This window comes from Cynocephalus volans, chromosome 10 (assembly GCF_027409185.1).
Source record: "Cynocephalus volans isolate mCynVol1 chromosome 10, mCynVol1.pri, whole genome shotgun sequence".
In the NCBI taxonomy this organism is placed as follows: Eukaryota; Metazoa; Chordata; class Mammalia; order Dermoptera; family Cynocephalidae; genus Cynocephalus; species Cynocephalus volans.
This window is the reverse complement of record NC_084469.1, coordinates 111,830,707-111,974,026: the sequence shown is the minus strand read 5'-3', so window position 1 is coordinate 111,974,026 and position 143,320 is coordinate 111,830,707. Positions and strand designations below refer to the sequence as shown.

At 50.3% G+C, this 143,320-nt stretch overlaps 2 protein-coding genes across 2 annotated transcripts; one reads left to right on the top strand and one right to left on the bottom strand.

Annotated features, from left to right (window-relative positions):
- Positions 1-53,426: 53,426 nt before the first annotated feature.
- Positions 53,427-72,661, top strand: COLGALT1 (collagen beta(1-O)galactosyltransferase 1). The gene is made up of 12 exons (XM_063110435.1): positions 53,427-53,686; positions 54,897-55,007; positions 55,724-55,841; positions 60,191-60,325; positions 61,641-61,845; positions 63,409-63,528; positions 67,678-67,754; positions 67,842-67,948; positions 68,193-68,325; positions 69,516-69,643; positions 70,676-70,882; positions 71,070-72,661. Exons 1-12 carry the CDS (start codon positions 53,427-53,429, stop codon positions 71,335-71,337), a joined length of 1,869 nt encoding a protein of 622 aa, XP_062966505.1. The 3' UTR covers positions 71,338-72,661.
- Positions 72,662-83,380: 10,719 nt separating this feature from the next.
- On the bottom strand, positions 83,381-139,709 carry UNC13A (unc-13 homolog A). Its single transcript, XM_063110082.1, has 45 exons — positions 139,670-139,709; positions 136,148-136,177; positions 135,410-135,509; positions 133,424-133,541; positions 131,522-131,645; positions 130,672-130,745; positions 129,724-129,778; positions 127,871-127,906; positions 124,725-124,932; positions 118,473-119,009; positions 117,876-117,975; positions 115,582-115,628; positions 113,845-113,923; positions 113,676-113,681; positions 113,076-113,147; positions 112,583-112,802; positions 111,375-111,602; positions 110,419-110,560; positions 110,125-110,294; positions 109,020-109,135; positions 107,672-107,835; positions 107,212-107,362; positions 106,839-106,907; positions 106,427-106,516; positions 106,069-106,203; positions 104,280-104,413; positions 102,797-102,882; positions 102,503-102,629; positions 101,624-101,720; positions 101,087-101,230; positions 100,086-100,169; positions 99,275-99,352; positions 98,923-99,011; positions 98,306-98,458; positions 96,876-96,999; positions 95,947-95,952; positions 94,239-94,277; positions 93,101-93,130; positions 91,591-91,647; positions 91,168-91,248; positions 90,351-90,498; positions 89,144-89,200; positions 86,300-86,392; positions 85,344-85,503; positions 83,381-83,681 (listed from the first exon to the last, which is right to left on the bottom strand). The coding sequence occupies exons 1-45, from the start codon at positions 139,707-139,709 to the stop codon at positions 83,381-83,383; spliced, it is 5,199 nt and encodes a 1,732-aa protein (XP_062966152.1).
- Positions 139,710-143,320: the final 3,611 nt, after the last annotated feature.

Genomic DNA, 143,320 nt, shown 5'->3' with positions numbered 1-143,320 from the left:
ACTATCCTTAGCTTTGTAAGATGTTTCCAATGTGTCTTTCAAAGTGACTGCAGCACAGTGCAGTCTCAACTGCAATCAAAGAGTGTTTCTGTTGTTCTGCATCCTGGCCAGCAATTGGTATTGTTTTATTTGTTTGCATTTTATGCATTCTAATAACTGTGTAGTGGTCTCTCATTTTTGTTTAAGTTTCAGATCGCTTATCTCTGATGACAAATTATTTTGAATATCTTTTTGAAGGCTTATTTGCTATCTGTGTACCTTTTTTGGTAAGGTTTCTGTTTAGACCCAGTTTTCCTAAATTGACACATAATTGAGTATACATATTTGTGGGGTACAGAGTTGAACATCAATACTTGTGTACAGTGTGATGATCAGATCAGGATAATTAGCTCACTTGTCATTATGAAATATATTCATTCTTTGTGTTCATTAACCAGTTTCTTCTAACCTCCTCTCCTCTGTTTCCCACCTCTAGTGACCAAAGTTCTCTTCTCTCCTTCTGAAAGTTCAACATATTATTGTGATTGTTGTTAGTTTATTTGGTTTTTGTTTCTCATTTTTTTTTAGTTCCTACTTATGATTGGGGGCATGCAATATTTCTATTTCTATGCCTGGCTTATTTCAGTTAACATAAGTTTCTCCGAGTTCATCTATGCTGCTTCAAATGGCAGAATTTCATTCTTGTTTATGGCTGAGTAGTATTCCATCATGTATATGTATACCACATTTTCCTCATCCAGTCATCTGTTGATGGACATTTAGGTTGTTTCCATATCTTGGCTATTGTAAATAGAGCTGTGATAAATATGGGAGTGCAGGTATCCCTTCAACATGATGATTTCCATTCCTTTGGGTATATACCAGTGGTGAGATTGCTGGATTGTATGATAGTTGTATCTGTAGTTGTTTTAGAAGCCTCTATATGTTTTCCATAATGGCTTTACTAATTTATAGTCCCCACCAAGAGTATGGGGAGCTGTTCCCCTTTCTCCTCATACCCATCAGCATTTGTTATTCTCTTTTTGATAATTTTTTATTGAGGTGTTTGTTTTCTAATTATTTAGTTCCACAAGCCCTTTGTATATTTTGATGTAGAGTATGCATAAAGCAAATGTACTTTACAGGGCCTGGTTTTCCAAAGCTTTGCAATTTCAAATATTGACCTTGCAAAGGACAGGAAATTTTCCCCAGGCTATAGTCTCTGTTGTAAGATAAAGAATTGTAACACAGCAAGGTTGCTGGCTCAAAGACAGACAGGTTACTGATTGATATGTAAAGATACTGGGAAATTGCTGTAAGAAGAGAATGTTTGCTAAAATCAAGCTTTTGTTGCAAATTGCATTATAGAATGTCACCTTGCTTGTCTTACTGAATGTTATAAGCTTCTATTGTTAAACTTGTTAAACTATACTTAGCAAAAACTCTACCTATGTTCTCTTCCTGTAACTTCCTGGTCTGGAGAATAAATGCAGGAAGAGAACCCCAATTCAATTTTCCAAATGGAAGGAATGCCTCTATCTTGAGGGTTCTGAAAGATTAACCCCTTTTTGGGGCTTCTCACTGCTCAGAAGAGATGGGCTCTGAGTAATCTTTGGTGGCTCTGTCACCCAGGGGAAAAGGGGTGACAAATCCATGGGAGGCAAAGCAACATTTTGATAGAAGTCCTTTTTCATGTATGTGGCTTAAAAATATACCTCAGAGTATAGACTCTATTGATTTTGACCCTACTGATAATGTGTTACATAGAGTAGAATATTTTAAATTTAAAAAATACACATTATTCTGTCATGGCTGTTTTTCACTGTTGTATGTAAAAGCTCATAGGAAAACCCAAGGTCATGTATATTTTCTTTCATGCTTTCTTCTGGATTTTTCATAGTTTTCTGTTTTACATTTGAGTCAATTAATTATTTTGAGTGACTTTTTGTGTAAAGTGTAAAGTATGTGTATATTTTTTTCACATTTAGTCATCTGTTTTATCAAAATGTGCTTTACACCTTTGACAAGGTTTATTTATTTTTTTCATGTTTCAAGCTTGTGGGGGAGAATTTTTTTAAAAATATTTTATTTTATTTTATTTTGTCGATATACAATGTGGTTGATTATTGTGGCCCATTACCAAAACCCCCCTCCCCACTCCCTCTCTCCCTCCCTCCCAACAATGTCCTTTCTGTTCACTTGTTGTATCAACTTCAAGGAATTGCAATTGTTATGTCTTCTTCCCCCCCCGTTTTTTTTTTGTGTGTTTATTTATTTATTTTTAGCACCCATAAATAAGTGAGAACATGTGATATTTCTCTTTCTGTGCCTGACTTGTTTCACTTAATATAATTCTCTCTAGGTCCATCCATGTTGTTGCAAATGGCAGTATTTCATTCTTTTTTATAGCTGAGTAGTATTCCATTGTGTAGATATACCACATTTTCCGTATCCACTCATCCGATGATGGACATTTGGGCTGGTTCCAACTCTTAGCTATTGTAAAGAGTGCTGTGATGAACATTGGGGAACAGGTATACCTTCGACTTGATGATTTCCATTCCTCTGGGTATATTCCCAGCAGTGGGATAGCTGGGTCATATGGTAGCTCTATCTGCAATTGTTTGAGGAACCTCCATACCATTTTCCATAGAGGCTGCACCATTTTGCAGTCCCACCAACAAATGTATGAGAGTTCCTTTTTCTCCTCAACCTCGCCAGCATTTATCATTCAGAGTCTTTTGGATTTTAGCCATCCTCACTGGGGTGAGATGGTATCTCAGTGTGGCTTTGATTTGCATTTCCCGAATGCTGAGTGATGTTGAGCATTTTTTCATATGTCTGTTGGCCATTAGTATATCTTCCTTAGAGAAATGCCTATTTAGCTCTTTTGCCCATTTTTTAATTGGGTTGCTTGTTTTTTTCTTGTAAAGTTGTTTGAGTTCCTTGTATATTCTGGATATTAATCCTTTGTTAGATGTATACTTTGCAAATATTTTCTCCCTCTCTGTTGGTTGTCTTTTAACTCTGTTGTTTCTTTTGCTGTGCAGAAGCTCTTTAGTTTGATATAATCCCATTTGTTTATTTTTCCTTTGGTTGCCCGTGCTTTTGGAGTCATATTCATGAAGTCTGTGTCCAATCCTACTTCCTGAAGTGTTTCTCCTATATTTTCTTTAAGAAGTTTTATTGTTTCAGGGTGTATATTTAATTCTTTCATCCATTTTGAGTTGACTTTAGTGTATGGTGAAAGATATGGGTCTAGTTTCATTCTCCTGCATATTGATATCCAGTTCTCCCAGCACCATTTGCTGAAGAGGCAGTCTCTTCCCTAGTGTATAGGCTTGGTGCCTTTGTCAAAGATCAGATGGCTGTAGGTGTGTGGGTTGATTTCTTTTTAACAATATCTATTAACTCCTTACCATAGCAACGATGAAATTACTGTATTAAATGTAATTGCTTTTATAAGAGCAATAGATGAGAAATGACCTAAACGCCCACCACCAGAGGACAGACTGCATAAATGACAGTGTAACATAAGCGGCTACACTGCCAGCTGGGAAGAACAGTGAGGATGCTCTCTGTGCTTGGACACAGGACGGACACCGACAGAGAAAGCTCGGCAAAAAAAAACCAAGGTGCACAGCAGTACGCCCCGGACACAACTGTGAAAATGAGAAGAAAAACCTGCATGAGTTTTGCTTGTTAACACAGAGAACTCTCTGGAAGATGACACCTGGGTGCTGGAAAGCGTTTCCTCCTGGGAGTGTTGGGGAGCTGGGGAACAAGGGTGGAAGAAAAAAAGGCTTTTGGGTGTTCACCCAACCGATGCTCTTAAGCATGAGGAACCATGTGAATGTACTTCCTACGATAGGTCCCTATAAAAATAAACAAGGGCTGGCCAGTTAGCTCAGTTGGTTAGAGTGCAGTGCATCCTCATCCTGGCCAGCTGCCCCCTGCAAAAAAACCAAAAAGACAAAACACAATACTCCTGTAACAAAATACCTGGTACTGGGTAATTTGTAAGAAGACAAAATTTATTCCTTCCAGTTTCTGAGGCTGGGAAGTCTGAAGTCCAGGGAACATATCTGGTGAAGGTCTTTTTGGTGGCGGCTTTACAGCAACACAGGGTTCTCACATGGCAGAAAATGGCAGAGCAGGGAGACAGAGAGACTCTCACCTGCTCTCCTTTTAAGCCCTCAGAACCATGCTCACGACCACCATTATTAATCCATTTGCTACAGCACGGTCCTACCATCTAATCACCTCTTCGAGGCCCCACCTTTCAATCACCACACTAGGATTTCCCACCCTCTCAACACTGTCACTAGGAGGACATGTTTCCAATACCTGAAACTTTGGAGGACACAATTTAAGCTTTGGTGAGTTTGGGGGGACATTCAATCCACAGCATTCTGCTCCTCGCCCCCCAAAACTCATGTCCTTTTCACATACAAATACATTCATTTCATCCCCAAAGTCTTAAATTGTTTCAACTCAAAAATCCCGTCTGTGAAATCAAAACCAGTTGTCTACTTTCAAGATACAATGGTGGGACAAACATAGGGTCCATATTCTTGTTCAAAAGGAGAAATAGGCCAAAAGAAAGGGGTAACAGGTCCCAAACAAGTTTGAAACCCAGCAGGGGAGACAGTAAATCTCAAAGCTGGAGGATCATGTACCTTGAGTCCATGTTCCATGTCCTTGGGCAGCTCCACCCCTATGGCTTTCCTGGTCTGAGGCCACGTCTCAGCTCTTGCAGGCTGGCATTGCACACTGGTAGCTCCACAATTCTGTGGTGCCATGGCAGTCCCTCTCCCACGGCTCCATTAGGCATGGTGCTGATGGAGCTTCTCTGCTGCAACTTGACACCACGTTCCCGCTCGTCATTGCTCTAGTGAAGGCTCTATGCGGTGAATCCACCCCTGTGACATACCTCTTCCTGGGCCCCTAGACTTCCATACATCCTTTGAAATCGGAGTGGAGGCTCCCAAGCTTTCACGGCTCTGTCATTCTGCGAGCCTGTAGACCTAACACCATGTAGATGCCACCAAGGCTTCTGGCTTGTGTTTTCCAAAGCTGCAGGTCCAGCCACACCTGGGGCCAATTTAGCCACAGCTGGAGCAGCCAAAGCAGCTGGGGTGCTGGTGTGGGGAGCAGCATCCTGAGGCGGCCCTGGGCAGTGAGCCTGTGGAGGGCACCTTGAGCCTGTTCCCCAAGACCATTCTGTCTCCCTAGACCTCTGGGCCTGTACTGGAAGACGCAGCCTCGAAGATCTCTGACATACCTTCAAAGTCTTTTTCTTTTTTTTTTTCCTTCTCTTGATAACCTCTTTCTTCTGTACTCATCTCCTTAGCAAGTGGTTGCTGGGCTATACTCTTGCTTTTGTGGTCAGGCTGAAAGTTTTCTAATTTTTTGCCCTCTGCTTTCTTTTGAATCATAAATTCTGGCTTTACCTCATGCCTTTTCTGTCATAACTCAGTGTAGGCTGTTGCAAGTAGCCATGCAGCTTCCTAAATGTTTTGCCACTTAGAAATTTCTTCCACCAAATACCCTGGGTCAGCCCTTGAAGTTCCACATTCCACGAAATTTTTGGGTATGAACAGAATGCAGCCAAGTTCCTTGCCAGTTCATAGCAGCGGCGACGTTTGCCCCAGTTTCCAAGACCATTTTGTCTCCCTAGGTCTTTGGGCCTGAAAAGGAAGAGTTACCCCCAGAGGCTTCTGCAATGCCTTCAGGGCCTTTTCCCCCTTCTCCTGATAATCCCTTTCTTTTGCACTAGTCTTCTTAGCTAAGGGTGACTGGGCTGCACCACTGCATGCTCTCTGTTTCTTTACTACATGCAAATTTTCTAGACTTTTACACTCTGCTTCCCTTTTAAATTCTGCCTTTATGGGGGCCGGCCCATGGCTCACTTGGGAGAGTGTGGTGCTGAGCTTGCAAAAGACAGGAAATTTCCCTAGGCTAAAGTCTCTGTTGTAGATAAAAAGTTGTAAGACAGCAAAATTGCTGGCTCCAAGGGCAGATGTCCTTGGTGCAACTAAACCTAATGACTGTTGCCATGACAATTATCTTACTGTTCTTTTTTGTAACCACCTATGTTCCTTTTGTGTAACTTTCTGGCCTGGAGAATAAATAATGAGAGAAGACCACAGTTAGTTGTTCTTTTTTCAAGGAATGCCTCTCTCCTGAGGGTTTGTGGAAATTAACCCCTACAGGGCTTCTCACTGCTCAGAAGAAATGGGCATTGAGCAATCCTTTCTGCATCTCTGTCACCGTGGGGGAGAGGTGACAGAGTCATACACTGTGTGGCCTTTTGTGCCTGGTGTCTTTCACTGAGCGTGATGTGTTCAAGGTCCACGCACGTGGTAGTGTGTCAGAGCCTTGTTCCTTTCCACGGCTGAGTCATATTCCAGTCTGTTCATGAACCGTATTTTATTTACCCATTCATCGTGTGGCGAGCATATGATACGTTTTTGGAAGTTTGGGAACCTGCAGAGTGCCAAGAGAGTATAAAACCACCAGACCCTAAGCCAGGTCAGCAGGATCATGGAAGATGTTTAAGCTGAGAGTTAAATAAGAGTTACCGAGGCTGGGGGCTTCTTGGCCCATCCAGGCATTTTGACTTGCAGGACTGCATGGGTCACATTTGTCACCTGTGTCTTTGAAGGCACCAGACATTTTTCTTCAATGGGAGGGGTCCCTGTACAGGCATTCAGGTGAAAGGCAAGTCCAGTTACATTACAACCAGACAAGCAAGAGCCCCACCTCTATCCCCGAGGGGCCCCCCCTGGGGTGGGCTTTCATTGTGACTCCACCCTTCCCTATGTTCTGGCCACGCCCCCATTCATTTCATTTTTCTCATCTACCAATGGGCTGTGAGCATTGAGGCCACGCCCACTTCACTGTTGCCTGCTCCCAGCTGGTCAGGCTCAGTCTCTCATGAGCACTTTAGCTGAAGGGAGTGATTCTCTAGTGCTTGGACGGTGATGAGGCGGCGGTTCTCCTTTCCTTTTCCCTGTCCCGAGATGTCGGAGGAAATCCAACGGGAGAAATTGGCTAGGGCTGAGAAGAAGGTATAACATGCTGGGTCATGGCCCCGGGCACAGCCCGAGGCCCCTCCTATGGTGGGACAGTGGCCAGAGTCTGTGTCACTTTGGAGGCGCACGGGGCTTGCCCCTCTGTGCCTCTTGATTCCCCCCACCAAAGTCTTCTCAGCTCTCCCTGCCCCCTCAGCAGCCCAGCCTTTGCCCTTGCCAGGTGCTCCTGGGTGACTTTGGGCTGGTAGGGTGACTCCTGGGGCTCCCCACCCTGGGATTGACCCTGGCCTCTAAGTTTTCACCCCCTTTCTGGCTTCTCTGGTGGTGGCACAAATTTCCACTTGCAAGAGTACTGGGGACTAGGGGACCCAGGACCGAGAGGTTTCTGGCTCCCTACTCCCTTCACCTAGACATTGATGATCTGAAAAGCCTGCACTTCACCGGGGAACTCAAAGTGTTGACAATATCTCTGGGTGACAATTGGGAGAAAGGGTTTGGTCTGGTTTTCTCCCGGGTTTCTACTCTCCAGACACACTTTACAATTTATTTCTGAGTCTGTATCTGACTTTCCAATTCCCTAGGATTCCGGGATCAGAGCGCCTTTCAGTCTGTGCTTTGTGGAGGGAGATGTGCTTATCTCCTGTGGAACAGGTCCTGGGCAACTGAGCTTCACAGCTTGACTCTTGCCCACATCATCTCAATCTGGGGGGCCACAGGACTCAGAGGGGGCACCTTTCTGAAGAATCAGATTTTCTTGATTCTTTTGAGAGAGAAAAAACCTATTAATGTGCTTAGGGGTGACATTCACCTAATCTTAGGGGTGAGATTTGTAAGAACTTAATGGACTTCTCTCTGAACTGATGCTTGGGTTCTCCTCTTTCTGTTGGGTCCCCAGATCCCTAGGGGTGTGTCCTCACTGACTCCTGCCATTAGGAATCATTGACATAAACGTTGGAGAAGTACTGGTGTGCAGCTGCCCCAGCTCTTTAAGAGAGGACCCTGATGTCTGATTTGTATTTTGCCCCCTGGCAGCTGTTGATTTATGACAAGAACCCAGAAGACTGAAGTTAAATTTCATTATTGCCTTTTTTTAGTCATATTATCAGTCCATTTCTTCAGCTACTTGGTGATCATTGCAACACCTTGTAGGGATGCTGGCAGCATTAAATAAGATGGGAGAAATAAGAATATTTTGTAAACACTGTAAAGTAGGGTGAGCATATAGGGGCTTGTAGAGCTCTGAATATTACCGCTTTTCCTTTTCACAATTAAGGGAGTACCAAGAACAGAACAGCCCTGCTGGTCCCAGAACAAATAACAAACTAAAATCTGGCAGCTCTGAGTCAACCACACATGGTGGTTTCCAGTCACCTCAGGAGGTGAGTCTTGGCTGGCCAGGCTCCTGGGAACAGGGGATCAAGAGGTGGCTGAATGGTTTTGTGTCTGAGGTACCCCAGAAATTGGGGCCCAGAAGGGGACAGAGTGGGAAGGGAAGTAGGATAGAAGGAAACTGAGGCTGGGATTTATAGGAGAGAGAGAAGATCTTGGACCAGCCTTCTCACTGGGTCGTGCTGGGCTCGTCCCCTCTTCTCTGAGCTTCTCCCTTGATGCTGTACACATGAAGGATGGACCACAAGCTTGGCGTCCCCATTGGGTCCTGCTGCAGAAAGCACTGGACGATGCTGATAACGCCAAGGCCCAGGGCTCAATCCCTCTACTGGCCACCACCAAAAAGACCCCAGCAAAACAAACAAAAAAACCTACAGCATAAGAGCTGCCCAGGAGGGGAGGGATGATGGGGGAGAGAGGCCTTGAGAAGTGGGCACAGAGGGGCTACAGGAGGAGGACCTGGTCCAGGTGAGGCAGGAAAGAGACTTTTGCCAGTTGACGGGGAAGAAAGAACATCAGAGGGCTTAGTCATTGAGGGGGACAGAGCGTCTCCATGTGCGCTCTCATCTCTCCCAGCCCACATCATACACTGATGGGGAGGACCTCACATCAGCAGCTTATGTGAGGGAGCTAGAGGTAAGTGCCCCTGCAGGCCAGTCCCCCGACCACCTCCCATGCTGGGGGCTGGGTGCCCCGCTGCCAGCTGAGCACCCACCCCCGCCCCTAATGATTGCTCGATCTCTCCCCAAAACCCTCCTCCAACTCCTCCTCTCCTCATGCGCCTCAGGACCGGTGCCTAGACCTGGCAGAAGCCAGGTACTCCGTCTTCGTCCACAATAAACACCTGAGGAGTGTGATGCAGGAATTGGTAAGAGTCCCGTGGGGTCCCCTGATTCCCTTCTGTCAATCCTGGGCTCCAATTTCCCCTTGGGGCTCTGAAGAAAGTGGCTGGGGGCCCCTGGAGCCAAGGGAGAATGGGGTGCTGGGGGGCCTGGGTCTCAGCGGGAGGGACCCCAGACCACGCAGCATGGCTCTTTCTGTTGCTATCCTGTCTGCCCGCTCTCTCTTCTCCAGACACTCCTGCTTGAGTTCTCGCCACACGTGCCCTGGGCTGTCCCCCTGCTGGAAACACTAGGCTGACTGTTGTCAGGAGCCGTGTGTTCCCACCCCGACTTAGTTCCCGCTTCTCTCTATCTTTGTTTTGGACAAGCCCTCTCTCCTGCCTGGGCTTGAGTGTCGTGAGATAGAATTAGAGGGTGTCAAAAGTCCCTTTTAGCTCTGAGAATGAAAGATTTCTAGGCGCACACGAGATGTCAGGGAGACAGGGATCTTGCCTGTCCCTTTCATTCCTGGATCCCTGCTATGAAGAACAGTCCCTGTCCTGTAGTGTGTGGTTCGTGGTGAATGCACGCACCCTTCTGAATTGCACGCTGGAAGAAGGGTAGTCTTTCTTTTCTCAGCCTCCATTTCTAGAGTTTTCTGTGGTGTCTTTTAAAGAGAATCCAGATTCGGATGTTCAGCTGTGTAGCTGTGAGTGAAAAGCAACAAACACCCAAATTCTCTTTCCTTGGGGGTTCAAGGAGAGTTTGTCAATTTGTGTCCCCATAGGGTCTGAGAGCTCTTCCTTGAGAATCCATTCCTGGCACCTGCCCACCGCTTCCCAGTCTGGGGAATGGAGCTGAGAGGGACAACCTCAGTCACCTTCCTGTGCCTATCCACAGGGAGGACATGGCACCAGGAAACTCTGGATCAAGTGGAAAGAGGAACATGGTTTCTTTGTTCACTCATTCCATGGCTGATGGGTTTGGGGAAAGACTCAGGTGGAGAGGCCCCAGGCTCGTCTTGCCCACTCCCAACCTGGAGAAGGCTCCCCCCTGCACCCCACCCTCAGCCCCACAAAGTCCCTGAGAATCTGTGCTCACTGCTGGGCTTCTCCTGGGCCATTGGTGGCATTCTGGGGGCCTGTCCCTTGCTGTTGCATCTCTGCCTCCCCAGTAAGAGGTGTTTCTTTTCTCTTCCCATAGCAGGAGAGTAGGTGTCAGCAGATGGAATTCCTGCACGAACAACTGCAGGTGAGTGGACTATATGGCATCCCTCACGTCCCCTAGAGAACCTTCCTTTCCCTCTCTCAGCACCTGTTTGGCTTTTCTCCCCAAAGCTCAGATCTGGATGACTGATGCATTGATATTTGAAAAGGCGAAGTTACATGGCCTGCTGGTGAACGCTAACTGTGCGGTCTTGCAAAAAGCAGGTGTGAATCTGGACACCCTTCCTCCCTCAACCTGGTGCCTTGGTGGGCCTTTGGGGGAGTCCTTTGGCTCCATCTCAACCTCTGTCATTCCAGGGGAGTGTGAGCATCTGGCAAGCTGCCTGCGCTCCCGTGAACAGCTGCTAAAAGAGCTGCAGCAGAGCCTGTCTGACCTCTCCGCACGGCAGACGGAGGCCGAGAGGGTGAGCCCAGCACCTGCCCTCATGCTTGTGCCTCCAGCCCCAGGGGAAAATGGCCTTAGAGAATCAGAGAGACCTGGACGTTCACATCCCAGCTGTAAGTGATGTCAGCACTTAACCTCTAATACCTTTTACTTCATCTACAAAATGGAGATAATAACAGTAACTGCCTCCTATGGTGGTTGTGAGGATTCAATGGACTGTCAGCATGGCACCTGGTGATGTGCTCAATACAGAGTCAAGCGATGGTGATGACAATCATGACAATGGCAACATGACCCGATATCCCTGGGCCTCTGTCAGCCAGCTGTACATCAGATCTCTTTCCCTGCCTCTTCCACCATTACTGAGTTCTTAGTAAAATCAACTGAGAACTTGGCAATGCCTTGAAAAAGATGTCAAGTGTGATTCAGGGGGAGGAAATGTCACTGCTGAATGGTTACTGTCAGTGTTAGTGTGCCCCAACCACGTCTTCTCCCTGCCGAATCCTGACTTCACCTTTCTGTATTTGTAGTTCTGCCATGACCTGAAGAAAGAGAGAGAGGCTGTCCAGCTGCAGCTGGAGTGCAACAAGTAGGAGGGGAAGGTGGACGGCAGGTCTGGGGGCCTCAGCGCAGGCGATGTGGTGGGGGGTGGGAGGGGACAGGTGAGCACGATGAGGTGGATGCACAGGTCTGGATGTGTGCAGAGCCAAGCTCTGGTCCTAGCTGTGCCAATGACTCATGTGTGGCCTCAGGCAATTTATGTCCCCTCTTTGGACTGCCACTTGTGACTGTTGATTCCTGGGGCCCCCTTCCCATGCCATGGTCCTCCGGTTGTGTGTCAAAGTCAGTGCGTCGACCACAAAAGTGGTCCTTTCTGTTCCTCCTTCTTTCCATTCTCTATTACCTCTGGCCATAGGAACAACTATGAGAGCCTCAACCACCACCAGTCCCTACTGAAGGGGAAGCTGCAGGTCCTGGAAATGGAGAAGGCAGCCTTGCAGCTCCACATAAAAAAGATCACCAAATCTAAGTTCCTGCCACAACAAGTGAGTGGCTGAAGCCCAGGGTTTTGGTTTTATGGGGTTGGGTGTAGAGAGGAAGGTGGCAGCCTGTCCCTCCTGCAGCCGCCCCCTCCATGGCTCATGCCTTGTGCTCTTGGCAGGTTCACACTTTGATGGACGAGCATGGCCCGAATCAGGTTCAGGAGGCTGAGACCTGCTTGGCTGACAGGTTAGCTGGGGCTGGGGTGGCCTGGGAGCAGGCAGGGGGAAGAGAAAGAGGTTTGCACCAGCAGATGGCAGGTCTTGTCACCTGAGTCTCAGTGTCCCCATCTGCAGAGAGGGGTGGAGTGCCCGTTGTCAGCCACCCACAGTTGTCTTGAGCACAAGAATGTAAAGAACTCTATTTGAAAGTGGTTTGAACAATTGACCATCATCTGGGTGTGAGGAATGATTATCCAGGAAGCCATGGTCTGAGGCAAGGAGCCTGAATTAGGAGCTGTGTGCCAAGAAGAGGGTTTTTTGCAACTCCAGAAGCCAGAGGCCCTTACAATTCACTTCATTTCTCAGCTGAGCCTCCACACCCAGATCCCCCAGCAGGATCCTCCCAGAAAGAACGGCAGCTGCATGTGGAGGCTGAGCAACTGCAGAAGCAGCTGGAGAGCCCGGTGGGTCAGCTCCAGGCTCAGGTAAAGGACAATGAGGGTCTGAGGCACCTGAACCGGGAGCAGGAGGAGTGGCCACTGGAGCTGGGGCAGGCTGCTGAGCTTTGGGGCAAGTAGTGCAGGCAGGTGCTGGAGGGCATGCAGCACCACCATGCCACCGCCAGCCACACGTGGTCCCAGGCCCATGATCTCCAGGAGCTGCTGGCTGAGCTGCAGGCCGGCTTTGTCAGGCTGGTACTCCACCTGCCCTGCTGGCTTGCCCTCTGCTCCCTCCCCCTGGGCCTTTGTTTCCCCACTTGTAAAATGGGGTGGTAGAGACCTCACACAAAATGGTATCTGGGAGGGCAGCTGTGAGCCAGTGCCCTGTGCCCCCTTCCCTGTGCTGTGGGTCTCCAGCTGCATCAGGTGGCCACCAATCGCTTCTCTCCATCCAGACCAGTTAGAACATGGAGGTCAGCAGTGAGCTGCAGTCAGGGCAGCATGTAAAGGCATAGCTTGCCGAGAAGTTGGGCCAGCTGCAGGAGTAGCTGGGAGACCTGAAGGAGATGGGAATCTCTGCCCCATCTGGGAAGGACTAGGAGACGGGCCCCAGCCTCTGGGCAGTGGGGGTGCCAGAGTCAGGACAGAGGGAGCTCTGGCCTGGGGGACAGGTGACCCCAGAGTCGTGCACTGCAGTCCTGTGAATATTCATTGCTCTCTTCCCTCTGACCATGCAGCTGCCACAGGATGTACAGAAATGCCAGGAGGGTGAAGGCTTCAGCAGCAACCCCTGCTTCCCATTGTTTTATCAAGCAGAAAAGTATGGAGATATAAAGACCCTGCACATCTGAGATGTGGGGCCCAGGGCTCTGCCCCCTCCCGGTCCCAGAAATGTAGGTTCTTCAGAATCTACATTTATGCTTTTTTCCACTCCCAAATTTGGGTATTTATATTTGAATCAAATTTATTTAATTAAAATAAACACCAAAAGTGATTACATGGTTTTTGTTGGGTTTTTGTTATTCACATAAACAGCTTGCAGATTTATTGTTCTGTAATTCTGTCATTTCTCCCTCGCCTGACAATTTGATTTCATTTTTTTTGTGTGTGTGTGTATCCATTCTCCTGTGGATCTTAGGTTTGTTATTATTTTCTTACCTCCTTATGATGAATAAGTAGTTTTAGAATATTTCGATATTTACTGCTTAATAATGACATATAAGGGTGTGACTTTGCTTTAGGAAATAAATTTGACTTTATCTGCTTTGTTTTAGCAATTTGACTGTGATGGACTTTAGTATGATTTTCTCCTCTTTTCTTTTTTATTCCCAGTTGGGGTTTGCCAATCTAATTGGGGTTCTTTGATCTGTGGATTGATGTAGTATATCCATTTTGGAAAAATCCTTGGCCATTATACCTTCAGTGATGGCTTCTGCCCCCTCCTCTCCCTTCTCTGTCCCCCTCTGAGTCCAATTACACATATACAGTTGTAAAGAGGCTCATCCATCTCTGCTTCTCTTTCTCAGGGAAGGCCCATCTGGGATTTGGATGGAAATTCTAGTGGGTCACTGGTCAAACATGAAAGACTGTGGCAAATGCACTTGTGACCTTTGGAGGTTTCAGCTTGCTGCTTTGGTGCCCACACCGTGCAGCTTTCAAATATGGCCAAAATCTTGATGGACCAATCAGCAGGCCCTGTCCCTCTGGGGCAACATAATCTCCCCAGCACTTTGAGATTCAGGCAGATTTTACTCTGACTTTTAGGAACCCTTGGCCTGGCTCCTCAATCCTCCATGTTCATCACCAGAAAACAGAGAATGTCCTGTGGAAAACACTGACCGTGTCGCTGCTTCTTGAGCTGTGTGATTTCTCATGCCAGCACCAGCCTTGAGGGACCAACCAACACTTCCCTGGTTTCTCTGTCCCCAATGTGGGCCGTGTGATTGTCAGTCCCTGCTGAGAATTAGCAAAAACCCTGCCCTAGAAGTCCCTCTCTGAAATTCCAACTCATCTCTTTATCACTTCCACAACTTTGGTATGCCCTCAAAAATAGGATTTTTGCAGTTGCTCTGGTTTTTCCTAATCATAATTTTGAGAGCATCATGCTGTTGCAACATCTATATGCAAAAGAATAAGAATAATAAAGAAAAGGAAAAAGGAAGCAAAATTAAAAAAAAGAAAAAAGAAGTCCTGGCTAATGGGGAGAGACAGGTGCGGTCCCTTACCATACTGGTTAGGTCTTTTAGGCAAGACCTAAAGACCTAGGCTAGGTTTTAGGCAAAACAGTAGGGTATCTATCCTTAACAGCAGGCTAAGCCAAGAGCATTGGGCAGGTGCATCCCTATTGACAGTTCGGGCCAGGCCAGGTGAGCGGGGCCCTCGTGACAGATCAGGCCAGGTTAGGCCAGGGGGGCTGTTAGTGCTAAGCCAGGCCAAGCCAAGGGGGCCTTAGCCAGGCCAGGCAAGGCCAGGTGGGCCATTAGCAGCAGGGTACCCACAGCAGCAGGGCGCCTTTACCAGCAGAGCAGGCCATGGGGCCCCTAGAAGTGGGTCAGGTCAGGGGGACCTGACCACATTGGGAAAACCCAAAGCTGTGGCAGTCCTGGTTTGGTATTTATAATTCATTTACTGTCATTCCGTGTTCTGATGCATTTTCAAACCACGTGCCATTTTATCATATACAGTGTTGCCTAGAAAAATTAGAAGACATTTTCATGTTCTTCTATTGCCAGGACAACAGAACTAAAAAGTGTAACACAGTCAACTTCTCATAGAGAAGAGGAAAAGGTTTTGTTAATCTACAACCCATGGCAAGAATGGAGGAATGTCCTGGCACCATGAACGACATTTGCAAATGCTCATTCAAGTTTATGTCTGAGTTATTTTCCCCTCTGTGTGCATATTTTCTTCATAAATGAACTATGAGCTCTTTGAGGCCATTGTTTCATTTCCCTATGTACCACCTAGCACATAGTAGGTGCATAACCATACATTGATGGCTCATTAAACAGGTGTCTATTGAATACCTGTGGCATGCCAGGTAGTACATGCTTAGGACTGGTGATGTTTACAGGGATGTGATGAAAATAATAGCTGACATTACAGAGGATTTACTATGTGCTCAACTCTGCATGAATGTGTTTGCTGAGTCTGTTGCAATAACTGTGCTGGAGGAATGTGGCAGACAGACTCTCGGGTGGTCCCAAGATCTCTGCCTCCTGGTGTTCACAACCTCATACCCTCTCCTTTCCCTGAGTGTGGGCAGCACCCTGTGGCTTGCTTTTAACCAATAGACTATGGCAAGGGTGAAGGGGTGTCCTTTTCATGATTAATCACATAGGATTGTGACCTCCAGTCTCGCTGGCTTTGGTGAAGCAAGCAACCATGTGACAAGGAACTGAGTGGCTTCTCAGAGTTGAGGGTGATCTCTGGTCAATAGGCAACAATAAACTGAGACCTTTAGTCCTACAACTGCAAGGAACTGAATTCTGCCACCAACTGTGTGAGCTTGCAAGTGGATCCTTCCTCCGTTGAGCCCCAGATGAGACTGCAATCCTAGCTGACACTCGTATTGCAGCTTTGTGAGATCCTAGGCAGGGGACCCATCTAACCTTTACTGAGACTCTTGACCCACAGAAACTGACATACTAAATGTGTGTTTTTAAGCAACTAAGTTTGTGGTAAGACTGTTATGCAGCAATAGATAACCAGTATGGCGATCTTCCCAATTTGCAGATGAGTAAACCGAGGGTCAGAGGGGTTAAAGTCATTTGAGCAAAATCACACAACTCTTTTCTGTGAAAGCTTGGGTTCAAACCCAGGCAACCTGACCCCTGACTCCAGGCAGCCTGCTCTCAACCCCTCCAGTATTCTATCTCCCTAATAATAATGGCTAATGTTGTTGGCCTGCCATATGCCAGCTACTCTTAATTATTTTACAGGCTTTGTCTCATACAACTGTCACAGCAATCCTATGAGGTAGGTGCCTCATGCTAAAGATGTGGAAACTGAGTCCTAGAAATGTTAAGTGGCTTGCCCATGGTTGCTCAGGTGTTGTGTCATTTCCAGACCCACGTCTATCTGACCCTGACTCTTTGTGCTTAATCACTAAGCTGTACTGCTGGCTGATTCCCTTGAACTCGCTCTCTTCTCCTGCTCCCAATCTTCAGCCCACCAGCAAGCTGAATAGATCTATGTTCAAAATATATCCTCCTTCCCTCTAGACTGCCACCACCCTTGTCTGAGCGCCCTCTACCTCTCCTCTGGATTATTGCTGTGCTGTTTCCATTTTTTAAAAGGTGACTCTGGGGGCCAGCTGGTTAGCTCAGTTGGTTAGAGTGCAGCCTTGTAACACCAAAGGAGAGGGTTTGGATTCCTGTACCGGCCAGCCACTGAAAAAAAAAAAAAAAAGAAAAAAAGAAAAAGACTCTGGTTCTTGCATGGAAGAATGCTGTGAATTCTTCCCCCTAGCAATCAGAGTAGACTTCCAATAATGTAATCAGGGCTGGCTGGTTAGCTAAATTGGTCAAAGCACTGTGTTAACACCAAGGATTCAGATCCCCATACTGGCCAGCCACAAATCATGTGATTAATTATGCAATCACATCCTATCATGTCTCAGCTTTAAAACAAATAATCGATGTGGATACTCCACCCTTCAGGAGATGGAGAATAACTCTCCACCCCTTAAAGGTGGGCTGTGACTTCCTTCAACAGTATAGAAGGAAGGGGAGGGAGGATCAGTTTACCATAGAGAAAGGGCAAGCACACCTCAGCCAGGTGACCAAGGTCAACCTCAGCAGTGATAAGTCATGTTGATGGTGGGGACATTGGAACCCTGCTATAATGTGATGAGAAAGGTGCTTCACCTGGGTGATCTTCCTCCCCCAAACCCATCACCACAAAGAAAACATCAGACGAAACCAGATTGAAGAACATTCCATAAAATACATAGCCAGTACCCCTCAAAACTATCGAGGGAGTGAGGGTTCAATGCGGACAGAGTTTCAGTTTGGGAAGATGAGAATGTTCTGGAGATGATGACGGCGATGGCTGCACAGCAGTGTGAATGTGCTTAATGTCACTGAGCCGTGCACTTAAACATGGTTAAGATGACGCATTTTATGTTATGGGTATTTTACCACAATTAAGAAGTATGTGAAAAAGTTGTTTTCATGAATTTCCCTAATTCAATTTAAAACAAAGAGCATGAAATCCCTTCCATGGCTCTGCCTTGTCCCAGCGCAGCCTGGGGCTTCCCTCGGTTCTCCAGGCCCAGGACCTTTGTACATGCCTAGCTCGGCCCCACTCCATTCCAGGTAAATGTCCTCGGCATCACCTCCATGTAGAGAGGCTGGATTCCCAGCCTCCCATGAGCCTAGCACCAGGTGAGGAAGGGTTGATGAACATCTAGGTCTCCCTCCAGTCTGGGGGATCCCCACAGGCAGAGATGGGTCTCCAGGACGAACATCTGCTGGGCACACTGTGGGCACCAGAAACTGATGAATGAATGAATGAATGAGCAATGAATGAGTGCTTGGGGTGGGGCCATGAGAGAGGGGGCACTGTCACCTGTGCTGGGCTGGGACTCACTCAGGACACCTGGCTTTCCCCCCCACTCTGGGGTCTGTACCTACACTGGGCCTTGGTGGGCCCATCTGTGAAATGGGCAACTCCTCCCCAGTGTCTCTGGAGAGCTGGGGAAATGCTCCAGAAGTGGAAAGGCAGGTGGGAAGCCTCATGGGAGCCCAGGGAGCTCTGGCAGGGGTCCTAACCAGTGAGGCCCCTGGGAACCTGTCTTCACCTCGCCCAAAGCTCTCCTCTCCCTGAGACCCCAAGCCTGTGATTGAATGTCAGGGTGTGGGGGGGGGGGGCGTGAGGCAGCACTTACCAGAAGCTGCCAAGCTCTCAGGAGGGGGAGGTCCATTCAGTAGCCAACCCCCCCATAGACCATCTGCCCATTGCTCAGGTAGGCTTTGGGGGCCAAGGAGAGGTGGCAGCCAGCTGGACACCCAGCCAGACCACCACCAAGCTGAAATTCCCAGACACCATTAGGTGTAAGTCCCCATTCTACAGCTGGGGAAACTGAGGCTCAGGGAAAGGCAGTCCCAAGGGTGGGGCAGGCATGAGGGATCCACCAGCTGGGTGTGGCCAGGCCACTGTGGCCGAGTCCTGAGGGGTGGTCTGGAGCTTGTGATCCAGGCCAGTGGTCATTTTGTCCCAGCCCCACTGTCCTTCCTTAATCACCCTTTGCCAGGGCAGGTTCCTTTCTACCTCAGGCCCTTTGCACGTGCAGTTCCCACTGCCTCAGACGCTCATCCCCTGAGTGTCCCATAAGTGCAGCCTCACTCATGTAGCTCTGCTGTGGGTTAAGGGTGACCCCCAAACGTTCATGTATTGGAAACCTGACCCCCACTGTAACAGCATCGAGAGGGTGGGATTGTGAGGACTGAGCCCTCGTGAATGGATCGGCCCATCCATGGAGTCATGGTCGTGGTTCTGATGGCTTTATGACGAGGGCCAGTGAGCAAGTGAGCTCTCTCCTGCTCAGCAGTTCTCACTGTGTGACACCCTGCGTTGCCGTAGAGTCACCACCGAGAAAAAGGCCCTCACTAGATGAGTTTCCTGGATCTTGGACTGCCCGGCCTCCAAGCTGTAAGAAATAACTTTTATTTCTTAATAAGTTACCCCGTTGCAGGTATTCCATTATAAGCAACACAAACAGACTAATACAAGGTCACAGCTTAATTTTCACTGCAGAATGTCAGAATGACCTTCCCTGACCTTCCCAGCTAAGTCTACCATCAACCTGATCCAAGAGATTCTGTTGACTTACCCTATTTGATTTTTTTTTTTCCTGGTTGACTGGCCAGTAGAGGGATTGACCCTGGACCTTGTTGTTAACAATACCACACTCTAACCACTGGGTTAACCAGCCAGCCCAATCGGCCCTGCGTGATCTTGTACCCGAGATGATCTCGTACTAGGGCTGCACTAATTTATAATCCCATCAACACCGTAGAAGGATTTTCCTTTCTCTGCATTCTTGCCAGAATTTGTAATTCTCTATCTTTTTGATTATAGCCAATCTAACAGAAGTGAAATTATATCTCAGTGTGCTTTTGATTTGCATTTCCCTGATGATGAGAGATGTCGAGCATTTTTTAATGTACCTGTTGGCCATTTGTATGTATTCCTTTGAAAAATGTCTGTTCAGCTACTTTGCCCAGTTTTTAATTGGATTATTTTTTTACTTATTCTTTATGCCTCTTATCCAGCCTCTCCCCTTCCCCCTCCCCCACTCATTCTCTCTTCATGCCCGGCTCAAGGTCTATCCAGGACCGGGAGCCCGGGGAGCTCAGCTGAGTGAGGGCAGAAATGAGCAAGGGGACGATGCTCCTGCTGCTCCCACAGCCAGCTTTGCCTTCCCCTCCCACTCACAGGACAGCAGGTCTCCCCTCTTCCTTGGTTCTGACAGGTGGCCTGTGTGTGTGTTGGAGGGTGGGTGGCTGGGACCCCTGCCCCTGGGGGAGGTTTATGCTGGAGGAGGGTTAGGGAAACAGGAGGTGAAGGATGGGGGCTCATTGGAGGGTGGCCTCCTGACAGCCGGAGCTCTCCTGTGGTAGGTCACGCTTCCTGCAGAGGGGATGAGCTCCCCGTCACTGGAGGTGTGTAAGCAGGACCACGGTGCTGCAGAGTCTTTGTTTCATTCATTCGTCAATTTGTCTATGCATTTGTTCATTTCTTCAAGACCTCTATGTTGGGCGAGCAACACCTGGGCGGACAATTTCATCAGACAGGTGATTCCCAAATTGTGGGATGTGTGGAATGAGAGCCCCACTTATCCCTCCTTGGCCAGAAGTGTCCCCAACCTCCCACTGACCCCGTGTCACAGAGCTCTCCCCTCCCCCTCTCTCTCACAAATCACAGAAAAGAGGAAATAGCTGTTTTCAGAACAACAAAGCCCTAACCACACAGAAAGCCAAATCTCACTAAAACCTCAGTGTTTGGATGGATAGATGTCACTTTGAGGTGCCAAAGAGCTGGAGAGCTGAGCCTCTCCTGGAAGCAGCCAAATTTTGATTTTAGGTTTTTTTAAAAACCACTTTTTGTTGAATTATAACAAATACAGTAGAGAGCACAAAAATTGTTAAGCATACAGATGGAAAAATTTTCACCAGGTAAATGCACCTGCATAGCCAGCACCCGGATCAAGAAACAAAACATCACCAGTTCCCAGCAAACCCCACATGCCCCTGCCAGTTACCACTCCCCCCACTCCCAAAGGTAACCCCTTTCCTATAAACGCAGTCGTGCATTACACCCCCTTCTATGTCCGGCTGCTTCTACTTGACACGCAGCTCCGTGTAGCTGTACTTCATTTATTCCCAGTGCCCTGTAGTGTTCAATCCCATTGAGTGGATATACCTCAATGTGTTTCTGTTCTACTTGCAATGGACATTTGGATATTTCCCAGTTTGGGGCTCCGTGAATAGCCCCACCATAGGCACTCTAACACATGGCACAGGCACTCATGTTGAATGTGTACCTAGAAGGGAAATTGCTGGGCCATGGGGAAGCCTTATGTTCTCCTTTACAGATACTGCTAAACACCTTCGCAAAGTGGCTATAATAACCTGTCCCCCGAGCAGCAGACAAGGACAGTCCACTGCTCCACAACCTCAATCACGCTTAGGGTCATCTCCTCAACCCCCGTCCTGGTATGTAGCTTTAATTTACATTTCCTTAGTGATTAACCAAACTGAGCACCTTTTCATGTTTCTGAGCCATTTGGATATTTTCTTTTGTCAAGTGTCTGCTCAAGTCGCTTGACCGTTTTTCTATGGGTCTGTCTTTTTCATATTTATTTGTTGAAAAATGATTTAAAATACTCTGAATATGAGTCCTTTGTCAAATATCTTCTTCCTCCCTGCAGGCTGCGTTCTCACCTTCTTACTGGTGTCACTGGGTGAACGACAGTTCTTAATTTTAATATAGCTTCATTTAGAACGGTTTTCTTTGATGGTTTGCACTTTTTGTGACCTGTGAGGAAAATTCTGCATGCTTCCACGTCACAAAGATGTGTTTTCCTGTTAAAGTTTTACTGCCTTTCCTTGCAATCCATCTGGAATTACTTTCTGTGAATAGTATGAGGAAGGGTTAAGATTCATTTTTTTCCATACGGATTTTCAGTGGTTTTAATGCCAATCATTGGGAAGTCAAGTCACAGTGTGGGTGGGGGATGGGTTCGCAGAGACATTGTGGGGGGCAGGGTGAGGTGGGGGCATCTCCTTTTCCCTAAGTAGCAGAGCAGTCATCTCGGTCTGTCTGCCCCGTGACTTCTACCTCCTAGACACTGTGACATAGGGTTTGTCCTCAGACTGCTCCTCGGCAGGGCCCCATGCAAGAGAACCCACTGCTGCCCCTCCCACGTTGGAGAAGTCGACTCCCCAAGGCTCAGCAGCTCTGGGTGAATGAATCCCTGCTCACTGTGAATGTGCCTTTCTGGACAAGACATGGCTCTTACTCATTCACCCATTTCTTCATTCATTCATTCATTCATTCACCCATTTTCCCTTCCTCCTCTCCTTCCTTCCTTTCCTCTTTCCCCAACCCTTTCTCCCTTCCTTCCATGGACATCCTATGTAAAATCCCAATCCCCTGAACCCTGGTTTCCTTCTTTATTTTCTCCTTAGTATTTAGAGCCATGAGACACTCTATTATCTAAACATATAGATTTTACTTCTTTACTAAGGTTTACTTTAGGTACTGTAAGATGCACAGATCTTACAGGTTCAGTTTGATGAGTTTTGGCAAATGTGTACACCCATGTTACCACCTCCCCACTCATGACAACCCTTCCATCACTCCAGAAAGCCCCCTTGCGCCCCTCCCAGCCAATCCTCCCTCTGAAGGCAACCGCAGCTCTGATGTCTTTCACCATATATTAGTTTTTCCTGTTCTTGAACTTAGTATAAATGGAATCCTCCTGCAACACCGTGTATTTGACTTGCTTATCTTATTGTCTGTCTCCCTGACTAGAATGTAAGCACTATACGTACAGATTTTGGTTTGTCTTGTTTATTGCTGAGTTCCCAGCTTCTAGAACAGTACCTGACACATACTTGGCAAAATACATTTTGAATAAACAAATAAAGTCATAGAGCTGTCCTTTCACTCGTTCATTTGCTCACTTTTCTTTCTAATGGGAGGCAGGAGATAAGGTTAAGCAAGAGGGCCCCAGAGTCAGGCTGCTCCTGGCTCCACCATGCACCTGCTCTCTAAAACAGGCTAAGTTGCCTTAGTTTCCCCCCCTGTAACATGGGGATATGAATGGTTCCTACCTCATAAGGTTGTGAGGATCAAAGGAGATAACACTTATAAAAACAATTTGGTAAGCATTCAACAAATGCTAATTATTATAGTTAATTGATTAATCAACCGTTGTTAACTTATCCTGGGAGGCCATCTAGGTCATTCATTCATTTATTTGTTCAACAAATATTTATCAAGGATTTACTTGGTGACACACACTGGTGTGAATAAGACTAAGTCCCTGCTTTCATGGGGGCTGTCATTTTGGTGGTGGGGTTGGAGTATAGTGTAAACTACTAGAACAAATAAACCCAACAATACAGTGGCTTCAACACATTAGAAGTTTTTTGTTTATTTGTTTGTTTCCAACTTGAGTAACATTTCAGAGGTAAGCAGTCAAGACCTGCTGGGGGCAACTGTGCCATCCTCTCAACATGTAGCTTCTACCCCTGGGCCCAATGTGGCTGCTGCAACTCCTGCCATCTCATCTGCAACCCAGGAAGCAGGAAGTGGGAAAGGGCAAGAGAAGTGCCTGTCTTTTCCTTTTAAGGCATGCCCCAGAGGGTCTGATATCACTTTATTTACATCCCAATGCTCATAACTTAGTCATGAGACCACATCTAGCCACAAGGAGGTCTGGAGAATAGAATCTCTAGCTGAAGTTTCCAATAACTTAGGAACTAGTGCTCTGGGGCACTGACCCCATATGCCCTGGGTGAGCCAGGCCCATTGTGAGGTAGCTTGAGCTATCTCAAAGCTCAGATTGCCAGATTACAGAAATCAAGACAGGACACCAGTTAATCTGGATTTCAAATCAACAATATTTGGGACATATTTACACTGAAAAGTTACTCGTTGTCTATTTGAAATACTATATTTTATCTGTTATTCCTTCCCAAAGCTCTTTCTTGGGTAAGGCTCAAGCCAGCCTTCTCTGTGTCTCCCGGTCCATCCCAGCTCTGCCTCTGAAGCCAAATGGGACAGATGTAAACTCCATAAGGCTTAACTGTGCACTTACTGAGTGCCATATATTGCAGGAGGATGCAGAAGTCTCAGGTGATGGGCACCTGCCTGCTGAGGCACAGCAGTCTGCACAGGCAGTTGCATCTTTCCCACAAGGTGCATGAAGCAGAAGGCCACAGTTTGTCACATGGGACAGCTAGAGGTGTCCATCCCGAGGATCTGATCACAGTGGGCTGAGGCGTGCCTGTGAAGGCTTCTTGGAGGAGCTGAGCCTTGAGCTTGGTGTTTGCATGTGGTGCCAGGGCAAGGCCCAAGTCTTGAAATCACTCCAGTCCTTGCAAACCCCAGCTCTTCTCCTTCCTCACTGTGTGACCTTGGGCAGGTCCCTTCACCTCTGCAAGCCTGGGTTTTCTCCTTTGTAAAATGGGGATCAAAACAGAACCCACCTCATAGTGTGGCATTGATTAATTGAGACAAAGTTAATACAATGCATTAGCAAAATAAGATCTGTACTGGTTCTTGTGTTGTTAATATTTTCACTGAGCCTTTGAAGGAAACAAAGGATTGAGATTCTTATGCAGGAGGCAGAAGGACTTCCAAGCAGAATGAGGGTGGGAGAGAGAGCAAAAACCAAGATGTAAACAGGGTTGAGGGACATCAGCCTGGACAGGCTTGGAGGTGGATGACCAGGTTGGGGATGGATTTGGGCCATCAGGACCCCTGAAGTCCAGCAGCACTGTCCCTCCTTTTGTCCCTGCACCCTACCCCCGGCACCTCTGTCGTTCAGTACTCAGTCTGGTGCCTCCCAGTCCCCGTGTCCCACTGTGTCCCTGCCCACCTTCCACACTGTGGAATTTCCAATTTTCAGCTAATGTGCAGGTTGTGACAGAGGCTCAGAGGCCCTGGTCAGACATCATGGTCAAAGAATTGTAAATGTCACCCCAGTGAAAGGCAATGAGGAAGGGCAGGGAGGGGACATTTTCCATTGGCCGTGGCACCAAGCCTGGGAGCACATTTTCTCTTGGAGTGTGTCACATTAGATTTCCAGAGGTGCTCGGGCTCCAGGTACATGTTATTAGCAACAGTTCAGGTGGTAAGAAATCCTTTTATTTCTTTTCCTCGCAGCTCAAAAACACATAATGAGCCCTGCTCAGGCGCATCTGACCTGGGCCCGCTCCTCCCGCCACCTAATCTTGTCCCTGCTCCAATATTCAGGTGGCCCAGCTGGGGCCTGCCTTAAAGGAGCTGCTGCCCTTGCCTGCCTGGGGATGCAGGGCCAGCTGAGGGCTGGGCACCACTGAGACCCAGGGCATGAAGCTGGTGGCAAAGTCAGAGAAGGAAGGGCTCCTCAGACCCTGCCTCACAGTGTATTCAGCAGGTGCTCAGCAATGCTGTTTAGTGAACAGTGACTGCCCCCCCAGGGAGGGGCTGCGTGATCATTTTACATAGACTATACCAGCTGGGGCTTGGGATCCCATTTCACAGCTGAAGAAACTGAGGCTTAGAAGGGTGGGGGGGCTCTGTCCTGCATTTAGCAAGGCAGGCCAAGGCCACCAGTTAAGGAGGTTCCCAGTAAGGGGCATTTGATCAAGTCATTCTCAGCTCTCCCAAATGTTCCCCTCCCAATAATTCCATTTCTATATTCATCATGAATCTGTTCATTTCTGTCCATTACTTTACTGAGTAAATACATAGTGGAAGACCAAAAGAGTTAGTTTTTTAAAAATCTTTTTTTTCTCAAAAATTTTCTCCTCCCTCTGCACCCCTGTGACTCACTTTATTTCTCATCTTTACTTGTCCACACTTCACATACTACGTTAATAAGCCTCACACTGCGTTAGGCTGGTTTATTGTCCATCACCTGCCACACTAGGAGGGGAGCTCCCTTTGAGCAGACACTTGGTTTTCAGCTGGATCTTCAGCACTGAGGACAGTCCCCAGCACACAATTGGTGCTCAGCAGACACTTGCAGAATGACTAGCCAGGTGTCACCACAGTCATGGGCATTCCAAGGCTAGGCTGCTGCACTCTGCTGGCTCCAGGAGCCAAGACCAGTTGCAGGCAGGGTTCATGTCTCAGGCCTCTGAATCAGTGTGCAGCCTCATGTCCACGGCTCCTTTCAGGCCTTGGTGGCCTCCTAGACTGGGGTGAAGGAGACAGAGCAGGCAGCTTGGCTTCCTGATGGATGGAGGGTGGATGAAAAGTTTAGGCTAAGACAGTAACGCCCGTGCTGATGGTCTGTGTCTCTGCACTCTCTGACTGTTCTGCCTCAGTCCCAGTAGTTGAAAGCCAGTCTGATGCTGGGACCTCTCCTGGGTCCACACTATTGACTGCTTGCTGTTTGCCAGGCAGCGTGACAAGCACATTACAAACATTAAAAAGCATTTAAAAATGTAACCCCCAGAACACCTCTGAGAAGCAGTTGTCATCATGGATCCCATTTCCCCAGGTAAGGAAACGAAGGCACAGAGAAATTAGGCAACTTGCCCAGAGACACACAGCAGTAAATGGCAGATGGAGGATTTGAACCCAAACTGTCTGGCTTCGGTGTGCACGTTCTTGAGTACCAGAGCATCCTGCTTTTCTGATGGGCTTCACAAAAAGGCGGACAGCATTAGGAGTACCCTCTCGGCAATGCCAGCCAACCATCTTTCTGGAAATCCACTGAATACTGTGAAAGTCTCCACAATTCCACTCTTAAAATCTGAGCAGGGTTGGTGTGAACTCGTGAATAAGCCGGGGGCGTGGGAGGCAGCTTTAGGAGATTAGGTGTGTGGGCCCTAGGGCCAGACAGACCCATGTTGAAGTCTTGGATCTGCTACAATGGGATCTTGGGTGAGCCACCTGGCCTCTGTGCCTCAGTATCCTCATCTGTAAAATGGGGATGGCACAGCACCGCCTCACAGGGGACATGTAAAGTTTTAGGACAGTGCACACGAAGCCCAGGAAATGGTAGGTTTCTTACAAAAAGCATGAAGGGGACGGAAGAAGGATGTGGGTCAGGGCTCCACTGTGACCTCACTGCGGTCCTGGCTTGTCATCAGCTCTTACTGCATCATCTCCACTGCCCTTACCCCCACCGTCCTCTTTGTCTCCACCCCTGCCACCACCATTGCCATTTCGATCCTCACCCGAGGCCCCAAGAAGCACTGGCCTGAGACCCAGATCCAGGTGCCTGGAATACCTGCAACCCACCAGGCCAAGCGTCGATGGTGAACACCAGATGGCACACACCTGCCTTGGGATGTGCTGCCCTCAGGAATGCAGAGCTCCCCACAGAACTTAGATCCCACTGGGATTGCCCATGGCCACATGGTCAGCAAAGGACTTTTTATTGAATACCTACTACATGCCAGTCCTGGGACTAAGCACTTTACATTTATTACCTCCTGTAATGCTCACAAAATTCCTGAGAGGAAGGTATTATAATTTCTATTTTATAGACATGGAAACTGAGGCTCAGAGAGGTTAAGTAATTTGCCCAAGGTCACACGGCAGGTATAAGGAAGAGCCTGGATTTAACCCAGCTCTGTCTGACTCTAAAGCCCATGATCTTAACCATAATATAGCACTGCCTTTCCTCTTCCCACTTCCTGTCTCTGAAGTTCCACCCCAGTCAAGAAGTTTTCCTAGATTAAGGACAAAAGAGAAATTAAATGTCCCCTATGCTCTTGCCATCATCTTTACCCACTTGTCCCATGGACTGAGCCTTGTCTTAGACTTTGTGTACAAGGCTTGTCCCACGGCCAGTGCCTTTCAGGGGTGTGCCTTAGAGCCGAGCCTCTGCAGGGCAGGCTCAGCTCAGCAAGGCTTGGGAAGGAGGGGAGCTGGGTGTTGGTGCCTCGGTGTCCATTCCTGGATCATCAGGTACCAGTGCTCTTGGTCCAAACTGGACCACCCCTAGCTTTGGCCATCTGCGCCATACACTTGTGGGAAGGCATCATGGCTGGGGAAACTACATGCTCGGGGGAGTAAAAAGGCCTCGATCCCAGCCCCAGCTTGGCTACTTGTCAGCTCCGTGACCTTCTGGCAAACAGCCCCCTCTGCATCTCAGTCTCCTTGATTATTAAATGGGGATAATAATGCTACGTCCCGTGCAGATATTGCATGTGCTCGGAGCAAGGCTCCGCACTTGGAAAGTCTCGGTAAACGTGAAGCTACAATCATAATAAGCATTGTTATTTTATTTTCTTCTCTTCACTAAGTATCTGTCCTGTAGCCCACTCATTCAGGGCCCTGCCGATGCAGTCCTGGCTCACCTGCCTTGCTGAGATCACTCTCTCCTCCCTTTAGCCCATCTTGTGAGAATCGCTCAGATGGTTCTTCTGATAACAAATCTCTACTCATGTCAATGCCACCCTTAGGAATTTTCAGTAGCTCCTTATTGCCTCCAAAATGAAGTCTGAACCACTTACCCTGGCATTCAGAACCTTTCACAAATGTCCCCAACCTCCCTGTCTGGTCTGAATTCTTACACTGCCCGACGCGAAAGCACCCTCTGCTCCCCCCGCAGGTGCCCACCAAGAACGTGGGCCCACCTGCCTCCGCCGTGTGGCCCTTGCTCTGCCCCCTGCCTGGAATGCTGTCCCCACCCCCCTCTGTCCTGCTCCTCCTCCAGGAAGCCGTCCCCTCGCTCGCTTCTTTGGGCCTTGTTTTCTCATCTGTCAAGTGGACACTCACCGCACCCACTTCGGGGAGCTTCCATGAGAACTGGATGTTCTCAGAGCACAGTCTGAAGACAGTGACCACGTGAAGTTTCTTCTGATCCCTCCAGTGCCGCAGCAGAGCGGCAGTGAAGCCCCTCAATGCCCCATGGTGAGGACCCCCACCCATGCCCTGCACAGCCCCTCCCAGCCTCCCCGCTGCCTTAGGTACGCAGCTCTCACCTGGGCCGCTGTGACCGGCCTGGAATTTCAAGCTGAATTTGATTTGGCCTGTTCTGCAGGGCTGGCCCCTAAACCAAATCATATTCCCGCTGAACCCCCAGTGCCCAGTGTCGTCCTGGGGGTGGGGACAGAGCCTGGCTGGACCACAGCCCGGGGCCACCTTCGCCAGCCCCTGCCCAGTGCTGCCTCCTGAACTAATTCCATAATCCTGCCTCCTGCCTGGTCCCAGCAGCTCAGGAAGGGTTCTCTGGTCTGCTCTGATCCCACCTTCCTGCCCAGTCCAGATCTGCAGCCCCTCGGTCCTCCCCTGCCCATGCTGGGGCCCTGCTGAGGTTCTGAAACTCATTCAGGTTCCTTGCCCTGCTGGCTTAGCACCTCTGCTCCCACACCCCCAGCTAGGCCCTGTAACAGGATCCAGATGTTCCCTCCCCTGTCCCTGGGTCCCTGGGATAATCCATGACAATCGGGGGGCCAAAAGGGGCAAACACAGCTGCAGGGACTGCTGGGAAAGAGGACCGAAATGGGGTAGGAGGCCCAGCGTCCAGAGTCAGTGGAGGGATAAATAGACACACCCAAAGCCGGGCACCCTTTGTCCAGCCAACTCTGCCCGCCTCCAGAAAGCGTCTTCTTCTCCCCAGGTGAGGGAGGAAGTTCCCACGTGTGCTGGCTGTGTGACCTCGGGTAAGTCATGGACATCTCTGAGCCTCATCTTCTTCACCTGCTGAACCAGCACAATGCATGGCGTTGCTCTGAGACCATGGAGGTGAGGGGCTGATTTGGCACAGGAGCCAGCACATAGTAGGTATTGGCCAAACAGGCTTGGACAAGTCATCTCGTTGCCTGGAAATTCAGCTTCCTCATCTGTAAAATGGGGATAATAGTGCCTTCCTTTCAGGATTCTGGGGAGAACTGGCGTAGAGCAGAAGCTCGACAAATGGCAGGTGCTGTTTCCCTCAGGCCTCCTAGCGTTGCTGGTCAGCACCCATGTGGTAGAAGGAGGGACAGTCCGTCTCCTGCAGGCTGCAGGGAAGGCCTGCACTGGGTTGGGATCTGCTCATCCTATGGGACTTTCAGGACAGAGAGGCCCAGGGTCTAATCCCAGGTCTGCCTCTAGGCAAATCCGTCCCTCTGTCTAGGCCTCAGTTTCCCCATCTGAAACATATGGTCTTTTGGGTTCCTTCCAAGCTCGTGGAACACAGTAGATGCTCAATAAATATCTGTTGAATGATATCTAGAAGGCTCTCCCTCCTTTCCTCTCTTCCTCCTTTCCACACCCTCTGGCCTTCCTCCAAGTAGCTGGGCATCCCTTGGCCTGACCACCTTCCCCCATCAGTGCTTATTTGCTCACCAGTCCATGACCCACACTCAGCAGAGGAGGGATTGAGGACCAGGTGGTGGGCGGGGAGGACAGGCGGGAGGTGGGACACCACCTGGCTTCCCAGGCCCCCTGTGATGCAGTTGGGATCTGGAGCAGAGCAAGGGAAGGTTCCACACCAACTGTTCTACAGGAGAAGGACAAGCCTTGCATTTGTTTTTCATACACAGCTAACACTTCAATTCATTCTCTCAGTAATAATTACGAAGAGACAAGGTGACAGAGCCCTTCACCTCCCATTGAGATGTCTCCCTGCCCAAGTCCAACCCAGCATCACTCTGCTGGGTGCTCTTCCAAACGCCTTTCCATGCTTTCAAAACACAAATGCACGTGCAAATGTTGCTTTGTGTTGCTTCGCCCCCCACGGATTTGTCACCTCTCTTCTCCTGGGTGACAGAGATGCAAAGGATTACTCAGAGCCCATCTCTTCTGAGCAGTGAGCGACCCCGAAGTGGTTAATCTCCTGCCAGAAACCTCAAGTGAGAGGCATCCCTTCCTTGGGAAATTAACCTCAAATTGGGGTTCTCTTTCTGCATTTATTTTCCAGACCAGGAAGGTACAGGGAGAGACATAGGTGGGGGTTATAGTTTAACAATATAGGCTGGTAACTTTCAGTGAAACAAGCCAGATGACATTCCAGTAAGGCAATTAACAAAAGCTTGATCTTAGCAAACATTCCTTGTTACAGCAATTTCTCAGTATCTTTACACAACAATCAGTAACTAGTCTGTCCTTGAGCCAGCAACCTTGCTGTGCCACAAATCTTTATCTTACACCAGGGACTTTATAGCCTGAGGAAAATTTCCAGTCCTCTGCAAGGTCAATATTTGAAACTGCAAGGCTTTGGAAAACCAGGCCCTGTGAAGTACATATGCTTCATAGTATATTCCACATGCAGAAATACAGTCTGGGGAGGGTCAATACAGGGGATCATACTGTATGTATTGTTCTGCCATTTTGAAATGTAGTTCACTGAATCTTCAAGATCTGTATTTGTCAGTCCCTGCAACTCCAATTTATTTTTTTAAATTCACTCCTAATTTTTACCCTGCAAACGTTTACTAAACACTCACAAGAGCCAGAACTGAGGATTTGGAGACCCAGACTCTCTGCTTTCAAGAAACTTACATCCAGGCGGGAAGCCAGACATCAAACTAGGCATTTAGGCTCCTGGAGATGGAAGGCTGGGGGGGAGGGTCAGAGTATGGGGGGAGGGGTAGCTAAGCTAACCCGGCTGTGAATGGAGAGGGGGCAGGGGGCAGGCGGGAGGGGAAGGGTGGGCAAGCAGGAGTTTTCCAGGTGAGGAGGAAAAGTCGTTCCAGAGGTCAGAGCATGCGCAAAAGTACGGAGGAATGAAAAAGAATGGCGGTTCAGGACACACAGTGGCACATTCTGGCTGGTGCCTGGGAGCACCGAGGGCAGAAGGGGCACGTAAGGCTGGGGCATGGGTGGAAAGGTCCCAGAGAGCCAAGATTTGTAAAATCCACGTGCATGCTGCTTGGCAGGAGTTGTTCTAAGCTTCCCCTATATTAACACCTTTAATTCTTGCAACCATCCTAGAAAGGGGTATTACTATAACTGTTTTAAAGATGAGAAACGGAGACACAGAGAGGTTAAGAAACCTATCTGAGGACACACAGCTGGTAAATGGAGGAGCTGGGATTAAAACCCAGGCTATCTGTGCTTTAAATCACTCATTTCTTTCACTAGGGGCAGGGCAGTGTCCTGTTGATGGCTGCAAGGCATTCATCAACTTATAAAGGAGGTGGGTTGGCACCTGACCCCTCACAAAATTGTAGAGGCCCCACTGGGTGCATGTGGAGCCTGTGATGTGCTGGGCGATGGGCAGGGCATCTGTCTGCAGGGACCTGGAAGTTGCGTGATAAGAGCTGCAATTGCAGACCGTGGGAGGGCATAGCTGTTAATGTTAGAGACGTTGGGAAGTGGGGGACAGGAGGGGTCCCTGTGGCTTGAAGGGGAGACAGATTTGTTAAGGGATGGTCTCAGAGGAAGCAGAGGAAATGGCAGACAAGAAGGGTTTGGGGTGAGGAGGAGGATGGTGACAATGATGGAGATCTGGGGTTCTCACGCTTGAGTTTGCAACAAGCATCACCAGGAGGGCTTGTTAAAACTCAGACTGTTGGGCGCCAGCTCCAGAGCTGCAGATTCAGGAGATCTAGGGTGGAGCTGAACGATCTGCATATCTAATAAATTCCCGGCTGCTGCTGCTAAGAACCACTGTGAAAATCATTGATGCAGCTAAAGGAGGAAGAGAACAGACTCATAAATGGCTGAGCACAGCCCCTGACCCCTAGTAAGCCTCAGATCTTGGGAGCTACTGTTATTCTATTGCTGGGGAGGAATCAAATGCTCAGGGAGGTTGAGTGACTTGCTGAGACCCCCACCGCAGTCAGAGTGTCCTCACCCCGAAGCTCACGATCTCCCACTCTGGGAGATCCAGCACAGGGCCTTTGCACTTGCTGTTTCTTTTGCCAGAAATGCCTTTCCCAAGCTGCTAGGTGTCTGCCTCCTCCGCATCTTTCTGGTTGCTGCATAATTATAACCTCCTGAGGGACACTTAATGCAGCCCCACTGTCCCCTCTCAGAGCCCTCTGCTCCTTCACCATGCTTAGCACAAGCTGCAGTTACTATTTTCAGTATGTGTTTGTTCAGCTCCTGTCATCTGTCATCTGCCAGTCCTTGAGCTCTCTGAGGTCTGGAACCGTGACTGTGTTGTTCCTGCTGCACCCCAGTGCCCAGCACGGTGCTGGGATACAGACGGGCTCAGGTCGTGTTTGCTCAGTGAATAAAATCCTCTTTAATGGTCTTCTTTTTTCAGTCAAGTGTTCTTGAACTTTTTTGTCTCTATTATTATTATTATTATTATTATTATTATTATTATTATTATTATTATTATTATTATTATTTGTGCTTCCTTATTCAAATCTCAACCATCACATATTTCCCTGCCTGGGAACCCTGCTGCTCTCACTAACTCAGGCTCCCTTAAAGGACTGTCCGATGGTGCAAATAAACTTTTCAGGCTTTACAGAGAAGCAATCCGTATGCCAGGTCTGATGCTGTGACTGTCATGAGCTACTCATTCAGAGCCAGTTCTAATCACTGCTTGGCTGGTGACCACCACCTATTTGACTGTGCTTTTCAGAGCAAGGTGTTCTTTGTTTTCTTTAAGTTTTTAAAGTTTGTAAATTTTATATATTTAATATCATACATTCACATGATTCAAAATTCAAAAGAACAAAGGCATCTCTCCCTGTCCCCCTCCCTAGAGGTAACCAGTATAACCAGCTTCCCACCTAGCTTCCAGAGACTGTTCCACAGGCACAGGCAAGCCCACAGAGTTATTATTTTTTCTCTTCCACACACAAATAGTGGTATAGCATGCATACCGTTCTGGACTCATTTATGTTTACCTAACCGGATATCTTGGACTTCTTTCCATGATTAATAACTAAAGAGCTTCGGGCCGAGCCTGTGGCGTACTCGGGAGAGTGCGGCGGGTTCGGATCCTATATAGGAATGGGCGGTGCACTCACTGGCTGAGTGCCGGTCACGAAAAAGACAAAAAACAAACAAACAAACAAACAAACAAAAAACAAACAAACAAACAAAAAAACTAAAGAGCTTCCACATTCCTATTTATGACAGCAGAGAAAGGAGCAGTGTTTTCTTATGTGGTTGGTTGTTTGATCTTTACTGGGCTCCTGTCTAGTGAGCTGTGCCTGGTGGCAGTGAAGGTCCGAGAGACCAGGGTTTGAGTCCCAGCTCTGCCGCTGGCCATGGTGAGCCACTAACCTCAGTGTGTGCATCTCCAAAGAGGGACAATCCCAGCACCTGCCTCGTGAGCCAGGATGAATAAGGCAATGCTCATCAAGGTCTTAGCTCTGTGCCCAGTGCACAGCAGGCACTCAATACATGGTGGCTGCTATGACAAGTATTATTAATTATTAAAATAAATACTATTGCCCTGTCCTGTGCCAGTGCATGAGGATTGCTGGAGGTTGTGACATGTGCCCCTGTTGAAACTGGAATCCCCTCTTTAGAAACAGCCGTGCCCTCGCTCGTGAATGGTGGCCTTCGCACCTCCAGACAGGGGGGGTCCTGGAGACTCCATCTTGTCATGTGAGAAAGGGAGAGGCTCAGTGTTCACCAAATAACCAGGGAGTCCTCCCAGATGGGGCAAAAGTTGATTCTTAGTCACTGGGCACATTTAGTCTTGAAGTGTTTTAAATTTGGTGAAGTCCCTTCCTCCATTTTTCTTTCTCTAGTGGGGGCAACTTCTGCTTTCCTTGGGAAGTTGTCATTAATGTGGGGTGCAAACTAAGAACAGGGCATTTTTCCTCTAGTCTTCCTTCTCATATTTATTCCTTGTCCGCCTTTTCCTGTTTAATGGATTTCTAGTTATCTTAGTAATAGAGCAACCATTTGGAGAGTAAAAAGAAAAGCCCCATTAACTGCATTCTCTATGGCGACTTCTACCAGCACTTTCATACCGTCCCTCCCAGGCTACTGTCCCATGTACTTTAACATCTTTGCGATCATGTCATAGAATCAGTTTTTTATCCTATGTTATTTGGCTCATCATTGTAGTATCAACCTTTCCATGTGTTGTTAAAAATGTCATAAATGTCCATTTTAATGGCTGCAGAGTAGCCCATTGAGTGGAAATACCATATTTTCTTAAACTATCCTTCTCTTGTTGAACCCTTGGGTTGTTCACGTTTCATTCCACTATCCCGGGCATCCTAGAAAGAGAGCTTTGCCCCCGTCATAGGTTATTTTCCTAAGGCTTAAATTCCCAGAAGTGGAATCCGTTGGCCAATGACTGTGAAGATGTTTAAGGATCTGGATTCCCACCCCCCACCCTACTCCCATTACCTCTAATCACCTTTATTTTAATATGTGGCTTAACAAATCCTGCATTTCCAATGCACAGGGCTCTGACCCAAGAGACGCAAATTTCACATTTGTTTTCCCTAAAGCATCTCTGAGGTTCCTAAATCCAAGACCATCAGAACCCAGTGCAAACAACATTCTAAGGCATTCAGGACGGCTCTGCCAAGGCTGGGCACAACTCTGCTGTTGAAGCACCATAGTAGGGGACAGAGAACTCTGCCATGTGCAGCAGACCTGGGTTCCAGCCATTGCCACCCTCATGCCTGACACTATGTAGCTGTCTGACCTTGCAAAACATCTTAGCCACTCAGAGTATCAGTTATCCTTAAAATAGGGTTAACCCTTCACCCATCTGGATGTTGGTTTGGGATTTCCTAAGACTGGTCCATTCTTAAGAGGACTGTTCATTCACTCAGTCATTTACTCAACAAATCTTTAATTCAGGCTACATCAGGCTCTGGAGTCGATTCCTCATTTCCCACAGTGCTGTCTATACTTGCTGGTTCAATAGAGGATTGAGCTGGGCTCAGATGGTCATGGGTTAAAATCCTGTCTCTCTCTCTCTCTCACTCATTAGCTGTGGGAACCTCTCTGAGTCTCAGTTTTCTGGTCTCTAAATTGGAAACAGTAACTGTAAGGTGGTTCTGAGGATGGAATGATATATGCATGTAGGTAGAGTACTTCATAAGCACCCCGCATGTTAGCTATAATAATAATTATTAAACTGTTATTGCATTGCATAAGAGGACCTCAAGCAACTTCTGAGATAATCATTTTGCTTCATTTTCAGGATGACCAAATGCCTTAACAACCTTCAAGTTGTGTCGCTGTGGAGGTAGGAGAGAGGGTGGTTTTGCCCAGATGCCTGTGGAAAGCCTCCCCACGGGTTCATGGGGCTCATTTGCCCTCTCAGGGAAAGAGGGCACCAAGTATCTGAGCATCTTCCTGACTATGACTTAGACTCAGACACTGGAAACAGGTGAGTTGAGGATTAGAGGGATTCAATGTAAACTAGACAGATTGTGCCTGAGCATTAGAATAATGTCATAATTAAGGGTGACAATGTTGTGATGTTAGGGTGTTAAAATGACTCAATGTTGCAATGTGCGTGGATGTTGTAATAATGGATAGAACATTATGCTAGAAAAACTTTGGCTTTGGAGGGGCTATTAAAGAGAATCTGGCCTTTTGCCAAATCTGTAGACATAAAAAAAACCACAGAAAAAATGTGGTGTAACTTTTCTGTGATCTTTGATAGAATTTTGAGAAAAAAAATCCAGAATATAAAATGTGCATGCATCTTTAAGATTTAAAAATTTTGACCATTTAGCTCTCTGCTCTCTCTGCTTCCACCATCTTGCAGGTGTGAGATCCCTGAGGCACTGTCACCACCACCAGATGGACTTTGGACTTCCCAGCATCAGAAACTTGTACAATTAGACTTCTGGTCAAGATGGCGGAATAGAAGGTCCCTAGCGTCACTCTCTCCCACAAATCAACCGATTTAAACTACAAAAACATAACATCAAGTGCATATGGAACGGGGAGACATCCAGCGGGGGAGGCAGAAGCTCCGCAGAGACCACATGCTGTGGGCCACTGTCGCATCATCTGACAGATAGGCTTCACCACCGCCACCCGGCTCCATTCCCAGCCCAGCCCAGTGTGCACAGAGAGGGGAAACATCTGGCAGGGGAGGTGGAGGCTCCACAGAAACCACACACCCTGTGGAGCCGCCACTGCATGATCCAGCAGGTAGGCTTCACCGCAGGCACCCGGCTCCATTCCCAGCCTGGCCTAGTGCACTTGAAGCAGGGAGACGTCCAGTAGGGGAGGCCGGAACGCCACAGGGACCACACTGCTGCCGCGCGATCCAGCAGCCCGGCCCAATGCCTACGGAGCACAGAGTTGTCCAGCAAGGGAGATAGAAGCTCCGTAGAGTCCACACACCCTGTGGGGGGGCCGCCGCCACATGATCCAGCAGCAGGTAGGCTTCACCACAGCCACCCGGCTCCGTGCCAAGCCCGGCCTAGTGCACAAAGAGCAGGGAGACATCCTGCAGGGGAAGGGGAAGCTCTGCAGAGACCACACACTCTGCGGTGTGCCTCAGTGCATCCCAACAGCCCAGGCCAGAGCGCACGGAACAGGGAGAAGTCCAGCACGGGAGGTGGAAGCTCAGCAGAGACCACACATCCTGCGGTACGGACTGTGATCCAGCAGCCCGCCAGAGTCCAAGCTGACCAGAGAGGGGGCTCCCCGGAGAGGCCCAAGACCCGAGGCAACCACACACACAAGGCACTAGTGGCCAACTGAGTAGTCACTGAGGTAGCCATACCAAATTGGCAACCACAGCAACATCTTAGTCAGTCAATAGTGTCAAACCTGTGGACTGTGAAACCTCCTGCCACAATGAATAAACATCAAAGAAAAGATACCAGAAATACAAAAAAATCAAGAAAGTACACCACCAAAGGATAATAACTCTCAAGCTCTAGATCCTATAGAACAAGAAGCCCTTGAAATGACTGACTAGGAATTTCGAGTGATAATTCTAAGGAAACTGAATGAGATACAAGAAAACTCAGCTAGACATCATGATGAAATGAGGAAAAGTATACAGGACCTGAAAGAGGAAATGTACAAGGAAATCAATGCCCTGAAAAAAAATGTTGCAGAACTTGCCAAACTGAAGAAGTTATTCAGAGAAATAAAAAACACAACGGAGAGTTTAACCAGCAGGCTTGCGGAAGTTGAAGAGAGACCCTCTGAACTTGAAGATGGGCTGTTTGAAATAACACAAGCAGACAAAAAAAAAAAAAGAAAGAAAGAAAGAAAAAAGAATTAAAGGCATTGAAGAAAATCTGAGAGAGATATCAGACAACCTTAAGCACTCAAATATCTGAGTCATGGGTATTCCAGAAGGGGAGGAAAATGGAGATTCCATTGAAAACATATTCAACAAAATAGTGGCAGAAAACTTCCCAGGTATAGGAAAAATCACAGATCTTCAGATCCAGGAAGCTCAACGATCTCCAAACATATTCAACCCAAAAAGGTCTTCTCCAAGACATGTTATAGTCAAACTGGCAAAACTCAAAGACAAAGAGAGAATCTTAAAAGCTGCAAGAGAGAATCATCAAATCACCTATAAGGGAGCCCCAATCAGGCTAACATCAGACTTTTCATCACAAACCCTAAAAGCCAGAAAGGAATGGGATGATATATTCAAAATACTAAAAGACAGAGATTGTCAGCCAAGAATACGCTACCCCGCAAGGCTATCCTTCCGAAATGAAGGGCAAATAGTATATTTCACAGACAAACAAAAACTGCAGGAGTTCACCACCACATGACCACCCTTACAAGAAATTCTCAAGGGTGTACTGGGTTTCGTTCCTGAAAAATAACTACCACTGCCGTAAAAACCCAAGAAAACCAAAACCCACTAGTATAATAAAAATGGCATTCATGAAGAGAAAACAAGCAAACAAAAAGGCTATCTACAACCTAAGGAACCAACAAACACAGAAACCAAACAGTAAATCAGAGAGCAAGGAACAAAAGACACCTAAGACAACCAAACAACCAATAAAATGCTAGGAATAAATCAACACCTTTCAATAACAACTCTTAATGTAAAAGGCTTAAATTCCCCAATCAAAAGACACAGACTGGCTGACTGGATCAAAAAGGAGGACCCAACTATATGCTGCCTTCAAGAGACCCACCTCACCCATAAAGATTCACATAGACGAAGAGTGAAAGGATGGAAAAAGATTTACCATGCAAACAGAAATGAAAAACGAGCTGGAGTAGCTATTCTTATATCTGACAAAATAGACTTTAAACTAAAAACCATAAAAAGAGACAATGAGGGACACTACTTAATGATAAAAGGACTGATCCATCAAGAAGACATAACAATCATAAATATGTACGCACCCAGTGTTGGAGCAGCCAGATTTATAAAACAAACTCTATTAGACCGAAAGAAGGAAACAGACACTAATACCATAATAGAAGGGGACCTGAACACCCCACTGTCAATATTAGAAAGATCATCTAGGCAAAGAATCAGCAGAGAAACACAAGATCTAAACAATACTCTAGACCAATTGGACTTGGCAGATATCTACAGAACATTCCATCCAACAACCTCAGAATATTCATTCTTCTCATCAGCACATGGATCATTCTCCAGGATAGATCACATATTAGGTCACAAATCAAGCCTCAACAAATTCAAAAAAATTGGAATAATCCCATGTATTTTCTCAGACCACAATGGATTAAAATTAGAAATCAATAACAAATGAAATTCTGGAAACTATACAAACACATGGAAATTAAACAGCATTCTACTTAATGACATATGGGTCCAAGAAGAAATCAAGCAGGAAGTCAAAAAATTTATTGAAACTAATGAAAATAATGATCCATCATACCAAAACCTGTGGGATTCTGCAAAAGCAGTATTAAGGGGGAAATTTATTGCATTAAATGCTCACCTCAGGAGAATGGAAAGATGGTAAGTGAACAACCTAACACTTCACCTTAAAGAACGAGAAAAACAAGAACAATCCAAACCTAAAGTTAGCAGACAGAAAGAAATCATTAAGATCAGAGCAGAACTGAATGAAATTGAAACCCAAAAAACAATAAAAAAGATCAGTGAATCAAAAAGTTGGTTTTTAGAAAAGATAAATAAAATTGACAAACCATTAGCATGGCTAACAAAAATAAAAAAGAAGAGAGAAGATTTAAATAACAAAAATTAGAAATGAAAAAGGTGATATTACAACTGATTCATCTGAAATACAAGGAATCATTCGAGACTACTATAAACAAGTATACGCCCACAAATTTGAAAATCTGGAGGAAATGGGTAAATTTCTGGACACACACAAGCTCCCAAAACTGAGCCATGAAGACGTAGAAAATCTGAACAGACCAATAACAATAATGGAGATTGAAGCTGTTATCAGAAGGCTCCCAACAAAGAAAAGCCCAGGACCAGATGGATTCACAGCAGAATTTTACCAAACATTCAAAGAGGAATTGACACCGATTCTTTACAAACTATTCCAAAAGATTGAAACATACGCAAATCTCCCAAACTCATTCTATGAAGCAAATATCATCCTGATACCAAAACCAGGTAAAGATATAACCAAAAAAGAAAACTACAGGCCAATATCCTTGATGAATATAGATGCAAAAATCCTCACTAAAATACTAGCAAACAGAATACAGCAACACATACATAAAATTATTCACCACGATCAAGTGGGCTTCATCCCAGGGATGCAAGGTTGGTTCAACATACGCAAATCAATAAATGTGATACACCATATTAATAAACTCAAACACAAGGACCATATGATCATCTCTATAGATGCTGAAAAAGCATTTGATAAAATTCAGCGCTCATTCATGACAAAGACCCTCTATAAGTTAGGTATAGATGGAAAGTATCTCAACATAATTAAAGCCATATATGACAAACCCACTGCCAATATCATCCTAAATGGGGAAAAGCTGAAAGCTTTTCCTTTAAGAACAGGAACTAGACAAGGATGCCCACTCTCACCACTCCTATTCAACATAGTGTTGGAAGTACTAGCCAGAGCAATCAGAGAAGAGAAGGAAATAAAGGGCATCCAGATTGGAAAAGATGAAGTCAAACTGTCCCTTTTTGCAGATGACATGATCCTATATATCAAACAGCCTAAAGCCTCTACAAAAAAACTCTTGGAGTTGATAAATGATTTCAGCACAGTAGCAGGATACAAAATCAACACACAAAAATCAGTAGCATTTCTTTTCTCCAATAGTGAACATGCAGAACGAGAAATCAAGAAAGCCTGCCCATTTACAATAGCCACCAAAAAAATAAAATACTTAGGAATTGAGTTAACCAAGGAGGTGAAAAATCTCTATAATGAGAACTACAAACCACTGCTGAGAGAAATTAGAGAGGATACAAGAAGATGGAAAGATATCCCATGCTCTTGGATTGGAAGAATCAACATAGTGAAAATGTCCATACTACCCAAAGTGATATACAAATTCAATGCAATCCCCATCAAAATTCCAATGATATTTCTCTCAGAAATGGAAAGAACTATCCAGACATGTATATGGAATAACAAAAGACCATGCATAGCCAAAGCAATGCTGAGCAAAAAAAATAAAGCTGGAGGCATAACACTACCTGACTTTAAACTATACTACAAAGCTATAATAACCAAAACAGTATGGTACTGGCATTAAAAACAGACACACTGATCAATGGAATAGAATAGAGAATCCAGAAATCAACCCACACACCTACAGCCATCTGATCTTTGACAAAGGCACCAAGCCTATACACTGGGGAAGAGACTGCCTCTTTAGCAAATGGTGCTGGGAGAACTGGTTATCCATATGCAGGAGAATGAAACTAGACCCATACCTTTCACCATACACTAAAGTCAACTCAAAATGGATTAAAGAATTAAATATACACCCTGAAACACTAAAACTTCTTAAAGAAAACATAGGAGAAACACTTCAGGAAATAGGACTGGACACAGACTTCATGAATACGACCCCCAAAGCATGGGCAACCAAAGGAAAAATAAACAAATGGGATTATATCAAACTAAAGAGCTTCTGCACAGCAAAAAAAACAATTAACAGAGTTAAAAGACAACTGACAGAGTGGGAGAAAATATTTGCAAAATATACATCTGACAAAGGATTAATATCCAGAATATATAAGGAACTCAAACAACTTTACAAGAAAAAAAACAAGCAACCCAATTAAAAAATGGGCAAAAGAGCTAAGTAGGCATTTCTCTAAGGAAGATATACAAATGGCCAACAGACATATGAAAAAATGCTCAACATCACTCAGCATCCAGGAAATGCAAATCAAAACTACACTGAGATACCATCTCACTCCAGTTAGTATGGCTAAAATCCAAAAGATTCTGAACGATAAATGCTGGCGAGGTTGCAGAGAAAAAGGAACTCTCATACATTGTTGGTGGGACTGTAAAATGGTGTAGCCTCTATGGAAAAGGTATGGAGGTTCCTCAAACAATTGCAGATAGATCTACCATACGACCCAGCTATCCCACTGCTGGGAATATACCCAGCGGAATGGAAATCATCAAGTCGAAGGTATACCTGTTCCCCAATGTTCATCGCAGCACTCTTTACAATAGCCAAGAGTTGGAACCAGCCCAAATGTCCATCATCGGATGAGTCGATACGGAAAATGTGGTACATCTACACAATGGAATACTACTCAGCTATAAAAACGAATGAAATACTGCCATTTGCAACAACATGGATGGACCTTGAGAGAATTATATTAAGTGAAACAAGTCAGGCACAGAAAGAGAAATGCCACATGTTCTCACTTATTGGTGGGAGCTAAAAATAAATAAATAAATTCACACACACACACAAAAAAAACGGGGGGCGGACATAACAACTACAATTCCTTGAAGTAGATACGACAAGCAAACAGAAAGGACATTGTTGGGTGGGACGGAGGCGAGGGGGGAGGGAGGGAGGTTCGGTAATGGGTCACAATAATCAACCACATTGTATATCGACAAAATAAAATTAAAAAAAATAATAATAAAAATTAAAAAAATAAATGTTCCATAGGTTTTCCAAAAGAAAAATAAATAAATAAAATAAAGTGTACAATTAAATGGGTTTTGTATAGTCCCAGAGTTGTGCAACCATCACCACAATAAATTTAAGAACATTTTCTTCAAAAAAGGAAAAAAATTATTTTGACCATTTAAATAAATGTTGATTGGAGGTTGGCTGTTCAGGGTTATTTGCCCACCCTGAGTGCCCTGGCATGGGCACTCACAGTTTCTTTCCCCTTGGGAGGCTTGTGGAAATATAGCAGACCATTGATTTCAGATTAGTCCCTTTATTCTATAGGTGAAGATGCGGAGTCCCAAAGACACTAAATGATCTGGCCAAGGCACCTGGAGGCTTTGCAGAACCAGGAATGGAATGTGACCTCTTGACGACGCATCTACTGCCCTCTCCTCCACCTCCACTGCCTGAGCTGCTCCCTGGGTCATGGTCTGACCAGAGTGCCATGGGGGTGCTGGCAACCCTGCTTCCTATACTTAGCATCAGTGAATTCTGCCTTGGAGTAAAGCAAATTGTTGTATACATGTTATACTCAACCTGCCAGCTGTTGACATACTTTTGGATCCTAAGGCACATCTTAGTTATATCTATTGGCCAAGAAAATAATTAGTTGGGAAAAGATGGTCATCTGGTCTACCTAGAACACTTGAGTAGAGCAGGTTTTAGACTCAGGTACCCTGGGTTCAAATCCCAGCTCTCCCCTTCCGAGCTGTGTGATCTTGAGAAAATGATACAATCACTCTGCAGCTCTCTTCTTCCATTTGTTAAATGGGGTTGATATTAACTTCACAATACTGTCATGAGGATTAACGGGATAAAGACCCTTAGCACAGTGGTTACGACGTGAATGTTTAATAAACATTATAATAATCCTCTCTCTCTTGTGTCCTCCACCCCCACCATCCCTCCCTGGATGCTCGCACAGTTATCTTTTAATACCCTGGTGTCGGTTTCAGGCATAGAAACTTGTCTCACTCCCAAATACCAACAAGTTTCTAAGTGATAGATGTTTGGGGGCTTGGGCATTTCTTGATGAACTGGAAGGATTTTTATTTTTTTAATATCACAAAATCCCTGGGCAAGCTGGGAGCCAGAGCATGAGAAGGGGAGTTCACTCCTGCTTTTTGTGCTCTCCTAACGTTAACCCTCACAGCCTCCATGCAGGAGAAGTGTCATTACCTCCATCTTACAGATGAGAAAACTGAGGCACAAAGACTGATTAATTTGGTCGAGGTCAGAAAATAAGAGATGGAGATCAGATTCTGAAACTCTGAACGTTTGATCCTAAAACCCATTCTCTTTCCACTGGGACATCTCATTTTGCTTTCTGAGCTGGAGTTTAACCCAGTCTTCACCTGGCTCTGGGGTCAGGAGGGGGAAGGGGAGGGTGGAGCATAGGATAGGGTGGGGTCAGAGGAGTGTGTCCAAGTTCACAAAGCCCCAAGAAGTACCTTCCAAATAAGCAGCTGGAAGACATGGCAATGAGTCTGGAATGCTCTGATAATTTCCTACCTTGGTCTAGAAGACCTGGTTATTTCCTCTATAAAGTGTTGAATGTGTTCCTCATCAGTGAGGTCCTCCAAACAGGGCAGTTGCAAGATGGGACTGTAAGACCCGTGCACTTTGCACAAATCCCACACGCCACGGGTGGCTCACTTCACAAAGACCACAAGACAAGAGACGTTGCAATCAGGCAAGAGGCACTTTATTTTCCAGCTAGCTGGGGCCCTTTGCCTTTCGGAAAAGAGGCCCCCCCCCCTTTACATTGGAGTTTTTATACACTTTCTTTGGACAAAGATTTTATTCATGGTCAGGCTTAACAGGCTAGCACCCCGATAAGGGACTGTTCGATTTTTTTTTTTTTTAACTCACTTGGGCTCTGCCAGGTGTCCTGAAGATAAGAGGGCTGGTTAGTCCTTGAGACCGGCTGGCCCCTGGAATGTGTGTCTAGTTCTGCTTTGACCTCTAAAAAGCTGCTTCACTTAAAATACCTTTAGATATGTTTTCCTCATTTTTAGTAAGTGCTTACAGGAACAATTTGTGCAGGTTAAGTTAAAGTTATACTGTGCAGGCTAAAGTTATACAGGCAACAGTGCAGGTTAAAGTTACATTTCAGGCAACAGTGCAGGTTAAAGTTACATTTTTCTTTATAACAGGACCAAGTTGGAGCAGGTGAAAATGCTGGAGAACATAAGCAGATGTGCTAAGCAAAGGTGGGGAACTCTACGGTCTGGTCTGCATCGGTCTGCATTGTATTGTCAAAGTATCTCCTCAAGCTTTTTTTACATTTCAAAGAGAAGGTGGGAGGACAACCACGCTGAAGTGGAGGAAAAACTCAGGCCAGGCTAGGCTAGCCCAGATGGGCCTGAGGAAGAGCCAGAATAACCCTTACGGAGGAAAAGGCAGGACATGGCAGGCCGGGAGAGTGCGGTGAGAGGCCACTCAACAGATCGGAGCCAGGTCCGGAGGGAGCAGCTGGGGAACTGGGAGTGGCGAAGCCGCCTGGCAGATGACGGATCAGGGCAGGAGGCTCAGAACCAAGACCCAGGGCCAAGGGAGAGATCGAAGTTCTGCTTTTAGGTGCTTTGCATGCAGATCTAATAGCCCCAGATATCCACCCAAAGCTCAGATCAAAGGGGTGGATTTTTCTAGATGGTGGGCTTACAGACACAGGGAAGAGACGGGTTAGGATAGGAATGACCTTCACTAATGTCACTCAGCTTGGGCAATGTCACAGCACTCTACCCAGGGAACTAAGACCCACTAGCCACCTCTCCTGTCCACTTGCTTGACAGCCACAGACATCTCCAGCCACAAAGAGACCACAGAATGGAAAAATAATTTAAAAATAAGAGTGGAGGTTGAGCGGGGAGTGTGTTAGTCAGGGAGATCAGGGGCTGGGAGAGCGATGTCCAGAGGGGAGCAGGGAGGAGGTTTGGAGTGGTCGGCATTGAGGTAACAACAGATGAGATTCTGCAGATAAGCACAGCAGCTTAGATAAACCTCAGGCTCTGGAGCTGGTCGCCTGCGACCCCTTTCCGCCATCTGCCTTTGTTCGATTTCATCTTTGAGCCAAGGCAGGGGGAGGGCAGGGAACTGTGAGGGGTGAAGAGATGGGAGGAGGGGAGGGCCGGGAGGGGGGACAACTTCATCTTCGGGGACTTTGGCTTTTCTTTTTAATGTGCTTTTCCCAGAAGGTGGGAAATGCCAACACACACTCAGAGACCTAGAAGGAGGCCTATGTGTTTTAAAAAGTGGCGGACAAAACTCAAAATATTTGAAAATGTATTTCATGGTAACTATGTCATATTTCATGGGCTGGTGCGACTACCGAAGGAGAGGCTGAATGCCTTAATTGGTATAGAAATTGTAATCATTTGTTCATTTCAAGGTGAAAATTGCATTTTTTAATTTAAATTGTATCCTCCATGATAAGTCTATCATCTAGTAAAACTGTCTCCATGTCTGAATGCCTTATATGCAGCTGCAATGCTTGTTACAAATCAGGTGCTGTGTGTGCACACGTGTGGACGCGTGTGGATGCGGTGGCTCCTCTTGCCCGTCTCTCAGTCCTGACTTCCCGGACCCCACCCCCTCCTCTGACTCTCATGTCAGCATTTCCAGATCTGCTTAACAAACGATAATTAGCTGGAATAATTAGGAAACTGCACAATGTGGAAAAACAAGCTCTCTACCTCACTGTGTGCAACCTTGAGCAGGTTGTAGCCCTGATCTCCTCTCTGGATCTCAGTTTCCCCCATCTGACTTCCACCAAGTGATGGTTCTATACCCACAAGGCAGCAGAATGGTTAAGAGCCTGGCACTGGAGCCCGACTCTGGCTCTGACCCCTGGTTTTGCCACATGCAAGCTGTGTGATCTGATACAAATTCCTTAATCTCTCTGGGACTCAATTTCCTCATCTTTAAAATGGGGTAACAACAAAATCTACTTCATATGGCTCTTGTCAGCAACCTAACAGCTCTTGGGCCAAATCCTTCAGCCACTTCTCATATAGACTGGGAGCTAAGAGTAGTATTCCCATGTTTTAATGGTTGAAAAAGAAATCGAAAGAACAATATTGTGTGGCATGAAATTATATAACATTCAAATTCGTGTCCATAAATAAAGTGTTACTGGACTGTCACCTCTCCCAGGGTGATAGAGATGCAAAGGATTACTCAAAGCCCATTTGTCCGGAGCAGTGAGAGGCCTAAAAGGGTTAATCCCAGGAGCAATTCCTTCAAGAGAGAAGGATTCCTAGGAGTAACCCGGAATCAGGTTTTCTCTCAGTTTTTACAGTCCAGGCAAGAAAGTTACAGAAAAGACAACACAGGTGGTTAATCAGTCACAGTAGGAGTCAAAAAACCAGGCCATGTTTAGTACAAAAAGAAACAATGAGATAATCGTCATGGCAACACTTAGTTCCCCAAGAAACTTAAACAACTGAAGACAAGAGTGGAACATCCCCCAACCATTAACCTTGAAGCTTTTAGCTCACATACTTTCCCATTATTAGGTTTAGGTGCACCAAGAACTACTGCTCTTAGAGCAGGCACTTTTGCTGTGTTACAATTTTTTTTATCTGCAACAGAGACTTAAGTCCTGGGAATGTTTTCTGTTTTCCCAAGCTCAGCATTTCTATGTGTAATTCTGAAAAGTTAGGCTATTCCTTAAACTACAGGGCTTTGGGCCTGCTAAAACTTAGGGCTGTGGCCCCACTAAGCTACAACCTATGCTAAGGGCTTTGGCCCTACCAAGCTAAATGTTAAGGCCCTGTAAAGTACATGTGCTTTATTATGAGACTGACGCGCTACCTACTGCGCTAACGAGGCACCTTACATGTGCTTTATTAATGTTAGTATCCTACTCACTGAACCACAGACACACGCATGTGTTCACATATGGCTGCTTTCTCACTATAAACTTCAGAATCAAGTAGTTGTGGCAGAGACTGTATGGCCTGTAAAACCTAAAATATTTACTATGTGAACATTTATAGAAAAGTTTGCCAGCCCCTGAAATAACATCAGGAAAGTGCTTAGCCCAGTGTCTGGCATGAGACATAAGGGAGTTTGGGGTATCAGGAAGAAAATCAACCAACCAGTGCTTATGCAATAGTTACCACAAGCCCAGCTTATACCTGGTACAAACTGGTCAAAGATGCAGAATTTCTCTCTAGGGCAAGAACCAGAATTGGGGCTTTGTTTTCCCAGAAGAAATTTACCCAGAATTTTCTTGAAAATTCCATGACATTTTTAAACTCTGGGATGTCAGAAGCAGCTCCAGATCAGGAGTTAGATGCCCTTGTCCATCCACTGACTCTGGGCCTCAGTTTCCCACCTGTAAAATGGGCCCCTTCCAGCAAAAGGTACGACTGCAAGTGCCCCATGCCATGGGTAAATGGCCAGCATGCTCCTGGCACACAGCGGCTGCCTGGAATGATTAATTTATTAGAAACATCTGCTACCCATCTTTTAGCTGATTCATTCATTCATTCATTCACCAATTACCAAGCACCTCCTACGTCCCAGGCACTGCCTTGGGGAAGGCTTCATTGTGGACCTTCTTAATTCCAGGCTCTCTTTGGCAAATGAGATAGAATACCTGTACCCAAACCCAAGTTGCGTGTCCTTTGGTGAGTGAGTTCATCTCTGAGCCTCAGTTTCCCCAACCAGACAATGGAACTAATAATTTCCCTCTCCTTTACAGGAGTACAGAGAAGGATTCAAGGGGATGGTGTATGTCAAAATGCCTTACCAACTACAAAGAGTCTCGCAATTTTTATTTAGGAATTTATCTCTCCTGGCAATCAGCTTGGGGACAACTTGCCCAGGCCCACATGGCTAAAAAGTAACCCACATGGGTTTAACACCAATGCCCGGGTTCTTAACCACTCACCGCACTTCCTCTCTGGATGTATTTTATGAAGGGAAGAGAACGCCAGCCTTCTGTTTGCAGCCTGAAGGAATTCAGGATAGGAGAGGGTTAGGGTTTAATTATAGGGCCACAGTTTCTCCATTGGTTGTCAATATTGGATGTGTGTCAGAATCAACTGGTGGCCTAAAATAATAATAATAATAACAACAACAACAATAATAACACCCATACCTGAACTCCATTCCCAGAGGTTCTCACTTAATAGGGCAGGTGCGGGCCTGGACATTGATGTGTTTTAACCCCTCTCCCTGTGCCCTCCTTCTCCACCCCCTCCCACTCTAACCTGCAGCAGCCAGGTTGAGAACCAGTGGATGCCACGTGCTGGAAGCAGGGCTCCTGTGTCACAGAACACAATGTGAACAGGGCCTCGGGTGGCCAGTCTTCAATGCCCCTTCAGATCCCTCCTGCCGTGGGAAATGCTGCCACACCACGTCATGGAAAGCCCATGGGCTCTGGGCTCAGCAGAAGCAAATCCTAATCCTAACTCTGCCCGCACCACCTAGCAACACCCCAATGTCACAGATGAGGAAGTGTAGCTCCAAGAACTTCCACAACGGCTCAGGGCCCCATGCCTGGGGTGGGCAGGGCTGAGAGGGGAGACTGAGGCTGGAGCCCTGAGCTGCTGCCGCTGCAGTGCCCTCCTCCAGGGGACTTGCATTTCGGGAGGGGCCAGCTCCAGTGGCAAGTGGCTAATGGGGGACTGATGTGTGGCTGCAAGGAGTTTGCAGATGGGGACTTCCTTGGCAATCCTCCAAAACGTGTTTAAGAACAAACGACAGCATTTCCCAATTCCTGCAGGCCCACTGTGTTCTAGATGCTTTGCTCTGTCACTCCTGGAGGACCTACTGTGCGCCGGGTTGGTGCCTCACCCACGGGGCACTCCTGCTACTCTGCTACTCTTCCTCTTGTCCCTGCTGCTACCTTGCAGACTCTTTCACTGGGTCCTCCTCTTCCTTTGAACTCTAGAGGCTGGAGCGCCCTGGGCCCGGTCCTTGGCTCTCTTTTTTTCTTCTATGTTCTACGTCACTCACTCCCTAAACAATCTCAACTGAACCAGTACCAGCCAGACTTCCAGAGTCACAGGATGAGCACCGTCCTCTCCTCCATGCTACAGAGCTGTCAGGTGATGCCTTCTCCACTTGGGGGTCTCGCTGTCACATGGCTGAACAGGCCTGCTGAAGCTCTGCCCCCGCTCCCTGCCCCGCACTGGCTCCTCCTCCAGTTTTTCCCATCTCAGTAAACGGCCCCCATTTCTACCCAACTGTTTAGATCAAAAGTCCAGGAGGTCCCTCCATCCCCTTCTTTCCTATCCTGTGCCATATCTCAATTCATGAGCAGGATCTGCTGGCTCCTCCAAAATGTAGGGTGGGGGACAGATGTGAGGTTGGGAGCACTGGTTCTGACATAAGCTGCCCGGAGTCCACTGGGGGCTGGTACAGAGCTCCTCACACGGCAGGGTCTCTGTGTGGAGGAGGAAATGAGGTCAGCTCCTGACTGGCTTCAGTCCCTGGAAAACTCGGGCTGGGTTGGATGGACTCGGGTCAACAGAACCACCTTATTAATTCCTTATGTACAATTTCTCCTGACAACTCCCCTACCCCACCCCCTTTCTCTTCAGAAGATCATCCATGTCATTTCAATGCCCTGAAATGACATGGGCATCCTGGTTTAGGGCAAGGGGAATCGTGTGGAGTGGATACTGCTGGTCCCTGCCCAGGTCCCCTGTACTGGGACAATTCACCTGTCTCTGAAGTGATGTGCATGTTGCTGCTAAGGGCTCATAGTTGCACCTTTCTCTGGAGGACTGCCATCAGCCCACAGAGCTACTTTAATGAGAGATGCTTGGGCCAATACACTCTCTCCCCACCCATCCACATCCCTGGGACAGCCACTGACTGATTAATATCATGGTGCCAATGGAATACTACTCAGCTATAAAAACGAATGAAATACTGCCATTTGCAACAACATGGATGGACCTTGAGAGAATTATATTAAGTGAAACGAGTCAGGCACAGAAAGAGAAATACCACATGTTCTCACTTATTGGTGGGAGCTAAAAATTAATATATAAATTCACACACACACACACACACACACACACACACACACACACACACAAAACCAGGGGCGGGGGGGAGAAGACATAACAACTACAATTACTTGAAGTTGATACGACAAGCAAACAGAGGGGACATTGTTGGGGGGGAGGGAGGAGTGGGAGGAGGGAGGGAGGTTTTGGTAAGGGGCAACAATAATCAGCCACAATGTATATCGACCAAAAAAAAAAAAAAAAAATCATGGTGCAAAAGACCAGCTCCTTGGCCTCAGGGGGGACTAACTCTGGTGCTATAATCCATGTGCCAGAGCTCGCTGTAGCCTCAGGTTGAAGCTGGACTCCAGCCAGCACCACCTCTTACTTCCTTCCTCCCTGCCCTATCTTGCTTCCTTCACACCCTTACAGATTTCTCTTGAGAGCTCCTCACCAATTACTTATCTGCCCCCAAATCCCCATATCAGACTGCTTCTAGGGCACTATATAAGCTTCTGAGCTCTCACCACCTCCCAGATCCTATGTACTGGGAGAGAGCCCTGGAGGGTTCTAAGCTAAGCAACAGGAAAAGTTTCCCCTCATTCTCTGACACTGTGCTGTGAGCTCAGAGAGCTGCTTAAGCAGCAGTATTTATTTATCAGATACTGATCAGGCATCCATCACCTGCCTATCAGCTGCTTGGCACTGGGGACCCAGTGGGGTACAAGAGAAACACAGTTCCTACCCTGACCCTGGAAATCAAGTCAAAAGCCTCTTCTGACACCCCTTCAGTCCCTTTTGGGGCAGCCATGTAATGGCAATCAACTGAATACAACAGAACCTTCAAAATACTTTAAATTTCCTTTAATGCATAACAGTTACGCCTGAGTTACAGAGGAAGCGCTTACAAGTAGCAGGTAGTTAAAGCAAATACCAGTTTCTCTTTCTAGGCTACTACTCCATGTAGCTGAATCAATTATGGTGCGATTATATTTAAACACACACCCTCAGGCCCACTTGCCCACGCGCACACCCACTCACACCCTTGCATGCGCGCTCACTGCCATGTGGAGGAACTTGGCAGCTGTTCACTTGAGGTCGGCAGCTTCTCTACTGACACAAGCTTTCCAGCTGCTTCCGGAGCTGGTTCCAGAGGGATTTCCCCCATTGTTTCTCTGGGTTCCGGTTTCAGAGAGACAAGCATTCTGTCTCGGACTTTTCAGCCTCTCCCAAGAGAGTGAGATATTCCTGACCTTCCCAGACTTTTCCCTCCAACTCCACCTGCAGGGGTAGATTTGTGCTCCACTACCTTCTCCAGCTGGCTTTCTTTTACCCACGATGGGATGTAGATGTTAATTCCAGAGAAACTACAGTCACAAGAATGTGCCATCCTGCCCTCTTTGAGAAAACCACTGCTTGCTTGTGGGTCTAAATACTTCCAGATAGGATGGGACACGTCTTATGTCGTTCCTTTTTCTTACTTAATATGAAAGATCTTTCCTTGACAAATCCATAGAGTGTAGACTTGTTTTCACCTTTTTGTTATGGAAAGTTTCAAACATGCCATAAAGGTAGAGACCCTCCCCACCCCCCGCCACCACGACCACCTTGGATTCAGCGGTGTCCTCATCCCGGGTCCTCCTGTCTCCTTCCCCAACCCCTGACCCAATCATGTAACCAGTCAAGATGGGGCTGCGTTCCAGAAATACTCAGCCAAACACTTGTGCAAAAATAATATATATATATTGTAGAAAAACAACGGAAAACAGAAGCAAAGTGAAAAGAAAAGTGGAAGAGGAGAAGGAGACACTTGTGATATTCACCCCACTAGGCCTGCTGGGAGACGCTGGGCCTGGCCAGGGCTTTTCAGTTCAAGCCCACTTACTTCCTTAAGCTTCTGGCTCCACTGACTGCTGTGCAGATTGGGATGTGCTACCTGTGCCCCGAATTTTATTTAACAATATTGAACCTTCCAAAACAATCAATCAATAAAAAATATTGACCCTTCCTCTCCACCCCCACATGAATAAATATGAGCATCATTCTTAAAACTTAATTTTTAAGAACGATACAAACACGATCAATTAGAAAATACATTACAGTATTGAAAAACAATCCCTTGGTGGCGTTTCCATGGAAACTCTGACCCTGCCTCTGCACCACTTTCCAGCATCATCGTCTGGCTCCGTCTTCACATCACCCCTGCGGAATCTCTTATGACCTCATTTTACAGATGGACCATCTTAGGCTCGCACCTAGCGAGCCCATGGCGGGGACTGGACTTGAAGCCAGGTCTGTGGACGCCAGGGCCTTAATACCCAGCAAACCCCCAAGGACATTTTGGGGAGGTTGAGAACCAGGATGGCAAAACCCATGTTGCAGCAGAGGAAACTGAGGCTCAGATCTTTCGGATCCCCAACCAGGTCCTAACTAGGCAGGTCCACCTGGTGGCTCAGCCCGGTCCTTTACACATGGAAGTTGGAGGGCACATTAGGCGGAGGTCCGAAAGGAAGCAGGCGCCTGGACCCAGCTAAGGTTCCAGAGCCATGCCCGGTGCAAGTCCTCGGGGCGCTCTGTGCCTTTATGGCGGGATCGGGGGCGGGGCTTTCGGGGCAGGCCTGTAGGATGACATCATGCCGGGCGAGCGAGCGGGCACTGTTGGAGGGTAAGCGGCTCTTCGGATCTTTAAGGCCGTCCCGAGGTGGGGCCTGGGAGGCGGGCCCTGACGGCTGTTTCACACCAGGCGCTCTCCTCCCCTTTAAGGCGCGCGGCAGGGGCGGGGCCCCTGTGACTCCCTTAAGGCGCGGCTCGAGTCCGCCGGCAGAAAAGCGGCTTAAAGGCGACGCGTGGCGCGATGGCGGCCGCCCCACGCGCGTGCCGGCAGCGCGGATGGCGGCTCCCGGTGCTGCTGCTGCTGCTGCTGGCGCCGCCGCCTCCGGGGGGCCCACCGGGCTCCGCTGCGTATTTCCCCGAGGAGCGCTGGAACCCTGAGTCGCCGCTACAGGCGCCGCGCGTGCTCATCGCGCTGGTGGCGCGAAACTCGGCCCACGCGCTGCCCGCCACGCTGGGCGCACTCGAGAGGCTGCGGCACCCGCGGGATCGCACGGCGCTGTGGTGAGCCGGCCGCCGCGCCCATCGGGCGGGCCACGCGCGCCCCCGCCTGCTGCCCTCCATCCGGGCGGGTCCACCCCGCTTGCTGCAGCTCCTTTACGTGGGCCAGACTCATATGGAGGGAGCCCCCCTTCCCCCTATATCCCCCCAGTGGGACAGGCCGACCTGCGTTCTGCCTCTGGCTCCCCTGGGGCGACTTAGGCCACTGCCTGCTGGTCCCGCATTAGGGTAGATCCAGGGCCACGCGTGCCTGGGACTAACCTCCTAACTCCCTTCTGGAACTTATAAAGCTCCACACAACGGAAGCCCGGATCCCAGATCGAACTGAAAGTCCTCCTGCTCCTGCTGTTGCCTTGGCCCTTGAACTTGACCAGTTCTGAGGGCCCGGTCAGACCCCTGCCTTCTGACTGGCGTGGGTGGGGTATAGGACCAGATGGCCGAGGGGGAAGTGGTTCCTTCTTGGAAGGGGAATGGGGCAGAGCTGTGAAGAAGCCTCACACTGGTGACTTAAAGACTCTTGCTCGGTTTCCTCAAATGAAAATGAGTATATTAATATAATTCTCCTTCTGAGATTGTCTCTGAAGATTAACCAGTTAATGGGTGTGAAGCCCTTGTGCCTGGCACAGGGTTATTGCTTAGTGACCAGAGCCACGGTTTTTATTTTTTTTATTATTGTCATTATTACTGTCATCACTGCTGCCAATATTGTTAATTTATTGGGAAGAATTAGCTCTTAGCTCCATGGTCAAACTAGACTCCAAAATGTCCCTCTTCCCTCCACCCCAGATTCCCCAATATGGATAATCCAAGCACACAGTTTGTACTTAAACGTTTGTTCAGTGAATGGTGACCACAGTCCATAGGAGAGAATGAAGGGGGGGTGGGTTTAAGATATAGTGATTTTTTTAAGTTACACATACTTGTTACTGAACATGATTATAAGGTCCTAGATGCTCAATAACAAAACCAACAGTCGCTAATGTGTTTTTCCAAAATGAGCTTGTATGATCCCCTCCACAGCCCTATGAATGGGTCCTGCCTGTATCCCCATGTTGCAGATGAGGAAACTAAGGCATGGCGAAAGGAAGCACCTTGCCCAGGGCTACATAGCTGGTTGAAAGCCGAGCTGGAATATAGAGGCGGGGTTGCCTTGCTGCTGCCTGCTTGTGCCTTGGTCTCCCCTACTGCACTGACTGTCTACATCTGCCTGCAGGGTGGCTACGGACCACAATGTGGACAACACATCAGCTGTGCTGCGGGAGTGGCTGGTGGCCGTGAAGAGTTTTTACCATTCTGTGGAATGGCGGCCGGCGGAGGAGCCCAGGTGAGCACTAGGCCCTGCCCGGAGCCCCCCAGTCTGACTGTACTGTACCCCCTGCTCACACACCCTCCATGGCTCCCCATTGCCCCAGGTCAGACCACAGGCCCTCAGCCCCTGACTGCAGCCTTCCACTCTGGCTACTCTGACCTGCCCTCAGCTTCACAAATGGTCCCTGATCCTCCCGCCAGCGCTCCATCTTGAACCCCCTCCTTCCCTTGTCCTTCTCTTGGATGGCCACTGCTTTGTTCCCAGTTTCAGTCTCTCCCCAGCCCTGGCTCTGCTGTTTGGCTTCTGCAAAAAGCCCCTAGGCAGCACAGACCCCCGGTTCCTCGGGATTTATTTCTTCACCTACCTGCTGTCCAGGCTAGACTCTGAGCCTGGGAGGACAGGCTCCAGGTCTTTTCCGCTCTGTGTTCTTCTCTGCCAGCGTGTCCCCTTCGCTGTCAGGCACATTCCTGCCTGGTATTGTAGGCCCTGTCCCCCTGGCCAGCTGCTCTGGGCTTTCTTCCTTCCCTCTGGTTTGCTTGGGCTTTCTTCCCTCGGCCTTTGCACGTGCTGTGCCACCTGCCCGGGACATGCTCCCTCCTCCCCAGCCTTCAAATCAGCTCACGTGTTCCCTCTTCCAGGAAGCTCTCCCTGACCACCCCCAAGGCGGCTCAGTCCCTCTCTGGGCTGTGACAGTGCCCTGTGCTCCCCACATCACAGCTGCCTCCTTGCAGGTCCTACCCGGATGAGGAGGGCCCCAAACACTGGTCCGACTCGCGCTATGATCATGTCATGAAGTTGCGCCAGGCAGCCCTGAAATCAGCTCGGGACATGTGGGCCGATTACATCCTGGTGAGTTTCTCAGCCAGCTGGCCACAGACCACGGGGAGGTCTGGGGTGTCCCGAGGAAAGGCAGAGTGGCAGGATTTGGGGACCGTCCTTAACCCCATTTTGCAGAAGGGTAAACTGAGGCTCAGGGAGGGGAAGTGAGTTACCCGAGGTGACACAGCTGGTGAGTGGTGGAGCTGTGATTCATTCAGTCATGGGCCACATGGATGCTGAGTGCCAGTTTGTAATCGTCAGGAGCAAATGAGCTTTAGTGTCCCCAGCTGTCCCCTGTGGTTGGACATTAGGGTTGTCTCCACTTTTATTGCCATCACCAATGATGCCAAAATTCTGGCACACCCCACGAGGACGGCCTTTGGGTCACTTTTGAGAAGTAGGAGGGTGGGGTTGGGGACTGGAGGGTATGGGTGACACTGAGCTGCTGAGGCCTGACTTTCTCTTCCTCCTTCGTGGCCAGCGATTGCCTCTTGAGGAAGAGAGCAATTGAGTCTTGAAGGCAATAATGCTGGGACAAGTGTCCATGGGTCACCGGCCTTCTGTGAGCTCCTTCCACCTGTTCCCTGACCTGGGCGTGATGGTGCCCGCTCCCTTCCCCTGTATAGAGGGGGTGTGGGGGCTGGGGGTGCTGATGGCGGGCCTGGCTCGCCATGGGGGTCGAATACAGTAATGTCACCTGACAGTGCCTGTGGTGGGTTTCCATCTTCACACCAGGTCCTAGCTGCCCTCTGTACCTTCTTTCTTTATTTCTTTGATTTATTCTTTTTTTGGTGGCTAGCGGTAAAGGGATCCGAACCCTTGACTCTGGTGTGCTCTGTACCCTTCTTATTACTCAACATCCATCTGTGTTGCTCCTGTGTGCTGGCTTCGTGCCAGTCCCTGGGGACACAGCGAGGACCAGGACATGCCTCCCTAGTCTCCCAGAAAAGGTGGCTGTGACCAAAACACCAGCAGACCTGAGTACGGAAGTAGCAGGAGGCAGCCCGTGCTGCAAAGAAGACGTAGAAAGACAGATTGGTAGGGTATCTGTTTCCTGGGGTCCCCTAAGAAAGTGCCACATGTTTGGTGGCGTAAAACAATGGAAATTCCCCATACCAGCCAGCACCCCCCCAAAAAAAAATTAAAAAAAAAAAACCACAATGGAAATTTGTTATCTCACCATTTTGGAGGCAGGGCCGTGCTCCCTCCAGAGGCCCTGGGGGAGGACCCTCCCTGCCTCCTCCAGCTTCTGGGAGCTCCAGGAGATCCTTAGCTAGTGGCTGCATCGCTCCAGTCTCTATTTCTGTGGTCACATGGCCATCTCTCCGTTTATTCTTATAAGGACACCAGTCATTGGGTTTAGGGACCACTCTAATCCAGTAGGATGTCATATTCACTTATTCTTAATTACACCTGCAAAGACCCTATTTCCAGATAAGGCCACATTCTCAGGGTACCAGGGGTTAGGGCTTCCTCATCTTTTTTGGGAATGACCATTCAACCCACAACAGATGGCAAAAGCAGGGTGGAGTGACGAGCAAGTGGGGTCAGGGGGCCTCCCCAAGGAGGGGACCCAAGCAGAGACCTGAAGGGGTGAAGGAGCCAGCTTGGGGGGGGGCTGGGGGACAGTGTCTAAAGCAAAGGGAACAGAGCAGGGAATACGCTTGGGTGTTTAAGGAACGGAGTGAGCGGGGGGTGATGCTGAAGTGGGGAGTGGGCATTATCCAGTTATGCAGGCTAAGGTTGGCATTTTGCTTTTCCTAGGGAGATAATAGGGAGCCATGGAGGGTATGTGAGCAGGGGAGGGCTGTGTTCCTATTTATGATATTCAGAAACCGCTGTGGCTGCTGTGGGGGGACTGTCAGCAGCACGAGGCCCGGTTGGAGGCCCGGGCAGCATCCTGATGATTCATGGTGGGGCCTGCACAGGGCAGGGCCATGAAAGGCAGGTGGGTTTAGGATGCGTCATGAGGCCGAGGGGACAGGGCCTGCTATGGGCCTGGATGTGAGCATGCCAGAGGACAGGAGTGGGGATGATGTGACATCCCTGGTCTGAGCCCTGTGGGAAGAGCAGAACCACCTCCTGGGAGGAGGAGGGATGGAACAGGACCCCCATGGAATCCCGGAGGTCGGTGCCTCTTCAGACCATTTTGCAAATGAGGACGCAGGGACTTAGGGAGAGGCAGCAACTTGCCCGGTGGGGTCTCAGAACCAGCGAGGCACAGAACTGGACCTGGCACCTCCCGGAACCTTCCGGCACAGAGCCGCCTTGTCCTGCCTCCCTGGTTTGCTGCTGTGGGTTGATCTTGGCTCGTTTTCATTTTTTCCCTCCACAACCCTGGGTGGGGCTCAAGGTGTCATGCAGAACTCAAAGCAGCTTTTGAAACAAAACTGTATTTTTGTAATTTGGGGACTTTGGAAATCCATACTGGAATGTGAAATCATTTGTCAGATGTTTTAAAAATTATTAGAAGGGCCTTTTTTCCCCTCTGTTTTTACAAAAGTTATGAATTTTATTTATAGGCAAAAAATGTAAGAAAAAAATAAAATCCTTAAGAAAAAACAAAACAAAACAAACTTTAATCTTACTTCCCAGAAAGATCCACTTTCTAGCTGTTTTTTGTTTTAATTGAGGTGCAAGTCATGTAACATAAAAGTGACCATTTTAAAAGTCAACAACTCAGTGACATTCAGCACATTCACAGTGTTGTGCAACCACCACCTCTGTCAAGTTCCAGAACATTCTCATCCCCCCAAAAGGAAACCTGTCCCCATTAGCAGTCACACCCCCTCCCCCAGCCCCTGGCAGCCACTAATCTGCTGTCTGTCTCTGTGGATTTTCCTGTTCTGGACATTTCATGTAAATGGAATCACACACCATGTGGCCTTTTGTGTCTGGCTTCCTACAGTCAGCATCATGTTTTTGAGGTTCATCAGAGTCATTGCACGTTATCAGCGCTTTATTCCTTTTTCAGGCCGACTAGTATTCCTCCGTGTGGGTGGACCACATCTGGTTTACCTGTTCCCCTGTTGGTGGACATTTGGGTTATTTTCACCTCTTGGCTGTTGCGAATGCTGCTGCTATGAAAGTGAATGTACAAGTACCTGTCTGAGTCCCTCCTTTCTTTTTCTTTCTCTCTCTCTTTTTTTTTTTTTTTTTTTGTGGCTGGTCTGTATGGGGATCCAAACCCTTGACCTTGGTGTTATCAGCACCGCACTCTGACCCAGGGAGCCAACTGGCCATCCGTTGAGTCCCTACTTTCAATTCTCTTGGGTCTGTACCTAGGAGTGGGATTGCTGGGTTCTGTGATATCTATGTTGGACTTTCTGAGGAACCAGCAGACTGTTCTGGCTGTTCTGACTGCATCTGCACTCAGAGGTGACGTGTTCAAATGTCTGCAGAGGCTGGATGGGTAACATAAGATGGCAGTGGATTTAAACATCTGCATGGGTAGCGGCATGTCTATGGACCAGATGCATTAAAAAAAAGGACCCAACCTCTTAGTAGTCCTGTGATGGATAGTGTCCTATGTGTTTTTACATTCTGGTGCAGAGGGCACACATCCTGACCTAACCGTTCCTGGTGGTGTGCTTTTTAATTGTTACGTCTCCTTCTGCCTGGGGACTGGACTAGAATTTCTCTAACTGATTCACCACTGCTAGACTCTTGGGTTGTTCCTGGTTTGGTTGATAAACACCACTGCAGTGAACATCCTTGTGTGGCATTCGTGGAGGGTGTTGGTGACACATTTTTGTGGGGAACAGCAGCCCCCTCTGCCCCCCTTGGTAACCCTGTTAGTGGTTTGGTGAATTTCTTTCCAGGCTTTTTTCTTTGCTAAAACAAATAGTTTATCTTTTTCTTTTTTTTTTAGCCCAAACATCCAAGGTGTTAAAATAAAAAGCTTACATAACTATTTTTATGCACTTTTTACCGGCATCTAAGCCATAGAAAAAAAGTGTTTGCCTTTAACAGGCAGCTCCATGACTTTCCTCAAAGTGACGCCTCTGTGGGCTGGCTGGTTGGCTCAGTTGGGTAGAGTGTGGTATTGTAACACCACGGTCACAGGTTCGGATCCAGGTAGGAAAAAAATGCTAACTTCACTGCTGGCCAGTATGGAGATCCAAACCCACGGCCTTGGGTTACAAGGCTGTGCTCTAACTAACTGTGCTAAGCGGCCAGCCCTGTGCAGCCTCTTTCTTTGTGTGAATGTGACCTGGCTCGCTCTTCAGGGCATAGCCATTGATTGAGGAGCCATGGGGCTTCCAGGGGTCTCTGCCAACCCTCCAAGACTCTGGCCTTTGCCCCAGCTGCTCAGAGTTGTCGCCTGACCCGGGGTCCCTCTGGCAGCCCATGCTGATGCCGTGTCGGGCGTTTTGCAGTTTGTGGATGCGGACAACCTGATCCTCAACCCTGACACACTGAGCCTGCTCATCGCAGAGAACAAGACGGTGGTGGCTCCCATGCTGGATTCCCGGGCTGCCTATTCCAACTTCTGGTGTGGAATGACTTCCCAGGTAGGGCGGAGGGCTGGGGGTGGCGGGGGCTGGGTAAGTAGGTGCTGTGTCTGGAGTCTAATGTGGTGAGTGTGTTACAAATGCCTTCACTGTAGTCCTTAAGCAGAAACAGAAATGCAGAGAGGTAATGACTTGCCTAAACTCACACAGCTAGTAAGTGGTGGTGCCAGGGTGGGACTTCAGGCATGGCTTGATCCAGGTGCAGAGAGGGAATGACTTGCCTAAACTCATGCAGCTAGGAGGTGCCAGGGTGGGACTTTAGGCATGGCTTGATCCAGGTGTTCAAACAACTGTCATTTTTCCATCACTTGGGTGACTTCATTCTCAGACTGCTCAAGAATGATCCCAGCAGCACCTAGCCAATGTCCACTCTGATTAGGCCATTTCCAGTCTCCTATCTACCCCTGAACCAGTCACTGAAGACAGGAAAATGCAGGCTCTGATTGGCCAGGCCTGGTGACAAGTCCCACCCCAGGCTTGAGTCTGAAGTCACAGGCAAAGCAGGGGGTAGTGAAGGGGTGGGGCAGGGTCCCTGGCCAGGGGAAGGGGGCTGGGTGGCTGGAGCCAGGACACTGACCTGTCCTGTCTCCTACTTGTTCTTATGTTTTTGTTTTTTTGTTTTGTTTTGTATCCGGACCCTTGACCTTTGTTTTCTGTTGTTGTTTTTAATTGAGGTGAAATTCATAAAATATAATATTATTTTAAAGTAAATAATTCAATGGTTTTAAACATTTTTTACAATGTCATATAAATCTAGATGTTATACACTAACAGTTCCAATTTATAAAAGGCATAAGGAGGAGAAAAACCAGCCCCAGATTGTTCCAGAATCTTTTAAAACTCTCCTACGAGATTTTTCCCCACTCTCTTGAAATCATGCTTCTTTTTTTTTGGCAGTTGGCCAGAATGGGGGTCAGATCCTGTGGCCTTGGGGTTATAAGGCTGTCTGTAACCAACTGAGCTAAGTGGCCAGCCCCGAAATCATGCTTCTGACCTTCAATTTCTGTGTCAGTCGAAGAATCCCACACGTCCCGTTTCTTTTTCAGCTTTAGAATTTCCTCCTTCAAACGCTGCCTGTCTGATCTGAAGTACTGAGCGGGGTCTTCCAGAGGCCCATTTCTCTTCCTTGTCTGCCACTGTCCCTCAGCTCAGGCTCTAGGGGTGGTGCCTAGAGTCTGGCACGCAGGGAATTCCCATGGAACCCGGAGGCTGGCACCCGGGGCTTGCTCTCCAAGCTCTTCATGCCTCCCATTGTCGTGGACCTCCAGCGTCACCTCTGGGAACCCCCCTGCAGAACTCTGCCCCCTCCCTGCAGGGCTACTACAGGCGCACGCCTGCCTACATCCCCATCCGCAAGCGGGACCGCCGGGGCTGCTTCGCGGTTCCCATGGTGCACTCGACCTTCCTCATCGACCTGCGGAAGGTGGCGTCCCGGAACCTGGCGTTCTACCCACCCCACCCCGACTACACCTGGTCCTTTGATGACATCATCGTCTTTGCCTTCTCCTGCAAGCAGGCAGGTGAGTGCACGGGGGTTTGCCATCACAGGGGCATCTGGCTGGTTCATGCTGAGCAAGTCCCAGCAGAACACACAGAAGGTTCCCAGAACCAAAACTGCGGGGTGCAGGCTGGCTTCAGGCATAGCTGTATCCAGGTGATCAGATATGTCTGCAGGACCCAGTCCCTCTCCAGCCCTGAATTCACTGGTGGCTTCACTCCCCAGCTCTTTAAGACCTATTTATTTATTTATTTTTATGGGGGTTTTTTTTTGGGTGGGGGTGGGCAGCTGGCTGGTACAGGGGTTGAACCCTGGACCTCGGTATTATCAGCACCATGCTCTCACCAACTGAGTTAACCGGCCACCCCAAGACCTATTTATAGAATATTATTTCTATCTTGATACTTTCATATTCTCCCAATTTTCGGGGTGTTTTCGTTTTTGTTTTGTTTTTTTGTGGCTGGCTGGTAAAGGGGATCCAAACCTGTGACCTTGGTGTTATAAGGCTGCTCTCTAAACAACTGACCTAACCAGTTCTCTATAGTTGAGCATATATTAATTCTGTAATTAGGGAAAAAACGTTTTAAAGAGAAAGAGAGCATAGCTATATGTTGACTTGTTATTTATTTATGATGTTGTTATTTCTTCTAAACCAGAGGTTGACAAACTATGTCTGTTTTTGTACAGTCACAAGCTAAGAACAATTTTTACATTTTTAAATGGTTGGAAACAAATCAAAAGACTAATATTTTGTGACAAGTGAAAATGATATCAAATGCAAATTTTAGTACCTGTAAATAACAAAATAAAGAAAGTTTCACCGGCATACAGCCAAGCACATCCATCTGAGTGTCCTTCGCAGCTGCCTACACATTCCAAAGGCAGGACTGAATCATTGAGACAGAAACTGTCCCACCCAGCAAGACTACAGTGTTTACCATCCAGCCCTTTACAGCAAAAGTTAACTAGTTAAAATAAGGTCATCGCTGGGTTTTTCAGTTTAAAACATGTTAGACACATAAAAATTTAAACCATTCGGAAAAGGATAAATGCACAGTTGGCCAGTTAGCTTAGTTGGAGAGTGCCAGGCCTTGTGATACCAAGGTTAAGGGTTCAGTTCCCGGTACTGGCCAGCCACCAGAAAAAAAAAAAAAAAAAAAAAATCAAACAAAGGACAAATGCAGGAGGTAAGTTACTAGCATTTTGTCAGACTGTGTCCCCTTTTTGTGCATAAATTGCATCTTTACTGTTTATCTGCTGTTTGGAGTTTGCTTTTTCCTGGAATCCTACAGGCACTGCCACACATGTGAACAGTTCCAGTTTGCTGTTGCCTTTGGGCTGGTGTTTGGGGTGTTTCTGAATTCTTACCTCTGCCTGGACCTCGGGAGCACCCAGAATATATGCTCGTGCATGTGCTCACGGCTCTGTCCTGGCTCCAGTTCCCAGATGGAATGCCAGGGGTCCGGCTGGTTGCTGGGGTCAGCAGAGTAGCTGTTGTCTGGCCTCACGTCGGGCCTTGGTGCTGGGGCCTCCTTGCTCTGGGTAGGGCTCTGTTTTCACTGTGGATTCTTGTTTCTGCATCCAGAGGTGCAGATGTACGTGTGCAACAAAGAGGTGTATGGCTTCCTGCCGGTGCCACTGCGGGCGCACAGCTCCCTCCAGGATGAGGCGGAGAGCTTCCTGCACGTGCAGCTGGAGGTCATGGGTGAGTCTGCCGGTGCTGCCTGGGAGAGGTCAAGTGACCCCCCCCCTTTCTCTTCTGTCTCGTGCCCATCCCATGAACACAGGTTGAGCCCCTGCCAGACAGTAGCCTGTGTGCTGGGTGCTGAGTACAAGGATTCACAAAGTAGATGGTTGTCCCTGCTGTCACGCAGTGCTGGTTTGCAGGCAGCTGTATATGGCAATCTCCGGATATTCGGGGTGGGCTTCCTGGAGGAGGTGGCATTCAGGAGCAGGGTGAGTAGGAGTTTGCCAGAAAGAGGATTGCAGCCGAAGGGAGGAGAGACAAAAGTCTAGAGGGAATATGAGCTCACAACAGTCAGGGGCCCCAGCTACAGACTCGGGTGGCAGCCAGGGCCAGGGCATGGGGCCTCAGACACCAGGCTGAGGAACAGGCCTTTCCCGTGAGAGCAGCTGAGAGCCGTGGGGGATGTGGGAGCAGAGAGGCCAGCTGGCCAGTATAGGGATGGAACCCTGGACCTTGGTGTTATCAGCACTGGGCTCTAACCCACTGAGCAACTGGCCAGCCCTGCAGTGGGTTTTCACTGAGGAACTTCCCGTATGTGGCAGTGTCTGGGGACCTTGTCTTTGCTACTGCTAAACCCAAAACTTGCTGTTACTTATTTAATATTTAACTTAAACAGACATTTTTTTTTTTACTTCAATAAGTTTATTTGAAACAGGAAAGTCTGCAATATTTTTACCATAGTTGCAAACTGGGATCTTTTCACATATATAAAAATAAGTCCACACATTATGAAACTAGCAGCTGTCCCTCTGGCGAGGAGCACACAGGCCTGAGCCAACTTTGAAGTTATTTGGGGAGGGCGCTCCTGCCCCCACCACTACCAGGGGGCTTCACCCTGTGCTGGACACACAGATCCCTGCGAAGGCCTGTAGGGTAGCAGGGTCATTCCTGCCACTACGCAGATGGGATGTGCTTGGAGAGACAAAGTATCTATCCTGGAGCTCAGTTTCCCCAACCTTACCTGCTTCTGGAATAATCCGTGTGTGGCTCCCCCTGGTGGTTGAATGTGGAAATTCACCCTGCCCTCCTCTTGGCAAGACTTTTGGGTCTTTTTGAGGTAACAGACACCTGGAGATTGCGGAGTCACTGGGGCAGGCCCCCAGGACACCCGAGCATCTGTCACACCCAGATGCCTGCTCCCCTCCCAGCTCCCTTCGCCAGAAGTGGGTCACTGCTTAACACCAAGCCCCATCAGCAACTGCGCCTGGAGAAGCGTCTCTGTGGCTGTTTTCTTACTTTAAATTTTCACATGCATTTCTGTTGTTATATCTGGTAAGGAAAATGATTCGAGTTGCTGTTAAGAATTCAAACACTACAGAGACATGAACATTTTTGCGATTGTCGAGGGCCAGAGCAAACCACACCAAGCTGACGTGTGGGAGGTCTGGAAGTTGAGTTTTAGCACACATGGCAGTGCCTGATCATGTGTGTGAGCCATGACAATGTTTTATTATATATCCTTGTCACCAGCCCCAGACCAGGCTGTGGAATATTCCCGGCCCTGGGCCCCCACTGTCCTGATTTCATCAGGTGATGGGTTTTTGTGTGTTTTGTGCTTTGTATAAGTGGGATTGTGTGGCATCTTCTGCTCAGCTGCCCGTGGGTGTTGTTTGCTGGTTGCTGCGTATGGCTGTGACCTGTGCACTCTGCCTTGCTGTGTTGTATTCTGCGTAAACGCTTAACCACAGATGTATATGCTCTTGCCTAGGTCACATGTCCCGTTGGCCCAGTGACTGTCACGTCCCTCAGCCAGTCTTCTGAGGGGCATGGAGTGTGTTTCTCATTTTTCCCAGCATTACCGTGAGCTTCCCAGCACATCTGTGTGAGAAAGTTCCAGAGTGCATCCATGAGTGTGAGGTTAGGGAACTGTCCCTAAGACCACCCTCATTTCTGACACAGTTACAAGTTCAGGGGTCTCCAAGAACACTCTCAGGTTTGACAGTTCACTGGAAGTACTCACAGAATTCTCTGGGAGCTATTGTACTCATGGTTACAGTTTACTCCAGTGAAAAGATACACATTAAAGTCAGCCAAGGGAAGAGGTGGATGGGGCAGAGTCCAGGGGAATTCCATACATGGAGCCTCCACTTGTCCCTCCCAGGGGAGTCAGGACAGAATTGTTTTCCAGCAGTGACAACACATGGTGTACTGCACACCAGGGATGCTCCCCCCAAATCGATGTGTCCAGGGTTTTTATTGTAGGTTGGTCCTGTAGACGTGATAGACCATCCACATGGTTGACCTCAGTCTCCCGCTCCCCCAGAGAATCATTTGATACCGTGTGGCCCAAGACCTCCACCCCAAGTCACATTGACTCTCTAGTGTGACCCAAAGCTTCCAGGTAAATCAAGGCAATCCTATCAGACAGTTCACCCTAAGGGCTTAGAGATCACCTCCCAGGGGCCGGGGGCAAAGGTGAGACTGTTCAGGCCAGTTCAGTTCTTCACCGTACAAAGTGTCAGGTCTTACATGTTGATGACCACTGTGAGGTGGCCCTCTGGGAAGGACGTGTAGATTTGCTCCTTCTGAGTGCCTCACATGCTCTGTTTTCCCAGAACTGACAGGAAAGGGCAAGGAGATTCCCTCCCCTCCCCGAAGCAGGTCCACACACACACCCTGCCCCCATGTGTGGGGGAGAGGGGTAGAGGTTTAGAATGGGGAAGGAAGGGGCACCTGGGATTTGAACCCAGGTCCTGAGACCCCAAAGCCCTGCCCTGGGTGCTACGACTTAATCTCATCCAAAGAGGACAGGGTGGCCAGGAGCTGAAGGGCTCTGGCAGGAGGAAACTCAAGGAAGCGGTATCCCTGGTCCTCACCCAGGCCTCTCCCCAACACAGGGGCCTGTGTCTGTCCCTCGAGCTCTCACAGGGCCTTTGCTGCTGGCTAAGTGGACACCACAATCACCCTGGCTCTGGGCTCTTCTGGGCCAGCCTGGGGGGCAGGCAGGAGCCCGTGGATCAGATCCTTCCTCGGGAAGCTGTCAGGGATGCGCACAGGGCCGGGGGTCGTGGTCGGAGCTGTGCTGACAACAGCCAAAAGAGTGACACTCACGACCAGTCTGCAAAGTGTATTTGATGTGTGTATGAGTTTCCTATGGCTGCTGTAACAAATGGCCCCAAACCAGGTAGCTTAAAACAACCAAAATTTACTCTCTCCTGGTTCTGGAGGTCAGACATCTGAAACCAAGGTATTGGCAGGCCATGCTCTCTATGGTAGGTTCCTTCCTTGCCTCTTCCAGCTTCTGGAGTTTTCTGGCAATTTCTGGCCTATCCTTGGCTAGCAGACACATGTCTCCTGTCCTGTGGCTGTCTTTTGCCTGTGTTTCTATCTCTGTGTCCAAGTTTCCCCTTTCTATAAGGACACCAGTCTTATGATTAGGGCCCACACTAATGATCTCATCTAACTCAATGACCTCTGTAAAAGACTGTATTTCCAAACAGGATTGTGCTCTTAAGGAACTAGGGGTTGGGCCGTGGGGACACAGTTCAACCCATAGCAGCATGCACGACTTCTCAGCATCTCTTCGTGAAACCTCTGAGAGCTCTATTAGCCCATGTTATAGATAAGGAAAGTTGAGCCCAGACACCTCAAGGTGATGCCTCCTGCCATCATTTCTTTGTCCATTCTGTGAGATTGAGCACCTGCTGTGTGCCAAGCCCTGTGTTGGGCACTGGGTACCCAATGCAAGTGGACAGACCTGGTGTCCGTCCCAAGGGGCTTATAGGAGACAGGCACACACGGGGCCAGGGAGATAGGATAGCAGGGTCGGGACTTTGATGGTGGAAGCCCAGGTGCTGTGGGGGCCAAGAGGAGGTGCCTGACTGAGTCCGAGACAATGGGGACATTCCCCCTGCCCTGGGCATCATAGCTGAGAACTGAGGGTAAGGAGCCGGGAGGAAAGGGTGTTCCAGGCAGGGACCCAGCACGTGCGATGGGCCTGAGGTAGGAATGGGTGACTTTGGGGAGGTGCGAACAGCTAGGGTGGTGGAGTCTTAGTGGATGGGGAGACTAGCAACACGTTGTGGGTGGAGTGGCAGAGGAGGTGGGAAGGTGTGTTGGAAAGAGGCTGGAGGCCCCCATGACCCCAGCAGTTTCTCTGTCCCACAGTGAAGCACCCGCCGTTGGAGCCCTCCCATTTCATCTCAGTGCCCACCAAGATACCCGACAAGATGGGCTTTGACGAGGTGGGCTGGGCCTTCCTGGGGGTGGGGTGGGAGGCTGGTGTGCGGGGTGGGACCGAGGCTCAGGGTGTGACCGAGGCTGGGCTGCAGGTCTTCCTGATCAACCTGAAGCGGCGGCAGGACCGGCGGGAGCGCATGCTGCGGGCGCTGTGGGAGCAGGAGATCGCATGCCGGCTGCTAGAGGCCGTGGACGGCAAGTGAGTCCCACCCCGGGGGAGGGGAGTGTCTGCACAGAGGTGTAGACCAGGCTGGTGGTTGCCATGGAAGGGAAGCCTATCTCACCCCAGGAGATGGGGTGGGCTGGTCTGCCCATGAGTGTAGACCCCACGTTGGCCATGTGCGTCCAGGAGGGATGCTGGGGGGGCTACCGCTCCGTAGGGTAAGTGCCCATGTAGCTGGCAGGCAGGCAGAGTGAGTTCCTTGTGACCCCCTCCTTTCCAGAGCCATGAACACCAGCCAGGTGGAGGCGCTGGGCATCCAGATGCTGCCCGGCTACCGGGACCCCTACCACGGACGACCCCTCACCAAAGGCGAGCTAGGCTGCTTCCTCAGCCACTATAACATCTGGAAAGAGGTGGGTGCCCGAGGGCTACGTGGTCAAAGCCCAGCTCTCCTTACATAAGAGTTTTGGAAAGGGCTGGAAGTTTGCAGATGGAATCGCCCACCCACCGGGAAGACTTCCAGCAACAGCAACGGAACAGGTGGCTTCTCTTTAGTGGATGCCTGAACCGGCTGGATTGGCCCCAGCACCTCCAAATGGGGCAGCTGTTATTCCATTGTGGGGATGTAGAAACAGGCTGGGGTGGGGGTGAGCCCTGCCTGCATCAGGTGGTGTGTGGGGCCTGGGACTCCAGAGCAAAATCTCTTCACCCCAGCCTGGACTCTGTGCACAATATTTACTGAGTGCCCACGGCAACATTGACCAGCACAGGGTCAGCCACCCTTGGAGGAAGAGGCTGTGATGAGCGAGGACATCAGACTAGGATTCACACTCGGGACTGTCAGGCACGAGGCCAGATGGGGGGAGGTGCAGGGCGGGAGGGGGTGTCTGGGCATTTGAGATGATAGATGCTTACCTGAGCCTCCCTCCCTTCCTGAGATTCATCATACATGGCACAAGACAGATTGTGATGTCCAGGTGACCCTAGAGCCAGGGGGGACCCTGGTTCAAGTCCAACCCTGCCTCTTAGTGGATTGATCTCTGTCAACAAGAAAGATGTTTCCTGGTCTGAGCCTCAGTTTCCCCAGATGACAGAGTTATGACCTCAGTTATGAAGATTCTCGAGTTCATTCACTCAGCCTTACTGTGGACATGGCAGCCACCAAGACAGACCCAGCCCCCCTCAAGGGGCTCCCAGCCTGGGGAGGCAGGGAGGCTGATGACAAACCACAAGGAAAGAAAGGACAGTGGAGAGACAAGTGAGACACATATCCACAGGAGGAGCCAGGGCTGTACGTTGTCCTCAGCTGGTGGCACTGGATAGTCAAGGAGGGTCTCCTAGATGGGTGACCTTTGAGCTGAGGCCTGAGGGGTGAGAGGGTGCTCAGTGTCAAAGACATAGCACAGGTAAAGGTCCTGGGGTAGGAGGAACCCAGGCAGGTGGGAGGAGCAGGGAGGTGGTGCCCAGGAAGTTGATCTGGACACCGGGGAGGGGTGTGCATTCGCTTCTGTCTGGGTGTCTCAGAGCGTCCAAATTGAGCCTCTGGCTTTGGGGACAGGGAGACAGGCCTTGGTCTCCCTGTGACCTGGCTGGGTATCCTCAGGTCGTGGACCGGGGGCTGCAGAAATCGCTGGTGTTCGAAGACGACCTGCGTTTTGAGATCTTCTTCAAGAGGCGCCTGATGAACCTCATGCGGGATGTGGAGCAGGAGGGCCTGGACTGGGACCTCATGTGAGTGGTGGCCAGCGGGTGGGGCGGAGCTGGGGCCTGGGGCGTGGCCTGGGATAGCTGCATGCGGAACTGGAGCACAGGGGCATGGCCGGAGCTCTGCGCAGAGCCTAGAGCCTGCAGCTCCAGGGGTGTGGTCATAGGCGTGGCCTGGGGCATACATGGCCAACTCTTGAGAGCACGACAGAAGGGTTCACTTGGTCCCTGTCCCGGAGAGCACAATCAGGAGGGTAGCCCATAGGGAGGATGACCCAGAAATCTAGGGACCTGGCCAGAGCCTGCAGGCTTGGTCAGGGCTTGCAGACTTCACTGGGGTCTGTGGAGGTGAGGTGTGGCCTGCTTGGGTGTGGCCAAGGATTGGGGTGTGGAGCTGAGGGTGTGGCTGGAGGTTGAGGGTGTGGCCAAGGATTGGGGCGTGGCTAGAGCTGAGGGTGTGGCTGAAAGATGAGGGCGTGGCCAAGGAGCCTGGGTCTTACACCAGCCCTCAGGTGGGAGTTTGACCAGCATATTTCCAGGACTGGAGTGGTCCTTTGGAGTCTCCTATCGGTAGGCTGCTTTGTCCTCCTTTTATCCCCCCTTTCTCCCTCCTTCCCTTCCTCCTCTCTCTCTTTCCCTCCTATGTGTTAGACCTTAATCCAAGTTCTGGGGACACTGCTCAAGACTCCAAGCCATGCTCTCAATGAGTAGTAACTGCACCCCTTCATTCTTGCCTGCTCACCGTGTTGAGGCACCTCGCCCAACTGCATGCTCCACAGGTCTCTGAACCCAGAGCAGCTGCAGCCTCAGCGTGGTCCAAATCCTCCCATAGCTCCCTAGTGCCCTTGGAAAAAACTCACTGTCCTCCCTGTGACCCACCCAGACCCTGTGGTTCCTCCTTTACCCTGACCAGCCACAGTGGCCTCCTTGTTGTTCTCCAGACACGCTGAACCTGCTCTCATCCAGGGCCTGACGGGGGTACCTAGATCCCTGACTTTCTGGGTTAACATTCTCTGGAGGATGGGAGGAGTGTGACAGGGCCCTGATTCTGCACCCCAGCTACGTGGGCCGGAAACGGATGCAGGTGGAGCACCCCGAGAAGGCTGTGCCCCGTGTGAGGAACCTGGTGGAGGCTGATTACTCCTACTGGACACTGGCCTATGTGATCTCCCTGCAAGGTGCCCGCAAGCTGCTGGCCGCCAGGCCACTCTCCAAGATGCTTCCTGTTGACGAGTTCCTGCCTGTCATGTTTGACAAGCACCCAGTGTGAGAGGGGCTGTGGTGGGCAGGCTGGGGGCTGGGGTCTCACTGTGTGTCTTTTCTGGGTGGGTGGGGGCATAAGACTCGTGGGCTTCCGGGAGGTGTCTTTTCCTCTCCTGACTTCTCCCTCTATTTGTCCCTCTTTTCCTCTACCTGTCCCCTCCCCTGGACTCACTCCCTTCCTCCCATCCAGGTCCGAGTATAAGGCCCACTTCTCCCCCCGTAACCTGCGTGCCTTCTCCGTGGAACCCCTTCTCATCTACCCCACGCACTATACAGGGGATGACGGGTACGTGAGTGACACGGAGACCTCAGTTGTATGGAATAATGAGAACGTCAAGACTGACTGGGACCGTGCCAAGTCCCAGAAGATGCGGGAGCAGCAGGCACTGAGTCGTGAGGCCAAGAACTCAGATGTGCTCCAGTCCCCGCTGGACAGTGCTGCCCGTGACGAGCTCTGAGGGGCAGCAGCCAAAATGCCAAAGCAGCCATTGCTGGCCCAACCTTCACGTGCTCACTGGGGACAGCAGATCCACCTATGTATCCTGGGGCAGGCCGTGGATGACTCTCCATGCAGGGTGGTGTCCAGCCAGCTCTTGCTTAGCAGTCACATGCACCCAGGCAGCATTAATGAAGTGCCTACTGTATGCCAGGAACAGGGCTTGGCGCTGGAGGATTGGGCAGGAACAAGCCCTCTTCATTCATCTGTTCATGTGCCCAACACTTATAAGCACCTGCTGTGTACCAGGTCCCTGTGTTATGGCAGTGAACAAGGCATGATGATTCGCTTCATCAGTGATTGATTCAGTCATCAAGCATATATTGATCAGATTAAGAATCAGGCGCTATGATATACATTCATTTTTAAAATTCATTCAGGTATTTGTTGAGTACCTACTATGTATTGGGCACCATTCTAGGTTCTGGGGATATTGAGGTAAGACACTTTGATTAATTTATTCGAACATGTATCAAGCACCTACTATGTGCATGGTACTTGTGACACAAAGATAAGTTCTTGATTTGGTGCGTTTATATAGTGCCTGTTGTGTGCCAGGAGCTGAGCTAGGTGCTGGGGATGGGGGTAAACAAGGTACTTTTCACTTCTCACTTGGTTTCTTACACATCTCTAGAGTACCTGCTGTGCTCCAGGCACCAGTGATACAAAAGTGTGACATTTGTTCCGTCGGCATTTTTCATCACCCACTGTGTGCTCGGCTGCATGCCAAGTGCTGGGACACAGACGTACGAGTCCCTTCATTTCTTCAGGCAGCAAGCATTAATTGAGCACCTACTGTGTGCCAGGCCTCACAGACTCCCAGTTGGGTTGAATGGTTGTCCAAGTTTGCTTCTTCCTCATCTCTTCTCACCTGAGCTGTGTGCAGACAACAACCCCCACTGCCCAAGAGTGTCCCGCTGGTAGCTCTATCCCCATCAGGCAACCATGGTCCCAGTGGTCACCTGGCCACATGTTAGCCCCCCTGGAGGGGGCACAAGATGGAGATGGGGGCTGGGTCTCCCTTGCCCTCCCCCGTTCCTTTTGCGTGACCTCCCTGCCCTTACGTCTCAGGTGTGGTCTCTGCCTGCTTGATGGGATGCTCTGTTCAAGTCTTCGGTGGGATCATGTGTTTGGGGGCTGGAGGGGCTGCTGTGCCTTCAGCCTGAATCGAATGTCAAATGCAGCCAGTGGTCTTCATCCTCTGGGGGCTAACTCTGCTGTCTGGGTCGGGTCCTGAATAACTTGCTTATTTTTTTATTAAATGTTCCTGGTTGGTTTTCACTGAAGTCTGTGGTCTTGCTGGCTGTCAAAACACCACCTGCCACAATCCTCTCCCCTGGCTGCTGGTCTGGATTTGGCAGGAAACCAGGGCAGGTGCTGTGGAGAAGCCAGTCAATGGAGCGAGGGTGGATGAGGGTGTGCTGAGAGCCCCGTGTCCCAGCCTGCCCCTTAACACTTCCCTGAAATAGCCCGCAGACAGCAGACCTCGCTCTACTTTGTGGGGTCAGCTTCGAGATTGTCTCAGATGACTTCGAATGAGGAAGTGGGCTGTCTTGGTTAGGGTCCCCAGAAAACAGGATAAGTATTTGAGGGAGCTTGAGTTATCGAGTGAACCCAGGAACCCTCCATGGAGGTTGGGGAAGTGAGACAGAGGGAAAGAGCCCTGCAGGGGGCGCCAGCGAGCAGACAGCTCCGCGGGCGTCTGGAGCTCAGCTCCGCCTGGGGCGGAGGGCGGCTTGTGTCCACCACAACCACATTTGGAGTTTCTGGGTCAAATGTTTATGGGGTCTCATGATTATTCAACCCTTAGGGTGCATAGGAATATGCACAACGGTTTTATAAACTAGCACAGAGGGCATGTGATCAGGGCAGAAAAAATTAGAATGTACAGCTAACCAAACTGACAAAGCAAAATTAAATCACTCTTTGTCAGACAACTATCATTTTGCTGAAAAACTGCACTCGTACCCATTTTCATGACGCAAATACATACCCTTTTTTTTTTTTTTTTTTTGAGGCTAGCCGGTATGGGGATCCGAGCCACTGACCTGGTTGTTATCAGCACCACACTCTCCCAAGGGAGCTAACCAGCCAGCCTCCATGCACATTTTAAAAAAGAGGATCATGTTACATAAACTCTGGGGCAACGTGCTTTTTTTTTTTTTTTCTTTTTCTTTTTTTTTCTAATGCAACACTTTTATTTCATGAACATGGGATCAAACCGTACTTATTTTTTAAAACAAATTTCTTTTGAAATTTAACAATATATTGTGGGCATCCTTTCTAATCAGCTGACACCTACAAGTTCTTTTTGGATTGTTACATAAAATACTCCGTGATAGGGATGGACCTTCATTTACGTGGCCATTTTAATTAAGAACATCTCAGCCCTGCAGTGAACAGCATAATACAACACATCTTTCATACTGGATTATTAGTTCGGTTGGGTAAACTGATATGGCAGGATTGCCGAGTTAACAGGAATGTGCATTTCAAATTTCAGTGGATGGCCCGTGGCTCACCCGGGATGAGTGCGGTGCTGATAACACCAAGGCCACGGGTTCGGCTCCTATATAGGGATGGCCGGTTAGCTCACTGGCTGAGCGTGGTGCTGACAAGACCAAGCAAGCCAAGAGTTGGGATCTCCTTACCAGTCATCTTTAAAAAAAAAAAAAGTTTCAGTAGAGGCTGCCATGTTTATTTTTCTTATTAAATCCTAGCTATTCATCATGTATTGGCCAGTATGGATTATCCAGGTTTGTTAACCAGTCCCATCTTGTGAAACATTTACACTGTTTCTCATGTTTTGCAGTGATGTTTCTAAATCTTATTGTAACCTAGTGAGTTTCAACCAGAGGCAATTTGTTTCTCAGGGGGCATTTGGGGATGTCTGGAGACATTTGTTGTTGTCATGATGGGAGCTGGGTGCTATTGGCATCTAGTGGGTAGAAGCCAGAGATACAGCTAAACGTCCTGCAATGCACAGGATGCCCCTCCATGAGAATGATCCAGTCCAAAATGTCCGTAGTATATATAGGTTGAGAATCCCTGTACACAATTCCATTTAGCCTCTTGGGGACATGAGTTTCTAGAAGGGTCTTCTCTGTGGCATGAAGTGAAGCTTCCTTTTCTATGAAGTTTCTATAATTAAAACATAGATTCTCAGGCCCTGCCCCGAGACTAAAGCGGTTAGAAACTAGGAGGTGATGCCTCGGAGTTGAATTTTATTTTATTTTTCCGGCAGCTGGCCTGTGTAAGGATCTGAACCCCTGACCTTGGTGTTATCAAAACCACGCTCCAACCAACTGATCTGACCAGTTAACCCTTAAATTTTATTTTTAATGCCACCATCCAGTTACCTAACTCTGGTCTTTCCTTTACTCTTGGCACTTCCAGGAGAGTTGCATCCTTCTGTTAGGTTCGGCGAGACAGAGAAAAGAGAGAGAGACCCTAGTCAGGAGCCATTTCAGCCAAAAGGTTTATTGCACTAATGTGGAGAGGAGACTGAACCGGATCAGTTCCCGAGAACTAAGGAAAGCATGAGGTTTATAAGACTTTTAGGGAGGGTTCAGGCAGAGTAATGGGCAATTTCGAAATCAGTGGTACACAAGGTGACAGTCCTTGTGGTCCAATGATATCTGGTAGGTTAAGTCATAGGCCCTTGACTAGCCACGTTCTCAGTACACAAGTATTCCAGCCCAAAGCCTGCTAAATGCAGCCCACAAGACGTTCCCTTGATGATAACTGTAATGTTCACCCCTTCCCAGGAGAGGAATCTCAGTTCCTGGAGCAGAACAGGGAAAGGGGAGGGGGAGAAGGAGGAAAGTTGCTTAACCTGGCTGTGCTGATGTTAAGCTGGCCATGAGGTCTAATACCTTCCTTCTGGAATTTTCCGTATATTTGTATATGTGTATGTATAGAGTATTTTCCATATATATACATATATAGTATATCTTTCTTGTCTTTATTTTATTAACCTATTTTTAATTGAAAAGTTATTTTAAATTGAAAAATTCATGGAGAAACCCTGATGGATTTGCTAGTTCATTGGCTTTATTGTATTAATTTCCTGTAGCTGCTGTAACAAACTTCCACAAATTTAGGGGCTTAAAACAACACCAGTGTATTCTTGTGTGGTTCGGGAGGCCAGAAGTCAAGTCAGCAGGGCTGGAACCTTCTGGTGGATCTAGGGGAGAATCCTTGTCCTGCCTTTCCCAGCTACTGGAAGCCAGTGACATTCCTTAGCTCATGGCCCCCTTCCAGTATTTCTCCAACCTCTTGCTTCCATCATTATATCACCTCTTACTCACCTGACCTTCTTGCCACCCTCTTTTAAGAGCTCTTGTGATTACATTTAGGGCTCACTTGAATAGTCCAGGATAATCTCTCTATCATATCAATATCCTTAACCACATCTGCAAAGGTCCTTTTGCCATTTACAGTAGGATTCAGGGCTGGCTGGTTAGCTCAGTTGGTTAGAGCACCACCTTGTAATAAATACCAACCTTAAGGGTTTGGATCCCCACGTTGACCAGCTGCCAATAAATAAATAAAAAATAAAGTAGAATTCACAGGTTCCAGCCAATAGATGTAGATATCTCGGGGTGGCAGGGGAGTCATTATTCAGCCTACTACTACATTAATTCATCCTTTAGCATGGCTGCAATTGTATCTTCATCTATGGATATATCAATTTATTATTATCATTACAGTTTATCAGTCAAAGATCAAGGTGGGAAACAAACCACTTGAGTTCTTTTAACAGAAAGGGGTTTAGTACAGGCACCTCACAGCAACTCAACTCTGCCACTGTAGCATGAAAGCAGCCACAGACAATACACAGAGGAATGGGTGTGGCTGTGTGCCAATAAAACGTTATTTACAAAAACAATTAGTGGGCCATATTTGGCCCAGGGACCACAGTTTGCCAACTCCTGGTGCAAAGGAGCAGTCTACAGGGATGAGTCTGCAGAACTGGGCTTTCAATGCACACCAAGCTTGTCACTGGACAACGGAATGCTGATTCCTCTGCCTGGATTCGGAATGCTTTGCAACCTCTGCCTGGAATCGGGTTGGGTAGGGGTGGGTGTTGATGTCAACCCACCACAGGTTATTAGGGTATGTTATCATGATGGTAAGAATTATTGTGTAATTGGAGGACATATAATCATAGTAACCATTACATGTAATTGCAGGATTGGGAGCAAAGTAATTATCATGCAGTATAACAAATTATAAAATAAAGTCTAACCTTGGATAGACCAACTGCATAATTGTGTTACAACCTCCAGGAGACAGAATATGCATCTTTTTGAGTTCCCGGGTAATTCTGCCATGTTGGCAGGTGAAGTGATGAGGGGACGAGGGTCAAATGTGTTTAGGATTAGGGGGACAGCAATAGGGGTGGGGATGATTCAGGTGACAGTGAAAGGGTGGGGGTGGGAATAGAGTTTAGCCTGTGTTGGAAGAAGCGAGGAGAAGAAGCAGGAGAAGTTGAAGAACACTGGATTAGGTCATGGGTTGGCAAACTATGGCCTGTGGGCCAAATCTAACCTGTTTCTTCTTTTAACCATTTTTTTGTTGAGGAAAAATTCAAATAACATAAAATTAGTCATATTAAAGTCTGAACTGTTTCTTCTTTTAATAGTTTTTTGTTGAGGTGAAATTCAAATAACGTAAAATTAACCATATTAAAGGGTCTAATTCAGTTGCAATTATTGCATTCACACTGTTGTGCAACCATCACTAATATCCAGTTCCAAGAAATTTTTATTATCTCAAAAGCAGACCCCGTCCCCATCAGCGGTCACTCCCCATGCCCCTCCCCCAGCCCCCAACAACCACCAATCTGCTGTCTGTCTCTGTGGATGTGCCAGTTCTGGACACTTCATGTAAATGGAGTCAACACCATGTGGCCTTCGGTGTCTGGCTTCTCTCGGCATCAAGTTTTCAAGATTTATTCACACCATAGCATGAATCAATGCTTCATTCCTTTTTACGACTAGATTCTATTCCATTGTATGAATATTCCACTTTTTGTTTATCCCTTCATCTATTGCTGGACTCTTGGGTTATTTCCACCTTTTGGCTATTATAAATAGTGCTGCTCCAAATATGCATGTACAAGGATTTGTTTGAGTATAGCTGCTTCTTTTTCTAAATAAAGCTTTATTGGCACACAGCCACACCCATCTATTTACATGTTGTCATGACTACAATGGCAGAGTTGAGTAGTTGCAACAGAGACTGTATAGCTTGCAAAGCCAAAAATATTTATTATCTGTCCCTTGTAGAAAAAATTTTGATCTGGATTAGATCATGACCAGGAGTTTGTGAACTGGGTTAGGTTGTAGAAAATTTTAGTTCTGGCCCAGTTACCATTCTCCTCTCTTTCTATACGACTATAACTTTAGGTGGAAAAGGGGCCGCCCAGAACAAAGGTTACGTTTCCCAGTAAGCAGCATAAGCCTCAGTCCCCAAGCCCCACAGGTAATACAATAGGCCCCACATGCTCAGGGACACACGACCAAAGGCTCAGCACATTTTATAGCAAGCAACAAACAAGCCAGTCCCCCTCGGTCAGTCCTGCTGCACAGCCTACATGCCAGGCTACAGAAACTGCTCCCTCTCAGGGGAAAGCTAAGCCTTGTAGGCTGGCACACTCAGCAAGAACATGCAGGGAGTCTCAGGTCCCTGATAGTTTGCCTCTGCCAACCTTATGCATACAGCTGTGGCTCGTCCATTTACCCAGGTTTACACTATTCCCCTGTGTGAAAATACCACAGACCCAAGTGCAAGCGTTTCTCAAGGGTGTTTCCTGAGAGTGGGATTGCTGAGTTATGGGTATCCCCTGTGGTTTAGCCACTGCTTTTTGGCAGCTGGCTGGTATGGGGATCTGAACCCTTGACCTTGGTGTTATCAGCACCATGCTCTAAACGAGTGAGTTATCCAGCCAGCCTTTAAGCACTTTTTGTCCCACTTTTAGTCCTATTGGCTGTTACTTACAGCCAAGGCACCATCAAACCCACTCCCAGTGGTGGATCCCACAGCCCCTGCCCCGGCTACTGAAGAGCAGAAATAACCTCAGACATTAGGCTGGAGATCCCTGAATTTATGAGGAAAGCCAGAGTAGAGTGAGGTTCTGTTTCTGCTCCCCAGTGGGACGGGGGCTCAAAACAGAAATTAAATTCACCTGTAGGAAAATGAAGTTTTGTTCCTTGCGCATCTGAGTTTATGAACGAGATGCTCACTTGCCACATATAAAACAATCATGGGGGGAGTGCCTTAGGGGTGTCCCTGGCATTTGTGTCCTAAATTTCTTGAGTTAAGAGTCACTGCTGTCAATGTCCTGGGTTTAAATCCCAGCTCCACCCTTCCTGGATGTGTAATCTTGGCAAGATCTTGCCTCTCTGGGCCTCAGTTTCTTTCTCTGTAAAATGGGTATGATGCTGGTTGTGAATGAACTTCATTCGTGAGCAGGAAGTGTGTTCCATGGTATCTGCATGTCATAGGTGCAAAATGTGAGTTTTTTTCCGATGTGGGGATGCAAAAAGCCACCATGCACCCGAGGCTGTGTGCTTTTTCATTTTTTAATGTCTGCTGTTAATAAAATATTTTTACAGAGACCAAAAAGTCAGAATAGTGCAAAACATCTCAACACCATGCATTCATGACCACTTCTCGTTTGTTTTAAACATTTGTTCCAAGTCACGTATTTACAGAGAAATGAGGGCATCTGTGCAGATGCCGGACCGACGGGGTGGAATTAAAAACAAAACGAAACAAAAACCAAACAACATTTTGATTTCACATTTGCAATCACATGCTAAGAGAAGGTGTGTGGAAGGGGAGCCTCCCTGGACTGCGTGGCTGGATTTAGGGGACTTAGGGGGCTGGGGTCAGGGGTGGGGTCTGAGTCCCCCTGGCTGGGTCGCTGGAGATGCATGGGGGGACCCTCCACCTGTGACCTGTGTCTCCAGAGGGCCACTGTGGCTGGGCAGGAGTGTAGGATAGGGATGGGGATTGGGGGGGTCTTACTTGACACCGTCAACTTGATTTCTCTCTAAAAAAAAGTAAAAGGCAAAGAGAAAAGTAACACGTGTCAGCAAAGACAACTTTGGTCCTTAAAGATTCTTAGGAAAGGACGTTCAGGGAGCAGACAGGGTCGTGATCTGAGACCGTTCCCCTCTGCCCCCACCCCTGCCAGGGAAGCAGAGTTCCAGGAGGCTCCAGGCAGTCCCCACTCTTCCCTGCTTCTGTGTCCCCATCTGCAAAATGGAGAGCACAGGTGGTAGCAGTGGGGAACAGGGGACAGAAAGATCTCTGAGATCCCAGCCCAGAGAGGTCTCAAGGGTTTCTAGCTGGGTGTTAAGTTTTTTGCATCTCTGATGGGGGGCACGGTGAGGTTCTGGGGCCTGAGAGAGGAACTGGGAGTGTGGACAGGCACCTCCTCATTTTATGTAAATCCTTTGAGGACAGAGAGCAAGAACAGCAGGTCCCTCGTCCTCCCCTCTGTCTCTGCATCTCCCTTTCTCCGTGTATCTCATTGTCTCTGTTCCCATCAGGGCATGATCTCACTCTCTCTGTGTCTCTGGTTTCTGTCTCTATCCCTCTTGGGGGTGGGAGGCCTCTGGCGCTGTCTGAGGCATCCCTCAGTGTCACACACCCCATCCCCACCCTGCTACAGGCCAACCCTACTTTATTTTTCCCTGATCCATGCAAATCTGCTACCAGCTCCTTGCACAAAGCAAGGTTCAAGACCCCACCAGGGCTCAGGACCCTGGGCACCCCCGGTGAAGTGGTGCAAGCTCAAAGGTGACATCCAAGGCTGGCCTCTGGGGCCACCTGCCAGGTGGCTTTGGAGAAGGCCCTGCTTATCTCTGGGCCTTGTTGCACCAACACAGGAACATCCTGATTTCAAAATGCCTCCAGTCCCCGATGCTTCTCCTGTCTCCTCCTCATCCCTTCTCTCTCCACTCTGTGTCCTGTGGCTCAGCCTCACTCTGGCTCGAACACCTCCTGTGTGCCCAGGTCTGAGTGAGAGAGAGAGGCTGGTATGGACCGACATGGTGTCACACAGACACCCCTACCCCAAACCCATAACTCAACTAGGCACATGCTCCTTGCCATCTCCCTGTGCCCAGCCAGTGGTGGGTAAAGTTGGGGCTCCTTAGATGCCTCAGTCCCTCGTGTGGGAGAAACAGAGCTGGACACAGACACTCCCAATCCCATGGCATCAGGGCTAGACCGGAGGAGGGGAAAGGCTGGGGAAGTCCTGATGAGGAGGTGGGAGGGTTTTCTGCAGGGGGGGATTTTTGTGATGAGTTTTGAAGGATGACTAGGAGTTCTCTGGGGAATGAAGTGGGAGGAAATTTCAAAAACAGTTCTAGCCCGGGTGTCAGAAAAATTCATTCACCAAGTACTCCCTGAAGCTCCCTCCAATGGCTGGGCCAGTGCTGGGGAACCCTACACACACATGCACGCACACGCGCACACCCACACAGGCGCACACAGGTGCGCACACACATATGCACACACACACACATGACTGAACTGCAAAACTCCTAAGAAATCTTTTGGGAAATATCTTGATTCTCTCAGGCAGCTCAGCTCCCCCTTTTCCTGCCAACCATCCAAAAATCTTTCCGGGCCCACCCAGGTCACAGATCACCTCTCCTTTGGGCATTGCTGGCATTCTCATCCATCCTACCCTCTCCCCCAGCCTTGGCATGGTCCAGATTTCAAATCTGCCCCTCAGTCTGTGTGATGGAGACTCCAAACTGGGACCCCCAATTGGCCCATACTGGGACCCCCAATTCTGTATGAGAACAAACCTTTGATTTAGAAACTTGTACCCGAACCTGCCTGAATCTAGGTGACACATAGCATGTTCAAGCAAATTTGAGGAGGGTGCCACTTCTTCTAGATGCTGGCCATTCATGTGTCAGGAAACCATCACCATAAACATACAGCACTCAATGTCTAGGACTTGCGGGTGGCATCCTTAGAGGTGCCAAACCCTTGGTCAGTGCACAACTGGGACAACTGTACCCAGCGACCCTGGGTCCCATCTTTTTAATATAGCCTCCAAAATCTTTCCAAGAATCAATTTCAGTGTCCCCAAAGCACCCCCCACCCGCATTGGTCCACTCTCCTCAAGGCATCTTTTGAAAACTAGAATCCAGCTTTCTCCAGCTTAAAAACCTCCTGGGACTCCCCACTTGTCTTAGAATAAAAGCAAAATTCCTCCGGGCAGCATACAAGGCCCTGCCTGGTCTGATACTTCTGCAGATCTCCCTGACCTCATCGCGCAGCTCCAGCCACACCCACCTTTTCGCTGGGCTTCCAGTGCACCCTCCTCCTGGCTTTGGCATCTCCTGTTACCTCTGCCTGGAGTTCTTTTATTTCTAGTGGGTATTTTCTTCTAATTTTTCACCTCAGAAAACCTCCCCCTCTGACGTAGTTCCCACCCCTCCAGGAGCCCAGCTACTCATCTCGCCTCCCTGTTTTAATTTCTCCCTAGCACAGCACAATCCTTTACTTCACAATCCGGCAGAAAAAAAAGAAAAAGAAAAACAAACAAACAAAAAAACCGTGCCATATGTGCACGGGTCCCACGTGGAAAAGCAGATCCTGGGGCAAGGACGGGCCATGCCAAACTGTCCCAAAAGGTCCCGGCTGCACGAGCTAGCTCTCCAGCTAGGTTACCTCAACACTGCTCACTGGAGGAAGAGCTTCAGGCAGGCAGAGGGTCCACTTGGGGATATCCTGTGGCCTGGGTGTTTGAATGAATGAATATCTAGAGACCAAGCTCCAAGCACGTTTGTGTAATCACACGCACGCGCGCACACACACACACCCCTAGAGTTCCTGGTCTCTTTCTGTTCTTTCCTGCCTGGAGGATTCTGGGAAAGGAAGAGGAGTTGGGGGAGCCTGGGTCTAGGGGATCCCCAGTCCTCACTCTCTTTTGGTGGGAGATCAAGAGTTCTCAGGGCATTCCCCTCTGGAGTCCCAGGAGAAAAGGCTAAGGGCAGGGGTCTTGCTTGGCAGCCAGAAGAGGGAGGGCACAATGCAGGACTTGGCCCAGAACCCCTACCCTTTGTAAGAATTGGGAGGTCCCCTGAAGGGGGTTTAGCAGCAATGGGGAACTGTGTCGGGTTATCCGATCTCAGCCCACCCTTCCACGGGGCACACAGGCCTAAGGGAGTGGGGAGGGGGCATGGCACTGGGAACTTCAGCCCAATTTCAAACAGCTCGCTGGGCCTTGGTTTCGCCATCTGTTAAATGGGTGTGTTGAACATTATCATATGAGGACTGGGTTTGCTGGAGGAAAAGGGGAAGCAAACTTCCATAGGGAAGCTGGGGCAGCGCGAGTGCCCCAGAGCCATCCCCTTGGCTCCCAGGGTTTGGGCGCCCGAAGGCGCATGTGCTTTTGAAATCCCATCCTCCCCCCTCCCCCCATTTTTTTTTTTTTTTTTGCACAAACTTCAAAAGGGACTCTGGTCCTCCGGAGTCCCCCAGTCTGGCATCCTGGTCCCTCCAGCCCCCGGAAAAACCTAGGGGGCACTCCAGGAAGCCCTACCACTTGCTCAGGGCCCACCCCTTGAAGGAGCTGGGAGTTCCATACTTGGCAATGTCTTGGGCCCCAGGGGTTTGGGACCCGTCTTATGGCTTTTCCAGGGGACAGGAGGCGGGACCTCCAGGTACCAGAGCCCCGGGATGTGGCCTCCTCCGTAGGGGCGGGCTCCCATCCCAGCTCAAAAGGGCCCCTAGAGGATGGAACATGGCCTCGAGTTCTGGATGTGGCTGCATCCTCCTCGCGCCTTGGGGCGTGGCCTCCCGAGAGGGCGGGGCGTCGTCCAATGGCAATTCCCCAGAGGCGGGTAGCTAAGTCCAGGGCTCCAGGGCGCAGGCGCAGCCCGCCCCCGGCACAGAGCCCAGCGCACAAGCCCCGCCCCGCGAGCTCCGCGCCGGCGCAGTGCCGCCCGTTCGCTCTCGCCCCCACGCTAAGGCGCAGGCGCGGCACCGCCCTCCTCGGCGGAGCGCGTGTCCGACTTGAGCTTGACGAATTCCTTGGCCACTTCGTCGTTGCTGCGCTGTGAGAGGATGCGCAGCACCGTGAGGCCCGTGTCGTCCATGTGGATGCGGCGGCCGAGCGGCAGCCAGCAGGCGGCGCTCCCGCGCTGGACCAGCTCGCGCAGTTGCAGCACCGCCAGCCCCACCGTGCGGTCCTCGCGCGCGAAGCAGTAGTCCTTGACGCACACCTGCAGCTCGTAGCACTCGGGGCCCGCGTCGGCGCTCAGTGTGCTGCGGAAGGGCGGGGCGTGAGGGAGGCCCCGCCCACGCGGGAGGCCCCGCCCCGCCGCCCGAGCTGGGTCACGCCCACTCCGGGTTAGCTCCACCCCCGTCGTTTCCCACGCCTGCAACCCATGCCCACACCTGCGTAGCGTTCCTGCCAAGTCCATTCCCTCTCCTCACCCACCCAACAGCGCCCCTACAGCCTTGCACCCACCTCCCGGTCCCCCCAAGTGACTCTTCCCTCAGATCCCGTCTGGCCAGGCCATCCTCCTACCTCAAGATATCCGCACCTTTCCCTCTGCTGGCTGAGCTGCTGCCCCCACCGCCTTGCCCCTGTTATCCCACCCATAAGCCCCTGACCAGGCTCCCCTCTGAGCCAAACTTCTCCCTCTTGACGTGGCCCCTCCCCCATACTCTCTAACCCACCCTTCTTGCCCCCAAGACGCCCCCCCCCGACGTGTCCTTGCCCTGGCGCCTTACCACGGGTGACACCCATTCCTGCATGCCCCTCACCCCATCCGGGATTCGTCCATGGGCAGTAACACTGCTCCTGCCCCTAAGCACTCCCCAAGGGGCCGGCCCTGAAGCTGGCTCGTCAAGAGCCCCTCCTTTCGGGCCATGTCCCCACCACTCCCTCATGTCCCTCTCCTGGGTTGCGCTCCTATCCCAGAAGTACTCAGGCTCACCCCCGGTGACATCTGCCCCCCAGTAAGCCATGCTTCTGCTCCTGAGCATTCCCTCAGGTGAACTACCACCCCAAATTCCTCTGACCAAGAGGCCTGTCCTGACACTCGTATCCCTTAGGGGCTCCCACCTCCCCTTGGGAAGTACCAGCTCTGATAACACCTTACCCCTCTCCACTTTTGTCCCCCAAGAACACTCCCCAACATTGCCCTGCCCCAGTGCCCTGTGAAATTCACACCTGATCTAAAGATCTACCTAACAAGATGCCAACCCTACCCCAGGTAATCCCCCATATACCCTAACAGACTTATTTATGCTCCCCAGGTTGTCCATCCCTTCTGGACCCCATCCTGATACCCCCTGACTCAGCCCACTCCTCACTCCAAGAACCCCCTCCAGACGTGACCCCACCTCCACCCCACATGACACCCACTCCCATGCCTGGATCAAGCCGCACGCCACTCAGGTCCCCCAGAGCTGACTCCTCCAGATGACCTGCACGGACACTCCTGACTAGCCTTGCAGCTGACTCCATGAGTCCCCACCCCCATGTAACCTCAGTCCTACCGCTAGGTGACCTCAGTCCTGCCCCCAAGCCCCTCAGCCCCTCACTCACATCCCTTAACGGTCCAAAATCTCCAGCCCTAGAAATGGCTCTGCCTGTCACACCCCTTCTGCCCAGGCTTCCCCTTCTCTTCACAAGCCCTCATCAAGATGTTACCCCACAGCACCCCATTCCCCTTATCATACTCACTGCCTCTCCTGGGACCTGCCTGTCCCAGAAGGTGACCACCATCCTGTGTCCCCTCACTGACATCACTCCTGCATTAGGGTGCCCCCCTTTCCAGTGTCCCCACCTAGGATGTGGCCTCTCCCATTCCTGCACCCAGTTACCCCTGGACATTCCTCCTGCTCAGCTGACTGGGATTCACCTGGGCGGTGCCCCCTCCCTTCTCCCCATGCTCTTCCAAAGCATCCTAGACTCACAATTGGAAACTCTCATTGTACTTGGGGGCCCAGCTGTTGTTCTTGGATTTGGTTGCAAATTTGCGTTTCTTGTCACTGAGCTGGGGCCCGATGATGTTAACCTCGATGAATGGCCGAAAGATGCCAGAAGTCTGCCACTTGAGGTCATTGGCGGCCACCACTGTCGAGGGAAGTAGAGGGTAAGACTGGTCAGGATCCCTTAACACCTCCAAGTAGACGTCTGTGGTTTCCACCTCCTGTCTGAAATAAAGACTACATTTCCCAGCATGCCCTGGCAGCTAAGTGTGGTCATATGACTAAGTTTTGGCCAATGGTATGTGAGAAGTGATGTGTACAACTTTCAGGGTGTGGCTTAAAGGGCAGGGATTGAGCCCTGAGCTGCACGCTGCAGTGCTGGTGGGGGCTGAGTGCTTCCAGACCCTACAGAGGAGAAAAAGCATGTTAGGGATGAAGTGTAACACACGATGGCGGGAGCCCAGATCCCTAATACTGTGATGCCTCCCTGCCAGATCTGGGCTGATTGCTCTTGGACTGTTATCTCACAGAAAAACTATCTGGTTGAAGCCACTGGCATTTTAGGCCTTGGCTTAAACAGCCCATCTGTTTTCCAGTGAACAAGCCAACAACAGGAAAGAAGAGCTAAAAGATGGAGAAAGTGGGATTGAATCCTGTTACCCTGCACTCCCAGATCCAGCCACGCTTGAAGGTAGTTTACCTGTGGACTTTTTAGTTTTATGAACCATTACACAAAAAATTTTTTCTTGGGCTGGCCGGTTAGCTCACTTGGGAGAGCATGGTGCTGGTAACACCAAGGTCATGGGTTTGGGTCCCCAGACTGGCCAGCTGCCAAAAAAAAAAATTTTTTTTCTTGCTTAAACTAGTGGGGTTTGATTCTTATCTTAGAACCTAGTGAGTCCTCGGCTGAGCCACGCCCCTTCCCACTTCAGGCCACTCACCTTTCACTGTGACTTTGTGTTCCCCAGTTCCTGGATGAGTGAAGAGCTCAACGTGGACGGAGACTTCACCCACGGGGTCTTCCACACCTGATCCTGGGTGGGGCAGGGGAGGATGCAAGGCATGAGCTCTGTCTTTCCCACCCACTAGGAGGGACCTTGACCACCTCCAAACCACCACATGCTGGCGTCACCAGGTCATCAGCCCTGACAGGGAGGCACTGAGGGGAGCCAGGATGGTAGGTGCTCTTGGGAAGTTAGTATCCTGGGTTCTGGCCTTTCACTGCCTTGCTGTGTGATCTCGGGTAGCTCTCTTCACCTCTCTGAGCCTAAAGCATCTGCTTTCCTTTTTCTCATTCCATTGAATGCCATGTTGTCCAAACTCAGCCTTCATCTCACACTACATCTCAGTAGCATCTAATACCCAGGCTGTACCTGTTTCTCCTCTTGGCTGAAACAATGCCACATTGTCCAGATTCTCATCCCACATCCTAGTGACTCCTTTCACCCTCTTTTCTCACTTTCTCCTCCTCTGTGGGTCCTCAAACTGCCCCTGTTCCCCTGTCCTTGGCTTTCTTTGTCTTCACTCTCTCCTGAAGTGCTGGCACACTGGGAAATCCAGCCAGCTCTACCTTCAAAGTACATCCAGAATGTGATCCACATCTTTTACCTCTATCCTGGAGCAGCCCCCATCATCGCATGCCTGGACTACTGCAGCAGACTCCTCCTGGGTCTCCCTGTCTCCAGCCTTTCAGCTATTCTCAATACACCAGCCAGAAAAATCCTATTAAGTCAGACCACATCTCTCCTATGTTCAAAACCTTCCCATAGCTCCCATTTCACTCTGAAATAATCAAAGTCTTTTCTGTGACCTGCAATGTCCCTCTCGATATGTCCTCACTATTACTTCTACTGCCTTATCTCCCCCACTCTTGCCCTCCTTAATTCTGATTCAGTCCCTCAGGCTTTCTCACTACTCCTTCAACACACTGTGGTCACCTGGCCCAGAAACTCCATTCCTCCTGAAGTGACAGCTTGTGGGGGCATCTTTTATTTTTCCTGCCCCTATTTCCCTTCTAATACAGAACCTTGAGTTTCTGTTGAGAAATGCTCCCACCTTTAGCCTCAGACCTCATGGCTCAGGTGGGGTGACCTCTATTCCACACTTCAGATATGGCTAAATCTCCGCCCATAGCTGCAGTGATTGGCTCAAGCATAGTCGTGTCTCCCAAGCTGGACCAATACAAGCTGGTCCTGGGACTTTGGCTGTAACTGTTGGAAAAGGGTCTTCCTCTGGTATCAAGCTATCAGGGCTGTCTCTGCCCAGTGAGGGGAGAGCCCACCGCATAGAGGTCCCAACAGAGACCAATGGCCAATGGCGTTGTTGGAGACTCTGGACCCAGGTATTCCCGATGCTAACTCAACCCCTAACTTTTCATTTCTGGAGCCAACCAATTCCCTTGTCTGTTTGAGTCATGGCGAGGTGCACGTCTCTTTCGGGCCACCAAAAATGTCCTGAATGTTTGGTTCTGATGGGAATCGTTGAAGGGGCAGCTTAAAAGCTTCTGTCCCAGTCCCCTTCTGTCACATTTCTGTGACTCAGAGGGCATCCTGCCGGGCCTGTGGACCTGTGACCGCCAGCACCTTCACCAGAACCCTTAGCACCCCAGGCAGCTCCCCACTCCTGGAGCACCCCATGCACGGGGAGAGGGGGTGAGGGACAAGGAGAAAGTCGGAGGTGGCGGGTGGGGGATCAGGACAGTCAGAGGTTGATCTGGGTTACCTCGCACTGGACAGGAAGTGATTGAGGGTCAGGGAGCAGAGAGGCCTGGAGACCCCCATCACCCCAGTCCTGGGGTGTGTGCCCCCAGTCTTCACTGCCCACCCCAGGCTGTCTTTCTTGTCATCTCAGGCTCCCGACCCCCGCCAGTCACATGCTCAGCCTCACCCCCCACCCCCCACCCCACCCCCAGGCTGATGCTTCACGGCAAGCTCAATCCGGGCCAGACGTGGGTGCCAGGGGGGGTCAGACAGTGGTGGGTTGGGTGAGGGGCAGACCAAGGCCAAAGCTAGTAAGAAGGGGGGAGGGGGGCAGTGCTGGGCGCCCCCATCCCGTGGTTTGCTGGCTCCACGGGGAAGGGTCTTTGGTGGACCTCTCTGTGCTTCCCCCAGCCCCAGCCCCACTCCCCCGTCCCCAAGTCCTGGGTCCCCCTGCAGGGGAAGGTTCCTTGGGCAAGTGGTTTAAGACTCCTTTGATCCTCAACATCCTCATCTGTGGACTGACAGACCCCCTCGAGGAGGCAGCTGGAAAAAGCTTTTCGAGACTTCCCAAGAAATGCTCGGCATGGGGTTTGGCTCCGAGTTAGAGCCTGATGTACGTTACTTGTTTTCTACTCTGGGAAACATGACATCGAATATCATCATAATAATAACAATTGCTGTGAACTTATTACGTGCCAGGAATTGCTCTTAAATGAATTTCTAATCCTAAAAAGAATCCTATGATGATTTTTAAATCCTCGACCGTCCTTTTTACAGATGAGAACACTGAGGCTCAGGGAGGCAGATTCTTGCCCCAGGCACCCAGCCCTAGAGTGGCTGAGCTGGGATCTGAGCCCAGCTCTTAACCTCGCAGAGGCCTGTCGGGGGGACCCGGGGTCTGGCTTAAGAGATGCGTCTTGGGAGAAATGGATTCCGACTCGATTGCTTCTCCTTCCCCATGTGGAACCAGCAAGCCGTCCTTCCTCCTCTCCCGCCCCGCAGGCCCGGGAGGCAGAAGGACGGGCCTTTTACTAGCCGGGCCGGGAGGGCGCAGGCACCGGGCACCGGGTGGGCGGCGGCACGTACCCTTCTCAGGATAAATGTCTTCACTAAGGGTAAACCTAGTCCCTTTTCCACCATGGACTAATCACGGGGGGAGAGGGGAGAGAGGGGGAAAGGATGGGAGGGGGAGAGACGAGCGAGTGAGAGGCGAGGATGGGGGAGTGTGCGTGGCAGGGGGCAGGGGGGCGCGGAGAGGGGACAGCGAGTGACAGGGAGGAAAAACAAGAGAGAGAGAAACGTCAGCTGCAGACAGACGGACAGACAGACAGCCTCCCGGTCCGGGGACACCAGGGACACTCAAAGCAGTGAGGACTGGGGGGGAAGCTGAGTACAGAGCCCCGACGCCCACGGAGGAGCCTGGGCTGTCTGGGGGCGGGGGGTGAGGGGGGTCTCTGGAGCCCGCAGGGCTTTGCCCCCCACCCCCCACCCGAGCCTCGGGATGGAAGGCAACTCTCCCCCCACCTCCACTGCCGGAACAAAGCCTGGGGTCAGCTGCCCAGCTGCTTTCCCTTGTCTGCACCTGGCAGCCAATTTCGAAAGGGGAGGTCCCCAGGGAGGGGAAATAGGCCCCTTGGAGTCCTGCCCTCCAGCCCCAGCTGCTGTGTGTGAGCTCAGAGAGGGACAGGAGACAGAAGCAGAGACAGAGAGACAGAGAATTTGAGAAACGGGAACTCCCTCTTCGTCCACAACGCCCTCCAAGTCTGGGTCCCTCCCACCCTCGGGGCTGTCAATCATTCTTTAGCTCCCTTACATCACAGAGGTCCCTCCCCAGGAGACTCCAACCACTCCTTAGGCCCATGATATCAGAGGCACTGGCCATCCCAAGCTGTCACTCCCTAGAGCTGTCAGCCACCCCCTGGACCTATGGCGTCCCTGGACCCACGACGTCGAGGTCACGTCCCCAGGAGCTGTCAATCACTCCTTGGCTCCAGGACATCGTAGATTCTCCCAGGAGATGACAGTAACCTTACGAAGTCATAGGTCCCACCCCTAGGAGTTGTCATTCATTCCCTGGTTTTTGATGTTAAAGAGGTCCCACCCCAGAGCTGTCATAATGTCACATTTTCCCAGGCTGGCAATCATTCACTGGCCCGTGACTCCATGGAGATTGCCCAGAGATGTCAATTCTACCCTGGCCCATGACACCACACGGCGGGAGCTGCCACGCAGGCTCGGGCTAGGCTGCTTCTGCCTGCAGCGGGGGAGGGGGTGGTGTCTGTCCTGCCCTTACCCTGGGCAGACTGCGTCTGCACGAAGGTCTTGATGAGCAGGTCGGTGGCCTGCGTGTAGAGGGACAGGGCGTAGCGTAAAGACTGCAGGTCCGGGCTCTTCTCCAGGAAGGTCTTCTTGAGGCCCACGCCGCCCGCATGGAAGTATTGCTGTGTGGGGCCGGGTGGGTGGGGGTGAGGCCTGCGAACCTCCTCCCTGACCATAGGGCTGGGCAGCCTGATACCCCTTCCTCCACATACCTCCCCCTTCCCACCCCCGCCTGATGCGCTCAATGACCCCTGGGCCTTCAAACCACCCAAGTGGATCCTGCAACCTCCTCACCTCCACCCCTGTCCCAACCCCGCCGTGACTCCCAGCACCCTCTGAATAAGACCCATGCCTCATGCCCCCCTCAGCCTCTTTCCAAATATCTTTTCTAGATCATTCCTGTCTCAGGGGCTTTGTACTTATTGTGCCCCCTGCCCTGTTTGCTTTGCCTGGTGAACTCCTATGCATTCCTCAAAACCCACCTCCCACATGCCCTCCTCCAGAAAGCCCTCACTGCTCCCTCCCTGGGCTCCCCCAATCCCCTGTCTCCCCCACTACCCCAGGCCTGACCCCATAAGGCTAAGGATGACTGTACCCAGTTCTCTCCCCCATTCTGGGGCTCCTCAAGGTCCCCAGCATCAGCCAGACCAGTCTTGGCACAAAAGGGGGAGTGAGGGAGTGTTTATAAACTGAATGAATTAATGTGGGTCCAAGGTGAGCCTAGGTCCATGTCCACTCCAGTCACACCCTCTGCCTGCCCCACTTGGGATAGGAGGCGTGAAACCTCTCACCTTGATGGTGTCCAAGGCCAGCTCAACCACAGCACACTGCTTCGGGGTCAAGCTCTTGGCTTCTTCTCGTACCATGTGGTCCTGGATGGATGGGGAGAGGGGCCCGGTGAGCAGAGCACCTTGTTAAACTTTGACGAGGTGGACTCCGGGTCTGAATTCTCCTCATCCCAGCTCCCAGCATGTGACTGGCACACAGCAGGTGCTTAATAAATACTTGCTGAATCATTTGTATCCTTGAGCCAGCTGTATCTGAAGCTCAACCATGCTCATCTTTTCTACCCACCAGAGCAAGTAAATTGTACTTAAGCCAGTGAGTAGGGTTTCTGTCCCTTGAGTCTGAAAAACACGTCACTGTCCTGGGACCTCTCCCTCAAGAACCCCCCACTCTGTGGCCTACCCCTCCTGCCCCACCCCTAATGTCACCTTGAGTTTGGACAGCTGACCCAGCTCCTTGGCTGCATTGAAGATCATCTGGGTTCCCTGCAGGCAAAATCAGACACAGCTGGGTGAGGGCCAGGGTCCTCTAGCTCAGTCCCTAGGCACTCAGCTGACACCCGAGCCCTGGCTCTGGACAGGGCAATGGTTGTGTCCCAGCAACAGAGGTCTGAAGCCCCACAGGAAATGCTGAGGAGGAGGTAGAAAGCTCATCTCCAGAAATCCCTGTCCTACGAGGATGCTACGCACCCTATCACCCCCCACGATCCAAGTTTTGTGAGACAGAAGAGAAACAGGCAGGGATCAGGCTGTGAGAGGCAGAGGGTGGGGGAGCCCCAAATGGGGGGTGTGAGTGTGGGTGGGGCTTACTAGCCTCAAGTTAGGGAGCCTTGGGAAAACCGTGGGCTGATCTGAGGTTTCAGGAAATAGTAAAACACCGCCCTGCCCCCAGGACCATCCCCTCTATGGGGGGATTTCTCCTGTAATATGCAGGAGGCAGGGCACCGTGAATCTGATCTTTTATTTTTTGGGTGTCTGGCCGAGTCTGATCTTTTAAAGGAAAAATGCTTCCCCCTGACCCGGCAACACACACCTCCATGCCCATACCCCACCCTCACCCCCAAAACAGACACAGGCAAGATGGTGACCTGGTTCTGAAAAGCCGGTGGGCCTGGGTTCAAATCCCAGCTCTGCTGTGTGCCTGGGCAAGTCACTTAACCTCTCTGAACCTGTTTACCCATCTAGATGGGGGAAATCATATCCTCTTCATGGCTTCATTGAGACACTCAGTGTTCACTATAATCATCACTTAGTCTCAAAGTCATGGGCAATGCTATGGGAGGCAGGGTCTCAGCCTGGAAGCCACACGTCCAGCCTCCATCACTGCGCTGGGTGACCTTAGGCATGTCCCAGACCCTCGCTGGGCCTCATTTCCTCCCCTGGCTAACAGGGGTACCCATACTAGCTTGGGGGATGGGGTGGGGATAAGTATCTGTGAGGTAATGAGTCTTAGATTATTGGGTACTGAGGTGGCCTGGGGGTCCTGGATGGGGATAGGTGAGGAGGGGGTCTGTTTACAGCCCGGATATTTGGAATGACATTGACAGTCCACTAGCTGGCCAGTGTGAACTGGCCACCCTGCCACTACTACTGGTATTATTATTGTCATACTGGCTGTACTGCTAATTTCTTCTCCATGATCCTCTAAGGTTGTTAGAAGCACAGACTCAGGAGCCCAGCTGTCTGGGCCCCAGTTTTCCCTGTGGCACCCACCTGTAGTCCAGCAGGCATCAGGGGCCCTCCTGGCACCTCTGCCCCACCTGCCCACCCCTCCTGCCCACCATCCCCCACGAGCAAACCAGACAGACAAAGGAAGAAGAGACCAACAGACAGGTTCACAGTATGCCCCCGATGGCACAGACCACAGAGGTGGAAGGGGGCACGGGTGGGGTGGAGGGTGGGGATGGGAGCCAGACAGACAGTGAGAGGTCAGTCTTACGTCTGAGTGGCTTGGCAATTTCACCCTGCCCTGTGGAGAGAATCAGGTGGAGGTCAGAGTTGTGTGGCTGCTGGGGGGATACTCAGTGGGACTTCCCTGCCCCCTCAAAGCACAGTCCCACTCCCCAGCCCATGAGCTCCCTCCCAGGTCCTGGGTCTAATGCTGGGCCCACTCCCCAGCTAGGCACCTTCCCTTGTCCCCCAGCAAGGGTTTGGGACCAGACTCCTTGACTGCCAGTACACTCTGGGGGTATCCAGGAGGCTGGAAGCAGCCCACCACCTGGTGACAGGTACCCGATCCCACAGTCAGCCTGCCCCAGGATGGAGCACTTGGAGATGGGGAGAGAAGAGAGGCGGCTTGGGGTCTCTCCTCCCCCAACCCCTAAGACCTTACCCAGGCAGGTCTGACTCTACAAAAAATGTACTAACAGGTACTGAAAGTTCACTCAACATACAGACATAGACCCAGGCACATCCATGGGTGTGCAGAAAGTTTATGCACATACACATCCAGATCCCCATAGAAACACACACATGCAGAACTCACAGGCTAAAATACATATGTGCGCTCCTGCACGATCACACACATAAATCACGCATCCTTGCCCTCACATAGATGCACATATATGTATACAGTGCTTGGCACATCCCCCATGAAGGGCTGGCTGAGTGAGTGGGGAGGCCCTCTGAGCCACGCTCACGAAGTGAAACTTCACCTGCATGCATACACGACATCTTCCATGCGAGTACACAGCAAGGCAGCCACTCGTGTGTTGTTGTAGCTCCCACCCATCCTTACAACAAACACCCATTAGAACAAAAAATCTACATAAAGAACAACACACGTCTCAGTCCAGGGCAGTGATCCAGTGTCTCAGCCCTTAAAGAAGCCGCAGAATTTCAGCTGAGCCCAGGGCTGGGATGGGCCCCTTGAGTGTTGCTGGGAGAGGGTGGGAGCTGTACACGCTTTTGTTCACACATGCACATACTCTCCATGCCATTTCCCTGGGGCAATTGCCTCGCCTCTGACTTTTGGTTTCATGGGACTTGGTTAGGTCATCCGCTTCCTACCCAGGACCCCTATCTGACCTTCCTGCCCATGCACACGGACACACACATGCACACAAGGCCCTCATTACCTTTTCTAATCCCTTGCCATGTTTTCTCAAGAGGGTGCCCTGCAGAGACAATGTCACAGGGTGATCAACTTGGCAAGCCATTGGGAACCTGGCAAGCCACAGGGTGGGAACCCGGAATGGTCATGTGTGCACACATGGGGACAGAGGGATCTACACTGCACAGGGGGCTGATTGCTGGGTTCCATGGGGATTGCATGTGTGTGCCTCAATGAATGACTCTTAAAAGATGTGAGACAGAGAGACAGGAAAGAGACAGAGAGAGAGAAAGAGAGAGAGAAAGAGAGAGAGAAAGAGATAAAGATAGAAATACAAAGCCAGAGACAGCCAGAAAGAAAGGATAGAAGTTGCTGCCAAAACATAATCCATTTACATTTAATGTACTTATGAGGCTCTTGGTTGTTGTATTAACAAGAAAGCAAATGAGCTCCACATTCAGACAGACCTGAATTTGAATCCTGACTCTGGCATATACTTATATTTACTATTTGGCCTTGAGCAAGTGACTCTTCCTCTCTGAGCCTCAGCTCTCCTCATCTGCAAAATGGGAATAATAATATCCACCTCACTCAAAGGGTTGTCATGAAGGTGAGCTGAAAGAGCAGCTATAAGAAGGCCTGGCATGTATGGAGTCATCAGTAAATGTAAATTCCTTTATCTTCTGGCCTACGAGTACATTGCCTGTGATTGGGTATGCTGCCACCAGGTGGTTACAGCCAAAGACCCAGGCTGTACCCACTGAGAACTGTGATGAGCACTCCTAACTTTTGACAAGGGGACATCTTGTAACAGCCTTGTCTTGCCCACAAAGGGAGAATCTGAAGTGGTTTTACTGATGTGTCTGCCTTCATATATGTCTGCATACTACCAATGGCAGAATTAGCTCTGATTTAGCAAGCGTTGCCTCCGGGCCAGTCACTGAGATGAGCACTTGAATGCATTATCCCAGCTAGTTCCTACAACAACCCTCAGAGAGTTGCTACAATTAACCCCATTTTCCAGACAAGGAAGCAGAGGTTAGAAGATGAAGTGACTTTCCAAGGTCACAGAGAGAGAGAGTAGCTGGGCTAGAATTTGACCCCAAGTCTGCCTGACACCAAAGCCACGACACCGTCTCCAGCCTGGGTGCCTGTGGGGGGGGGGGGTAGTGGGAGGAGGGTAGACAGGGGGTGGGGGACAGAGGAACAGAGTCTGGTGCTTGGGACTTCAGGGGAGTCAGAGGTGGGGGCCTGCACTGAGCAGCTGAGTAGGAACATACATGGTGAAGACCTGCATTCTGCAGAACTGCTAATAGTTCAGAGCCCAAACTAGAGGTCAGAGGGCCCTCTTGACTTTGAACCTCTTTCTAGCTTTGGGGAGAGAGCCAGATGTCCTGGTGGCGTTACTCCACAGGAGTAAGGGTAGATTCCAACTAAAGGGCAAGGACAGATGTGAAGAAGGAGCTGGGACCAGGGTTTGGGAGCTGGCAGGCTCCTCTGGACTTATAATGGGGTGGGGCGTGCGGGCGTGGCCTCCCCCTCCCGGCCCCGCCCCCTCCCCGTGCCCCGCCCCACACAGACACAGGCACATCTAGGCAGGAGGTAGGACGGTGGGTGAGGTCCGGTGGGTGAGGACGGGGCGCTGGGTGAGGGGCGGGGTGCAGCCACGCGGTTGGCCGAGTCCAGACACAGAGCGGACGGACAGACAGACGGACAGACGGGCCTCTACTTACGATCATCTGTCAGCCGTGATGGGGGAGGGGCGGGGGAAGGGGGGATAAGGCACCATGAGTCTTCGGGGAAGGCCAGGGAGGGGACGGAGACGGCACTGGGGAGCAAACCCCTGCCCCAGCCCGGCCCAGTGGAGCGGAGGCTGGACTGCCCGAGCCTCCTCCACGTCTCTGCGGCCCCCGCCCACCCTCTCTAGGCCTCCCCCGTCCACCCAGAAACGTCCTCCTGCTGGACGCCGTGCCCTCAACCCGCGTGCCATCGCTGATCTCAGGCTTTTGACACGTCCAGGAGGGGCCCGTGCCCAGCCACACCCCTCCACAGATGTCTCTTTCCCCACCCCCACTGGACAGCCTGATCCCTGGGGATCATGGCCTCTGGTCTATGCCCAGAAGGCCCCCAGGGGGACGGTTCTGGTCTCTGGATGACCGCTGACCTCTCTGACCTTGGATGCTCTCCATGACCTCTGGCTGACTGTCAGGAGCATCTCTCATTTATTGGTCTCTGAAGTTCATGGTCTTTCTCCTCCTTGTCTCTTGATTGACCCCCTCCAAAGCCTTGTGATGAACCTGCTGACCCCTAGGACCTCTATGACTTGTGGATGGCCTTTATCCTCAAGTTGACCTCTCTGTTTTCTGAATGAGATTTGACCTTTGAATTATCTCTTGACTATTTGACCTTGGAATAACCCCAAATGACCCCTGAATGACCTCTTTAACCCTTTGATGCTCCTTGATCCATGTGTGACCTCTCTTATCTTTGAATGGCCCCACGGACCTCTGGGCTTCTATGATGCAGTGGCCCTTGCACCTGGATAATCTCTCCGAGCCCCAGTGCCTTCGTTCTCATCTCCCCAGTCTCGAGCACCATGCTCTCTGAGCTCTTACAGAGGAAGTGGCCCAGGTGTCCCCCTCTGGCCCCCTGCGGGCCTCACCGTCTGGTCAGTGAGAGGTGGCAGAACGATGGTCTTCTCCATGGTGTTCATAACCAGCTTCCACAACTCCTTCAGCACCCGCTTCAGCACCGTCTTCTCACAGATTTTGGCAAAGAGAGTCAGGCTGGGGGGGAGGAGCAGGTCTGAGGGACGGCCCACCTGGCCCCAACCCACAGAGCCCCTTCCCCTCAACATGTGGGTATGGCAGAACAGCGTTCCATGGACCTGCAAGAGGTCACACAGCCCGTACAGGGACCCCTGGGTGGTCTGACAGGACTACAATATATGATGCATGTGGAGAAGAGGGAATAGTGGCTGGACAGGGCAGCAGGGGTTTGGGAGCTGTAGGGGCCTCCTCTGGACTTATAACGGGGCTGGCAGAAGGGCGTGGTCTCTTTCCCACCTGGCCATGCCTCCTCCCCATGCCTGGCCCCAGACAGACACAGGCACATGTAGGCAAGAGGTAGGATGGTGGGTGAGAGGTGGGTGAGGAGGGGCCTCAGCATCTGGAAAGAAGGCATGGACCTTATCATGAAGATGGGGGCAGCGGGGAGCCGTGGAGTGTTTGAAAGAGAGACAGCCAGACTTTCATGTTGGAAAGACCAGTGTGGGGGATGAACTGGAATGGGAAGGCTGGAAACCAGGGACTATGAGGGGGCTAGAGCCATGCCCAGGGGAAGAGGAGGGGAATGGTCAGGGGAGGGCAGACTTGAGAGAGAAAACAGCAAAGAATTCGTGATTGGATATATGGAGGTTGAAGGAAAGAGGGCAATCTACCATAATCCAACCAACTGACCCAGCCATCCACCAAACTATCCCTTCTCCAACTTTCTTTCATTCTTTCTCTTTCTTTTTATCCATCCATCCATCCACCCACCCACCCACTCATCAGTCTATCCATCCATCCATCCACCCATCCATCCATCCATCCATCCATCCATCCACCCACCCACCCATCCACCCACCCATCCATCCACCCACCCATCCATCCACCCACCCATCCATCCACCCATCCATCCATCCATTTACCCATCAATCCATCCATCCATCCATCCATTCAAACATTTATTCATCATCCAAATATTTACCCAACCATCCATCTATCCATGCTTTTAAACATCTATTCTCCATCTAGCCTTCTAAACATTTATCTTTTAGTCCATGCATCTACCCCTCTGCTTATCCCTCATGTCATCTATCCATCCAAACACCATTCATTCACCTATATAAATATTTACCCACCAATCCTTCCAATTATTTGCCCACCCATCTTTCCATCTCTTCATGCCTCAACCTACTCACCCACCTAACCTATCTAACCACCACCCAGCAAACAAGCCCTGAATGTCCTCTCTGGGTCAGCCCTTGGGTCTCTTTGGCCCCACCCTGGGACACTCCCAGGCCAGCCCCACCCACCCAGCCTGGCTCACTTGCTGTCCAGCAGGTCCATGATGGGCTGCAGCACGTTGTCGGCATCCTGGGCCACGCTGCTGCAGGCACTGGCTGGCACATTGCCTGTGCCCTTAACCTGGCTAAGGATGTCACCCATCTGTTTGACACACTCCTCGATGTGCGGCTGGAAGCTGGGGGCACATAGGGGTGGGGCTCAGACCAGACTCTCCTTGCTTCCCAGAGGAAGGGCCAGATGAGGCCACAAATACTGATTTGTAGACCCTGAGCTTATGTCACCAGCACCAGGAAGCGACAGTACATAACTGAGCAAGGAGGGGGAATAGCAGCAACAGAATCGGGCCCTGGGCTAAGACATTTACCTGCATGGTGCATTTTGTTCTCACAGTCTCACTCAGGTACTATTATTTTCAGAATTCCTACTTTACAGGTGAATAAACTAAGGCTCAGAGAGGTTATGGGACTCACCCAAGGCTACACAGCTAGTAAGCGGTGAAGCCAGGCTTTGAGCTCAGTTTTGTCTTGTTCTGATCCTTAAGTCTTCACCAGTGCATCTGCTGAGTCTCCAGATGCCCCAGGGTCAGAGGTCTGGGGGCTGTTCCCTCCCCACTGCCCCTAGCCCCGGAGATGCCCCCACCTGGTAGCAAACACCCGGCTGAGCTCATCTAAGACATTGTTGAGTTTCACCTGCAGCTCCTTCAAGATGTCACTGGCCTCAGCATCCAGCTGAAAGGAAGGGGTGTCAGGTCAGTGCTTAATCAAGCATCCACATGTACAGGCATTTTCTCATCTGACCAAGGGACAGGGATCCTAAAGGGATGAAGAGGAAACTGAGGCACAGAGAGTTAAGCTGCTAGCTTGGGTTTGAAGGAGTGTCTGAGCTGGAACTCATCCCCAAGCCTGTTGGCATATGAGCTCTAGGGCCTACAGGGACACGGGGGTGGGGAGGACCCCTCCCCTTTTCCAGCCCTGCCTGGGCTCTCCCACACCTCCTTTCCTCCCATGGCTTCAAACATCTTCTCTAGCTGAACTCGTAGCTGCTGAGTGTTGTTCATGAGGATGCAGGGCTGTAGATGGGAACAGAGAGGGGAGTCAGGCCTCAGGACCCCTCCCCAGAGCCTACCACCCCGCCCCCCACCATGGGCCTCAGGATAGTTTCAGGGTCTGGGTCTAGAAGAAGCTGGGATCTCACAGGGTCACCTGAGAATGAATGACAGCATTTGGGCTCAGGTTCCTGGGAATGTTGGGGAAGGTAGGGGTCTCTGGGGACCACTGGGGTAAAGGACTCAAGTAATTTAGCCCTTGGCCTGGGATGAGCCTGGGGGGGGCGTCCAGGAGAGGGGCTAGGAACTCTGAGAGTAGCAGGAGGGGGATTCCTTGTCATACACCCATGTTCTCCTCCATGAGCACAAAACTTTGCACACTCACACGTACCCTGAAGGCTTCATTTGTAACCACCAGAAAATGACACGCTGAAGGCATGTGCTGACATCTCCAGATGTACGCACACAACAAGACCCCCCAACAGACATGCAAACTCAGATACACACACACAATCACACCATATCCACTCAATACAGTAAAAAACACAGCACAGTTATGTTGGACACACACTCTGACCAAACACACGAAAACAAGCACACTCAAGCACATACATGATACTCTATTATCAATCTGGTCACACCACACATAGTTGGACACACATGTAGACCCAGGTGTCAGAACCCTGCGAATGATGGAGCCCTGGGAGTGCTAAAGGGGGCTGGGGAGGGGGACCTGACAGGACCCCCCACAGGTCACCACTTTCTCCTTCTCCTTGGAGCAGTAGGAGGCGAAGTCCTTGGAGATGATGTCCGCATACTGGAGGAGCACATTACTGATGGTCTGGGGAGGACACAGAGGGTGGGTGAGAGGAGGGGCTTGGGCCAGGGGGGCCCTCAGTCACCAGCTCCCATCAAGAGCCACTGGTGAGATCAGGGATGAACTTGAACGTTATTAGCACCTAAAATGGACCATTGGGCTAGGCAAATTCTCCACCTAGGATGGCCATCAAGACCCATCAGAGGAAGATGATTTTATGTAGACCCAGATCTTTTACAGAGCAACCAATCATCATATTAGCTCAGCCTCAACCACAAGCATGCCCTGATCTTAAACTGAATTCCAATTCCTACCTGTAATCCCCAATGTCAACCCAGCCTAATGCCAATCCAATCAAACTTCAACCTCAGTGCAATGATCCCAAACCCCAAACTCACCTCAAGGTCCACTCAAATTCTACATAAATCCCAGCATTCACTTCAACCTCAATGCCAAATCAAAATCCAACCCTAATAGTAACTTTAAATCCAACACCAACCCCAGGCTCAAACTCCAAACTTAACTCCAACAAAATGCCATTGACAACTCCCCTTATGACCTTAATCCCAACCCTGATCTTAACCCCAACATCACCTCCAACCTCAGCCCAAACCCCAACCACAACTCCAAACCTCAATCCCAAACCCAATCCCAATTCTAACTTCAACCCAAACCCCAACCCCAACCTCAACCCAAATTCCAGCCTCAACCCCAACCTCAACTCAGGCCCCAACTCAACCCCAATCTCAACCCAGACGCCATCCCCAAACTCTACCCCAACTTTAACCCAAATCCCAACCTCAACTCAAACCTCAACGCAAACCCTAACCCCAACCTCAATCCCAACCTCAACCCCAACCCTAAGCCTATCTCCAACTCTGACCTCAACTCCCCAGCCCTGATCCCATCCCCTGTCTCCAACACTACCCACACTCCTGCACCTTGGCAAAGCGCCTCATGTAATGCCCCACGATCTGGGGGTCAGGACACTCGAGTTTCTTGATGATCTCAAAGCTCTGGTTGAGCTGGGAGAAGACGTCCACCACAGAACAGGAGAACAGGGCGTGCTCTGAGGTCTGCTGGAACTGTAGAGGGAAGGAGGCCGGGGGAAGGAGAGAGGTCAGAGCCAGCCAGGCCCTAGGGCCCAACCCTCCCACTCTCCCTGGGCAGAGCCAGAGACCAACTGCCCTGGGGTGAGATGGACAGAGCGGGAGGTTGACTTAGAGACAACCTCTGGAGTTGGATGCAGAGGCCATGGGGTGGGTGGAGGGTCAGGCTGGATGAACTCACATTCCATAGTTGTTGAATGAACAAAAGACCTTAAAAACCATGAGCGAGACAAAAATGGCAGACACCTATCAGAGACTGTCCTCATCCCAAGGGCAATGTCTATTCCCAAATTGGCTCCCAATGGACCCCAGAGGGAGTGAAGTCACTATGGGCAGACTGGAAGTTCAGTCTTCAATTAGCCTTCTCACCCCATCCTTTTTGTCTCGCTCCAGGGCACCATGCAGGAAATCCCGGGACACCTCTTCATTCTCGTCCAGCCACTGGATGACAAAGGGCTCAAACCACCTGGAATGAGAGCTGGGGTGGGGCCCTGCCACCTCCTGTCCCCCTCACTGTCTGCTTTGCCTGGTTCTGATCCAGTACTGGGTGGTACTGGGGCTAGTCCTTCTCTCCCTGGAACCTGCCCTGTGGCCTTGGGTGGCTACTCCCCTGCTCACCTTCCCCACCCGGCCTCAGTTACTTTGCCCATGAAATGGACTGAGCAGCTGCTACCAGAGCAGGGCGCAGACTTGCAGGAATCCTGGTTCAGATAAACTACCCAAGGGCACATGGGATTACTCTCTGCCATCTTGTTTCCTAGGCAATAGAAGGCTATCTATCCCACAGTGCTGCTGTGAGCATTGAATGACACAGCACACAGTAGGCCCTCAGTAGTTGGTGGCCACCATCTCATTCTCCAACATGGCCCAGGAGTCAGACATCCCAAGTTCAAATCCCAGCTCCGTCACTTCGGGCAAGTCATCTGGCATCTTTAATCCTCCATTTTGTCATCCACAAAAATTGGAATCATACCGATCCCCCCTCATCTCATAGAATTATCAAAGGATTAGGTGAGAAAAGGCATGTGGGATAGCTCAGCAAGCTTCCTGTTGCCATTATGACTATGAATTTTGGGGGCTGTAGGAGTCCACAGTCCAGTGGCTGAGAATCAGGAACACTGGTTTGAGCCCCACCTGTACCCCTAACACCCAGGTAACCCTGAGAAGGTCAGCCCTCCTCTCTGGGTCTCCTTCCAGCTGTTGGTGCTAGAGTTCTGTCTTGGGCTGGGCTTGTGGCAGAGTGCTTACGCAGGGTACTCGGGCACACGGTCCTTGAAGGCAGGAAGCTCCGCCACATACTCGTTGTAGAGCCACTTGACCTTGAAGTGGAGGTTCATGTAGTCGGCACTCTTGCAGAGACGATGCTTGTCGTGCTCTGGATAGGGGAGGAAGGGGTGGCTCAGCTGAGAGGCTGCCCACTCTGGCCATCACTGATGTCCGACTCAGGCATGAGAGTTCAGGGCACTCATGGTCTTGGAAGGGACCCTGAGGCACAGCTACTTGCTGTAGCCAGGCTGGCGGAATGGGGGGTGCAAGACTCACCCTCCATGGCATACTTCATGTCTTGTGCAAACAGATTCCACATCACTTCGGCACTGATTTTACCCACATTCAGCTCCTGGGGAAACCTGGCAAAGGTCATAGAAGTATGCGACCTTGGCACACGGAAGCCAGATGGCACAGGCTGCTTTGTCCTTTCCTGCCCCAGAGAGCAGTGTGCGGCTGGGCAGAGGGATCTCGATTTAAGTTCCCTCATAGTCATTGACTTGCTGAGTGATTCTGCACTGAGGCTCTGCTTCTCCCTGAGCCTCCACCCACCCCACTCACTCATTCACCCATCTCTCCATCCATTCATTCACCCATTCTTCCATCTAGCCACACATCCATTCACTCAGTCGTCTGTATATGTATCCATCCATCCATCCATCCATCTATCCCTCCATCTATCCATCCACTCATCCACCCATCTCTCCATTCATCCACCCATCCACCCACCCATCTCTCTATCCATCCATCCATCCACCCACCCATCTCTCCATCCATCCATCCATCCATCCATCCACCCACTCATTCATCCATCCATTAATCTGTCTATTCATCCATCCACCTCTTCAATCCATCCATCCATATCCCTGATCTTAATTCCATATCTAAGTTACCAGCAGATGTTAGTGCCCCAAAGTTAGCACTGTAGCACTCACCTTAGGGAGAAATAAAACACAATAGTTCATTCAGCTAACACGCACGAAAACTCTACAGACAGAGAATGGTGTTATAACACCAAGGTCAAGGGTTCAGATCCCCATATGTGCCAACACCCCCAAAAACTAAAATTCTACCTCCTGTGCCTATATTCACACACAATTACCCAATACACAATATTGTATATTGATGTACATTCCACAATTATACACATATACACAATTAAACCCATAGACCACAACTATACACAAAATTACATATATCCACACATGTTAAATATAATGCAATTTAAATGAAAAACATTTAGAAAAGTAACTAGAACATAGTAAATACTTAAGCAACACTATATATACATATATTTTTTTCTTTTTTTTTTGGCAGCTGGCTGGCACAGGGATCCAAACCCATGAACTTGCTGTTATAAAGCTGTGCTCTAACCAACTGAGCTAACCCACCAGCCTTAACATTATTGTTATTTATGAAGCTACACACACACACACACACACACACACACACACACACACACACACACACACACAAGATTATATACATATGTACACATTGTTATTCACTCAACACACACAAAATACATGTCTGATTACACCAGCGATTGTGTGCATACACAATTTTATGTTTATGTTGCAAATTAAACCCATAAAAGAATTTCACAGAGGCACACCAAACGGCCATTTGCCCCCACATACACATTTTATGCATAATTAGCCACAGTCACCTTTACACACAAGACACAAAGTTGTGCATGCGTGTGCGCACACACACAGGATGACCCCCAAATAATTAGTTACACAAACAGACGACTCACTGGTTGAGGCAGGGAGTGTAGGAATTCCTGTCCTCCTCGATGATGGACACTATGAGGGTGATCAGCTTGGACCAGAAGTCGAGGTTCTTGATGCTGGGGCCCTGTTCCTCTGGGGGAACTTCCCCCTTCTTGGCCTGAAAGGTGCAGTGGAGACATTGATTATAAGGGTCCAGGGGTTAGTGCCTCAGTCACTTCGTTACTGAGGGGCAGGAGGTTGGTGAGGACTGGGCCATGTTAACATGTGTATGGTTCAGGTAGGAGATCCGTGTGGAAAGGAACCAAACACCACGTAGACTGGCTCAAACAGAGCTCATGTCAATGCAGCTGAAAAAAGCTGAATTAAGACTTTTTAACTCAACTCATAAAACTGAATGGAAATGAATGGGATTGAATTTAAACCAACCCAACCCACTAAACCAAATGGAACTGAAATGAATGTAAATCAAGCCCACCTAGCTTAACAGAAGTCAGCTCTTCTGAGGGTTAATTCAATGGAATTGAACTTGGGCTGATTACACTGAAGGGAGTAGAATTAAACAACTGGATTGAATTAAACTCAGATGAACTCAATTGGAATTGAACCTCACCAACTTGTCCGAAATCAACATCAACCTAAATAAAAGTAATGAAAATAAATTGACTTGAACCCAAGTCACCCAACTCAACCCAACTTAATCTAACTCAACCCAAGTCAACCCAATCCAACTCTACCTACCTCGACCCAATCTAACATACTCAGGCCAATGCAACCCAACTTTAGCTAATCAATGGAAATGAGTGTGATCAACTGAAAAGAATCCAACTCAACCCCAAACAATTGAAATCAACGGCACCTAATCCAACAACTCAGCTCATCCTAACTCAATCCAATCAAGAACAACTTGATTAATGGAAATGACTTCATTAGTACTCAAACTCAACTTAATCCAACTCAGTTCTGCTCACTAATTTGTCAAGAACAATTTTAACTTAAGTCAACCAAGTAGAAATAAATGGAACTAAACTGGTGATAATTCAACTAAACGCAACCCAATTTAATCCAGTTCATCTCAACCCAATTCGATGGAGTGACTGATTTCCACTCAAGTCAATTGAATGTAAACAAACAATATGATTTGAGCATCACACACTACACACAGGTATTGATACCCTGTACCCCACAGATATGTACAACCAGCTATGCTTCAGTTAAAAAAGACCCAATACAATCAAGCTGACCTGAACACAGCTTATGGGTTATGTTCTGTCAGAAAGGAGATAGGGGCTACCTCAGGCTCTCACTGCCTCCCGAGAGTCCCCCATCTAAGTACCAATCACCCTTGGTTGTAAATTTCCAATCTGTACACCCTTCCCTCATACTAGACTGTAAGCTCCTTGAAACTTTACCCTTAAGCCTGGGTCATTATGTGTAGATAAGCATTTACGGAATGATCTCAAACAAATCGACATGAAATGAACAAAATTGAAATCTACAAAAGAAATTCAGTTCAACGCCTACTGAACAGTGACTCTATGCCAGGCATGCTGTTTTATGCCAAACTCAACTAAGCAACCAAATTTACTGAGCACCTACTGTATGCCCAGTGCTAAGCACTTAATTGTATTTTATCTAAAGTTTGTATCTCATTAAATCTCCCCAATTGTGAGATATGGGTTGATAACCCCGTTTTACAGAAGAAGATACTGAGGGTCAGAATGGTTAAATCCCTTGGGAAGGAGCAGAGCTGGGACTTGGGCCAGTTGCTGGATGGCATCCCTTGCTCCCTTCTGTCCCATCTGGGGTCCTCACTGGGTCTGTCTGGTACTCCCGGCTGTAGAGTTCATGACAGTTGTTAAAGATGTACTCATAAGTTGAGTTGAGGCAGGCTTTCACGCAATCCTTCACCACCTGGCTGGCGCGGGGTGGGCTCTGGAGTTCCTGTACCTGCAGAGAGGGAGACAGGCATGGATGGGCATGGCTAGGACAGGAGGTACCCAGGGAGTGGTTACAAGTTGTTCTAGGTTTAAGGAAATGTCATAGCCGTATGAAGGCAGAAGGTCACCGAGAAAGGTACAATTCTCCAGGAAAAATTGTCACTTTTTGTGGGAGCTGGGAGTCCTGAGAAATTCCCCTTCGTGAGCTAATGGGACTGGGTCTCCTCTCCTACCTTCATCCGAAAGAAGGTGATGCTGGTGAGAAGGTCCACGGTGGATTTAAGGTCCTGGAGTCTCTCCGGGCTGCTGGCTGGGAAGTTATTCTGTTGGATACAAGAAGAGAGGTGTGGTTGTGTAAGAAGGCTGGGGGAAGATGGGAGACAGTGTTTTAGGTGGGATACAAGAGTCCCCAAATTTCAGGAGGTGGGCTGGGGTTTATGAAAGCACCTCAAAGCAACCAGGGATCTGCTTGGATGCACCAAGCACATTGGGGCAGGTACTGTCCGTATATGTGTACACATGTCAGAGGAGCAGATTCCACATGGTAGGATGGACCCTCTCATGCACATGTCTGCTGGCAGCTGTCCCCTCCAAGCACACATACATGCATGGGGGTGAGCAAATCCTCACACATGCACTTCTTACCCGGTACATGGAGAGGTCGATCCGCAGGGAGTTATGCAGCTGGTCCAGGAGTTTCACAAAGCGCTCTTTCTGAGGAGGTAGGGGAGGAGGGAGGATGGATGGAGGCAGAATTTGGTGGCCAACGGAAGCAGCTGAGGATGGCATCATAGTGTTTACTTGGCACTACATGCACCCCACCCACTGCTGAACTGAACGCTCTTTTAACATCCGTTTCCACCCTATAGCATCTTACAGAGGGGTAAACTGAGGCTCAGAGAGGGGAAGTGACTGGTGCAAAGTCACATCCAGATTGGGGACTCAGGAGTCACACCAGGTCTGACCAGCACAGTGCTGGGCTCTCCCTCACCCTCCAGCCCCAGTCCCTAGGACTGACCCCAAAGTTGGAGGCGGCAAAGCGGTCGGAGGCAGACACATTGGTGGAGGCGGTGGTGTGTGCGTAGTAGGCGTTGATGTTGGCAAGAAGGGTGCTCATGACGGCGGGCACCCCGGGGCACATGTACTTGGAGGAGAGGCAGGCAAAGTGGCTGGCGAGAGGGAGTGGGAGGCACTGGGCCCGGGGTCCAGACAGGATGGGCCGAGTCCCCCCCAAGACAACTCCAAGACAGCATCGGTAAGCAGCTTTCCCTCACCCCCAAACCATGGCCTGCTTCACCCTGTCCTCCGAGTTTCTCTGCATCTCTTCTCTGGCCCCACCTTTCTACTCATTGTTACCCCATCTGCTTCTAACTCTGGCTCTCTCATCCCTGTTACTCCAACTGCCAACAATAGTACTCAACCAATTTCCACAGGAATTCCACACCCCACCACATGTCCACCCCAGCCTGCAGCCTCACGTCATGGCTTGATAGATGGACTCGACACCGTAGCGCATGGCAAACTCATCCACAATTTCCTGAGCTGTCTCGTCGTAGTAAACCTTCCAGGCGTCATCGCCCTTGGCATCCGGGATCTTCACGACTCCGTTGTTCTGCACGTCCGTCACAAAGTGGAACAGATTCTGCCACCACAGGGGAGAAGGTGTTGTCATGGGGAGTGCAAGGAGGCAAGGGGGGTCAGAGCTCTCAGGGTGGGGCAGCTTACATCACCTGTCTGTCTACTAATTCATTCATTTACTCTTTCATTCATCCATCCACCCGCCTGTCCAGCCAGCTCCCCAAAATTCATCCATACACTCATCCTTCCTTTTAATAATCCAACCACACATCCATTCATCCATCCCATATATCCACCCACAACTTAACCTGTCTATCCAATAATTCATCCTTCTACACAACCATCCATCAACTTATTTATCCATCTTCCCGTCCATCGACCCATCCATCATCTGTCTGTCCACCCATAAATTCACCTATCCATTTATCCAACTACTCCAAAATTTCTGCACATGCTCATCCATACTTCCAGTAGTTCAACCACACATTCATCTGTCCATCCACCCACAAACCCATCCATCCATCCATCCACCCACTCACTCAGCCATGCACCTACCCAAACATTCACTTGTCTACTCATCCTTTCTTCTAATAATTCAACCACACACCCATCCTTCCCATCCATCTACCCGCAACTTAATTTAACCACCCAACAATTCATCCATCCACCCATCTATACATCCACCCATCAATTTATCCATCCATCCCTCATCCATCTTTCTACCCATCTACCCAGCTATCCAACTACCCAACAACCCCATATCCAGCCATCCACTCATCGATACTTCCAATAGTTCAACCACACATCCATCCGTCTACCTAGCCATTGTCCATCTATTTAGGCATCTGCCCACCAACTCATCTATCTGTCCATCCATGCACTCACCCATCTCTCCATCCAACTTTTATCTACTGATCACTCATTCATCCACTCAATCATTCATGCATTCATTGAACAAACTAAGTTCTGGGGATAGAGTGCTCTCCAGGAGCCCCCAGGCAGCTGGAAGAGACAGACCCATACATCAACAGCCCAGCCCTGAGTGTTCAGGACTGGGACAGAAGGAAGGACCTGGAGATGAGTAGTGAGAGTCAGAGTGGAGGCCAGGGAGGGCCTTCCAGAGGAGAGGGCACTGAAGATGGACCTTGATGGATGGGGAGGAATTTTCCAGGTACAGGGAATGGCAAGTAGAGGTGGTCTAAGAGGTCACAGTGAGCTTCGAAGTCTGGGACAAGCAGTGGCCCTCACCTCATGCAGGCACGTGTACTGGACGTGGTAGGGGGCCACCTTCTCTTCACCTTTGATCTCTACACTGATGTGTAGTCGGATGGCACCTGACACTGCAGATTTGTCAGTTCGCTTGTCTGCACGGCAGAAAGGACGGCAGCGTCAGAACTTCCCACTGAAAATAACCCTGGGCTATTTTATTGTATGCACATCTCTGTGACCCTCCCAGACTCCCTGAAATTAAGGCCCGGCTGTCTTTCTCCAGACTGGCTCACTAGGCTTGTGTTTCCCTTCTTAAACTAGAATTCCTTAGGCCCTGGCTCTCCCTTCAAACTAGGATCCCAGAACTTGCTCCTTCACTCACATTATTCCTGTGTCTGTGTCTCCCTCCTTACACGAGCAGCTCCAGGCCCTACTTCTCTTCCAGACTGACCTTCCAGCCCTGCCTTCTCCATCAGATCACTCTCCTCAGACTCTACTCATTCTCTCAGACAGCCTTCCTGGCTCTGACCCTCTCTCCTCAGACCAGGATGCCCAGGTCTTGCTGCCTGCCTCCCCCATCGGACTGGGATATCTAGATTTCCCTCAACCCATCTAAGAGGTTCCTGGGCTCTGCTCACCCCGCTCAGACTGGACTCTTACTATCCCTCCAGACTGGACTCACACACCCTGCCTCCCCCATCAGACTGGGCTCCCCTGATTCCAGTCATTTTCTTAGACAGGGTTCTTGGGTCTGTAGCGCCCCTCTCAGATTAGGATTCCCAAAGAATACCTCTTTCCTTAGACTGGATTCTCAAAGCTCAATCTTCCTGCTTAGATTGGGTTCCTGATCTGTGCCTCTCTCCTCAGCAGGATTCCCAGGTCTTGGTTTCTGCCTCCCCCATGAGACTGGGAGATGGAGATTCTGTTCCTCCACTGCCCCCCAAAACCAAACCCAAACTAAGAGGTTCCTGGGCTCCACTCATGCTGTTAGCCTGAATGTTTCCTGCTCCCATCAGATTAGGCTCCTTGACCAAATTGCTCCTGACCCTGTGCCTCTCCCCTCCCTCTGGGCTCCCCACTCTGGCTGGCTCCCTGCCACCCCCACTCCCCAACAAGCCTTGCCCTCCGCAGCCCCCTCTCTCACCCAGGTTGTACCACACGTCCATCTCGCCGCTGAGCGTCCGCACCTCGATGATCGTCTGCCCCAGGAAGTCGTCGGATTCCCTCTTGAACCTCTGCTTCACACGGGATTTGATGTCATCGTCCTCATCCCAGACACGCACCTTGATGCGGTCGGACGAGTTGTGACATTCACTGTGGGGGGAGTAGGAGGCAGGGTTGGAGTCATGTGGCCAGCATGGGGCCGGTCTTGGAGCCCTCCTTTGGCTGCCCCAGTGGCGAGCCCTGTCAGGGGTCAGGGGCCCAGACAGGCACTTACAAGTGGAAATTCTCTTCCCACACGGGATTGAGGTTCCCGTAGATGGTTTTCGTGCGTTTCTTGGTCTTCCCGACCTGGACTGTGACGTAAGGGTCACTGGATCCCGTCTTGTCCTTTGCCTGCAAGCCCTGGGCACAGACCACTGGAAGACAAACAGGACAAACACAGTGGTGCACTCAAGGAGCGAGGCACGCCAAGAGCAGTCACAGCCACATGCTCCAGGCTGCTTACTGGGGACAACTGCGACATGGCCTGAGTACAACGACAGGGCACGGTGGACTTGCTAGAGAGTTAACAAGGATGGAGCCCTCAGCCGATGAAGGATGGGAAAGTACCCCAGCCCCTGGGGGGACGCTCTCAGGTGTGAGCTGTACACTGTTGCCCTGCGGTACCCAGAGTGGCTGAGCACCTGCTCATCAGGCTTCCTTCCCTGCCTCACATCCCCACCCTGCACGGGGGCTTTCTGGGGTCACTTCTGGGGTTACCCACGTGCTCAGTTCTGTCTAATCCAAAAAACATTGGGCGTGGATAAACACCCCTTTGCCCTCACCCCTGCGTGGGACCACTCTAAAGTGCCTACTTAAAACGGTCCCCCAGTGGTCCCAGATAGGTCTGAGTCCCAGTCACCCACAGCATTGCCTGCACGTTGGCATCCTCTTCAGGGCTCCTCAGGTCCCCATCCCTCGCCAGGGCTTTCTGAGGTCACCTCCCAGATAAACCATGTGCCCTCAACTCCTCTTCTTGGGGTCTCGTTCTGGGGGACACCAACCATGACACACCCAGAAAGAGTGTCATGCACAAATGTTTCTAGGCATACATGGCCACGCATGAGCGCGCACACACGTGGACACGGACAGACACGGACGCACTCAAGTACCCGCAGGAAAAGGGAGGGACAGGGCCTGAGACGGAGCACAGGGAGCTGAGGAGGGCCCGTGGCCGCCCGCTGCGCTCACCGGTGATGCTGATCTTGGCCGACCACTTGGACGTGCCGTCCAGCACGCTCTGCTTGACGGCCTTCATCTGCTGCGTGTGCGCCGTCCTGGTCACAGCGAAGATCTCCTGGATGAGCTCGAAGATCTCGGGCTTGTTGCGCTCCCGGATCTTCATGCGGTCTTTGAGCACCATGATGATGTTCTGCGTCCGGTCCTCGGCCCCGTGCTTGGAGCTCTTCTCCGCAGCCCCTGTGGAGGCCCAATGGCCGTCACTGGCCAGGCGCGCTGCCCCGAGGCTCCTCACAGGCGCCAGCGCCCCGCCCCCGACTCCAGAGCTGCCGCGGCTGCGGCCACGAGCACTTTAAGCTGGGGGGGGGCTCAGTGAGTTACCCCCAGAAGCTAGAAATGCCAGAGTTTCCTCCCTGTTCTCTAAATGCCCTCTCTCCCCAGGCCTTTCACCCCTCAGCACTCTCCCCCTCGGTGAGCCCCACCCCTCTAAGTCCCCTCCCCCTGACCCCCGTCCCTAGAACGTGTCCCCTCCCACCTCTGAGCCCCACACTCTCTGAGTCGCCTTCCTTTCTCTGAGTCCGATCTCCTTTGCATTCTCCTGAGCCCCACCTCCTCTGAGTCTCCTCCCCCTCCCTAAGCCCCGCCCCTCTGAGCCCCTCCCCCTCCCAGCCCCGACCATAGCAGGGTCCCCTCCCACCTGTTCCCCACCCCCTGAGTCCCCTCCCCTTCCCCGAGCCCCGCCCCCTCTGAGTCCCCTCCCTTTCTCTGAGCCCCGCCCCCTCTGAGCCCTCTCCCCTTCTCTGAGCCCTGCCCTTAGGGGGAGTCCCCTCGCCTTCTGAATCCCGATCCCTCTGCGACCTCACTCCTCTCTGAGACACTCCTGCCCTGTCCTCTCCCCTGCATCTGAGTCCTCTTCCCTCTCTCAGTTCCTTCCCCCACCTGTCCCCTTCTCTGAGTCCTCCCCCGTCCCCACCCCCTTCCAAGTTCCTCTCCCAGTGCAAGCCCCTTCCCTCTCTGAGACCCCCTCCTGTGAGCTAACCCTAACGCTAACCCATTCTTCTCTAGGAGAGCCACCTCTTCTCATCAAGCCCCGCCTCTTGCACAGTCCAGCTCATCCCCGACCCTACACACGCCGCCTCTCCCTGCCCTCGACCCCCTAACCCTCCCCTCACCGAGTCCTGCAGCATTCGCCCCGCCCCCGCACCCAGGCCCCGCCTCACGCTGCAGGCAGTCGGCGTTGAGCAGGTCCTGGCACTTCTCGTGACACTTGACGCCACACTCGGTGCAGCGCATGCCCTGCCGCGCGATGCCCCACAGCAGGCCCTCGCATTCGTAGCAGTAGGTGGGCGTGGTGGCCGTCCACACCTCGAAGTTGTGCGGCGTCGTGCACGAGATGGGGTAGATTAAGGCTTGCAGGGTCTTCTTGTAAACGTGGTTTTTCTGCGGGGAGGGAGGTGGCACGGCATGGGACACAGGGGCCCTAACCTGGGGGGGTGCTGTCCCCGTCCTGCCACCCTCTACCCCCATGCTGAACACAGTAAACTCTCAGCCCGTCCCCCACCCCCAGGATGTCCGAATCCACGCTGTATCACGCTCGTCCCTGTCACGCACTCCCTCCTCTTCCAGGGAGAGCCTCAGAAGCTCAGAAACTTCTGGGACCCCCAGCCCGGTCCACCATCCTCCCACCCGGGGAGAAGGAGGCACCCCACGCACCAGCTCCTCGTTATTCAACGTGCTGGAGGCCAAGGCCGAGGTGATGCCTGCTTTCCTGGACTGGACCAAGGACTGGGGTGGTGAGGTCACAGAGCGAGTCACAGGGGTTCGTTGACACCCATGGGATCATCACCAAGAGAAGAATTCACAGCCGTGGATGGGAAAGGTCAGCCACATATTGGAGCCAAAACCACAGATTGGAAACAGGTCACAGATGGCAGTGGGAGCAGACCCAGAAAAGAATTAGGAAGTGACAGAGGTTCTGAGTTAGAAGGGACCCTAGGAGGTGAGCAGCCCCATACCCCTGGCTCACACCCCATACCCCTGGCTCATACACCCAAACCCATGGCTCACACCCTCCACCACGAACAGGACTTGGGAGCCATGCTTGGCAACGGTCACCAGCCACAGAATAAAACCATCCACCACACCATGAACAAGGTAGCTCAGAGGTGGGGAGTCATCTGCCCTCTTCCCCCTATGAACAGGGGGACGTAGCAAGGTCCCCTCAGAACCCATGGATTGGGGGCTGGTTGGAAAATCTCAGTGGGGAGGGGTTTGGAGAGGAGACCGCGGGGGGCCCAGGTCACCATCACTCACCATGGCCTGAAGTGTCCACGCAGCACATGGGGTAGAAATCAGACTACATTAGTCCCAGATAACTCCTCACCAGCCCACAGCCCCAGGTCCGCCATGGACAGTTGTACAGGTTGTGCACTGCTTATGGCAGGCCTGCTGTGCCGGGGCAGTGAAGGGCGCAGGTGCTCACCAGGTCACTCACGAGTGGGATAGGCTTCCTCTTGCGGATGTCCGGCATGCTGTCAATGATGATGAGTCCACCCCCAGGGCTGCAAGATACACAGGCATGTCGGGGGTCCAGGCTTCTCCGTTCTTCACACAGACATCACGTGAGGCCTGGGCAGGATACTCAACCTCCCCAGGTGTTAAGGGTTGAATTGTGTCACCCCAAAAATATATGTTAATGTCCTAACTGTTGGTACCTCAGAATGTGACCTGATTTGGAAATAGGGCCATTGCAGATGTAATCAGTTAAGATGAGGCCATTCTAGAATAGAACAGGCCCTTAATCCAATACAACTGGTGTCTTTATATGAAGAATAGACACATAGGGAGAAGACAGCCATGTGACAACGGAGGCAGAGATTGGAGTGACGCATCTACAAACCAAGGATTGGCCAAGGATTTCGGGCAAACACCAGAAGTTAGAAGAGGCTAAAGAACGATTCTCCCCTACAAGTTTCGGAGGAAACATGGCACCACCAACACCTTAATTTTGGACTTCTGGTCTCCAGAACTGTGAGAGAGTAAATGTCTGTTGTGTTTTGTTTTTGGTGGCTGGCCAGTGCGGGGATTCAAACCCTTGACTTTGGTGTTATCTGCACCACGCTCTACCGTGTGAGCTAACTGGCCAGCCCATGCTACAGAGCTTTCTGCAGCCTCAGGCTGAGGCTCAGACACTCCTGAACCACATCTCTGCTTCCCCTTGCCTGACGATGCCTACCTCACAGTTTCTCCTGAGAGCGCTTCCTCCATAAATCACGTGCACAGGAGTCCCTGTCTCAGGCCCTGCATTCCTGGCTCCCCAGCCAGGGCACCCGCCCATTGATCTGGGAGCCACGGCTGCTCTCTCCCTGCCTCTGTTTGCAAAGGACGTAGAAGCAAAGGAGGTCACTATCCTGCTATTTTGAAACATAAGTGTAACTTAAAAATATCTTGTGCATCCTCTAACCTCACCATCCAACACCCCTGAAGGTCAGTAACTTAAGAGGTTAGATATGACTACATGCTCCACTTAAGACTAAACAACTATCATTTCTTTTTTTTTTTTTTTTTTTGTCTTTTTGTGACCGGTAAGGGGATCGCAACCCTTGGTGTGGTTTTGCCCGCACCGCGCTCAGCCAGTGAGTGCACCGGCCATTCCTATATAGGATCCGAACCCATGGCGGGAGCGCCACTGTGCTCCCAGCGCCGCACTCTCCCGAGTGCGCCGCGGGGCCGGCCCAACAACTATCATTTCTTAAGGAGCCAGAAACTGTAGCAATAATCTGAGAAATTTAAAAGCAGACTCAAAGCAAAAAAAAAAAAAAATCGTTCCAGGGCTTCAGATATATGGTGCAGGAAATAGTTTCTGCTTTATCTTACATTTATTTCTAGGGGGAAATGGTGTTGAATTATGCGAATGGCTTGAGGAACACATGTATTCTCTCTGGACTCAGTTTCCCCATCCGTAACTAGGGGTAGCAGGGCCCCCCATGGGTTTGTTGTGACAATGCAACATCTTTGAATCAATGCAAAGATTATCGCCTTTGGCATCTGCATGTGGTTGTGTCTTATGAGAGTGACCACACTAACTTGCCCATGTTCGGTCTGTCCCTTGTCTAAATGGAACCCCTCCCCACCCTCACTAAGCTAAGGCTCAGGTGCAAAACAGCCTTGGCCTCTGGGTTCAAAACTTCCTCCCACAACCCACACTTCCATTACTCACCCTCCTTTGAACCACAGGGATTTGGACATTTCTCCTTCTCCCCGGGCCTGTAGGACACACAGACAGACATGGTCAGTGGACCACCCCTCCACTCTCCAGGGCAGGCTCCACACCTACTTCTGACTCCCCTTTGGGCTAGGAGTCAGGAGACCTGGGCCATAGTCCTCACTGTATGTCCTTAGGGAGCTCAGTGGCTTTCTCCGGGCCTTAGTTTGTTCATTTGTGAAATGGGCTTGGGGAAATAGGAACTCCTTGCTATTACACCTCAAGGCCTTAGTCTCCTCATCTTTCACAGCTGGGGATTTGGTAACATTGTCTCCAACAAGAGCTCTGCTCTATACTGGGATTCTCAGGGGCTAAAATTTCTCTGGTTCAAACATCCATAAGATCCTGTCATTCCCTAAATTCCCTGCAGCCTCACTTGCTTATCTGCTCATGTGCCCAGGGCCTTTGCCCAGGCTGTGCCACCTGCTGGTATGCCCTACCAACTTCTGCACCCATCCTGCCTTCACTTATCACTCAGGTTTCAGCATAGACCCAGGGTTGACACCCCACTCCACCTCCCCTCTATCTTGCAACTAAAGAGTTAACATGCAAGTCATGGGAGGGGGGCAGCACTCTTCTGAAATATTGTGGAAATATATTGGATATTACTTTTCCTTAAGTGTCATCTCCACCAGGGAGTCTTCCTGATTGTCTTATCTTAGTTTTGTCTCTTCTGTGAAATCCAGAGAACCCACCCATGTTTATTTTTCTTGTCATATCACTAGTTCCATGAGCAACAGTAGCTGCTGGTTTTTTATTTAATTTGCTGATTTAATGAAAATTATTCAGTAGGCTTTTGCTGTATACTCTTTTCTACCTTTTAAACTTAGAACCACGTGAATACATTAGTTAGTCAAAAAATAAAATAAAATTCTTTTTTAAAACTAAAAAGAAATTTGGTTTGATGTTTCTGTGGCTCTGATATTTGATGGTCTAAACCTCTAGGAGCCTGTATAGGACCACCTCCTGCCAGAGCCACCCCAGTTTGGAGGGTCATCCTGGATATCAACACTGCTCTGTCCTCAGCCCAGAATGGACTGAATGAATGAAGGCATAAATGAATGGCCTCAATCCTGCTGCCTATCTGAACAGTCACCCCAACCCTGATGCTCACACTATTAATATTTTTGTTTGTTTCATTTTGGTTTTGATGGCTGGTTGGTATGAGGATCCGAACCCTTGACCTTGGTGTTGTAACACCACACTCTAACCAACTGAGGTAACAGGACAGCTCCGCTGATGCTCATTCTAACTTTCACCTGACTCCTTCTGCAATACTGACCCAACCTCAGACCTTTCCCCAACCCTGACGGTGACTTTCAATTTGACCCCAGCACTACCACCAATTCTAACCCTAACCTCTGTCCCTAACCATGAATTGAACCCTGAAGTGATTGGAGCCCTCAGCCTTATTTCGCCCCAGGCTCCTGTTCTCCAATCTTGCATCAGAAATCCTCCAGAAAGCCCAGGCTGAAATGAAGGAGGCTGGAGGACAGGTGGGGCCAAGGTGTAGGTGGGCCAGGGAGGGGTCTGATTAGGCAGGAGTTTGGCCAAGAATATGGTACTGTGTCTGTTCAACCTTCCCTCCCCAACCTCACATCCCCTATCTGCAATATCACAGGAGGGGCAGGCAAGGGGCCAGTGCAGGTGTGGACGGGGCCAGGCTGGTGTGGGTGGAGCCAAGGAAGAACCTGGCTGTGGGGAGGCAGAGGCAGGGCAGGGTGGGGGTGGAAAAACGGACATGACCAGGCTGTCCATGGGCTGGGTGAGGGAAGGGCCAAGGTGCATGGGGCTATGGGCAGGGTATAGGCATGATCAAGTTGGGTAGGGGTGGGATGCAGATATGGCCAGCCAGGGTGTGGGAGGAGCAGGGGGAAGGTGTGGGCTGGGCATGGGCGTGGCCAGGCTTGGTGTAGGGATTGGAGTGGCATAACCAGGCTGGTGTGGGCATGGAGAAGGCATGGGCTGGGTGTGGGCGTGGCCAGGGAAAGAGTCAGTGAGAGTGGGAAATAGGCAAGACTTTGGGTGCAGCCAGGCTGGATGTAGGTGTGCTTGGGTATTGAGGTGTGGTCGGCTAAGTGTGGGTGGGGCCAGGGAAGGGCCAGAGAGGGTGGGGTGTGGGCAGGGTGTGGGGAGTGGATGTGGCCAAGCTGGGTGGTGGGGGGTGAGTGTTGGGCCTGGCCAACCTGGTGTGGGCGGGACATTGGGCGTGGCCAGGCTGGTGTGGGTGTGGCCACCCCCTCACTCACCTCCTGCAGCTGCAACCGCACCTTGTTGAAGGCTCGTAGCCAGTTGGCCTTGGCTCTGGACATTGAGTCCTGACCTTCCTCATCCTCTCGTGGCCTGAAACTGAGGCAGGGAAAGTTGTGGAGCTGCAGGGCTGGCTCTCCATGACCCCTGACTTTCCCTCCACCCTCTGCCCTCCGTGGCCTCTCTGGCCCCTCAGAGATAGTACAACACCCCTGTGCCTCCTTTGACTGGCCTCAGTGTCCCTTCACTCTTCCCACATATATCCATCACTTCTCTGACACCTTCGTGTTCCCCTGGCTTCCTTTTTGGCACTCCCAGCCCCCATGACCTTTTCAATCCTATTTGCTCAGGATCCTTCTGAAGCTCCTGTGACCTCTCCAACCCCAGCAGCCCCTAAGGTCCCAACCCCTAAAACCCCACTGAGCCCCCTTTGACCTCCCCAATCCACCCTGACACCTCCGATCCCTTTAATAAACCCGTGGCCCTGTGACAACTCCAGCCCTGGCAGCTGCCCAGGTCCATGCTGACCCCATCATGGCCCCACCAACCCCGTGACCTATGACAGCCCCTCTGACCCCTCAGTCCCCTCCTCTTACCTCTCCTCCACCTTGGGGGGCTCAGGCTCAGACATCCGCTCAGCTACAGGCACCTCTTCAGGTGTGGACTGCCTGGAGGACACCTTGGCCATGTCAGGGGCTTCAGCAGGCACCACCAGGGCCTTGTCTTCCTTCCCAGGAGCAGCTGGTGGGATGCTGACACGCTTGAAGTCTTTGGGCTCGGCCACGGCTGCCTCTTCATGCTGGGCATAGCTGCCCAGATCATCAGGCACCTCCTCCTCCTCCTCCAACTCCTCTTCATCCTCGGGCAGCTCCTCTTCCTCCAGGAAGTCCTCCAGGTCCTCATCCAGCTCCTCGTCCAGCTCCTCATCCAGCTCCTCTTCATCCTGGTCCCAGCGTGGCGAGTCTTTGTGGTAGCTGACAGAACTGTGGCACGAGTGATAAGAGTCGCGGTCCCGCTCGTCCTCCATCTCGGAGCCCTGAAGGCTCTGCTCGTCCGGGTCGAAGTCCTCGCTCAGCTGCGAGCTGCCCTGACTCAGTTCCCCGGAAGAGGCATAGTGGCTGCTGCCCGTGGGGCTGCGGGGACAGGCCGGGGTTCAGGGGCTTGGGCACTGAGCCACTGCCCGCCTGAGCCCCAGTCACACAGGTGCCATCACCAAGGCATTCACTCAGCATTGATTGAGCACCTGCTGTGTGCCAGGCTATGCTCTAGGTGCCAGAAAACACAGCCATGAGCAAAAGAGATGAAAGTCCCTGCTCTTGTGGCATTTAAGATGTGTGTTTGTGGGGGGTTGGGGACAGGCAATACACTGCACTGGGGACCCTGGATCAGCGTCCTCACCACAGACCCCTTGGACACGTAGTGCTCCCGAATCTTGAACATGGCCACCTCAACCTGGGTCTCCCGCAGTCCTCCCATGGCTGGATTCCTCCACCCACTGGGGACTGGGGCCTCCCTGCCTCTGCCGCTTGCCTCAACCTCCATCCACACTGATCCTGCAGTGGGTCCCCTCGCCTCCATCTTGAGAACGTATGGGAAACACATCCTCTTCCCTGAGCCCTGGCTCCACCCTGGTCCAGCCTCAGCTGTCTCTGCTTGTATGCTGCCCCAGCATCCACTCCCATCGCCAACAGTCCCTGCTTCCCTTGGAAGCCACAGGAGGGCTTTCCTAGAACCATAAATGCAATCATATTCCTCCCCTGCTCCAAATCCTACCATGGCTCCCTAGTGCCTTGAGATAAAACCCATGCTAGACCCACAGCCCCATGTGGCCCACACCCTCAAACCTCCCCCCATCTCCTTCCTTGCCCCCTTCAATCCCTCCACTCTGGCCATGTCAGCCTCCTCACTGTTCCTCCAACACCCAAAACTTGTGTCCACCTCTGGGCCTTTGCACTTGCTGTGCTGTCTGCCAGGAACACCCTTCCTTGCCTGCTTTATCTGGCAAACTCCTACTCATCCTTTGGAACCCACTTCCTTGGGTGAGTGTCCCCACCCTATGGCCAGGTCAGGACCACCATTAAATGCTCCTTATGTGCACCCCGGATGGTCCTCCACATGACCAGGAAGAAATATCTGTCTCTGCCCAAGGGCAGGCAGGATGACGTATGGCCCTTTTCTAATCATCTATTGTGTCACTCAACAAATGTTATCATTCCCTGTCTTAAATATCACCTCCACTCTCAGTGCCTGGGACTCCCATCGCTAGCCACCAACGAGATGCTGTAGGAACCAAAATGGGGGTGTCTCCCTCTAGCTCTTGTTTGCTAGTTTATGTGTTTAGTTAGTTGCTTTTTTTTTTTTTTTAAGATGACCGGTAAGGGGATCTTAACCCTTGACTTTGTGTTGTCAGCACTACGCTCTCCCAAGTGAGCTAACCGGCCATCCCTATATAGGGATCCGAACCCGTGGCCCTGGTGTTATCAGCACCACACTCTCCCAAGTGAGTCACAGGCCAGCCCTGTTAGTTGCTTTTTAGTGCTGGTCCTTGTAGACCATAGGAGACAGGATGTGGGAGAGCTACAGATATCACTTGGCTGTAAAGGACTCAGAGCACCCTCTGCTGCTGAATACTCCTAAGGTCCAGCACATTCTGGGCTCCCAGATGAGGGGGGCAGTCTAGAGCTGGGACCCCGAAACAGGCCTGGACATGCCCACCTGCAACCTCAGGAATGACATAAACTGCCCCAGGCCTGGCTTTGGACTTGGTGGCCACCAAGACCCCCCATCCTGACTTTGACCAATTTGGGGTCTCAATACAGCACTGAGCCCACTCAGAGACCTTCCCTGGCTCCCATGCCCTTGAACTAGCCACCCAAGTGCCTCCTGTATGATATGGCCCTGTCCACCACTCCAGCCTTTAGCAAAACTATGTCCTGTGCCTGCAATTGTCTTCCCCTCCTCAGATGCCTCATTTATCCTTCAAGGGTGGGGTCCCATGCACCCTCATCCAGGAAGCCCTCCCTGCCCTCTTCCACCACTAGGATGTCCCTCCCTGTCATGCCTGCCAGCCAAGCCCTGACCTGCAAGATGGGAATGTCTGCATCCAGCCCTGTCTCCCCGCTTCTCTTAGAGCCCAGCATCGACCAGCACCAGGCAGCATGGCCTATGTGCCTGGGAGGGTGGCTTGAGTCACTCTCAGGGGAACTCAGGTGGTTTTCACTCTGCATCCCTTTCCCCTTCTGCAAAACTTCCTTCACTCATGTGTGGCTTGTCTGTGGCCTGAGGTTAGGTGGGGGACCCTCTCCTTCCCACCCCCCCTTCCCCTCCAGGAATTCTCACAATAGACAGACTCCACCAGGGACAGACAGACACAACTGAGCCAGAAAAGGATGGTAAGTGGCCACACACACAAGACAGGAAGCCAACGCTGTGCCCACCACACTGGTTGGAGCCAAATTGGAGACCAGCTTGGTGTACACCTAACTCTGAGACTCAGGCAATGTGCTTCCACCCTGTGAGCCTCAGTTTCCCCATCTGCAAGATAAGTACCAACCACCCTGTGCTTCCCGGCCTTGCAAACATCCACAGAGATGGTGGGGAGCACTGTGCAGCCCCCGATGGAAGAAAAGTCTCAGAATAATCGGTTTCCTCTCTAAGTAGAACGTTCCCACACAAACACACTTCTCAGCACTTCTGCAGATGATGCTATGGTCTACCACCGTCTTGGTCTTTTTCTCTAAGAGAAGACATCCTTCTTCTCAAAGAGTTAGTATTTTATTAATATTTAACATCTTACTTTCTTTTCATCTGTTTCCAGTGCATTGGAACTTTGTTCCAATTATTGCTTAAGTCTGAGCCAGTGTTAGTGTGAAAATGAATGATGCTTTAAAGATTGTATTGGTTGCAGAAATGGTAGGGGAAGCTGTCAGGAAGACAGAAGTGCCTCTGAAGAGAGTTTGAATAAGGAAGTCACAAATACAAATGAAAAGAGATCTAGTTCTGTTTTCCACTTAAGAGCACAAGATGGCTCAAGCACACAGGATCTGTGAGAAGAACACTAGAGTGAATCCAATTAAGTTTGAGTCTCCTCCCACTTCTGCCACCAAGTGTTTTACCTTGAGTATGTCACTTCATTTCTTTGGACCTGAAAAACAAAGAGGCTAGACTAGATGCTCAATTTTTTAAGAAGTTCTTTCTAAAATGTTCCATCTACAAAGTATATATGTTTTGTATGGTATATACAAAATATAGAAAAATTCCAAATAAAATTGTTCGATAACTTGCAAAAATAATTTAAAATGCCTTGATGCTAAAGTCTACATTGGAAGCTTATGATGGAAGGTTTTCTTCAAGTTATGTTTTACCCTAAACCCTCTACAGTGCTGAATGTTAGAACTTTCTACGAAGATGAATAAGTTTTCTATCTGCACTGTTCCAACACAAGAGCCACTAGCCATACATGGCTCTTGCACACTTGAAAGGTGTCTAGAATGACATAGGGACTGGAATTTTATTTATTTTGTTTTAATAAATTTAAATTTAAATTTAAAAAGCCACAGGCAGCTACCGTGTTGGACATCACAACTCTGAAAGCTCAGCTTACCTCAATGATAAAAAGATGAACCGTTTATAATTTATTTTCTCACTGCACTAGAAATAAAATGATTCTGGAGGGTTTTTGCAAATCTCAGCCATGATGCAAATACTTGTTTTTATAATCTTCTCATCAAGGCTCAGAGAAGGTCTGAAGTTCAGGAGCCTGAGCAGCTTTGTTTAATAACTAGGTGTTGCCCCTGAGGTTTTGGACCTGGAGTAACATCAGGTGGTTCTGAGGGAACCACTACTGGAGATGCTGCTGGGAGCACAGAGAACAGGGCAATCCCCTTGGCCAATGTCCCTGCTGCAGGATGCAGGGAGAACATCACCTTTGTCCACCTATAGGACCTTGGGAGACTAATTTCGTGGATTGCCAGATGCCTTTTTTTGGACAGTGGCTGTAGATGTGAACTCTGAAGCCTGCTTGATAGGATTCAAATTCTGGCTCAGCCACTTGCTAGCTGTGTGAACCTGGGAAAGTTACTTAACCTCTCTGATCAAGGGTATCGTCCTGTTCTCTGCATTCCTCAGTTTCCTCATCTACAATGCCATGGGGAGATGAGGAAGTGAAGACCCATGTTATAGGATTGTGTAAGGAATAAGTGCATTTGTTGGGACTCATTAGAATTCCTGGAACATAGTAAGTACTTAATTAACTGTTGTTATTATTTCTTCTTACAGACTAGATACAGCAGGACTGGGATTAGGGGGAGATGGGTAAGTCTGAGTTCTGCAAGTGCAGGGTCAGAACCTATTTTTACTTAAAATTTTGATATTTTGTTCATTGTGGATTTTTTAAATTATTAAAATATAATTTATTTACAATAAACACTCATATAAGAGTACATTTTGGTGATTTTTTTTTCTTCATGATTTTTTTTCATTCATTTGGATCTTTTAAAATATTGCACTAAAATATTATTTATCTTGATGACTGAATGTTTTGGCACCCCTTACATTTTACACCTAAGATGAGTACCTTGCTGCTGGACATAAGATATAGGGCTTACTTTCAAGTCCCACATATCAGGGTCTTGCAATGATAGAAGGCCCTGGTGTGTGTGTGAACTGAGACTAACATCTTAAAGAGATTTTTGTGTGTGTGTTATATGAACAAAAGTATACATTCAACACCAAGGGAGTAGAGAGTACTGAAAATTTCCTCCCTGTTCAATTTGTAATAAAGGAAATGTACTTTTAAAGGGGCAAATACTTTGGAAGAAGACTCATGACCAGAAATCATACCAGGCCACTGCTTGTCTCTCAGTCCACCACAAAAGCTAGTTTTTGTGATGACTTACCAGCTGTGTGACCTCAGACAAGTTACCTAACCTCTCTGTGCCTTGATTCTCCACCTGTCAAATAGGACCAATAATATTCCTGACCCAGAGAATGAAATGCAATAATGCAGGGAAGGTGCTGGACCAGCACTGGGCACATAGCTCCAAATACCATTATTTGTACTATCTGTTTACTGAACAGTTGCAACACGGCACTTTCAGGCACCACCCTAAGGGCTTTACACATTTAACCTGCTTAATACCATGTTTGTCATTGTTCTGTTTAGAAACCAGGGCTGGGGTGATCAGGTCAGCAAGGAGGGGTGACAGTTGTGGGCTTCAGCCTCCCAGGCTCACAGCACTGTGCAATGGTGGGACCCACATGGGTCAGGGAGCCACCTATCAGACAGGTCTAGGGACAGCCTTATTTCAAGGGAGTAGTGATGGTGGCTGGACTAATCTGGGGCAGCTCCCAAGTCACTATGACTGTGTCTGCAGGTGGGAACACGGGGTCACAGGGCACCGAGGGCTGGGCAGGGCCACCCCAGGATCACCAGCCAGCTGCTCACTGGGAGTCTTTCCAACATCACTGTGCCTCATCCCTGCCCCCCCCCCAATTAATCCTCATCTCTTCCTCCACCCATCCCCTCCCCCACCCAGTTAGAGAGTACATAGGACCAGTGGCTTTTAAAGACAGTGCCAAGGAGCCCCCATATCTCAGAAAATATCTCAGGGACCCAGACTTCCCTCTTTCTTCAGCCAAAGCAGATCCCCTTTCATGAAACTCATAGAATTTTCTTGCAAGCTTTTGGGTAAAGGAAGGGCTCTACTGCCCACAAGAAAGGGTGGATTCTCCTCTCCTGAATCCACTTACCTTCACCTCCAGCTCCCTCTAGACTCCCACCCCTCTCTCCACTCCAGGAGACAGAGCAGGACATCCACCCCCACCCACACACACTCCACAGCAGCTACCTGAGGGCTCGTGGCTCAGAGAACTCCTCATAACTGTGCATGGAATCACTGTAGGATTCCCGGGAACCCAGGGGTGGTGGACGGACCGAATACTGATGAACTGAGGCATTGGGCTGCGATGTGGTGTAATAGGGTGGTGGGATGCTGTTGCTTGTTTCACTGCGGTAGTCGCTGTCACGATCATCCACTGCACTGTCGGGGTCATCATCTGGAAGACAGAGGACATGAGGGGAGAGGGTGAGGAGGGGAGAGACAGTGCACAATGGGGGCCAATGCTGTCTCCCAGCCTTAGGGAATCTTCACTGCTGCTAACCCGAGAAGAGGAATTTTTATCAATGGATGAAGGATTGTGAGTCATATTAATAGAGGTATAGGCCTTAGAACAGGGGAGGTGAAAACCCTGCTTTACTTCATGTGGGTCCAAATGGACCTAGAGTCCAGGGCCCAGGGAAGGTACTACAATGTGAGGAAGACAGGGACAAATTAGAGGGCATCCTTCAGCTCAAAGGTGAGGATGGACTTTGCTAAAGTCCAACTCTCTGAAAATGAGATGAAATTTTTCCGTCAGGCAGTTTCCCATAATAGGAGTCACACAAACACTCAGGGGGAAGTTGGAAGGAGATCAGGAGGACAAGGTAGAGTAAATGCCCTTTAACCCCCAGATATTTCCTGATATCCGAGGGTGGGGACCCCTAACCTGAACTTACATGTGCAAGAACAAAGAAGCTGTGACATGTTGTCTCCCTCAAAAAGGGTCAGATTCTTAAGTTGGCAAGACCACCACACACCCAGAATCTCTCGCTAAAATGGAATGCGGTGGAGTTGCTGGGTGGAGTTGCCAAGCTTCGAGCGTTTAATAAGTAATGAAGGATATTTTGGTTTGGTTTGGTTTCCTTAGTAAAAAGAAAACAGTTTATTTTCTAAATCCTAAAAAAAATTCTCATTCTAAAAGCAACATGTCTAGGTAGTGGGATAACTGTACATTTTCTTTGGTATTCCTTTCTGTACCTTCTGAAAAAAATTATTTCAATAATGCACGTGATACTTTTATAATTTAAAAGAAGGATAAAGTTATCTTTATTTCAAAAGTAATGCAAGACACAGTCAATGCAGGAAGCTGAAAAGTACAGACAGGGGTGGTAAAAAGGGAAAGAAACTCCAGACTCCAAAATCTCAGACCAGGAAGTGGGACCTTTGGACTTTTGCTGCATTTAAAGGAGGGGGCTGTGACTGTCTATGAGGGGTGGCATCAAAGGATGTTAGATTGTTATGGTACGAGAGAGACTCCATTTATTTAGAAAGAAACTGATGGATTGAAAACAAAAGGCTGCCAGAAAACATTAACATTAACACCCTGATTGCATGGCCAGTGGGACCTACAGCTGTGGGGTTAATTTACCAATGATTCTATGCACCAAAGAGTGGTTTGTACCTTTTACATCTTTTATGTACTTTAGCTCATTTGCCAGACATCTGTGTATTGTTCTTTGTTATTTAAACTTTCTAATTCTTTTTCAGCTAATCATGTATGTTGTTACATATTCGAAAAACAGGTCCAAATTTAAAAAAATTTTTTTTCTTATCTTGGACGTATAAAGCTATTTTGACTTGTTCCCCAAGTTACAGGAAAATGTTAAATTCATTTTCAGCTGGAAAAGTTGGCCTTATCAAAGTCACTCTGGCTTCCCTGTTTCTCATTTGACTTGGGCCACTGTGACCCTGAGATACAGGACCACCCTCTGACGCCCTGGATGCCGTCAACTCTGACACTACAGGCAAAGGTGGAGGCGAGTTGACCTCAAATTCCCACGATTTGCTGGTAAGCAGCAGAGTGAAATTGGGACACTATAAGAGGTGGGATCTGAAAGCTGGACAACCCTCCATGGAACTCTGGACAACTTGTTGATGTCACGAAAGTGCCCCTCTGACCATTTTCCACCCAATTATCTGGTTTCTTTTAGTTTTTTGACAAATCAGCGTTTCTTCCACAAAATTGTCCTTGACTGGGCTGTGATGTTTCCAACCAAATCGCATGACGCTGTGTGTGTTCACCAAATGATTTTTTTAAAAACAGATTGTCTATTTTCGAAGGGCAAATTGTCTTACACAGGATTCCTCTTGCTTTTGCCCAGACTCTGCATGTTACCGAATAGTTTTAACCAAATTGCCTGCTTCCAGCCAAGTCATTTTCGGCCACTTTTGTTTTGACAAAATGGTCTTCTCTGGGCTCAACTGTCTTTGCTTTTTGACCCAATTATGAGCTTCAGTCTCATCATTTTTAACCAAAAATATCTGTACTTTTGACTATTGTTTGTGGCAAATGAGTTGTTGACCGAGTTTCCCTGTCTGCCAAGTGCCTATCTTGGCTAAATTGATTTCTGACCAACTTGCTGATGATAAATTGTTGTGGGCCAAAGTGTTCGTAAACAGTTTTCCTGGTTCTGGGTTGGGCTTGTCCACAGGGTACGGGGCAGAGATGGAGTCCCCAGCTGGTGGAGGGAGGAGGCGGTAGGTTCAGACTGGAGGACTGGGTTTCTCTAGCAAGTGCCACATTTGCAGGGAAAGCTGTGATTCCACAGGGAGAAAAAAGGAAATGCAATCTGGGGGGGTGGCTTGCTTCTTCCTTGGGGGGGTGGAATGGAGGAAGGTGTGTGTGGGGGCTTTGGGAGCTGAGGTCCCTGGAGTGATAACTCCCCGAGGGTCCCTGCCCGGCTGCTCTGTCAGAGACCCCCTCCCGTCCCCCCCAGTGTGACATTGGGCCCATTTCCAGGTGGAGGAGGAAGATGGGGAGACAAAAAGTGGGGGTCACAGGAGAGGAGATGAGGTTATACATAGGGAGTGGGGGGAAGGAGGGTCTCAGTGCCCAGCTGGAGGCAGGCAGGTCTCTCATCTAAATACCCACCCCCTCCTGGCTGAATCCCCCCTCCCCAGTGGTGGTGCCCACTCCCCACCAGACAGAGCAGGACCCCCAAGACAGGCATTAAGAGACAGGGACAGGAGGGCTTGGGAGGGGTCTTGCCAGCCCTCTGGCCCCAGTGTGCCAGGCATGGGCTCCCCGCTTCCCTGTGCGGTGGGGCGGGGGCCTTGGGGTTGCCAAGGCGCCCACCTCCCCGTGGGCCTTCCAGAACATCAAGCGGAGTACTTACTCTGTGGCTCACCCCAGCCAAAATAATTCCAGTTGCCTACAAAGAGAAGGGGCAGAGAGAATAAAAGGAGCAGACAGAGGAACGGGTGGGCGTGGGGAGGGGGCTTCCCATCCTCTGCACTCTCCCCATCTCCTTCCCCACCCCAGGACCCCAGCCCCTCCTGGCCTGAGGGTCTTCCCCAGGGAGTATCACTTTCATTGCTGACCACTGTGGGAGGAAGGCGGGATATCCCAGTTTCTCAACAAGATCACAGATTCAGCCAGGAAGTGACATGGGGCATTTGGGCCCAGGGTTTTCTGACTCGCCTGGGGTCAGGGCTTCCCACCTTTTCTCTCCCTTCAGCTCATGGATAAGGAAAGACGCACTAAACCAGAAACGCTGAGCTTCCAGACACCCCTACTAGGTAGGTTTCATCATTCTGCTTATCTTGCAGGTGAAGACATAGGGCTCAGAGAGGTAAAGTGAGCAGCACAAAGTCACACAGCCCCAGCGCCTGGCATCTCAGAAAACCACCTTGGACCAGAATCCTGGTTCCTCTGACCCCAGGCTGCCTCCTCTGTGAAATGGGGGGGACGACAAAACACTCCCAGGGAGGGCTCCGAGGTAAAGGCTGGGCGGTGGTCTCCATTTCCCAACTCCAACCTGCACCTCATTTTAATTCACCTGCCCAGGTGCTCTTTGCCGTTCTGCTTCTGCCTGGCTCTGAAGACCCCACTCACCGGGGAGGGGGTTTGTAATTCCTTTCAGAGTGTGATGACCCCTCCCTGGTCAGGGAAGTCAAGGGACTTTCTCAATATCACACCACAAGTTAGTGAGGGAATGGGGTCCCCCAACTGCAGTCCCCCAGCCCCTCCCCTCCTCCAGGCCCCACCACCATCCTCTGGGCACACGGGGGCAGACACAGATATGGGGGAGACTGAGAGGGGAGGGAAAGAGGAGAGGAAGCAGATGGAAAAGGAGAAAGAGGTGCAAGAGTGAAGGGGGCAGTTGTTGGTGGGTGGGAGCTCTGCCGCGGGGCTGTGTGACCTGCCCCTTCCTCCCCACTCCAGAAGACTCAGAGGACACTTTAAGGAGGAAGACATTTCTTTGGCTCACAGAGACCTGGTCTGGGTGCATCTGAATGTCCACAAGGCTAAGGAAGATAAACAACCCTGACAACTCTAGCCTTGATGGAGGCAGAGGAATGTGATCATTCTCATTAATTAATAGGCACAGTGCAGTGGAAAGAGAAGCAGACTTGGAGTCCCTCAGACCTGGGTTTAAATCCTAACTCAGCCACTTGCTGGGGGTGTGACTTGGACAAGTCACTTCTCCTCTTGGGCCTCAGTTTTTTCATTTAACAAATGGGTGAATGAAACAGCTTTCATCCACTGTACAGTAGGTGCCCGTTGTACGTGTGTTGGAGTGATCATCCATGGGTGTCTGTCTGCACCATCTGACTGAGCTGCTTGGTCTGTGTTGGCCCCATGACTAGTTTGTTGAATGAGTTATAGGCCCTCATCCGGGATCTGATGAATGAAACTGAAAAGTCTACAAAGTGTTTTTCATGTTTCTAGATGTTCTGGGTCCTTCCAACAGCCCTCAGAGTGAGGGATCTGTCAGATGCCCCTTTTCAAAGAGAAGGACCCTAAGCATTGGAGAGGGACACTGGCATGTCTGTGGTCATGTAGCAAGGTAGGACTCAAACCCAAGTCCCTAATCTTTGCTTCTTTCCACTACACTGCAAGCAGACACTGGGCACCCTTAGGACTTGTCTCTCTAGAATGGGGTGACCCATTAAACACGACAGTCATGGGGTGGAGGAGGAATGAGGGTTTCAGCTGATGCCCAGGGAAGTAATGAAAGGTACTTACAACACTGGTTGCTGGGGACAGGAAGAGGTTTGTCTTGCTCGTCTTGGAATGAATACTGAGGGGGAGGAAAGGAGAGAGGGCTCATCTCAGGGGCACAGAAGTGAGGGGACCAGGATAGCCCTCTGTTCTGTCCCATCCTGACTCCCCCTTTGCCTCCCCAATCCTCTCCCTCTAGAAGAGAAGGATACAGGTGTTTATAGAGAAAGAGGGAAACACATGCACAGAGACCAAGACACAGTGAGAAACAGAAATAGGAAAAAGAGACACGGTGGGGGAAAAAACAGAGGGAGGGGGAGGGGGAGGGAGAGGGAGAGGGAGAGGAGAGAGAGAGAGAGAGAGAGAGAGAGAGAGAGAGAGAGAGAGGCAAGTCTCTGCAGAAAGAAGAAAAAGATGAGGTTGGATGAAAATTAACCTGTGATTATGGCCCCTTTGTCCCATGCCTCCCACTTAAAAGTGTTCTGGTCTTGTCTGCTGTTCCTTCCCTGTCCTCAGCCTTTTGGAGACTGTCCTCTGGGACCACATTGGGTCTTTGCACTGTAATGATACAAAGCCAAGAAGGGGGTGGCATGCAAGAAGAGAGGCACAGAGGGTGGGCTGGTGGGGAAGGGAGACTTTTAGGAACGTTTGAAAGTGTCACTGTAGAAGCTGAGGGGCGTGGGGCAGAGAGGGCTGTAGGGACCACTTCCAGGACCTCTGGGGATATTTGGCAAATGCATAACTTGAATGGATTGAAATTGGTACATCAGTGGTAGACGGCGTGTTCCTGGGCTCCATAATTGCTTCAAGACTGGACCACATGGGTCACCGATTTAGTCGGGTTACAAAGAGTTAAAGACAAAGACATAGGGAAAGACAAGCTAGAGAGAAACAGAGACAGCGAGTGAAAGACAGAGGGAGACAAAGAGAGACAGACATGAGGAAGCAAACCACCTCCACTCCAATGCTCACCTCATCCTGGTCCCTCATGGCATTCAGCTGCTCCAACTTCTTGGCCCAGTAGCGGGCTTCCTCCTCAGGAATGTCTGGAAGCAGAGCCCCAGCTCTGAGCCTGGAAGGCCCTCCCCACCCCTCAGCCTCCATCCAGCAGGTCTACTGAGCTCTGGCCTGGAGTCTTTGGCCAAGCCAAAGGGGGGTGAGGTGGGCAGGCCTTAGGTGAGTAGGGGGAGTTGAAGGGTGGCACACCTGACCCCTCCTCCCCTGAGCTACCCTGGGAGTGGCTAGAGGATGGGAGAGGAGACAGGTCCTGGCATCAGGAGGGTAGGGAAGACACAGGTTCTTAGAAAGATGATGTGGAGAGAAATTAGGTGCTTCCAGGAAAGGAAGAGAAGACTCTCTGCATCTCTGCCTCTGTCTCTACATGTCTCTCTCTCTGTTTCTCTCTCTTTTTGTCTCTGTGTCTCTCTGCCTCTGAGCTTATGTCTCTCTCTGTGTCTCTGTCTCTGCTTCTCTATTTCTCTTTGTCTCTTCTCTCTGTCTCTCTTCCTCTCCCCAACTCACCCCTGCAACCTAAGGCCTCACCAAGGACCAGCCAGGACAGCTCAGCCCTTTGCTCTGTGGGTTGAGAAGCATTTGCTGCTCATTGGTGACCCACAGGGGTGGGCTGTGCCCTGCACACAACAGGCTCCCTTCTCTGCCGACTCACTGCAGCCCAGGAAACTCTCCTCTGGGAAGGCAGAACCTCTTCCTCAGAATGAAGGGCTGGCTGGACCTGTCCAGGCCCAGTCACTCTTTTGGACTAGCTCGGTGAGTCCAGAGTGTGGTTGGGGCTGGGTGAGGGTTCCACACCCCCAGCACTCACCTAAGGGCAGCTCGAAACGAGTGTCGAGGAGGATGCGGTGGAAGGTGGGGTCCTTGGTGCCACAGATCTCGCTGTCTGCCATGATGACCTGGGAGTCCAGTGTCAACCACTCTCCAGGGCCCTCCTGGGGGTTGGGGGAGGTAAGTGACAGAGGTCAGGGTTCCAGGTAGGGTGGGTGGATCAGGTATCTGCTACATGCTGACTGGTAGGTTCCCTACTGTCACATGAGACACCCCCCCTCACCCCATCTCACCCCTACCCTGAGAGTAAGGGTCATGTCCCCACTTTACAGATGAGGAAACTGAGACTCATGAAGGGAAGGTCTAAGTCCAGGGCCACATGGTGAGTTGGGGGAACCCAGAGCCAAGGTCCCAAAGAGAGGGCCTTGTGGGGTTAGTCAGGGGTGGTCCCAGCCTCATATGGCCACTCCTCACCCCTGATGTAGGGTTATGGGACTCTGATTTCAGATGAGAGCCCTGATCCTCCCACCATCCTGGGAGGAAACCCTTCAAGAGAGTAAGCCAATCTCCCCTGGTTCAAGGATGTGAGCCTTTGAGCAAGTGGGGTCCACTCTGAACTGCAGTCTCTTCATCTCTCAAATGTGAATGATCTTTGAAATCTGCTTTCTGCTGCCCCACGTGACCAGGCCTGCGTTACACTTTGGTGGCTATTAAGGAAATTTTGGGTCCCCCTCAAGCCTTCTTTTTGGACTCACTTGCCCAGACTATTGCACCCATGTTCTCTCTATATATTCATTCATTCATTCAAAAACAAATGCTCCCTGGGGCTTCCTCTATGCCTAGTTCATACCAGGTGATGCCAAGATCCCCAAGAGGCCTCAGCCACCAGGCAGTCCCCTAAGAAGCTCACAGTCCCAGGAGGAAGAGCTGGATACAGGCACCCCCAGTCCCATGAGATCAAGTCTAAGACAGAGGGAGGGAGGGGGGCTCAGAGAGCTTCGAGGGGGGAGTTAGAAAGGGCTTCCTGGAGCTGGGCTTAGAGGGTGATGGGAGGGAGGACATTTGAAGCCCAGGGAACTGCATATGCAAAGGTTCAGAGGCTAACATCTCTGAGGAGGGGAGGTTGTGGTGTGGACAGAGATAAGGCTGAACAAGTGGGCAGATACCATCTTGAGGGCCTCCCAAGGGAGATGGATACGGGGGGATGGGGGGAGGAGGGCAGAACAGAGCCTCGGGGTAGTAAGATCCTACTGGGATCAACACAGAGGGGCCAAGTAGAGGGCCAAGGTCAGGAGGCCAGGGAGGCAAGGTTGGGATTGGGCTGTGGGAACAGAGGAAAGATTAATAGAATGACCGCTACCCTTGGCTATGGTGCCAGCACTGAGGGGCTGGGATTCTTGTCTAGCACCTTCCTCTGGGCTGGTGTAACCTTCCCCCTGCTGTCCTCCCAGGGCACAAAATGCTAGTTGCCCACATTATCCCTCCTATCCTTCTTCCATAGTAATATATTTTTTAGCTGTGCTCAGGGATGCACAGCTTAGAACTACATTTCCCAGAATCCCTTGCAGCTAGGTGGGGCTACATGACTAAGTTCTGGCCAAGAGGATGTCAGCAGAGTGCCATGAGCCACTTCCAGTTTGAGCCCTTAACTGAGAGGGTGAGTGCCTCCCTTGCCACCTTTCCCTACCCTGGCTGGAATGCAGGTGCAATGGTGAGCCCCAAGCAGCCATTTTGGGCTATGAGTTTGAAACCACATGGGGAGAAAGACAGAGCAACAAGGTGGAAGGGACTTAGGCCCCAGTGACTTTAAAACTGTCATGGCAACCCTAGATGTCTATACCGGCATCATCAAGGAATGACAGATAAATATCAACCTTATTTAGGCCAGTGGCATCTGGGATTCTCCCAGGCACTCCTCCTTGTCCACTCTCAGCCCACTCACCTCATTGGACTGGCGGATGGTCCGCAGCGGGATCCACACAGTGCCCACCATTGTGTCCCAGATGAGACCCTTGTTCCACACCTCCACAGTCAGCCCCAAATCCAGGCGGTTAATCTCACTGTGGAAAAAGGAGAGGGGTATCGAGAGAGCAGGAATGAGGGAAGGGAGACCCAGAGAGTTTAGTTCATTTGCCTAAGGACACACAACATACTGCAATTCAAGCCCAGACCTGTGCAACTGCTACCTGGGATAACACAGTGGTTCTCATTTTACAAAGGGAAAAATGAGGCCAGAGGCGGAATTTACTAGCTCAGCATATCACAGAAGAACCAGGATTCCAAGCTGGGAGGGAAGGAGTGGGGACAGATGTTACGCATCTCCTGCACCTTCATCTTGCTGGGCCCTTGAGCTCTCAGACCCTGCCAACTCTGGGTAAGGGGGGAAGAGGCTCCATGGTTCCCTTTTCCCCCAGGATAAGGGCATTCAGGGCACTTTCAGCCTTCCCAGTGTCATCCTTATCCAATCAGGTGGGGACACGCCTGAGCATATACACAATCCCAATTCTAAATGCTTTCCCTGCAGGCCACATCCTGGAACATGCCAATTGGAGAGGATGGGATGGAAATCTTGGTGAATGACCAATTCACTGAATTTACTGAGTTACTAAAGATTTATCTTAAGGAATGTCCTTGAATCTGTCTGTCGACTGTGACCTGGTCATTCAATGACTGGCTTTTGGCAAGTTGGGGGCCATGCTGTCTCTCCCTCTTCACATCTTTCCTAGAATTTGTAGCCTCCCCCTTCCTTCCCTAAGTGTTCCTCTGCTCCAGGATCCTCAATGCTGTGGCCTCTCACGTCCACCCTGACAGTCCCCAGCCAGGCTCTGCTCAGCACATAGCCTGGGGATTGACGGCTGCCTGGGTCCAAATCCCCACTGTGACATGTACATGCTGTGTGACACTGAGTAGGTGGTTTTGCCTCTCTGGTCCTCTGTTTCCTCATCTGTAAAATGGGGATTACAATAACACCTTCCTCCCACGGTTGTGGGCAAAGTTGACTGAATCAAAGCATAGAGAGACTTAGAACAGGGCACAGCACAGGCACATTTTGCTGAACATCATCAGAGTAGAGGGGACAAGAGGTTGTTTTGTAGGTGGGGGCATGAGACCCTGGGTATCTCCAGATTCATGAGCAGGTCCAGGTCATTGATTCATTCAGTTATCCAACAAATATTTGTTGAGCACCTACTGTGTGCCAGGCCCTGTGGCATGGGGGGGGGGGTCACAATGGGGACAGAAACTGACCCAACCCCACCATCCTGGAGCTCACAATCAGGCAGTAGCAGCCAGAAATGTGAAAAAATCATAGAAATGACTAAAATAACAATTGGTGGTGAGGCCTGGGAAGGACATGATGTTCTGAAATTACAGCTTGGGGATGAGAGTCAGAGAGAGCTTCACTGAGGAGGTGACACAAGCTGAGACCTGAACGACAAGGAGCCAACTAGTGGGGGGAGGGGTGGAGAGCGAGTGCAAAGGCCCTGAGGCAGAGGTGGGTGTGGCAGGGCAGGTGAGCAGGGAGAAGATGGAGAGAGATGTGGTGGGGAACCACGGTGAGAAATGTGGGTTTTATTCTGAGGTCGATGAGCCATGGACAGGTTTGGAACATGAGAGTGACAGGATGTGATTTGCAGTTTTAAAAATATCCCCCTGACTGCCTGGAGGAGAACAGATTGTGGGAGGCGGACAGCAGTGGGAGGCCAGGGTGGAGGCTGGCGGGAATAGGGGACTTGGCTGGTGGCAGCAGAGATATAAGGAAGTGATTGGATTCGGGATGGGCTTTGGTGGCAAAGATGATGGCCAGATGCAGAGGAAGGAAGGGAGTCCCAGATGACTTCCGCGTGTCCACCTCTGGCCCGAGGGACCACAGAGGTGCCGGGCTGAGCAATGGGGTGAGGCTGTGCCTGACAGGGCGCAGCTGACTCACAACATGAAATCCTGCTCCCAGCTGGGCTGGCTGCCCCGCACGGCGATGGTCGTGCTCTTTACATTCTGCACCTTCAGGGTCACGTACGTGTTGAATTTCTCTGTGGCGATGAAAGCAGGGGTCAGTGCTGCGGCTCAGGGACTCTCTGATGCCCCTTCCCAAGCCCTAAATGACCCCCCTCTGATTCCCCAGAGGGCTCCATACACTTCTGTGCCTCCTACTCCCAGGCCAGTCCTGCCCGTTTCCCAACCCACCCACCCTCAGAGCACAAGGGAGGGGTCTCTGTGCTGGGAGATGTGGAATTTTGGGATGTTTCATCGGTTGCTTAGAAATGACTACATCCAATAGACTTGGTTTTCAGGTGGAAAGACTGAGGCCCCAGAAAAAGAAATAAAATTGACTTTAAGAAACTCTCTTCGCCTCTCTGGACCTCACTTTTCCCACCTGCAGTCCCATCTAAGAGTCTCCACATTGCCCCTTAAGATTCTGGGAGGGGCCACTAGATCAGGGTGAGCCCCACCCCCATGGGTCTCATGGGTCTCTAGGGAGACCTGGGGAAGCCCATGAAAACTGCTGAGATCCCAGGTGGAGGTCTGCCTCTGACACCCCCCATCCCAACCCGATGCTCGACAGACATAAAGCCCAAGTCTGAATCTGGGCTCAGGCCCCCCTCCCCAGTCACTCCAAGAGACAGACAGACAGACAACACAGGACAGTGCAGGAAGAGAGGCCACTTACCTTGGGCACCGTCAAACTTGGCTTTTTTGACTGTGGAGAGAGACAGAGATAGGGAAGGGAGGCAGGGAGAGAGAGGGGGAGGAGAGAGACAGAGACACAGAGAGACGCACCAAGATAGAGACATAATGAGAGATAGTGAGGAGAGATGCAGAGATAAAGAGATAGAGAGAAGAGACAGGCAAAGAGAGAGCAAGAGACAGATAAAGAGACCAAACAGGAAAATAAATGCATAAATATAGAGGCAAAGTCAGAGACGGAGACAAAGAGACAAGGAGAGGAGGAGAGATAAGGAGAAAAAGGAGGCAGGGGTGAGAGGGAGAGAGAAAAGCCATCAGACAGATGAGTGCAGGCCGACCTAGGGGTAGAAGGAAATTTGGACCCTGGGAGCAGTTACTCCCCTTCCTCCCCCACCCCACTGTCCCCATCAAACTCCTCCTGCAGCAGTGCCTTTACCCACAACTAAACAGGATTCAAAAGAAAGAGCCGAGCAGGTGGCAATTGAGTCCTTCCCCAGGAAGTCTTCCAGGATTGCCCAGAGGGCGGAGGCAAGTTGGGGAGGAAGAAAGGGGAGGTGAGGAGAAAGACAATATATCCAGAACCTGTCCCACATTTCAGGCCAGCAAGACCTCTCCCTCGACTGTCCAGCTCCATCTATTCTACCAAATGCTCCCAGGGTTTGGGGTCTAAGACTCAAAGGGGGCTGGGTGAGGTGGGACAGAAGGAGCCAGAGCTGGCTCCAGCAGCACACATGGAAACGTCCTGGTCCTGGCTGGAAGGCTGTTAGAGATTGTCCAGCCTGACTTGCGTGCAGGCAGGGTGACCTGGATAGAGGTCAGGGCCCCACGAGGTCCAGTCTCCTGCTTTACACAACCCTGCAGCCCTAAGTGACTCAAAACTATTCTACTCTGTACTGGCTTTTCTTGCAGGACACTCAACTTTCCTTGCCAACGTCTCTGGCACCCTGCGGCTGTCCCCATATCTCTCTCCACAATACACTCTCCACCCCCACCCCGAACCTGCCCCCAAACTGAGCCTACATCCCTCCTTTCCTCCTTCCCCTTCTCATCTTCAAATTAATTTCTTTGTTAGTGGAGGCAACACACACACATTTTACAAAATCCAAAGCAACCAAGAGATGGCACAACGAGAAGGTTCTTTCCACCGAGTCCTTACTCCCCTCCCAGATGCAATCAGTGTTACCAGTTCCTTGTGACAACGGACTGTCTGTGCATCGCCAATCACATGCATTACTTGACTTCCTACACAAATGGTAGCATTCTACAGCCACCATTCTGAACCTTTGTGTTTTTCAGAACATCTTGAAGACTGTATACAAGTGAGTCAAAGGATAAATTCCTAGAAACAGAACTGTGTTTCTATGAGCAAATGCCGAGCCTCCCATCTTGGGTTTGTATCTCTATGCCCATCATTCAAATTTCTGTCCCACAAAGGCTCCTCAATGGAACCAGTGAGGAGAAAAGTCCCATCAAGGGTAGGGGAAGTGGGGTGGCCCTAAACACACATCAGTAAATACTGTTTGTTCCTGTTGCAGACACACAGGGAATCCACAGGACAGAGAACGAGCATCTTCCTATAACAAAGCCAACCTCTCCACCAAAAACACCCAGGCTTTTTTTTGTTTTTTGCTGTTTTGTTTTTGATGGTCGGCCGGTATGGGGATCTGCACTCTTGACCTTGGCATCATAGCACTGCACTGTAGCTGAGCTAACCCGCCAGCCCGGCCTCAGACATCAACTGCAAATGAAGTGGCATCACGCCCACACACTTGGGCCTGGGTTTGGGAGGAAGAGTGTGCACAGAGCCCTTAGCTGGGCGTGGAGGAGGTAAGAACTGGCTCAGCATGGAGTCAGGCAGAGCTAGGTTCACATTCCAGTGCTGTGTGACCCTGGGCAAGAGAACCACTCCCTCTGGGGCCTCCATCTGTCTCATTCCATGTCTGTCTCTCTCTGTTTTCCTAGATCCGGCTCTTTCTTTCTTTTCCTCTCTCTCTTTGTCTCCCCCTGTATTTTCTGTCTCTGTCTTCCTCTCTTTCCCCCACACCCCAAATCAGCCACCACATTCTCACCTTCCCACTCGAGGCAGGGACTGTATGTGCAAAGGCCCCTCTCTTGAATGCATGCTCAGCCCCCATCCCACTGGCTTCCTCTCACACCCTCAGCCCCACCCACCCACAGGGAGCTTACCCACCCAGCACCTCACACCTGGGGTGGAGTGAAACTCAGGGACACTCAGGACTGTGCCCAGCAAGAGCGCCAGGCTTCCCTCCTAGGACAGTCCCAGCTTGCAAACCTGGGGACTCTCCATGAAGGGTGGGCAGGGGCAGGGTGGGAGAGAGAATTGTGAAAGGGACAGAGGCTGAGAAAGGCACACACACACAGAGGGACCAACACAGGGAGAGAAAGGGAGGAGAGAGGAGGAAGGGGTGGGGATGAAGAGCCCAAGGCATGAGAGTCAGAGAGAAACAGACACAGAGAGACAGAAAGAGACAGACACAGAGATTGCCTAGACTAGGGAGGGCAGGCAGGGGAGATGCTGGGAGAGGAGAGGCAGAGGTGGGGGGAGTTTCAGGTGCGTGGTCAGTGCCAGGCTCAGGGGGACCTGAGGGGCTGACTGGGGTCTAGCCTTGATGGTGCCCTATTTTCCAGACCATGGATCTAGGCTTAGCGGGGAGCCCTGTAGTCCCTTGGTCTGTTTTCTCTTCTCTCTCTTTCCATCCTCTTCTTTCAGGTCTCTCCCTGTCCCTGCTGTGTCTCTCTCTGTTTCTCTCCTCTCTGTTCTATTTCTCTCCACCCCTGTCATTTTCTTTCTGCCTGTCTCTCTCTGGTCCCCCTCATCCCACCTCGTCTATCCCCCTTCCTCCTCCCTGAGCTCAACTCTTCACCTGTAGTTCCTCTGGGCTGGGGGTGGGGATGAGCTCAGTTGGGGGGTCCTCAGGCAGTGGGGGGCTTGCTGGAGGGCTCTACCCTCTGACAGCTGAGGCCAGCTCAGGCCCTCAGCCCCCTTCAGAACGTGCAAAGCGCGGCCATTTTTCGTCATGGGGGGCTCAGAGGGAGAAGGGGAAGACTCAGGGGGAGAGGGGTCTCCGATGGGAAAGGGGAAGGGGGAGGGCGTCCAGAGTGGGGAGGGGGTTCTCAGGGGGGAAGGGAGCGCATGGTGGGGGAGGAGACCCAGAAAGGGGGAGGGGCAGGGAGGGGAGGGTGGTCTCAGGGGGAGGGGCTTGGAGGAAGGAGGGGTCTCAGAGAGGGGCGGAGGGGGCTCTGAGAAAGAACCGAGTCTCTCCCGCTCTGTCTTCCCCGGTCACCGTCGTCACATCCCGCGACCTTCGCCACACCCGCGCGGGACTGCGGTATCGGGGTCAGCGGGGCGGAGGCGCCACCCCTCCCCGGCGGGCTCCGGGTCACACGCGCGAGGCTATTTATAACGTGAGCGTGGAGGGCGTGGGCGACGCGACGGCGGGGAGGGGGGCGGGGGACGGCCCAGGCGGGAGGAGGGGGTGCCCACAGCTGTCCCCTGTGACAGGCGGGTGCAGGCACCGCGTCATGCGCGGTCGGTGGCCCGTGCGGCCTCTGGGGCCGCCCTCAGCGCTGATGCTGAACGTGCTTGCAGAGGCAGGTTCTGCTGGGGCCGGAAGCCAGGGGAGGCAGGAGCGGGGGGTTCAGGCTGCGGGACCCCCACAAGTGCTGCCCGGCTCTGGACCTCTTTTTTTGCATCTGGGAAATGGGGAGAGATGGGGCGGGCTGGCTTGGTTTCCCTCTCCTTCTTCCTCCCTGTTCCCTCCTCCTCATGATTATTATAGTATCATTCTTGTCATCATCAGCATTATTAATAGTATCATTACTATTTTTATTATTCGGTTGGGTTCTAGGTGTACTCCTGGCCTGGATTCTACAACCCCGGGTTCTAATTGAGAGGGACTTCAGTCTGAGGGCACTTGGTCCATGACCAGCCGGGCTGGGATGGGAGCACGTGAAGGGTGGGGGAGGGGAGCCAGCCATCAGGGGGAGTGGCTGAAAGCCCACCTGCCCAAGGCCACAGTAACCCAGTCAGCGTGGCCTTGGCATGGAGGAGGGGCAGAAGCATAGAGTATCCAGAAATAGATTCTAGGATATTTGAGAGTTTCATGTGTGATGTTGGTGGCAGACGTTTCAGCGGAAGATGGGTGGGGTTTGTGATAAAGGACGTTGGCCCTGCTGGTTTTGAATCTGGGATTGGATAATGAGGACTCTCCACCTCCACTGAAAGAAATAAGCTGGAGCCAGACTGAAGCCTTCAGTGTAAAAAACAAACACACCAAGAACCTGGAGCCTGGGAGAGCTCCAGGAATCAAGGATTTCTGTCTGTGTTGTTTACCACTTAGAACTAGGCCTGGCATGTAGTAGGGGCTCACAAAAAGTGGGCATGGGGCTGGCACTATTCAGCTATTTAAAAAGTGATATCCTATCTTTTGCAGCAACATGGATGGAACTGGAAACCATTACGTTAAGTAAAGTCAGTCAGGCAGAGAGAGACAAATACCGTATGATATCACTTATACGTGGAATCTAAAAAAGAAAAGAAAAAAGCGGTTCTCGTAGAAGTAGAGAATAGTGGTTGCCAGAGGAGGGGAGAGGGGATAGGGGGAGGGAGAAGTGGCGGATTAATGGGTACAAAATTGTGCTGTATATGCATGTATTGAAACAACACGCTGTACCCCACAAATATGTACAAGTAGATGTTAAAATATTTTGAATTTTTTAAAAAAAGTGGTTCACTGGAGGAATGACGTCATTTCCTCCTCAAGCAGCCCAGCGAGGCCATGCCAAGACCGGTAGGCGCTGTCCATGGTGCTGAACCCTCAGTCCCTGCTCTTGTACCCACCGATTAACTTGGCTCTCTCCTGCCCCTCTTGGAGCCCTCCTCAGGTATGAGGACGCAGTAGGCTTTCGGGAAATGTCCTACCCTCATGGACCTCCTTCCAGAAAGCTTTTAGTCCCCATTAATAAAAATACCATTATTGACTTTTCATGTCTTTGGCTCATACTTATTGAGCCTCTATATAGGCCAGGCGTCCTGCCAAGGGCTCTTCATGCCGCATCTCATTGGAGAGTTCCGGCAAATCTAGGTGTCAGGCACTATTAGTGTGCCCATTCTACAGATGGGTACACTGAGGAATGAAGAGGATGTGGAACTTGACAGGAAGTAGTGGGTTTAGGGATTCAAACCCAAGCCTGCTGGATTCTGGATGACCTCACTGGCGTCTCACAGAAGAAGTCCACTATATGTGGAAGAAAGTGAGCCCAGGTTAGGAAAAGGGCTAGCCCGCGGTCCTAAAGATGAACCAGAGCCAACTCTAGAGGGCATCCCGTGAGGATGGTGGGAGTAAAGAGCAGGTGCATCCCCCTAGCTGGGTGTCAGCAGGGATTGAGCAGCCAAGGACAGAGAAGTTTGTGAAGGCTTCCTTGGAAAGGGTCAGGAAAACAGCCATGATGAATGGGGCGATTGTGCCTGTCTGTTTACTCAGTGGAGGAAAGGACAAACCAATCCCAGGACAGACTATCACCCCACGAAGGGAACTGGCTGTCTCCCAGGTTCTTCCCCCACCCTCAGTAGGCTGTAAAGTCAGTCAGCTCTGCCTCTGGCTCCGTAACACCGGGCAAGTGGTCAAATCTTCCTGAACCTTGGTTTTCCACATCTGTAAAAAGGGCTGCCACGAGCGTTAAAAAGGGAAAGGGGCATAGAAATCCTCCACACCGCGCCTGTAGAATTCTGGACGAATGGGGCTTGTTGTTGACATTATTAGTTGTGAGGCACGCCCACTCTCACGCACATTCACCAATTTGTTCACATTATTCATTCATCAAATATTTATGCAGACTGTAAAGCATTAAATGGCTTGTGCGAAATGCTGTGGGGCACATAGGAAGGTCTGGAACTGAGCCCCCCACCACGCCTTTGCCCGTGCCATTTCCTCCACCTAGAGCACCGTCTCCCTTTGGCTTAGCTCTCCTGCAGCTTCTGAGACTCAAGCAAATCATGGTGGTGGTGATCAGAGCAGGCTTCCAGAGAAAGAGAGCGCTGGACACCCCCCTCCATGGCTCCCTTCGCCCTTCCCCATCTCTCTCACTTTAACTGCAAAGGGTGTGGGCGGTATTCAGGAGTAGGGCTGGGTTTCCAGAGCCAGAAACAGTGCCTGGAATATAGTAGGTGCTCAGTTAATGCTCACTGAGTAAGTACATGAGTGACTGCATGAAGGAAACTGGTGGAGTTTGCCATTCACAGCCTCAGGATCCTGCTAAGACATAGCAAGCAGATTGGAGACGGGGGAGCGGGGCTTCACATACAAAAAGAAATGAGGGGGACAGAGACAAGGCCTGCACAGAGTGCTTTCCCATGCATTGGTGTGGGGAATGCACACAAGAGGCTGTATTTGCCTGTACTTGCTTACATATTTGCATGGTGGAGTTTGCTTGTGTGTACATGGATGTACTTGTGCATGTGTAGAAAGACATGTGTTCATGTGCCCCATTTGAGTGCAGCTGAGGGTCTGCACATGTGTGCCTGGGAGGTATGACTGGATGTGGGACATGCTGGTAAGTGTGAGCTTGTGTGATATGTTAGGTAGAGCACATATGCTGGTGTGTGTGTACATGCTATGCAGTTTTACAGCAGGTGTGTTTGTTTACCTGCACGCATGTACACACTCATGTGCACCTATATACATAAGTGTGTGCTTATATGCATCATTTACCCATTCAAAGGGGCTGCTTTGAATGTCTAGTCAAGTGTTGTCATGTATGTACACATATGGCCTTGGGATGTGTATATGTGTATACATGTGTTTCATGGGATTTGGGGCTCTAACAGGTATATATGGATACATATCTGAGTGATCTTTATGTGACACGTATCAAACATATGTGGACACATCAATATGTGTTCTTGCAGATATGTACGACTGCATTGTGGCAGACTCTGTCCCATAGACACACGTGCACATGTGTTCACATGGGCATGTGAACTTACGTGTGTGTTCATGCATGTGCAGTCTCAGGCACATGGTCTGCATGGAGCTTTAGTGGATGCTGAGCATTTCTGCTCAGTCAGGGACAAGTCTGCGTATGAATGTACACATGTATGGGCACACGTATGTGGGCCCCTGGGTGGGGGGGCAGG

Coding starts and splice junctions, on each gene's coding strand:
- COLGALT1 (XM_063110435.1), top strand. CDS start 53,427: ATGGCGGCCGCCCCACGCGCGTGCCGGCAGCGCGGATGGCGGCTCCCG. Junction 53,687..54,896: donor CGGGATCGCACGGCGCTGTG/GTGAGCCGGCCG, acceptor ATCTGCCTGCAG/GGTGGCTACGGACCACAATG. Junction 67,949..68,192: donor CTAGAGGCCGTGGACGGCAA/GTGAGTCCCACC, acceptor CCTCCTTTCCAG/AGCCATGAACACCAGCCAGG.
- UNC13A (XM_063110082.1), bottom strand. CDS start 139,709: ATGACGCGGTGCCTGCACCCGCCTGTCACAGGGGACAGCT. Junction 106,204..106,426: donor TCACCTTCTTTCGGATGAAG/GTAGGAGAGGAG, acceptor CCCTCTCTGCAG/GTACAGGAACTCCAGAGCCC. Junction 101,231..101,623: donor AGCGAGACAAAAAGGATGGG/GTGAGAAGGCTA, acceptor TTCCCTCTACAG/TTCCAGCAGACCTCAGAGCA.